This window comes from Heterodontus francisci, chromosome 36 (genome assembly GCF_036365525.1).
Source record: "Heterodontus francisci isolate sHetFra1 chromosome 36, sHetFra1.hap1, whole genome shotgun sequence".
Taxonomy (NCBI): Eukaryota; Metazoa; Chordata; class Chondrichthyes; order Heterodontiformes; family Heterodontidae; genus Heterodontus; species Heterodontus francisci.
The window spans coordinates 9,919,192-10,031,320 of record NC_090406.1 but is presented as its reverse complement, the minus strand read 5'-3'; the positions used below and the strand labels follow the sequence as shown (position 1 = coordinate 10,031,320).

At 42.2% G+C, this 112,129-nt stretch overlaps 2 protein-coding genes across 6 annotated transcripts; one reads left to right on the top strand and one right to left on the bottom strand.

The window, feature by feature from the left end:
- Nucleotides 1–849: 849 nt before the first annotated feature.
- haus8 (HAUS augmin like complex subunit 8) lies at nt 850–41,275 on the bottom strand. 3 transcript variants are annotated; one of them, XM_068016146.1, is made up of 15 exons: nt 41,225–41,275; nt 36,192–36,379; nt 33,018–33,048; nt 31,356–31,561; nt 28,822–28,852; nt 26,329–26,366; nt 25,783–25,850; nt 24,108–24,141; nt 23,320–23,418; nt 21,986–22,044; nt 15,188–15,265; nt 13,658–13,816; nt 9,345–9,486; nt 6,110–6,242; nt 850–1,391 (listed from the first exon to the last, which is right to left on the bottom strand). In XM_068016146.1, exons 1-15 carry the CDS (start codon nt 41,251–41,253, stop codon nt 1,271–1,273), a joined length of 1,416 nt encoding a protein of 471 aa, XP_067872247.1. In that variant the 5' UTR covers nt 41,254–41,275; the 3' UTR covers nt 850–1,270. The 3 variants fall into 3 exon arrangements, with proteins under 3 accessions (XP_067872247.1, XP_067872248.1, XP_067872249.1); XM_068016147.1 differs by having other exon boundaries at nt 25,783–25,847; XM_068016148.1 differs by lacking the exons at nt 850–1,391; nt 6,110–6,242 and adding an exon at nt 6,253–7,318.
- Nucleotides 41,276–41,805: 530 nt separating this feature from the next.
- On the top strand, nt 41,806–89,573 carry ncln (nicalin). 3 transcript variants are annotated; one of them, XM_068016143.1, is made up of 16 exons: nt 41,806–42,131; nt 57,584–57,774; nt 58,967–59,111; nt 62,486–62,580; nt 63,838–63,918; nt 65,266–65,369; nt 66,173–66,261; nt 71,325–71,464; nt 72,541–72,716; nt 74,211–74,291; nt 75,104–75,191; nt 77,495–77,533; nt 80,372–80,535; nt 81,655–81,708; nt 83,778–83,856; nt 87,579–89,573. In XM_068016143.1, the coding sequence occupies exons 1-16, from the start codon at nt 41,957–41,959 to the stop codon at nt 87,636–87,638; spliced, it is 1,761 nt and encodes a 586-aa protein (XP_067872244.1). In that variant the 5' UTR covers nt 41,806–41,956; the 3' UTR covers nt 87,639–89,573. The 3 variants fall into 3 exon arrangements, with proteins under 3 accessions (XP_067872244.1, XP_067872245.1, XP_067872246.1); XM_068016144.1 differs by lacking the exon at nt 74,211–74,291; XM_068016145.1 differs by lacking the exons at nt 77,495–77,533; nt 81,655–81,708; nt 83,778–83,856; nt 87,579–89,573 and adding an exon at nt 77,586–77,641 and having other exon boundaries at nt 80,372–80,507.
- Nucleotides 89,574–112,129: the final 22,556 nt, after the last annotated feature.

Below are 112,129 nucleotides of genomic sequence, written 5' to 3'. Positions count from 1 at the left end.
TTAGCTTTTATGGCAATGCACAAATTGCAGTTAAGTGCAAACAAAAGAGGTTAAATATTACCAATAGTAATTACATCACAACACAGGAATAAAACTGCTTTATTGAAAGTTGCAGACCTACTTTTAATGAGTTACAAAACCCCCCCAGCAATTTCTTCATAAACCTGACTACACTTTGAGATTGGGATTTATTATTCTGTCAGGGCCATATTGGATTGCTTAGCCAGAAAAGCCCATGGAGTTGGGGATTTGTATCTGTATAAAATTATTCTGTATAATAGGATTTGTCCTGAAATAAGAGTAAATTATAAATTCCAAATCATTAACTTATTTTGCTTTTAAGCCAAGGAGTACATGAAACACTGGGATTAGCAAGTGCGCAAAACATATGTTCCCATTAAAATTTTCAGTACAAAATCCATCTTGAGCTCACTAGTAATGAACTTCTCAAGTCTGATTGAGGTATAATTACTGAGAAAGCATAGAACCAGCATGAGCAGTCTATTACAGCAAAGACAAAGAAACTTCAAGGGGATATATACGCCATTGAACTGCAAATGTCTTCAAATGTTATAAAAGGTAGATATACGCACTCTTAATGGCATCTCTACTTGCTTATGCTGAGTTTAAAAAAAACTACCAGGTAAAGGCAGCTTAAGAGATGTACGTGTGTAACATTTTTCCTGATATATTAGGAAGTTTCGTTTGGCTGAGCTTTGATGCTTAAACTAACTGATCAGCAATTTCAGAAATCCAATTCAAAACACCACAAAGATAAAGGCTAGTGCAGCAAGAGGTCCTTGAAGAGGTGGTGAAACATGATGCCAAAAAACACAAATGAAAAACTCATTGCTTCACCCCATATTTTATTGCCCCCTTGACACATGCAGCAGCCCCAAATCAGAGGTAACCAGACAGTCCAATCCAGAGAGCATGCCAGCATCACTTTTTCTTTTGCAAGACGACTGGCCAGGAATGCCTTGCTGAGATTTTTCCTCCATTCCCATGGGGGGGAAAAAAAAAAATCACCTAGTCACCTTTCATCCGGAATCCAGGTGATGCAAACTAAAAAGTGCAAAGCTACATCTTACATTACATCAAATTGCCAATTTTATGCAGATTAATCAGCAGTACAACACTCACCTTGATGGCCATATTACAAAAAAAATTGAACTGTTATTCACGCAATCTGCCAAACAAATTCATTATGTGACACAATAGGTTTTATTATTCACATAGGCAATGTTATTTATAAAAAAAAGGGAATGGGCTATATGAAAATCCCCTTGGCTGATATTTTCATCCCCAAGGCTTGTTCATCCAATTCTTGATGTATAAGAGTTGTCTCTCTGCTGATGCAAGACGCCACTTCCTCAATCTTTGCGAGGAAACTGAAAGTAAACAAAGATTTTTTTTAATGAAATGGGATTAACAACTAGATAAAGGTTTGGGCCAGGACCCATCTGAAGAACTTTGACATCATTCAGACCAAGCAAATAACAGAACCGATGACAGAAAACCATTCAATCCGCACTGCGACACTGTGGGTGGCCCAAGGTCTTAACATGTTTGGGCAGCTAGAATTTTATGTTGTAACAAACAAAAGAGAATTCGTTTCAATATTGCTGGTATTGATTTCATTTAAGCAGCAAAATTTGGGATACTGATATAACTCCAATAAGGCTTTTATAAAAAAGGACCTTTGCTGCATCTTTCTCCTTTCCCTCTAATGTTCTCTCATTCTCTCCTGAACAGTGATCCACATTGAGGGATATGGTGTAACAAACACTAGCCAACCTCCAGCAACTTGTCCAAGAATCTAGTTTTCATGTGCAAGCTTAATAACAAGCAGTCAGGTCAGTCAAGTATGGGGAGAGGTATTGCAGCAGAGACAAACAACAACTTCCATTTATATAGCACCTTTAATGCAGTAAAACCTTCCAGGTCACTTCACAGAAGCATAATCAGGTAAAAACTGACACCTAGCAAAAATGGAAGAGGTATTGAGGAAAAAAAAGCTTGGTCAGAAGATTTTTAAAAAGGTGTTAAAGGCAAAGAGAGGGGTCCAGAGCTGCACAGTTTAAGGGGGGGAATTCCAGAGTTTAGGGCCTAGTTGGCTGAAGGCACTGCCTCCAATGGTAGGACCAAGTGAGTGGGGAATGCACAAGAGTCTAGAGTAGGAAGAATACAGTTATCAGAAGGGTTGTAGGGCTGGAGGAGGTTTCAAAGCTAGGGAGGGGGCAAGGCCACGAAGGGATTTAAACACTGGGATAAGAATTCTAAATTTGGTTTATTAAGGATCGGGATAGAATAGGAGCAATCCCATCTGTTTATAGACGGTGGAAGGTTAACATTGGAATATTTGAGTCTCAAGACAACAAAGGCATAGCTAAGAGTTTCAGCAGCAGATAGGCTACATTATGGAAGGTGGATTTTATGATGTAGAGAACACAGGGTCAGTTAGCTCAGCTTGGAATCAAAGATGCCACAGAGTTTGGAATCAGTCAGTTGTAACCTGAGACAGCGGCTGGGCATGGGATGGAATCACTGGCGAGGATACAGATTTGTGGCAGGAGCTGAAGACAATGCCATCAGTCTATACAAATGTTTAACTGAAGGAAATGCAGCTCATCAAGGATTGGAGGTCAGAACACCCAAGCTGCCAACACAGAACACAATTCTCTACCTAACATGCACTCTTTTCTAGAAGCAGTGGATAGCAATCAAGAGTGAAAAATCTGTGATTTCTCTGTTCCCCATCTCAGGTACAGCCCACATGTAGCACCCATACTGCTGCCCTATTCAAGATCAAGGAAATTATTAATTTATGCCTCAACTGTAATCCTCAGTAAGGATGCATTTCTTATATCCCACTGTGTTGCACTTTTTTTCATGAAATCATGAGAGCTGATATCATCAATAGCTTTGTCACAGGGTTACGATAAAATTGCAGCTTGTGTGTCACAATACAACTTATTTTGTATTTAGCTCAGAAGCAATTAAACTAGTCTTTAACAACCATCTTTGGGAAGGACTACAGGCAGTTCAAGTGCATCAGTAGATAGTTGACAGATGTTAACCAGTTATTCTGGACAGTAAGTCTACAGCAGATTTCACTGTATAAACAAAATCATATTGATCCATATGGGAAACTCCTTATAAAGGCACTGTGAATTTTATGGGAATTTAAAATACACACGGTATGACTGATCAACTAGCACGAGTCCAGGTTTCAGCACTGGGTACAAGACCACAGGTATTCCCACCCCTCTGCTAACTGTTCCATAGTGGACTAGATCACTTTTATACATCTCATGTTGATGAAGAATCCAGAGAGCAGGCAGTCTGTTCTACACTACTATCAAGTTCTCCATGATTCAGCTCTGCACATTAATTATGCATGCACAGTGCTATGGTTTCTCTCCTCCTTCCCCCACTTTAAAAGGCAGTACACAGCCATAGTTTAACAAACACCTGACTGTCACTGCTCTGAAAGTGGGGCTTCTTCTTAAATTGGTATAAAAGTCAGTCTTTCATGACCATTATAGCTCCATTCTCCCCATAACCTTATGCACATGGGATGTTTGGGGGTTGGGGGGGGGGGGGGGGGGGCAGAAACTCAGAATACAATACAAAACCTACAGCTTTTTTTGACTTAACTCAAGCTTTAAGTAAATTGGGTTAGTGCCATATATGGAGCAGACATCATATTTCATAGCTCATCTTGCATAGTTCCCAGCACATTAGGTTTGTAGCTAAAATTAAAAATCCAAATATTAGTTTTAATATTGAATCAATAAGGTGCCCAAAGTGCAGTCACTCCAATGACATCACTTCAAACTATGCATCATACGTTGATATAAATGCTAATAATTAGAAAAATCCATTTCATGTACTTATCAACACAGTACATGCTCACTATGAAATCACCAGGAGATAATGAAAATCTAGATCAGATTTTCACAAAAATAAATCGCCCTCAAGTTCCAATTTTTTTTTATATAGAGGTTTGGAAAGGAGGAACTATTTAATAAAGAACAGGTTTATTATATTGTTAGAAGGTGCAGAGGGAAATCTTGCTTCATAATTAAGTTATATATAAAGTTTCATTTAACAAGGTTGTGTTGTATTGTATGGATATCCCTGCTTGAGATGATACTGCAAGACAAAGCTCACAAACATGCAAGCAAAGGTGGTAATCACTGGCACTCTCTCAAAATGATGAATGCAGAAAACAAAGGCATGCATTCAGAACAACCATTTTTGAACTTTTAAAACATGGCTGTCATTAAGGCTTATTATCAAGAATTAACAAGAACCATAAAATTACTAGATAGATGAGGAAGAAAGCACGGAGGAGGAAGGCTTTTCCAAGTCACTCACTCAGAACATACAATTTCTCAGACAGCTTTTAACTACTCCTTAAATGATCAAGGTTTTTGCCTCCACTATCCTCCCTGTAATTCTACCTCTGTTGATAACTGCATTGGAGGAAGAAATTCTTAGCACGAGTCCTAAATTTGAATTTTGTCTATGAGTCAGTATCATCTTGTTCAACTGTTTAAGCAGTGTTCTGCCGTTAGCTTTTTCATATCATTTACTTCCTATATCTCTATGGCTAACTCCTTTCAAGACTGCCGAGTCTTAAGTTCTGTAATTAAATTAGGCAACAATATAAAATCATATCCATCCTGAAGAAAAGCAAGAGTCAAATGGCTGCTGAACCAACCATCATTTTCTGATGAAATTAATGTACAGGCTCTCTAACTCAGGCATTACAGTATTTCATTTCCTTCTCGTGAAACATTGATGAGGGAGATAAATTTGAGAGGAGGAACTTTCTGGACATCACTCGGAATTTTTTCACACCATTCTTTTGTGTGGCTTCAAGAATTAAATCTTTCAAATCCCTGGCATTTGAATTAAATTAGTGGAACGACAGAGCTGATCCTCCTCTTTGAAATCTTCCTCATTTTCTTATTTCCAGCCCTACATTGCAAGGAGTTTATTTATACAGTTGTTTGTTCTAGGCAGGAGGACTGGGAGCATTTTGCTTTTCCAAGGTTCATTGTTAAGTAAAGAAATTTACACTTATATAGTATCTCATACCATCTTCAGGATACCCCAAAGCACTTTATAAACAATGGATAACTTCTGAAGCGTAGTCACTGATGCAGGAAAATACAGTAGCCAAATTATGTATAGCTAGGTTCCACGAACAAAAAAATAATGATTCAATGACCAGGTGATCTGGTTTTAGTGCTGTTGGTTTTGAGTGTAATCCATGCTCTGCAGTGGGATCATTAACATCTCAACCAAAAGATAGCACCTCCAACTAAGCAGCAATCCTTCAGGATGGCACTGAAATGTTAGCGTAGATTACATACTCAAGTCTGTAGTAGAGCTTGAATCCACAACTTTCAGATTCACAGGCGAGAATGCAATTAACAGAGCCTAGCTGGTACTTACCCCCCTAAGAGACCGAGAGGTCAACTCTAAAACATATTTTAAAAAGCTAAGAAAAACCATTAGAAAGATTTCAGCTTTTTTTAAAAATGGATTCAGAGCATGTGACCTTCAAAACACCAGTAAAACTCATTGTATTCCATCATAAAAATAGAATTTATGCATTCATTACAAATCACTGACTAATTTCTTTTGGAAATTCTGCCTAAGCTAATACTGGTAGTGCCCTTGTCTTTAAATATATGGCTGCAAAACATTCCCTTTTTTTGTAAATTATTCCCTCTCCAAGAATTTGCAAGACAGCTAGTTTCTGAATCAGGGCCTATACCCTTCTCATGCTTCTGAGGCTAGCACCGACTTGACGTGTTCACTTCTTTCAGCTAGATTAGTGATCTAACACTTCAAATCGTTTTATGTCCGCCATATTTTACAGATACACACATTCATATATAGTTATGCACCCACACACTTTAAATAAAACTGGGATGAAAGTCATTTATTAAATAAAATTTAACAAAACCCTTATAAGCAAAGTCAGAGACAAAAGCAAAATTGAGCTATCTAGCGTAGGCAGAGACAGCAGCTAATTCTACACAAAAAGAATTCCAATTCAATTATTTGGAAGAGATTGTGCACCAAATACCTCTTCATTTCGGTCTCTGTCTTCACAGCAGCCTCCGCAAGCTCACTTCCAGTTTTTGAATTATTCCGGTCTGGTTTGAGTCCAAGTTCATCTAGAAGCTGATTTGTTGTCTTTAGATGAATTTTCAACTCCTCTGTAAAAAGAGAATATCAGCACAAGTCTCTCAAAAGACACCACGTGAGCCCAACAATGGAAAAGTGCCTGGTCACTCATTGACTTTCCTCCCTTCACCTATGGGGAAATTAGATGAATTTAAGCTGCATTCGCACCTTTAAGTCACCTGTGTGAACTGTATTTACATACAAAAGGCAGAATGTACACCAAGATCTTCTGCAATTTACCCAGTAACCAGAAATGGGCAATTCACAGGCTGCCTCATGAATGCCAGATTTACATCGGTCATAAAGCTTCAGCGGACTGTGTGGTGCAGTTGATAAGAAAAAATGTTTCTCTCATCTCTGGGCCTTGGGTTGTTCTTCTTCTTTGGCCTCCTTATCTTGAGACAATGGATACGCGACTGGAGGTGGTGTGTGGAGCAGCGCCTGGAGTGGCTATAAAGGCCAATTCTAGAGTGACAGCCTCTTCCACAGGTGCTGCAGAGAAATTTGTTTGTCGGGGCTGTTGCACAGTTGGCTCTCCCCTTGCGCCTCTGTCTTTTTTCCTGCCAACTACTAAGTCTCTTCGACTCGCCACATTTTAGCCCCGTCTTTATGGCTGCCTGCCAGCTCTGGCGAACGCTGGCAACTGACTCCCACGACTTGATCAATGTCACAGAATTTCATGTTGCGTTTGCAGACGTCTTTAAAGCGGAGACATGGACGGCCGGTGGGTCTGATACCAGTGGCGAGCTCGCTGTACAATGTGTCTTTGGGGATCCTGCCATCTTCCATGCGGCTTTCATGGCCAAGCCATCTCAAGCGCCGCTGACTCAGTAATGTGTATAAGCTGGGGATGTTGGCCGCCTCGAGGACGTCTGTGTTGGAGATACGGTCCTGCCACCTGATGCCAAGTATTCTCCGGAGGCAGCGAAGATGGAATGAATTGAGACATCGCTCTTGGCTGACATACATTGTCCAGGCCTCGCTGCCATAGAGCAAGGTACTGAGGACACAGGCCTGATACACTCGGACTTTTGTGTTCCGTGTCAGTGCGCCATTTTCCCACACTCTCTTGGCCAGTCTGGACATAGTCTGGGCCTTGGGTTAAAATCTATAAAACCAATGGGATGAAAAGTGGTCACTATCAGGAAAGATCCTACATGAAAGGAGTTTGGGCAGCATCAATCCAGCTCATATTGGAAACAAGTCCACAGCATCAAACTGTCACCACTGAAACACTTAATTAGCAATCTTATTCAGCAACGTGGGAATTAGAACCTTATTATTCTAGTGCATTAAGAAGTGCTATGATTTTCTAAGGTTAAGGCAGAGACACATGATTGAGGTAATAATTAGCTGTGATGGCCAATCAAATAGTATGGTAGACCCCAGCACAAGCCTGCAACTGAAATGAGGATGAGGAGAGATGCAAGTCTCCTACATTACAAGCAATCAACCATGCCGTTGAGAAGGAAAGCTGCAGAAAGTTAGCCCGCACTATTTTAGTGCGCGTTCCTGCAGCTCCACTAGCAGGAGCCGATAACCGGCCATCTATTGACTGCTTGGCATTGACAAGTAATAAATACCCCATAAAAAAAGTTAAAAACCTAATAAAACTGATGCATTACCCTCCAAGTATAATAAACACACACAACTAAAGATGGCAAAGGAGAGCAGACATTAATACAATGCTGCTTTGCATCAAGGTAATATTTGTGTGATTTTTGACTGGTGTCAAATTAAATCAATGTATCCAAAAGCCCAAGAGGAAATCATGCTTCCTGAGCCAAGTCCATTCCATGACTCAGCCTACTGGAGGTACATTTAATGAAGGTCAGTGCAGTGCACCTCTCCCTCCCACTCGCCAAATAAAAATAAATTCCTTGTTGTAGCTTATTATTTGCTGAGCATCCCATCTAGTAGTACAGAAGAAAAATAATATGCATATTACAAAGATCTCTCACCAGCTCAGCTGAGGAAGCTAAAAACTCACGTGAAACTGTGCAGGTTTGATCTCTGGTCTGTACTGAATCAATTGATAGCAACCCCAGATAGATACTTCTCCTGATCACTACCCAAATGCCCATGCTGGAAAAGTGAACATGATGGCTCTCAGGGATACGGCCTATATATTGAATTAGGCTGTAATGCCCCAATAGTTTAATAGCTTCTCAACACTCAAATATCACTCATGAAGTGGCCTTTGTAACTGTACCTTAACATCAATCAGCATTTCAAGTACCAGAGGAAGAAATACAGCTAGACATAGGTGAATGTAACAAAGTACTACTGCCAAAGGGAACATGATAGCAAGACAACATCTTTGAAGCTAACCCTAACATGCATGTGTCCACCTATTGTCTGTCTATATTGCATCTCTCTGGTATCAACTATAATTATGTCGTGGAGACATTGAGCATATTGGTCAGTAGGTGTAAACTGAAAGAAAAATACAAAGTAGCCAATTTACAATCTTGTATTTAAGGCAACTCCTGAGCAAAAGAAATCGTAATGTGCAAAGATTTAGCTTTCGTACCTTTCAGCAACATAAAGTAACAGTCTCAAGATTCTAATTGTTCAACAGGTGTGCTGCATGCCTCTAAATTAAATTTTTCTTTTAAGTATCAAAGACATGGCATAGCTTCCTTTTGTATATTGCTCGTTTACAGAAAGGGAGCTATTTTTCACTCCCCCATAACTTTCTCCCCATTCTACTGAAGGTGCCAGGTCTTGCTGGGGTATACCTCCATAGGAGCCAAAAAGCAACTCAGACTAGTGGTTAGTTTTCATCTGGGAGTCTAAACAGTAAGTAAACTATCTGAACATGGAAGACATCACCGCTAAATCTCAAACACATGACACATTCAGTTTTCAACAAGGATCCTTAGAAAGCAATTAGAAAGTGAGTTGGGAGGAGGAGAATAAACATGGGTGTGCCAAAACCAAATGTAGCACCTCTACTGCTTCCTCAGCTGAAGTCACTTAACTCAGTACAAATTGGGGATCAAACGTGGGACCTTCCAGTTTGCACTGCACAGCTGCACTTTGCCTTGATCAACTTGGCCTTCAGAAAAGCCAAATCCAAAATTCTTGCAGACTCTATATCAAATGATTGTTATCCAAGGACTTATACCTACCCAAATTCTTCCTCGGGTCTTCGGACATGTAAACGTTCTTCATTTGAAGGCTGTGCCTTGTTGTATCAAGAGCCTGACCGAAGGATTTGTGCTTAATTTTGAACTGCTGAATAGAAGCCACCACAGGTCTTAAATGTTCTATCTGCAATTAGAATGAATTGAATCTAAAAATTACAAAGCTAATTGCAAAAGACAATTACAATAAGCTCAAATACTGCTGTAAAACAAAAGTTGTAAAACTTACAAATACACAAAATTTCAAAGAGCAAAAATAGAGTAGCTGGCTCCACTATATTTATGTTCCTTTCCCAATCTATTCTTCCTCTCTTGATTTTACAACAGGGCTGTTCAACATACAGCCTGCAGTCAGGGGCTCAGAGTGATGCTTCATTTTGGTTATTATTGATGATAGCACTGAAAGTCATCTCCACATTGCACCCTTGACACCCCATAATTAATAGATTTAAATAGTTAATACATTTATCAAAAAGACAGGATGGATATTTCCACTTTAGTAAAACAGTGGGGTCCCAAACCAAATTTTGCAAGCGGCTCCTGCAAGGCAAACACCACTCCAGTTACACTGAAGCTCATGTCATAACAGGTTTATTCAAACTTTTATGAACAGAAGTATTCAATCAATAGGAAAAACTTTTTTTCTAACTTATGCATTAAGCTTAATGGATTTGCCTGGTAGCGAAGCAACCTGAAGGTTACATCCCAATACCTGTGTATGCATGAATAAAACAAAACTAAATGTTTACTGAGAAAGTACCATAGTAGTAAGCATATTCACACTCTTGAATATCCATGAGTCAGCAATTTCAGTTGTTTTTACTGGCCACAGGCATGAATTGAATGTATTGGCAACAATGTAAAATAAGAAAATCAAGTTACCTAAACCCATTTAAATACCTATGGCTATTATGGAAATGTTTCTAAAAAAAAAAATACAATCTAAATTTGAGATGCTATGTATTTTAACTACTTCCATTTTAATAACTTTTGCTGTACACAGCCCTATCAAGAGCCAAGATATTGAATCAGTCCCACCACAAAATGAGTTTGACATCATGGTTTTACAATCTTGTTCTCTTCCCTCACAACTCCGTTCCACTGTTAATCCTTCTTAAATTTGACATACTATTTGATTTGTTGCCATGTTTATTCCATGCAAAGAGCGCTCATAAAATAGCCCAGGACCACTCGCAGCCAATTGCTTCTTCAACCAGCTTCCCCATGCATCCTGGACTAAGTGGTGGGTGTGTGTAAATAAATCCACCCCCACCATCTTTACAGTTAAATGCAAAGATGTCAGAGGAAGCATTGGCAACTGTCATTCCAACCTCACTTTAAAATTTTTTTTATTATCCGTTCTTGAGATGTAAGCATTGCTGACAAGATCAGCATTTATTGCCCGTCCCTAACTGCCCTTTTTTTAAGTTTTTGAGGTAGTGGTGAGCCGCCTTCTTGAACAGCTGCAGTCCATGTGGTGTAGGTACACCCACAGAGCATAGTTCTGTCTCGGTTTGATACTACTGAGTGGCTGGCTACGCCATTTCAGAGGACAGTTAAGAGTAAACCACATGACCTTCTGGTTTTTAAATTAGTTTTCCACCATCTCGGACCCTACTTTTGCTGCTGGTTCTCCTTCACAAAACTGCCATTATACAGATCAAATCTTTAAATGCCAACATTGTCTTGCATGCTGCAAACAGGATGCACACACTTGCTCCATTCCCCAATCCGAAGTAGTATTATAGCAGAGATGGGAACAGACAAGCACTTTTACATTATTGGACAGCAGGAACTTTACTCCCTTCTGTTGCCTGCAATCTTTAGTATGTATAGCATGTCACTTTGGGTACAACAGCATCATAAATTTTACAAATCAACCATCAGGTTAAGATTGTCCATTCCTTTCCACATAAACATGGGGGAAGTCAGCCCCATGTTTGCACTTAGGAGCAATCTGATGTCTATTACAAAGGAGAGCCCATATGACTGAAATATCATACATATTTAAATATATATAATAAAGAGAGAATATTTAAAGAAACATTTAACGAAATACAGAGCGAGTATACAGCCGAGAGGAAAAAGCTCACTTCACAGAAAAAACAGCCATGGACAACTAAAGAGATTAGGGATAGCATAAAACAAAAAGGGCTTACAAAAATGCACAACGCAGCACAGATCCAGCTGAATGGGATCGATACAAAGACCAGCAAAGGGTCACAAAGCAGCTTATAAGAGCTACTAAAAGAGATTATGAAAGGAAACTTGCAAGGGACATCAAAATCAATAAGAAATGTTATAGTTACATGAAGGGAAAGTGGATGGTCAAGAGCAATGTAGGCCCACTAAAAGCTGAAAATGGAGATATTGTCATTGATAATAGGGAAGTATTTACACTTGAAGAGGATAACTTGCCGGAAATCCCGAAAAAAAAAAAAATTAATAACCGATAGGGGACAGGGACTTAATACAATTAACGCAAGTAAAACATCAGTAACAAGGAAATTAATGGAATTAAAGAGTGAGAAATCCCCAGGACCTGACTGTTTCCATCCGAGGGTGTTAAAGGAAGTAGGGGAGCACATTGTAGATGCCCTAACTATAGTCTTTCAGAGTTCCCTAGATTCAGGAGTGGTCCCTCTGGACTGGAAAGTTGCACATGTCACTCCACTTTTTAAGAAGGGTGAAAGGGGCATCCAAGGAAATTACAGACCAGTTAGCCTGATATTTGTGGTGGGCAAGTTGCTGGAGTCTATAATCAAGGATAGGGTGACTGAACAGAGAAAAATTTCATTAATCAGGGACAGCCAGCATGGATTCATGACGGGAAGGTCATGCCTGACAAATCTCTGAGTTTTTTGAAGAGGTGACTAAGGTAGCGGACAGGGGAATGTCCATGGATGCTATTTATATGGACTTCCAGAAGGCATTTGATAAAGTCCCACATAAGAGACTGTTAACTAAGGTAGAAGCCCATGGAGTTGAGGGCAAATTATTGACCTGGTTAGGGAGTTGGTTGAGTGGTAGGCGACAGAGAGTGGGGATAATGGGTAAGTACTCCGATTGGCAGGATGTAACTAGTGGTGCCCTGCAGGGATCTGTGTTGGGGCCTCAATTATTCACATTATTCATTAACGACTTGGATGATGGCATAGTAAGTCATATATCCAAATTTGCTGATGATACAAAGTTATGCGGCATTGTGGACAGTCTAGATGATAGCATAAAATTGCAAAGAAATATTGACAGACTAGGCGAGTGGGCAAAACTGTGGCAGATGGATTTCAATGCAGGCAAGAGAGAGATTATCCATTTTGGACCAAAAAAAGGATAGAGCAGGGTACTTTTTAAAATGGGAAGAGGCTAAGTACAGTGGATGTCCAAAGAGACTTGGAAGCTCAGATGCATAGATCTTTAAAATGCCACGAGCAAGTGCAGAAAATAATCAAGGCTAATGGAATGCTAGCCTTTATATCTAGAGGATTGGAGTATAAAGACACTGAGGTTATGCTGCAGCTGCACAAAACCCTGGTTAGACCCTACTTGGAGTACTGTGAGCAGTTCTGGGCACCACACCTTAGGAAGGATATATTGGCCTTGGAGGGAGTGCAACGTAGGTTTACAAGAATGATACCTGGACTACAGGGGTTAAGTTACGAGGAGAGATTACACAAATTAGGCCTGTTTTCACTAGAATTTAGAAGGTTAAGGGGTGATCTGATCGTCTTCAAGATATTAACAAGAAAAGACAGGCTAGATAAAGATAAACTATTTCCACTGGTTGGAGATTCTAAAACTAGGGGGCATAGTCTAAAAATTAGGACCAGACTATTCAGGAGAGATGTTAGGAAGCAATTCTTCACGCAAAGGGTGGTAGAGGTTTGGAACACTCTCCCACCGTCAGCAGTTGAAGAATAGTTGTTAATTTAAAATCTGAGATAGATTTTTGTTAAGGAAAGATATTAAGGGATATGGGCCAAAGGCAGGTATATGGAGTAAGGCCACGGTTCAGCCATGATCTCAGAATGGCAGGACAGGCTCGAGGGGCTGAATGGCCTACTCCTGTTCCTATCTTCCTATGTTCCTAAATGGGCAGATTAGAGGAATTCAAAAGAATCAGCAGAGGTTACTGTCCCTTAAAAGGAATCATTTACAGCCAAATATGAAAGCACCATCAAATTCCATTAAATAGCATGCAGAACAGTGTAGAGCAGTTACACAGGGATAGGGTCTCCAACAATAAATTTGACTACAATCTCACCCTCCGCTCCAGCAGCCAGTTAAAGTTAACTCACCTGCTGCTCTACTATTCCATCCAACTGCTTTTTCTTTTCCTGCAGAAGGATCTCCTGTTTCTGTTGAAATATTTCTCTCCGCAAATGTTGGTTTTCTTCTTCAATCAGAAGCAAGTACTGTTCTGCCTTTTCTTGGTATTTTGCCAAATTATTTTCCCTCTACAAATGGAGTAAAAATGTTGAACTTTAAGCCTCTAAACCTCTGCAAGTTTCAAAATTACTTTGAATTTTGAGGTCATGAAGCTGAAAGATGTCAATTCTGACTGAAGGAATATCTTCTATTTCAGAAACCAATCCCAGCTCAGACACAGTCAGGATCCACTCCTAAACCCAAAAGTGGGGATCAGGTTACCTGCTCCAGAGTAGTCCTCACCTGACTGGAAGTCAAGTTTGTCTATCAGGATGGACTCTGGGTGAGGAACTCATCAAGGAGAAAAGGCACACACTGTGGAGTTAAAACTCCATAGCAAGCAGGTTTTCTGTCCTTAACTCTCAATGTACCTCCCCAATCGGCCCATGTAACCTGCCTGTTAACATCCAGGCTAAAGGCTTAAAGTAAACTCAAGTGAAATGTGAGAAAAAGGTTGTTAATAGGCAGGTAAGCAAAGATAAGTAAAAGAAAATGGAAAAGGAAAAAAAACTGTAAACTTTAGAAACATCCAGCAGGTCAGACAGCATCTGGGAGAGGAAGGTAGAGTTAACATTTCAGGTTGATGTTGAGTCAGAACTGGGAGATATTACAGAATCAGAACCATGAAAATGGGTTTGGAGAGAGAAAACAATTGGCCTGTGATTAGGCAGAGGACAGGAGATGATTAAATGATAGAAGTGCTGGTTTGATGCTTGTCAGCAGGTTTGATAATGGTGTCAGGTTTTGACCCAAGAGAAGAGTGCTGCAATTCAGAGAAAAATATACTGAAGTGAATGAGGAGAAACTGACCAGGCTGGTCAGACCTGCATTTTACAATGGAAAGAGGGGCAAGAAGCCAGAAGGGTCCAAGTGAAACAGAAATTCTAAAAAGACAAGAAAGAATCCCCTGTGCAGGAGGAAGCTTCCTGGCTAAAACAGCAGGTGTGGAGGGGAAGGTAACAGAAGAACTCAGCATCATGTATAGATCGATATTCATCGAGTTGGAGATGCAATGGAATGATTCTGAGGCTTTTGCGGAGGATGTATCATTTGGGGTCAGAAGAAAGTAATGGGGAAGAGGGAGCAAAGAGTCATTGAAGCTTTTCGTTGTTACCACATCAAAAGGAAGAAAAAGGTTTTTGTTAAAAGTGCCGGTGAGGCAAAGAATGAAATGGAAACAAAGATCAAGACAGCTCTGAAGTAAAGTGAGTCAGCTTTGCTGAAGAGAAAAAGGTCAAGAACATGTGTGAGGAAGACAAATTGACCTTTCAGGTAGGGCCTATATTAGAATATTTATCTTTCTTTCTCAGACCCACGCAACTATACACTTCTACTACTTTCTGTTGTAAGGGAGAGGGACATAACCGAGAAAAACAAATGTTAGTGCAATCATATCTCACCGTACAGGCCAAGTAGGAGTAGAGCAATGCATCAAAATTATGCACTTCAACTGCATCTTCTTCGGATAGCGAAGGACACTACATAAAAGAAATGAGTTAAAAAAAAAATGTAAATGATATCTGGATGAGTCAAACTAAAACAAACACTCAGGGTTAAAGCACTAGCCATCTAAAGAAACATAAGCACTATAGGCGCTTCAATCTTAAACTTTCTGTACATATTTTTAAATAGTAAACCTTCAAAGTCCTACTTTGTCAAGGCAATTCAGACTATTTAATAATTTTTAAAATAAAGATTAGAGAAAGGCAGGCTGACCGGAATTAATATAGCACTTTCCTGAATTTTTTTCCTTTTATTCATTCTTGGGATGTGGACATCGCTGCTATGGCCAGAATTTTTGCCAATCCTTACTTGCCCTCAAGTAGGTGGCAGTGAGCCACCTTCTTGAACCATTGCAACCCTTGTGGTGCAAGTGCACCAACAATGCTGTTAGGTAGATAGTTCCTCCACTGTTGTTTTATCAGACTGTCCATCATGTGCTGGAGGGGCGGCACAGTGGCGCAAGGGGCAGCACAGTGGCATAGTGGTTAGCACCGCAGCCTCACAGCTCCAGGGACACGGGTTCAATTCTGGGTACTGCCTGCGTGGAGTTTGCACGTTCTCCCTGTGACTGCGTGGGTTTTCGCCGGGTGCTCCGGTTTCCTCCCACAGCCAAAGACTTGCAGGTTGATAGGTAAATGGGCCATTGTAAATTGCCTCTAGTGTAGGTAGGTGGTAGGGAATATGGGATTACTGTAGGGTTAGTATAAATGGGTGGTTGTTGGTCAGCACAGACTCGGTGGGCCGAAGGTCCTGTTTCAGTGCTATCTCTAAATAAATAAATATAAAATAAATAAATTTCCTCCAATTAAATATTGGAAAGTCTAAAACATTGTCTTTGGTGCCCAGTCCAAACTCAGTTTCCCAGCTATCAATTACATCCCTCTCCCTGGCAACTGTCTGAGACTAAACCAGATTGTTCCCAATCTTAGTGTCATGTTTGACCCCATCATGAGCTTCCGACCACATATTCACGCCATCACGAAGACCACCTATTTTCATCTCCATTACATCGCCTGACTTCACCCCATCTCAGTTCATCTGCTGAAACCTTTATGTACGACTTTGTTACCTTTAGACTTGACTATTCCAATGCACTCCTGGCTTGTCTCCCACATTCTACCCTCTGTAAACTTGAAGTCACCCAAAATTCTGCTGCCAGTGTCTAAACTCGCACTAAGTCCCATTCACCTATCAGCCCTCTGCTCACTGGCCTACACAGGCTCCAGGTGAACAACAGCTTGATTTTAAAATTCACATCCTTGTTTTCAAACTGTTCATGGTCTTGCCACTCCCTATCTTTATAACCTCCTCCAGCCCACAACCCTCAGATCATCAGTTCACATTTAATTCTGGCCTTTTAAGCATCCCCGATTTTAATCGCTCCCCCATTGGTGATCGGACCTTCACTTGCTGAGGCACCAAGCTGCAGAATTCCTTCCCTACACCTATTAGTCTCGCTTTCCTCTTAACACTCAACTAATTCTGGCCAAGCTTTGTCATCTGAACCAATACCTTATGTGGCTCTGTCATATTTTGTATCATGCTCCTCTGCCCAGTGACATTTTATTCCATTAAAGACACTATAAATACAAGTTGCTGTTGTAGAGCCAGGATCTTGACTAAGCAACAATGAAGGATTGGCACTATATTAACATTTCAGTATGGAGACACTTGGAGAACTTGCAGGTGGTGCAGCCTGCTGCACCAGTTCTTCTAGGTGGTAAAGGTCATGGGTTCGGAAGGTACTGTTGAAGCCCTGATGAGTTTCTGCAGTGCGTCTTGTAGATGGCAAACACAGCAACCACGGTGGCCTTGTGGTGGATGGGGTGCCAATCAAGCTGGCTGCTTTGCCTAGATGGTTTTGAGTCTTTTTAAAAAAAGTGTTATGGGAACTGCACTCACCCAGGCAAGTGAACAGGATTCCATCACTCGTGACTTATACTTTGCAGATGGTGGAAAGGCTTTGGAGTCAGGAGGTAAGCTATTTGCTGAAGAATACAAAGCCTCTGACCTGCTCTTGTAGCCACAGTATTTATGTGGCTGGTCTAGTTAAGTTTCTGGTCAATGGCAACCCCCAGGATGTTGATGGGAGATTCAGTAACTACATGTCACTGAACATCAATGGGAGGTGGCTAGATGCTCTGTTGTTGATGATCATTGCTTGGCACTCGTGTGGTACAAATGTTACCGGTCACTTATCAGCCCAAGCCTGAATGTTTTTCAGGTCTTTCTATATGCAGACATGAACTGCTTCAGTATCTGAGGGGTTGGGAATGGTACTGAACACTGTGCAATCCATGAACATCCTCACTTCTGACCTTATTTTGGAGGGAAGATCATTGATGAAGCAGCTGAAGATGGTTGGGCCTAAGACACTGTCCTGAGGAACTCCTCTCGCAATGTCCTGGGGCTAAGATGATTGACCTCCAACAACCACAACCATCGTCCTTTGTATTAGGTGCGCCTCGAGGCAGAGGAGAGAGAGTTTTCCCTCCCCCGATTCCCATTGACTGCAATTTTAACAGGACTCCTCGATACCACACTCAAATCAAATGCTACCTCAATGTCAAGGGCAATCACTCTCACCTCACTTCTTGAATTCAGTTCTTTGTCTATGTTTGGGACAAGGCTGCAACAAAGTCTGGATCTTGGCACAACCCAAATGGAGCACTGGTGAGCAGGTTATTAGTAAGAGAGTGCCATTTGATAGCACTGCTGACAACACCCACTTTGCTGATTGAAAGTAGACTGATGGGGTGGTAACTGGCCAGATTGGATTTGTGCTGCTTTTTGTGGACAGGCCATACCTGAGTAATTTTTACATTGTTGGGTAAATGCCAGTGTTGTAGCTGTACAGAAAGCCTGGCTATAGGAGCAGCTAGTTCTGAAGAACAAGTCTTCAGCACTATAGCCAGGATGCTGTCAGAGCTCAAAGCCTTTGCTGTATCTTGAAATCACATGGACCAAATTTAATTGGCTGAAGACTAACTTCTGCGATGGTGGGACCTCAGGAGATGGCAGAGATGAATTAGCTACTCGATACTTCTTGAAGACGGCTGTAAATGCTTCAGCCTTGTCTTTTGGACTCATGCTGGCTTCACCATCAGTGAGGATGGGGATGTTCATCAAGCCTGCTCCCTCCGCTATAAAAGTTTAATCATTTACGACTGGATATGACAGACTGCAGAGCTTTGATCTAATTTGTCAGATGCGAGTGCGCTTAGATCTGTCCATAGCATGCTGCTTCTGCTGTTCAGCTCGTATATAGTCCAGTGTTGTAGGCACAGGACGTCCCAAAGCAGTTTACAGTCAATGATGTACTTTTTGAAGCGTGGATTCAAAATTATTCCAGCACTGTTGTAATGTAGGAAAACATGGCAGCAAATTTGCATACAGCAAGTTCCCACAAACAGCAATGAGATAATAACCGAGTAATCTGTTCTTAGTGATCTTGGTGAGGAATAAATATTGGCCAGGACACCAGGGAGAACTTCCCTACTCTTCCAATAGTTCCATGGGATCTTTTATCTCCACCTGAGAAGGCAGAGGAGTCTAAAGCACTGCAATGCCCTGTTGGATAGTCTTGTATGTGAGGTAAAGGTCTGCAAAGGAAACCCGACCGAGCCCGAATGCCGGACCCAGAAGTACGACCCGACCCGAACCAGACACATCGGGTCCCGTTGGGGTCGGGTCAGGTAGCCGGCCGTTTCCCACGTACTGATGTACAGGCCTGCTACTCGGCCCAACCCCGACGGGACCCGACATGTGTCGGGTTTGGGTTGGGTCGGGTTGCACTTCCGGGTCCGGCCAGGTTTCCTTTGCAGACCTTTAGATGAGTCTGATGAATGATCACAGACCTGAAATGTTAACTGTTTCTCTCTCCACAGATGCTGCTAGACCTGCTGAGTATTTCCAGCATTCAGTTTTTAAAATATTTTAGGCAGATGGGTCCCCAGTTTAACGTCTCATCTGAAAGACGGCACCTCCACCAGTGCAGCACTCCTTAGTACTGCACTGGAATGTTGAGCACAAAAATTTAGGTTAAGTCTCTGGAGTGGGACTTGAACCCACCACTTTTGACTCAGACAAAAGTTCTATCACTGATCCAAGATTAGTACTCAATAAACCTGCCTCTTAACACATCAATCGAGTACAGCAACATACAACAGTGTTTCATACCAAAAACATTCACAGGTTAGATTTACTATTTGAGCTGATTTCAAGTTTGACTGCAGTTAGTGCACTCCAGTTAACTCAGCATCCTATTATGGGGATGAAGTGGTTGGGGAAAATAAGCCAAGGTTTCCGACTCCACATTGAGTGTAATTGGAAAGCAATGTTTGGTTAACATTCTCAGTTTGGTTAATGTTCACCATCTGGGGTCAAGAATGGGTGAGGTACTGGAGGGTGACTGGCACTTGTACAAGTGCCAACTTCGTCAATTAGAAGCATAAAGCGATAAAAGTGCATAGCACAACAAAATTTCCACCTGATGCTGCATTCCCATATCTTTTAAAAATTAAGCTTAATTCTCAGAGATGAATAGCTGCCATTTACAATCTTATCAAGGTCACACCAACAAAAAGCAGGGCTTGTAGACAATGCGAGCCAGTCAGTCTAAGACATATTGGATTTTAACAAGAATTTCTATTGGCCATTTAAAGCAAGTTTCTAACTTAACAGCTAAGAGGCCAATCATGCTCTGGTATCCATATTAGACTAGCACATGTACAGTGTCATGCAGGTCTAGATTTACACTGCCAGCTCTCACATCACACCCTAAACCAGGATCAATGAGTTTTTGCCATTGACAATTATCCAAATGCCAATTATATTTTAATGATAGATAGAAGGAATTATTCCTGTTAACATTCCAAATTTTAAATCTCGCTGGTTTTAAAAATTCCCAGAGTTATATTTTAGAAAAAGTTGGCTTTGCAGAAGGATGCAGTTATATTGCACTGTGTGAACCCTCCCCCAGAAGTGGATCCACCCTATTTAGTTCACTTTAGCTGGCTTCATTCAACGCAAAGCCAAATCCATCACCTCAAACCACTTAGAACTGGTCTACAGACTGACCCATTTCAACATTCTTGACTAAAAACTAGACTTGAAATGAACCCAGTTCTTATTGTACTGAACATTAACAAGATATTCTTTTATCTAGAGCTTTCAATCAACAACTTAATTGTGTAGAATAATAATTCTGGAGTATTCATGGAGTAGCAGCCATAATGTTGGCATTTACAGTAAACATTTCACACCCCTGCCAGCAGCCACAGAATGAAAAACTCCTCAGCAGTGGTGTGATTGGGGGATAGCGGTGGCAGGCGAAGGATTCTACAACCAGCTGCTGGAACCCTCTGTGAAAGGAGGAGTAGAAGGGGATAGAAAGAAAGGCTAGGGTTCCTACTCATGGTTATAAAGGAACTTCTGAAAGTGCACATGTACAAATGCCAGATGAGGCTTCCGTGTAATGCTCTTCGCAGTCAAATAGCCTGCTAACAAAACAAACTTTGTAGTCAAAGCTCAAACATGGATAAAAGCCACTCAGATGAGATCATCAGATTGCCCAAGGAACGGTGTCGAAAAGGGGTAACCAAATTAATCATAGGTTAGTTGTCAGGTGGAATGCTATCTCAGCAGCAAAGACAACCCAAGGCAAAAGCACAACCCTGCTTTTGTCTATAGAAATGGTCCATAGGTCAACTAATCCCCTATTGGAAGGAGAGGAATAAAGTCAGGGAAGTTACTTGAAAAAGCAGGCAACTGTTTGTAGGTTACAAAAAACAAGGACAACAGCATCACAACTTCTGTAATACGGTACAAAAAATGTTCAGATAGGTCCACTGCGGTCTTAATGTTAGAGACCATACTTTTCTCATACTAAAACTTTAATTTATTAAGTCTAAATAGTTAAAGTCTGGGTTTTAATCAACAATGTTGAGCAAGTCAAACTGTTATAGTCCAGTTCTGCATGTCACCCCCACCCCATCCTCAATATTCATCCCAATTCAGTATCATAGAAGCTTTTGATAATAATGAAGATATTAACTAAGAGGATTAGATAGGATGAGCTTCAAACCAAAAGCATAGATTGAGCTCATCAGTTTCATACCCAACAAGATGAGCAGGAGCAATATAGGTTTTGAAAAATAAAGCATCTTACGACTAGTATCAGCTCACTTTGTCTGCAACAATGAATACTCAGGTGTTACATTTCTGGTTGCATGCCCAAAGTATAATCATCTTATTGGCAACAACTTACATTTATATTGTACATTTAATCTAGCAAAACCTCCCAAGGCACTGAACTAGTGTGATAATAAAAACGAGCCACAGAGGTTATCAGGTATATAAAGAGACATCAGACTCAGCCAGTAGCATTGTAGTAAAGCATAATAGTCCACTTACTGTGGAAACCATTGCAACTTTTTTTGCTTTCAAACCTGGTTTACATCTAGAGAACTTTCAACTTTTTAAAAAGGTGAAGAACTGGCAGTTACAGGTTTAATCACTAAAGTTAGTAGTGCTGGGAACAATGCAGGGAGGAACTAAGAGACCACCTAAAACAGCAACATTGAAGTACATATTGGTGCAGGTGTGAATTTTTTCCAACAATGTATTGATATGAATAGTCTAAGTAAGCTCAATGACAACACGGTTTTCATTAAATAAAATGTACAGTTTCTTACTAGAGTAGGTTCCAGAACGGAGGTAATACATTCCGGCACTTCGATTGCAGAATATTCAGCTGAAATCAGAAATGGGCAATAATTCTGAATTTTTTTTTTTTACTGCATCAGCAACAACTCAAAAGGCAATTTTCAAAAAGGCCTTTTTATTTAATTCTCAATAAAAGCTACACCATAACAGCTCACCATCATCCTTTCTATGTTGATACCAACATTGGGTTCACTTTACACACATTAGTTTCTGCAGCATTGTTGCAACAAATGAGTAGCTGAGCAATACAAACCAGGCATATTTCAGTTGTCTAGCAGAGCACTTAAGTGGCCATTCTTGATGGATAAACAGACCGTGACTGTTGACAGGGTATTCAAGAAAGTGATACATCACAGCTGATCCCAATCCCATCCTCACTTTCACCAGTGGTCACTGAAATGTGACCAGGAGCAAGAAGCCTGACCAGTTTTCTTGTCTAAAACCAAGGGTTGTTGAGGCCAATTGTGGCACCCTACTTGCCACCTTGATTAATGCTTCACAGACAATACAGGCTGAGGTTGAGAGGCTGCTCATCTGCATTGTTCAGTCATTCACTTTCTTAGCCAGCTGAGCCATCACAGGACACCAGGCTTTGCTACAGCTAATGAACAGTTTATACAAAATAACAAGAAATGCTGGAAATACTCAGCAGGTCTGGCAGCATCTGTGGAGAGAGCAGCAGAGTTAACGTTTCAGGTCAAATAGCCTAATTATAGGAAAGTAAGAGAGTTCCTAGCATAGTATTTTAGATGCCTTTATTCACTGACACCAACATGTACTGTGTAAAGGATTACTTTATGAAGGGTCACTGACCTGAAACGTTAACTCTGCTTCTCTCTCCACAGATGCTGCCAGACCTGAGTATTTCTAGCATTTCTTGTTTTTATTTCAGATTTCCAGCATCTGCAGTATTTTGCTTTTATAACAATTTATATAGCTTACCTGCATGCACAGAGGAAGAGATGCTGAGGCATACTTAGGAGTAAGCCTTTACCCAGTACATGTTGGTGCCAGCGATAAAAGGCATCTAAAATACTATGCTAGGAACTCTTACTTTCCTATAATTAGGCTATTTGACTTTGACATGAAAAAACAGGCAAGTTGAAGTCAGTACCTCAGACAATTTTCAAACAGTTCAATGCCAAATGTTACACATTTTAAACAGGTTCTTCTATGTTGAGATTTTTTGTCAACTCCCATCTCACAAAATATTTATAGAGGTAACCTGGAAAGGAAAGAATCCTGGTGTGCACAGAAGGGAGTAAAAAAAACAAAAAAAAAAACAAAAAAAAAAAAAACTTACATTTCATAGCTGACAAATCCCAGTTTAGAGATGGCATAAGCGCACTTTCCTCAAGCCCTGTAGAATGCAGATCCGAACACTTTTTCTTTATGTTTAGTCCTGTTGATATAAGCAAGGACACATCAACATACATCACTCAATGTTATTAGGCACAGCACTTCATCTCCAAGTAAACAATTATTGGGGCTTCAGATGGAGAATGGGAATTCTTTAAGTGTTGAATGAGCATATCTCAAACTGAAAATTAGTTTAACGTTTTGAATTTAGAACTTTAAAAACTGCAAAACAAACTGCAAACTAGTTAATGGAATGTGCCAGTCAGTAACAGTTAAGTGTCAATCAGCTGCAAGTCTGAATAGCTGCAAATTAGTCAGCAGGAAGCTGAATGAGCTTGGGTGCGGCTCAAAAAGGTTAATAAAAGTAAACAGTACCTGCTGGCGCAGAGTGCTTGCAAAAGGAATGAAGCATAAATGGAATGGAAAAGTTGGGAATTGGTGCAGGGAAGAAGGAGGTTGTCTCCAATATTTCTAGTGGTTCGTGTAAGCTTGAACCAATGAGCGTTTAAAATTCTCTGTCCAGTGTTTGTGCTTCGTGCAGGTTAGTGTAGAAAAATAAAGATTAACATTAAAAAGTAGATATAATACAGAAACCCCACAAACAAATATAAAAAAAAATAATTGAAGAGGTCAAACAAGAAAATCTAGTTCTGAATAGTACCCTTGACCTTGAAGGTGTTTTTTTGCTGGGTGATTGTTTGAATTATTGATCGGTTGGTTACAGCCACTTACTTTTTAGCCCAGGTTCTGAAATTTTCTCATGACCCTATTAATTAAAAATAAAACAGTTTAGGTTAGCCCAGCACTTCAAGGAAACACTCAGCAGTCCCTTTTCCCAACACGTTCTAATGATACATTGGTAAATTTGGGAATAAATTTGAATTCCTTCTTTTTGCTGCCACCTTTGTCTCTTTACCAGAGATTCTGACTCATTGTTGGGTAACAGTTCCACACTTATCAGTTACCCTGCAGCAACTTGTCAGTGACCATTCTTCACATATTAATCTACACATATGTACTTTCCACAAAAGGATCACTGGATAGTGATCACAACCCAAAAAGGTGGTGAAGTGGGGTAAAGATGATTTTTCTCTTCCACAGCTCTGAAACGCAGAGACCAATTGCAGCACCCTGACAGTATCCCAACTGAGTTCAGCTAGTGCAGCAGAGACCAGATATCAAATTTTAGACCATGATCATCGGCACAGCACAGCCTCATCTAGTAACCCACACATCAAGTCCTTGCTTTACCAAATCTATAAGTTACACAATGGTTAAGTCAGGATGCATTCACATTACAATCACTGGACCTCAGTGAATCAATTCAGAGTTCACTTCTGATACCTCCACAACCTGATCTCAGCTTGTGGGGATTTCCTTGGCAGTGTTGTGGTGACATTATGACTGCAAAGCATCACCAAAAGCAGTTTCCTCAAGATACTTGAGTTTTATTTCAGCTCTGCATCAGATGACAATATACTATTGCGTTTATGCACCTTCAAATGGGCAAACTTTAGAGCAGATGTGAACCACTGAACTTGGGATCAGAACTGCCTAACTGTGGCTTAAAGAAAAAGCACATCTCTCATCTAATAAATGCGACACAAAATAAAATTACCACTGATCCTGCAAATGCATGTAAGTTATTAAGAAGAAAATACTCCTTCTCTAGGACAGCCTCAAAGATGGGAACCTGGTATCCAAGTACGAGGATAAATAAGGTCCTTCCATCTAAATTACTTAAGGTCTCCATACAAAATTATCAGACTCCCTTTTGGAAGCCTATTGTTGACATCTATGAAGATGGATGCAACATTGCTGGGGAGTGGAAGCAGCAAATATTTAACAGCACCTTTGAAGTATTAAAATATCCCAAGGCACTTCACAGGACTGTTATAAAGCAAAATTTGACACCAAGTTACATAAGGTGCTATTAGGGCAGATGCCGAAAAGCTTGGTCAGAGGCAGGTTTTATGGAACGTCTTAAAAAGGAGGAAAGGGAGATAAAAGAGACCGAGAGCTTTAGGGAGGGAATTCCAGATCTTAGAGCCTAGGCAGCTGAAGGCTTCCAATGGAAGAGCAAGAAGAAAAAAGGGTGAAGAAAGGTACCTTTATGTCAGGCCTCACTAAAAGCAATAATTACTTACTAAGCATTCTTAGGCCAGCATCATCTCCAGTGGAATCAGATCCAAATTAGACCGTCCATCCACAGACCATGAAAGGGGGGCATGACTAGGCTCTCCCTATCCCCCTCCAAAAAAAGCTAGCTACTAACCCATCACCCTCCCTCGGAACGAATAGCTATACTTAGTTTAAGTGCTTTAATCTGGTTAGCAAAATAAATGCAGGTTTGTGTTTTACATACCCAACGTTAGAACCAATTAGAAAGGAAGATGCCACCTCTTACCCTACTGACCACTTTCTTTTTCATGGCTGCAGCTTCTCGAAATCGAGATGGTACTATTCGAGCCCCTGCTAGAGAAAGACAGCGTGGAAAAGTGTACCAAAAATTCAATTTCACTGCAGCAATATATTTTTATTGAAACCAAATAGGAAATTTGTAAAAAAAAAAAATACAAGCTTCACAATAGATGTGGGTAATATAATAATGCATAGCTGAGAAGGGTACATGATTGGAGTACTGCTTCTAAAAGCTGCAAGACCAAATCTCAAGCCCCTCCTTTTTTCATCTTCCCCTGGAGAGGCAGCTAACTTCACCCAAACAACCTACATCATCTCAGCACAATGCCACATAGACAAATGCAGAGTTTAACCTGAAAATTACAGCCCTCCATAAACTCTAATCTACTCCTTCTGGCTACAATATCTAAAATTCAGACAACATGGAAAGGTCTATTTAAAGTTATTAATGGATATTTCACATTTTCATGGATGGTCGAAGACACACGAAGAACTTGTCCACAGTTTGCCACAAAACAAATCTTCCTCTTACCTTTTGGCTTCCCAATATATTCCTCCATTGAAGATGCTCTGGAAAAAAAAAACAAGGTTGAGTCATCAAAACCTGAACTGCTGACTTGATGAAAAAGGAGAATTCTTTCAAGATTAACGATACAGTGGCACTTAAATAAAGGATTAAAAAGTCTAGAAATGCACAGTGCTATCACTAAAATTTCAGTAAAGCATCATGGTATTTATGTGAAACCATTTGATGCCAACCAAAGTGGAGACAAAATACCCAGCAATAGAATTACAGATTTTGTTTTCAAACTTGTGCTGCATCTAGAGAGCAGTTTGAGCTGCACAGTATTGGGCGAAGAGGGCAATCCTAGGGCAGTTACAAGTCGAGGCAGTCATTGTGCAGATGAACTTAGAGCAACAGAAAAAAAAAAATAAGCAACATTGGCTCAAATTTGTCCTATGAAATTGCTGTCAATGGTACCACTATGACAGCACAACTGACATTTGATAGGTTGGTTACAGTGCCTCTTTCATCAGAATTCAGCATTTATTATTTCAAAGGTTTTGCTTTTTATGTATAAGAATGAAATAGAATTAAACAGCATTGCTTTATTTCATGGAAATCACAGGTAAACAACAGATATAGCACCTTTAATGTACCAAAATATCCCAAGCCACTCCACAGGAGCATTATAAAACAAAATGAGACACCAAGCCACATAAGGCGGGATGAGGGCAGATGCCTAAAACCTACCTCTTTGGCCTTTTAAGGAGCTTCTCAAAGGAAGAAAAAAAAAAAGAGGTAAAGAGGCAGTTTAGGGAGGGAACTCCAGAGCTGAACAATGGAGCAATTAAAATCAGGATACTCAAGGGGCCAGATGATTTCTCCTCATCAGTCCTAAATGGCTGACCCCTTATTCTAGATCCTCCAGCCAGGGGCAAATTTCTCTTAGCAATTATCTTGTCAAGCCCCTTAAGAATTTTATAAGTTTGTTAGATCACCTCTCATTCTTTTAAACTCCAGGGAACATAGGTTTAGTCTACTCAATCTCTCATTAGGACAATCCCCTCAACCCAGAAACCAGTCTAGTGAACCATTGTTGCACTCCTGCAAGGGCAAGTATGTCCTTCCTCAGGTAAGGAGACCAAAACTGCACAGTACTCCAAGGGTGGCCTCACTAATGCACTGTATAATTGTACTAAGACTTGTTTACTCATCCACTCCAAACCCTTCATAACAAAAGCTAACATACCACTTGCCTTCCTCATTGCTTTTTTCTACATGTTAACTTTCTGTGATTCAGCCAGGTCCCTCTGAATACAAACATTTCTCAGTCTCGTCAAACAAAAAACATTCTGCCTTCTTGTTTTTCCACCAAAATGGAGCACTTCATGTTTTGTCACCTTGTATCCCAACTGTCACGTTCTTGCCCACTCACCCAATCTGTCTATGTCGCTGCAACCTCTTAACATCCTCCTCACAACCTACTTTTCCACCTAACTTTGTATCGTTATGTTTCTTTTAAAACAAGTTAATGGGGCTAATTAGTTCAGCCAATCACATTAGTCTGCAGGCAACAGAAAGCATACAGACAAAAGCTAATCATTTGTGGGGGAGCGCATGTGGTGTTGAAGGAGAATGGGAACAAAAGTGATTGACTGATGACATGGTTAGCCATTGTCAGAAATAGACATGGCTTACTGACAAGTGATTGGGGGGCAGGGAAAAGAGAAGCAAGCTGTACCAAAATATCCAAGTATTCCTACTTAGGTATACTTAGTGCTAGTGCAAAAGAAAAGGAAAGTTCCACCCCACCCCAACAAACAATCACCTCACTGTTTGACAAGGGCAAAATGTGGCATCGTTTGAAAGATTGATTTATGAAATTATTTTTCTTACTCACAGAAGCCTCATAAAATATGCCAGTAAGACTGTCATCTTAGCAGTGAATTCAGAGAACTGCAAGAACAGCGAAACACAAAGCCAAGTGCAAATTCAAAAACAGTATGCACTCAGGAGTCGATTGCTGATTAAACCACTTATAGTCAATGTGACAAAGCAAAAGTTGCAAATTTCTGGGCTTCGTTTCTATACATGAAATAATGTAACAGTTGTATGTACTGGTATGCACTAGGCCAGCATGCTGTTTTTGTGGTGGTTAAAAGACCAATTGGTAAAAGTACCAATCATTTCAGGGAAGGCAGCTAAATTTTGGGAGCAGTATTTTCTTTACATTCTCCTCTTTTCTAAACATTCTTAAAACGTGCAGTTCCCCTTATACCTGCAAATTATATTGCAGCTTCTTGCATTACATTTCAAATAGTTTGTACAGGTGCCAATTGTCAACACATGAGGAAACCTGTCCATTACACCCCTAATTTTAACGATATAAACTTGATGCAGCTGGCTTCAAGAAGCAAAGGCCTCATCATGCATCCAAGAAATATTCTTAACAACTGACTCAACATCCAATTTAACAAGCAGGTGGCACTAGAGAAACCAGACATCACTTTGAATACTTACAGATCTGATCCTTTGTTTTCTTCTTTATATACTGCAAAGAAAATAGGAACATATTAACATACTGCATTTCTCCTGCTGTTAAAAAGGAAAGCAGCAGGCTCTAAATACACCAAAGGCTGAATCAGTATCCTCAGTAAAATCCGACAAACTGACTAGTGAAACAGTCACTGGTGCAACATGCAACTTTTACATTCAGCTCCTTTAAACACGACTGCACCGAGTTGCACCTGTGTTTCAGGTCATGAAAACTTGCTATAACTTACAAAGCAAACTTTAATAGTGCCAGCACCATATTATCTGAAGGAGATCAACAAGATTCTGTGGTTGTTGGAGGTCAATCATCCGAGCTCCAGGACATCGCTGCAGGAGTTCCGCAGGGTAGTGTCTTAGGCCCAACCATCTTCAGCTGCTTCATCAATGACCTTCCTGCAATCATAAGGTCAGAAGTGGGGATGTTCGCTGATGATTGCACAAATTTTCAGCACCGTTCGCGACTCCTCAAATACTGAAGCAGTCTGTGTAGAAATGCAGCAAGGCCTGGACAATATCCAGGCTTGGGCTGATAAGTGGCAACTAACATTTGCGTCACACAAGTGCCAGCCAATGACCATCTTCATTCAAGAGAGAATCTAACCATCTCCCCTTGACATTCAATGGCATTACCATTGCTGAATGCCCCACTATCAACATCCTGGGGGCTACCATCGTCCAAAAACTGAACTGGAGTAGCCATATAAATACCGTGGCTACAAGAGCAGGTCAGAGGCTAGGAATCCTGCAGCGAGTAACTCACCTCCTGACTCCCCAAAGCCTGTCCACCATCTACAAGGCACAAGTCAGGAGTGTGATGGAATACTCTCCACTTGCCTGGATGGATGCAGTTCCAACACTCAGGAAGCTCGACACCATCCAGGACAAAGCAGCCCGCTTGATTGGCACACCATCCACAAACATTCACTCCCTCCACCACCGACACACATTGGCAGCAGTGTGTACCATCTACAAGATGCACTGCAGCAATGCACCAAGGCTCCTTAGACAGCACCTTCCAAACCTGCGACCTCTACCACCTCGAAGGACAAGAGCAGCAGATGCATGGGAACACCACCACCTGCAAGTTCCCATCCAAGTCACAACATCCTGACTTGGAACTATATCGCCATTCCTTCACTGTCGCTGGCTCAAAATCCTGAACTCCCTTCCCAACAGCACTGTGGGTGCACCTACCTCACATGGACTGCAGCAGTTCAAGAAGGCAGCTCACCACCACCTTCTCAAGGGCAATTAGGGATGGGCAATAAATGCTGGCATAGCCAGTTGTGCCCACATCCCATGAATGAATAAAAAAAAAATTCAGGCAGGAACTTCTGAATGAGGGAGAACAGTTTGGAACTGCTTTGGGATGAAAAATAACTTTTCTGTGTGAGATTACATCATGGCATCTGCTGAAGTTATGTAGCCTTTTTTCTTGCACCAACCCCCTCCCCATCCCCACACTGAATCCCTCCCACACTGCTTTCTGGTATTATTCTCAGGATGTGGTCAACATAGCCAAGACCACATTTATTGTGCCCCCACCTCCTTCAGAAGATGTGGAAGGACTTCTTGATGATAAAGGGAATATTTTTTGCAACTGAGGGGCTGGCTAGGCCAGTTCAGAGAGCATTAAAAGGCCCATGGTGTGGTACTGAAGACATGTGCAGATCTGACCAAGTTAAGGGGTGACAGGTTTCCTACCCTGAAGGAGGACATTAATAAATCACTCAAAAACAATCCAACATTTTACATGATAATTTTTTCTATTACTCGTCCATAAATAACCAAATTTACTGAATTCAATTTCACAACTTCCCACAATAGGATTTGAGCTAGATTACTGGATTGCCAGTCCAGTATAATATGGATTATCACTAGCAAACCTTTTTAGGAATTCTGAAAGAAAATACAAAAGTTTCTTGATTTCCACCCAGTGATAGCAAGGATGGAAATATCAACTAGTGATAATGCTTAACAAGTTAACGTAGGAGGCAATACAATAAATGCAGTCAATGGAATTAAACATCAAGGGTTGCACATAACAGGTGGCTGATCAGATACCACCCATTTTGTACTATTGCCAGAGACAAATTTCTACCCCCTTTTAAGAAAAAAGTTTTAAAAGTAATTCAGAGAATTAAACTAATGAACATTTATATAGTGTCTTCTACACCCTAAAGATGCTTCAAAGCCAACAAAGTACCTCTGAAATGGTACTGTTGTATTGTAAGGAAATGCAACAGCCAAGTTGCACACGGTAGAAATCAGATAAATAAGCAGATAATTGATTTCAGCCGTATTGGTTGAGGGATTCCCTCAGTACTTGACTAGATTATGTGCTCAAGTCTGTGGAATGGGGCTTGAATCTGTGACCTTCTGGATTAGAGGTGAAAGAGTGCTACATACAAGGTCAACATAGAAAGCACATTCTTGCCTTTAGACTTTTGCAGACTGCACAAGAGAAAAGACCGGGTAGTACCCTGAATTGTAACACTTACACTTCTTGTGAGATGCGTTTTGAGAAGAAACACGTGGTTTTGGTGTAACATGTTGGAATGCTTCACACTGGTTCAATCGCTGCCTTGTTGGAGTATGTGTCGGAGCCGGTCTCTGACAAGGTACTGCAGGCAAGGGTGACTTAGGTGTGGTGGCCAAATATAGTGAATCATTCAGATTAGGCACACTCTTTGAACTCTTAAGCAATCTGGAAAGAAAAAAAGATCTTGGATTTAAGTTAAGTCTGCCAAACCTTCCTTGTATCAAATAATACATGTATCCAGGAGCTCCAACAGGTGACTTGATTGGAAGCAGTTGCACCTGAAGCAACAATTTTTTTTTTTCCTTCCTCTTCACCAATTTTCCCCCTTCTCTCCAGAAGGCATTTACTCTTGCAATACAGCTTGGTCATGCTCTCGTGCCTCAGGCAAGACACCATTTTATAGGCAAATCTGAACAGTGAGTACTAGCAAGCTACTCCATCACAAATTACATCAGTCAAGGTCAATCCCATCCTCACCTGTTGTCGAGACATGTGTACTTCCAGCAGGAAGAGACTTTGATGGACAGCTATCAGGAGTGGAAATCTGAGATGATTTTCCTCTCCCTAACCCAGATACACTGAAGCCAATTGTAAATCCCCTATTGCTGAACTCCCTCCCTTGCACCCTCTCCCCCACAAAACAACCCAAGCCTCCCCCCACCACACCCCCACTCCAGTAAGCTAGGATTCAATAAAACTGAGTATTGACTAGTTCGAGTCGGAGGTCTGACAAATCAGGAAAACAGCAATATACTTAACATCCGAGATACAAATTAACTATTTTCCTACAAATGAGCAGGAAGCCATTATATTTTTACTAGATATTTTTGAATTTGCAACATTTGGTAGCCCTTTCAGCAGTTTTGTTCTCAAAACTCCACAAATAGCTTTTAAAAGGCTAATTTCCTCAGTTTCAATTATATTGTAATTGAAGATAAAATGTAATTTGTAAATACAAATGACAAAAATCAGCTCAACTTTAAAAAGCAAGTGGTCATGGAAGCAACATCTGGTGAAAAAGGTGGAAGTTGTTTGGACATGGGTATTCTTAATAGAATGCATGTGAAAAATTCAGTGACAATTATAGTATTATACAAACATATTTAATATTTAACAAAATCAGTGTTGTCAGTGGGTTTATTTACTAATACACTAGAACAATTCTACTGAAACCAATGTATTAATATTGTGCACTACATTTGTGATGTAAATTAATGCAATGTTTCATACTGCTCCACTAACCGTGTAACCATTAGTACTGCCCCTAATATTAGAGTTGTAGTGCTCACTCTCCAGAATAACCAAAATCCATATTTACACCACAAGGCACATGTACAGATGGCCATCTGGACAAGTTTTATACTCACTTGGATGAAACTCATGCGCAGTGAGATCAATCCAATGAGTGAAATGCTTTAGAAATCAGACTAGAAGTTGGAGATCAGCAATGAAACTTAGTTCCAGTAATTTTATCCCTTCTATCTTTTGTTTCTCAACAGTGGCAGCTCTGGCTTTCTACATTTCACAACAAAGATCATTTGCAATACAATACAGTTGAAAGAATTATTTTGTATACTAAATATGCATCCAATGAAAGAAACAATGGGACTATAATACTTACGTGCCAGATCCATTTGAATCCTCGTTTAAAGCTGTAATTTAATAAATCACAATTACACTGGTTCATTCCATATTCAATTTTTTTTTCAGAAATACATAAAAAACCAGATCAAAAAAAATCAGATTTCAAACTGGATTGATAATTAGACACAGTAAAATATAACGCAAGCACTGGAGAGAGATACACATACAATTCTGGAAAATTGTTAGAATTCCTCAAATGATTACACTCTACAACTTCAGCACTGAATACCAAAGCACAATTTTATATATCATGACTGCTGTTACAATTTTCTTCCATAGTTTTGATGTCTAGCGCTTCATTCTTTCAATAAAGATGACAGATTAAGACAGACAAGGCAAGTCTCAAGTGATTAAAAAATGCTCCCCTATAAGAAATCTCATCATAAATTGTCAAATGTTTACTTCATAAGATCTAGGTAGATCTCCTTCTCATTGTTACACCACTCGATGATATCAGTGAGCACTGGAGCACTTCCATTGAATGCAGAATACCCAGCCAGTTTTCCTCAGGTCAGGAGGCTCCATATTGGGATTGGTTTGTAGTCTGCTTCAAATTCAGTGCCTTCCCCACTCCACCCCTATATGCTTCCAGTACAGCAATGAAGCATATACCTAATGATTACAGTACTGGATTAGGAACCCAGAGGTCAGAGTTCAACTTACACAAAAGCAATCATAAAAATCCACCAGCTCACTAATGACCTTTGCAGAAGCGAACCTGTCACGCCTACACGAGTTTGACAAGATGTGGTCGACATTCATTAGATATTTTAAAGAAAATAGATACATATATGTTTTCAATCTAAAAGGTTCTCAAAATTACCCCCTAGATTTTTATTTGTCTTCACCCATTACTGAAGCTGCATTGTTGGAGTACGCATTACATCACGAGCTGGATGTACATGCCCCTTGTCATCCCAGATGAAATTCTTTTGCCTTTTTTGTGCAGTCAGTTGAGGTACTAGGTGCTGAGAGCGCTGTTCATGTGCCTGTAACTGCATCAGATTGTTCTACCATCTAATATTAAAAAGTGAGTGACATTTCCCCAGAGTCAGCAGCTTTTTCTCAGTACTGTTTTATCAGCTGAATGATCCATTGATGCTAGTACACGTAGGTTGCTGAAGTTGTAAATCGGGGCTGTTGCTGCAGATTTACAATGTTATTGAACCTATTAGTCATAGTTACAGTTCAATAGCCGGCAGCAATTGAAGTGCGCATATTGGACCGATTTCTTGAAGATAGCACAGAAAGCTCCCAAACTGAGGCAGAGGCACGCATCAATAAAAATTTAATCATTCATAGAACATAAGTCTCAGTTCTCATCTCCATTGACAGATAACACTTCTAATTTCAATATGCTTCCCTGAAGGTGCAAGTGCTCGACTGATTCCATAAATACAGGCAGTCACCAGTACCTGATCCATGTAGCTAATCTTCATACTTGAGGCTAGAATGAGAGTTTGGTCAAGCTGCAGCTGGATCATTGATCAGCAAATAAAGAGTAGGAACCCTGGTTGATTGCCCCCCTCCCTCATAGTCCAAGGCTGCAGAGTTCAACTAACATCCAACTACTGCCTTGGCAGAGATCAGCTAGCTTACAGATTTTTAAGCTACGGTGCAGTAAAGGAATGGTATGAACGAATGAATAGTCAACAGCTATGTTGCTGCAATAAGCACAAAGATTTGGAACTTTTCACAAAGAGATGCTCCAAGCCTTGTGTAATTTTCATTGCAGATCTTCAGGAATTGAAGCTGTGATGGTGTTAGCCAGAATGTGAGCTGCTGCTTAAAGCTCAATTTCACACTTTTCATATCAAGTTAGAAGAACAGTGCAGGTGCCCATATGCTCATTCCATCTTAAGCTTATTTTTTTTTTTTAAAAACACCTCTCACCACCAAAATCTACTGTTTGATGTGTAAATTCTAAGTGAATTATGCCCACATGCCCAATAGGATGGTTGGTAGCCAAATAAGAACTACGGCAGACAGGAGGCATTATATAACTGATTGTGGAGAAAGCAGAGCAGGAAAGCCAAGTATAAAAGAAATTGGGGGGTGAGGAGCAAATGAAGGAAGATGTTACAGGAGAAAAAAAAACATGAAATATTTGCACATAATAAATGAAAGGAATGTACCAAATAAACCCAAAAATCAGTATTCTGCATGGAGGTGAGGAAGTTGGGTCAGGTTACTTGGGGCCACATTTTGGGGAACTTCTGGTGTGCCACTGATTTAGCACTTAAAAGTGGGAGCATTCTGGTTTGTGTTAAGTAATTGATACAAAAGCAAGTAAGAGAATTTAATGTAAAACAATTCTGAATATACAGTTTGCAAAAACTTAAAACTACATGCTATCCCTTAATGACAAAAGTGCAAGGGCATGGGAGAAGTTCCGAGCTAGGATATCAAGATGATATGCTTTTGTTCAAAAAAGGAATACAAGTGCTTTGAGCATTTCTCACTTGACATGGAGTAATAAGATCTTAAAAAATGTATAAACAAAGCACAATCCACCAATGCATTCCTTGAGAAGTTAATATTTGAGACAGTTGCCTTAGAGAGCTCAGAAAATATTTCATTTGAGCTGGTGCAGGGGACATATTCCACTGGCTTCCTCCGTCCTTGCCTGTTAAGTAAGTGATTGCTGCAGAAGCAGCCCCAATGTAATCCACAAGGCAAAAAAAAAAAATGCTGTACCCAACTCAGCGATTTAATGCACTTCTCAATGTGGTACAGAGGCTAGAAAGATAACAGCTTCAGTCCCTGCGTCTGCGCTGAAAGAAATATCCTCATCTAGGGCAGGAGTACAATTTGTCACAGCACCCCTGGGCTAGGGTTTTTTGGGGGTGGGGCTGCGGGGTTAAGATTCAGCCAGGCTCCCGCTTCTGAACCCTACTGTAAAGTAAATGTGTAGAGAATTATGAATAAGCATTGATCAAGAACTGGATATTACTCAACTGAAATGCTCTTCATTGTCGAAAAGCCAGGTAATATTCACTATCAAGGTTCACACAAACAGCAGCAACTTGGCAGGTATGCATCAGAAGGCTGCCAGGACCCAATCAACTATATCACAGTGCAAGCCACTGACTCAGGAGGGGACAGAAGAAACTGGGAATCAGGGGAATGGGAAAAGCATGCTATCACTTACATTTACGTTGTCCAAATGAATCTCTCCGCTTAAGACTTGGTGTAGTAGGCTTGATGAACAACTGCTCTGATGCAACCTGCATTGTTTTCTGTTGAGAAGATTGCACTGACGTATTGCAGGACGACTTTGGTTCCGTCTCAGATCTCAAATGCTTACTGGTAGTCAGGTTTGCTGATCTTTTAGAGACCCTTTTAAAACAATCAAGTCACAAAAGTCAAGATATAGTACATGGTGATGGTTAGGGCAGCACGGTTTTGCATGAACTTAGTCTAAGGTAATACAAGCAGCAATGCTGGCCTCTCGATTTTAAAGGAGACCTTTTTTGGTCTGGCGGAGGCATGGAAAGGTCGAATCTATGCAAAAGCACAATTCCACTTCCCAAAAGAAAGTATTTAACCACCATTGTTGAGTACTGCAGTTACTTAGCGTACACAAAGACTGGCAATGCTTTTTTTTTAAAAAAAGCTTACATCAGTTAGTTGGCAGCAAACAACTCAATGGCTGCAGGCTTAAAAATAAAAATCCACCTTTCAGTTAGTATGTATACATATTTATAGAAAACTCCCAATAGGCATTGATCATGGAGATTCCTCAGCAAAGCGGCATCACAAACAACTGGCTCAAGCTACAGAACAGGCCTTGAAACTACTGGAGGTGTTACTGAGCAATGGGGGGGGGGGGGGGGGGGGGGGAGGAAAAAGAGTGAGCATGGATAGAAACTGAAGTAACATTGAGACTTCAGAAGACTCCACATCTCTATTTGTTCATTTTCAAACATTTACCATTGGTTCAAATGGTGACGATCCTTGAAGAATTAAGTTTCAGTTCCATGGGACTGTGCCTTACTTAACTAGAAGGTACAGACTGCCAGTGATTAAAATATCACTGTAACTGCACAACCAGTTAGCAAATAAAAGTCACTTCCTCTGCTCAGATATTAAACTGATGTTCAGATTTTGCACTTCCCCTATAGATTACTATTTGGAACTTGAAGTACAGGTTGGCTGGTTACATTCTTTTGGCAGAATGTAATGACAGAAATTCAATCTCTATCAAAATCAGAAGAATTTGACTAAGCAGGTGCTACAGGATGGCTTTCCAACTTCAATGCCTTTTCTGTGCCACTAGAGGTCCACAATGAACTACATAAATGCTATGACTTCCTCTAGTGACAAAAGGACATACTGCAGTGAATTCACACTGCTTCAGCATAAACCCACACAGCTGCCAAATAGCTGAAGGAATTTCATCCACCGTACTAAAATATATTTAAAGTGCAATTATTTAAATATACATCTACATTTGATACATATTAATGCATATTCCTGATTATCTTTCTTAAACCATGCTGCACAAAAAGTCACTTGTGTGCTTTTACACTTCCAAGAGCTCAGAGCACAAAGGCTAGGATGCAACTCAGCAAATGTCATTTATAAAAAAGGAAAAAGTTGAGATTTCAAGCAAGCAACAATTTCAAAATGTGTGAACTGATGAGAATGTTGAATGTGCTCAATGCATTGTGTAATGCATATGCCCAATTAAACATAATTGGCATTGCAATAATGTCCTCTTGCCTTCTCTTACAGATATTTGGTCATATAACTCACAGCAACTATATAATAGTAGCTTTGGGTCAGTCATAGTCACATTAGCAGACTGAACTTGGTCCAAAAACATGGTGTACTTGCATGTGCTGGCAGAAAAGGGACAGTAATGGTGGGAGAACTATTCCAATGCTCTCCTGGCCAGCCTCCCATCTTCCACCCTGCTTAAACTGGAGCTCATCCAAAAGTCTGTTGCCTGTGTCCTAACTCGCACCAAGTCCCATTCATTCATCATCCCGATGCTCACTGACCAACATGGACTGTTGGTCCAGGAACGCCTCAATTTTAAAACTCTCTACCTTGTTTTAAATTCCTCCACAGCCTCACCCATGTGTACCCAACTTCTTCCAGCCCTGTAACTCTTCAAGCACTCTGCATTTCTCCAATTCAGGTCTCTTGCGCATGCTTGATTTTTAATTGCTCCAATCAGTCATCTGGACTCCGAGCTCTTGAATTCCTTTCCTAAACCTCTCCATCTCTCGCTTCCACCATCCTCTCTTTCTCCTTTAGATACACCTTAAAACTTTTTTTTACTACTCTTTTACCAAGCTTTGCTCACGTCCAAACATCTCCTTACATGGCTTGGTGTCAATTTTGTTTGCTAACACTTCTGTGACGTGTCTTGGGATGTTTTTCCATGTTAAAGATACTATATAAATGCAAATTTTACTTTTTATTCTTCTGCCTGTTTCACAAAGATTTTAGCTGTTGTGGCCAATGCTCCAGCCTGTTAGGTCTTCATGTGCAGAGTCACACCATCTCAGCTTCAACGTGGTACAAAATATTTTTCAAACAGTAACTATTCGATATTTAGGTCCTATCCATTATTGCCATATAATTGCCAAATGCATTATTAGTAATGAGGAGAAATAGTTTGCATTCAGTAATAAAATACATTCCACTGCAAAAACTGTCCTGCATACAAAATAAGCACACAATTTCATTCATCAACTTTCCCTCCTTTCAGGGAGGGGAGGAACACACGAGCACTTCAGCATTTAAATAATGCAGCATCTTTCACTCATGGAGTATTCATTCAACAGGTTCCTGTGCCACTTCCGTCAATAAGATTACCAAGGTCACCTGTTTATAAAGCAATTTAAATCTTTAAAACACCATTAGAATACTAGAATTACACATAATGAATCCTAGAATGCCATAACCAGTAGCCCCGCTAATTGCCTAAACCTCATAGTGCCATCCATCTGACTGACTGCTACCGTCACACCTCTCAGTTTTGGACCAGATACTGCACTTGCCAGCAGGTTTAATCAGGCTGCTGAATTTTACAGGACAGATGGCACAGCTGCCACCTTTGCCAGATTTAATCCCAGCCCCTGCACAGTTTACAATTTCTCAGAATATTTGACATTCTAACCGCCCCGTACATAAAAAAATTTTCCTGACTTCACCCTTTCTTCTTTTAGTCTTTCATGTGGCATCAAATTAGTAACACAATCTGTGTAAATAGTTTTGTCTTATTAAAGTCCTTCAGAATCAGGTCTCTTGATAAATGAAAGAACTCATTAAGCCTTTCAATTACTATAGAAAAATTGCTGATGCTGGAAATCAGAGATAAGAACAGAAAGTGCTGGAAATACTCAGGTAAAGCAACATCGGTGACCCTCCATCAGAACCCTGGTTTATCAACTTGAAATGCTTACTCAGTTTCTTGCTCCACAGATGCTGCCAGATCTATGGCATATTACCAGCACTTTCTGTATTTAAGCCTTTCAATTAACTTGAACAAAGAAAACAGGCAAAACTCAAGGCTAATACGAACCCTATTCTACCACCTAGTCGGAGTTTAAAGTGAACTCAGTTTTGGAGCACTTGAAATTTCTAAAGCATATATCAGACTGCAAAAGTCAGATTTTTTACTTCAAAATTCACTCCTCTTTCTCCTTGTGGTACAATGCACCTTATGATGCAGATACACAAGCTTGACCTTGACCCTCATTCCTTGCCCAGATGCAGACCACCAAACATCTGGTAACTAGCTTTCCTTAACAGACAGGATTTCCTGAATACTTCAATTCAAACTCCAGCCAAGATTAAACTCTAAGATCAACACTGTTCCTATTTTAAGTGTTGCTCTGGCTTGGAGATAAGCACTCGCATGCAAGAAAATCAAAACGTCTTAATTTTTTTCCAAAAGCAAAAGATGCTAGAAATCAAATTTAGATTTGACAAAGGTGTTCAAAATCATAAGGGGTTTGCACGGAGTTCATAGGGTGAGACTGCTTCCACTGGCAGAAGAATCCAGAACCAGAGGGCACCAATTTAAGATGATCAGCAAAAGAAGCAAGGGCAACATGAGGGAAAAACTTTTTTTTTTTTATAAACACTGCGAGTGATTAGGATCTTGAACGCACTGGCTGAGAGAGTGGTGGAGAGAGATTCAATCGAGGCCGACAGAAGAGAATTGGATAATTATCTGAATAGAAAAAAAATATTGCAGGGCTAGAGGGAAAAGGCAGGGGAATGGGACTAGGGGAGCCAGAGAGCTGGCAAGGACACAACAGGCCAAATTACCCCCTTCTGTGCTGTAACCATTCTATGATTCATGAAACAAAAACAGAAAATACTGGAAAACCCATCAATTCTGGCAGCATCTATGGAGAAAGAAACAGTTAATGTTTCGGATATGTGCCTTTATCATTACTGTCACAGATCTGAAATGTTAATCCTGTTTCTCTCTCCCCAGATACTACCAGAGTTGGAGTATTTCCAGCATTTTCTGATTTAATTTCAAAATATTTCAGACTCACAAAAACAGTTGTACATGTCATAGAAAGTTTTAATTCATTGAAATAAGGACTTGAACATAGAACTGTACAGCACAGTACAGGCCCTTCGGCCCACAATGTTGTGCCGAACCTTTAACCTATTCTAAGATCTAAGTAATTACCTACCCTTCATTTTACTATCATCCATGTACCTATCCAAGAGTCTCTTAAATGCCCCTAATGTACCTGCTTCTACTACCACCGCTGGCAGAGCATTCCACGCACCCACCACTCTCTGTGTAAAGAACCTACCTCTGACATCTCCCCGAAACCTTCCTCCAATCACCTTAAAATTATGCCCCCTGGTAATAGCCCTTTCCACCCTGGGAAAAAGTCTCTGACTATCCACTCTATCTATGCCTCATCATCTTGTACCCCTCTATCAAGTCACCTCTCATCCTTCTTCGCTCCAATGAGAAAAGCCCTAGCTCCCTCAGTCTTTCTTCGTAGGACATGCCCTCCAGTCCAGGCAGCATCCTGGTAAATCTCCTCTGCACCCTCTCTAAAGCTTCCACATCCTTCCTATAATGAGGCGACCAGAACTGAACACAATATTCCAAGTGTGGTCGAACCAGGGCCTTGCATGCAAGAAATTCAGCAAAAACTCAGAAATCAATTATTAACCATTGATTTAACTCACAAAATGCTCCTTCGACTGTTAGCCGCCATTTTTAGATCAAAAACTGCCGCTTTCCCCTTAAAAAGAGGAAATCCCGCCTCTCGCTGCAGCTATTGGTCTATTACCTAAGCGAGTGTTCCCTTTTCCACACTGCTATTGGTTAATATCCACGCCAATCATGCAAACACCCGCCCCTGCTCTACCGAGCTATGATTGGTATATTGCCCCCGCCTTGTCCATCAGTTTTCCATTTTTGATTGGACAGAATCGACGTCAATCATTGCAACGGCGGAGCTATTAAGTACGCATGCGAAAGTGTGAAACTAATTCCAATCCAACCCCCTATAAAAATTATATACGCGTGCATTTATTTCTCAGTGAGAATCAGGACGCTTTTCTTTCAAACATAGGGCAAAATACAACATTTGGCCAGCCATGGCAAGGTGACCGGGGAGGAGGGTTGCATATGATTGACAGGCATCCTACCCATACAAAAGCCGGTTCTGAACTAAATTATGCTAATATGGATCACCATCGGCCAATCAATATGAATAAGGGGCGGGGATAGCCTTTAGGCCCCTGAGGTGTTTGTGTCATGCCTGAAGGACCTCCCCACCGGTGATCAGTGACAGTGAGTGTGGAGGAGGCTGAATCAAGGATCAGAGATTTTATTTTTTTAAAAGAAGTATTCTTTGTTTTTTTTAAAGATATCATATATAAAAAAGAGGGACTTCTCCAGAAAAAAATTCCAGAATGTTCGAAGAAGCGAGTGAAGTGTTTGACAACATGTTCAAGGGATCTTTCCCGCTGACTTTCATAGTCTTCATCCCCGCGGTGTTGATCCTGGTCTCCCCGCTCCCCATAGAAGCGGCCCACGAGTTCACAGTGTACAGGATGCAACAGTATGACCTGCAGGGACAGGCTTATGGTGAGTATCTCACCTTCTGTCATACACCTTTAAATGATATTTCTGTGCTGTAACCATTCTATGATATTCTAAGCTATCAAACTCATTGGAAAGTGGTGCAACGCCCACTATAGCGACTGGAGATTGTGCCGGAAACTTCCAAGAGCTGTTCAGGACTCTGAAAATCACAGGAGAAAGGGTGTTTGGGGGGGGGTGGGGGTGGAGACCTGATGTTCTCCGCATGCTTTTGTCGATTTCCAGAGACTTGAGCACAAAAATCTAGGCTGACACTCAATGTAGTACTGAGGGAGTGCTGCACTGTAGTTTTTCGGATAAGACATTAAATCGTCTGCTCTGTCAGGTGGGCGTATAAGATCCGATGACACTCTTTTGAAGAAGAGCAGGGGCGCTATCTCTGGTGTCCTGGCCAATGTTTATCCCCAGTCAGTATCAGAAACAGATCTGATCTTTATCACATTGCTGTTTGTAGGAGGTTGCTGTGTGCAAATTGGCTGCTGCGTTTCCTACATTACAACAGTGACTATACTTCAAAAGTACTTCATTGACTGTAAAGCATTTTGGGGCATCTTGAGGTAGCGAAAGATGGAAAATAAATGCAAATGTTGCTATCACACTGGAGTATGGTTCCAATTCTGCCACCAATTGGTCACTTGTTGAATATCAACCAGTGTTTATTGGGGGGGGGCGGGGGTGATGGCAGGCTATTTGACTGTAGTGGGCATCAAAGCTGAGTATCATTCTGTCTCGCCTGATGTCCACACAGATGAACTTGCCTGCAGGAATCACCAGCAAGTGAACAGGAACAGAAACCTAGCTGAGGCCAGTTGTACTACTATTGCTATTTTAATCCGGTAGCAATGTGAATTTTTCTGTTCCCATTTGCACTATAAAATACATCTAACCGTTCACCTCTAGGTGTCACCTCAGTTCAGTTAGTAGCTCTTGTCTTTTAGTCATGCGATTGCAGATTCACGCGCATGTCACGGTTTGAACGCAAGCTCGAATATCATTCGCCAATGCAATGTTGAGGGAATGCTGCTTTGTTGGAAAGGGCATCCTAAAGATAGTGACCTGGAATTTTCTGCATGTTTGAGTCCATGTACATACACAGAGTACAAATCACAAGAAGCCTAAAAGATTGTGGAATTTTGTGCTCAAATACGATAGCCCAAATCTCCTTAATCTTTTATAATTGTTTGTTGATCCCTGTACCCATAATAATGGGCCTATCCCTAAGTTAGGGAGCCTTATACACGTTTCCTGAAATTGCCTTTGTTCAGAAAGGTTCTTCAAATTATGACCAGATTTTCATCTCCAACAACTATAACTTGTATTTATATAGCACTTTTCACGACCACCAGACATCTCAGGTGCTTTACAGCCAATGAAGTACTTTTGAAATAGTCACTGTTGTAATGTAGGAAAGACGGCAGCCAATTTTCAGACAGCAAACACCCACAAACAGCAATGTGATAATGACCAGATAATCTGCTTTCATGATGTTGATTGGGGAATAAATATTGGCCTGGACACCAGGGATAACTCCGCTGCTCTTTGACATAATGCCAAGGGATCTTTTTCACTCACCTGAGAGGCTGGCAGGGCCTCGGTTTATTGTCTCATTTGCAAAATGGCACCTCTGACAGTGCAGCAGTCCCTCAGTACTGCACTGGAGTGTCAGCCTAGATTTTTGTCCTCCAATTTTTTGAGCATTTAAATAAAGATGTTCTCACTGTGGCATGCTCTATATTTTCTGGGTTTTTTTAAATACATTTTTATGGCATTTATGTAAGTCATATTAAAAATGGAAAAGTTTCCCCGATTGCAGGCTCTTAAATATGTTCTGCCTAATGTGCATACTTAAAGAATAAGTATATGGCGTGAGTTTGACACTTTGCCTGGGCCCCAATTGTTAACCCTCATTTTACATTTGGGTGTATTCTAACGAAATTTGCAGGTAAATTGAGCATAACTTGAGGTTAGAAGAATGGCCGCATTTTCAAGTTTAACTATTGGGTTGCATCCACAGAGGAAATTCAGGCCAAGGTGTAAACCGAGGTTTGTTTGCTTTGTTGCACTGGATCGGCTGCGTGTTAAAGATCCCATGGCATAATTTGATAGAGAGCAGGGAGTTTTCTCAATGTCTCAACCAGCACCACTAGAAAGAAAATCAAGTGAGATTCATCTCATTGCTTTTTAGTGGAACCCTACTGGCACAGAATGGCTGATGCATTTTCTTACGTAACATTCATTGCAGTTCAACAGTAACCTACAGTGAACAGTACTGAGAGATATTTTAATCTGATAGAACAGTTGCATAAATTAAGCATTATTAAATTTTGTCCTTCACAAACATTGTGATGAGAGAGTATTTTGCCTTGTGTAAAGTCGGGAGTGAGACATTGGTTACACATCTGCTAGTGGTGGAGTGAGCCGTTTGAGATGATGAACTGAGTATTTTACAGAATGTTTCGTAGTTTGTGTGATTTATTATTTCTTTAACATATTGACTATTAACTAAATAGACTTAGTGATAATATGGGTGGCCACCATGATTAAGGTTCTCCACCTTTTACCAAGTCCAGAATTGAACTGAGCAACAAAAGGATCTTTGTTTGAGTTCAGAGGTTTGCTTTGTTGCTGCTGATAAATTCATTGACAGTCTAATACCTGCACGAATTAATGTCTCCATGTAATAAGCCATAGAGGTATGACAGCATAAAGAGGCTTTTTTTTAAAAAATCAGTCCATTATTGTACATTTTTTAAAAATCTCCATATATACAGAAATGTTAAACACTGGACAGCTGAGAACCTTAGTTCTCATACTTACTCTGCACATTGACTAGCTGGTCCCATTCGTGTTCCATTTCTGGTTAAAGGAACCTCGGGTCAAATTTCAGTCTAAACCAACCATTTTATGTGTGGAATTATGCAGTGTGACTCTCCATGATGACAGGTAAGGCTATTTCATATTTCCACCATCCACAGAGGGTAGTCAATCCCTGGCCTAGTGAGTACAGTGGTAGAATGTTCCACTTCCAAAACTGGGTTTAAATCAATCTCCACTGGTTTAGCATGTAGAAGGACACAACTTGGAAGGACACAAGGTTGAAAGGGATGTCACGTCACTGTAGGGAGAGTGACCTGTAATAGTATTCACTGGGTGTACATGCTACTATTGGAATGCTCCAAGTAATGATATCACTTCTTGCTGTTAGATCTGAAGGTCCCAGGCAGCATTGACTTTGCATTTATAACTAGTATAGGCATGGCACCTACCCACAGAGAGAGCCTCAGATAAACAGGCCACAGGCTAGAAAACCTACTGGGTTTGTTATAAGTGATGTTGCAATAGTAACAAATACTAAGCTAGAATTTTGGACTTCTGACCAAGTGTGTTTAAATCCCTGAATCCACCAATTTTCTGTCTCTGGCATCTCCAGCTTTTCATGTGATCTGTGTGTGCAGGTGGAAGGTGGGTAGATTCTCCCACCTCACCTAATAAGGACATGAGACTGAGATAGGTACAGAGTAAATTATTGACTATATGATGCCAAGTTTTTTAAAATCGTGTTAGTGTTTTCTCAATTAAATTTGGCAATTTAAGTAAGATAGTGTACAATTACCAAATGAGAATTTTCTCCAATTACTCACTAACCTATTAACAAGACGTTTGTTCAGTTCGCAGCCCAGAATGGAAAGTTAAATAGGTTCTAAGATGTGTAGAACTGTGGTGTTTAGCTATAATTGTAAGACTAATATGAACAAGAAGTTTAGATGGTGTCTTAAGCCAGCAGTAATAATATCTTAGGGGAGGGGGCATTTGTCATCCCTGTGGACCTGCTACTATATGTGCCTCTCATTCTTCACAGCCTGCCTACCTATGGAATGTTGACTTGAGCTGAGATTCAGACTGTTTAATTTGCAGCATTTTCTGCAACAGGCCGACATAATACCTCAGTTGTTGATAGCACAGTTGTTGGTTCTGCCTGTGAAGTTAAACAGCGGCTCTTGGCACCATTTGAGTTGGTTTGTTGTTTTGAGTCTACCTGTTGATGGAGTGATCTCTTGCTCATCCAAGCATATCTGCAAGGGAGCTTTAGCATTCCTGGTCCACGTGGGCTTGACCCTAACTTTGGAGATAAATGCAAGTTCTCAGGATGTCGATAACCCTGTCAACACTGCAGTTATTGCCCATCCCTGGTTATTCTGAGAAAGTGGGTCCTGCTTGTTTTTGTGACTTGAGTTGTTTGCTTGATCATTTTGGGCCGCATTGAGTCAACCACATAGTGTTGGTGTGTAGCCCAGACCAGGGAGGTTGGCATGTTCCCTCCCCTGGAGGACACTAGTGAAACAATGGAATATTTGCAACAATCTGGCAGCTTTCATGGTCATTTTTTTTTCCTGATGTTGATTTCCCATAGTAGAGTTGGAATTCTCAGCTTCTGGTTGGTTGCCGATCTTCTGCACTACCAAACCTCACGTGAATTAATCCTGTTCTTCCACTATTACCTGTTGCAAAGTCTATCCATTCCAGCTTCATCAGCAACTCCGGGTCTGTTACAAATTGAATATTAGGGAATTTCTCTTTTGTTTGTTGCACTCTTTTTAATTGTAATTTTTGGTCCCACAGTTGAAGTTTTTTCTGCTTATGGAAATGTCTAACATCCATTTGTCAGACTCCCTGAGAAGTATATTTGAAAACAAGAAAGAAAGAGCTTGTCTTTATATAGTGCTTTTCCCATCCCAAAGTGATTCATACACAATTTGTTGCATTTTAAGTGTGATCACTGTAATGTGGACAAATGCAGCAGTCAAATTTCACACTGTGAGGTCCCGTAAATATCAATGAGATAATTATCTGTTTTTGGTCGTGCTGGTTGAAGGATGAATGTTGCCCAGGATGCTGGGAGAAATCCCCTGTTCGTCTTCAAATAGTGCCACAGGATCTTTTACATTCATGTGGACAGGTAGCTGGGGCTCATAAGGTTTAATGTCTCGTTCAAAAGACAACACCACCAGCAATGCATCACTCCCTCAGTTGCACTGAAGTATCGGCCTCCATTATATGTTCAAATCCTGGAATTAAGCTTTTTAGCACAGATGCCACAGTGTTACCACTCTTTAAGGCTAATACTTGATGGGTCACGGTATACAGAATCACTGGCATAAACCTACATCCGTCACAGAATTGTTGCAGCATTCTTGAAAGTGATTTTCAAACAGTATACTGATTGGGATTGCGATTGAATTTTAAGCCATGTGAACAAAGCTTGAGAAGTTTGATTGCTACTTGAACCATTGGAGATGAGGCATTGAAGTCTTAACATCACAATTTTTCTTTTCAAAAGGAAATTATAATATCCATAGTCAGGTATTTTTGTTTGGACACAACTGTCAATGCCAGAAATGATGCACAATGATGTGTGGCTTAGATGCGTGACAGTATCTATGCTGAAAGATTGATTGTGATATATTCACTGTCATTTTGATAAAAAATGGTTTGTAGGTGGAGTCGTACAACTGTGTGTATATATAATGTAAAGGTATATACCCACGTTCACATCATCTCCTGTGGCCATCCTCAATTGGAGGAAATATTGCATCTTTTAGTTGCATTTGTTAAAATAAACAAAAATGGCAGATATTGGTGGGAAGCCTGATTTGCAGTGTTGCCTGTTAGAGGTAAAAGGCACATATTACCGTTGTATTTAAGGAATTAGCTTCTAGGCATTGTCAATGTAACAAAAGCATTGCTAAATTGGGGCAACGGGAAATAGGCGTGAACTTTTGAGATAGCAGATCTAATTGTAAAGCACAAGAATTGCAACAGATCTGACACTGCTGGTAATATTAGTAAGAGCAGTTTGACGTAATGAAAGATATTGCACACTTGGCATATTGCACACTATTAAAGTACATTGGCTTAAGTATAATATTTTCCTCCCTAGAGTACTGATAATTTAAATAGGCTGCTGACACTACTACACTATGTCTTGTAGACATTAATGTTATGCTTTCCTGGATAGAGTTGCACAATTGAATAAATACATTGGCAATCTAGATATTGAAGAACATTATTAGTCCTGATATTGTAATCCCTGATGTCTGAGTGAGAAGGTTTCTTGTTAGCTCCTTAACCCATTTTCAGTTAATCCATCACAGTTACTGTAATTATGGATTACTGTATAGTGTGAGAAAAGCAGATGGAGCTTAGAACACCAGATGGAAATTACATGAAATGGCCTCCTTTCCCATTGTGAACTATATAGACAGAAAATATTGCAGGTTCGTGCGGTTTACAATAACTTCAAGAGTAACATAATGAAGCTTTATAACTTGCTGAAGCCTATTGTATTTATTATTGAGACACCAAGCATTTGCAGCAATCTTCAGCCAGAAATGCCGAGTTGATGATCCATTTCGGCCCCCTCCTGAAGTCCCCAGCATTACAGATGCCAGACTTCAGCCAATTCGATTCACTCCGCATGATGTCAAGAAATGACCGAAGGCACTGGTTACTGCAAAGGCTATGGGTCCTGACAATGTTCCGGCAATAGTACTGAAGACCAGTGCTCCAGAACTTGCCGCACCCCTAGCCAAGCTGTTCCAGTATAGCTACAACACTGGCACCTACCCAGCAATGTGGAAAATTGCCCACGTATGTCCTGTACACAAAAAGCAGGACAAGTCCAACCCGGCCAATTAACGCCCCATCAGCCTGCTCTCAGTCATCAGCAAAGTGATGGAAGGTGTCATCAACAGTGCCATCAAGCAGCACTTGCTTCGCAATAACCTGCTCAGTGACGCTCAGTTTGGGTTCCGCCAGGGCCACTCAGCTCCTGACCTCATTACAGCCTTGGTCCAAACATGGACAAAAGAGCTGAACTCAAGAGGTGAGGTGAGAGTGACTGCCCTTGACATCAAGGCAGCATTTGACCGAGTATGGCATCAAGGAACCCTAGCAAAACTGGAGCCAATGGGAATCAGAGGGAAAACTCTCTGCTGGTTCGAGTCATACCTAGCTCAAAGGAGGATGGTTGTGGTTGTTGGAGGTCAATCATCCAAGCTCCAGGACATCACTGCAGGAGTACCTCACGGTAGTGTCCTAGACTCAACCATCTTCAGCTGCTTCATCAATGACCTTCCTTCAATCATAAGGTCAGAAGTGGGGATGTTCGCTGATGATTGTGCAATGTTCAGCACCATTCGCGACTCCTCAGATACTGAAGCAGTCCATGTAGAAATGCAGCAAGACCTGGACAATATCCAGGCTTGGGCTGATAAGTGGCAAGTAACATTTGAGTCACACAAGTGTCAGGCAATGACCATCTCCAACAAGAGAGAATTTATGCCATCTCCCTTTGACATTCAATGGCATTACCATCGCTGAATCCCCCACTATCAACATCCTAGGGGCTACCATTGACCAGAAATTGAACTGGAGTAGCCATATAAATACCGTGGCTACAAGAGCTAGGAATCCTGCGGTGGGTAACTCACCTCCTGACTCCCCAAAGCCTGTCCGCCATCTACAAGGCACAAGTCAGGAGTGTGATGGAATACTGTCCACTTGCCTGGATGGGTGCAGCTCCAGCATCACTCAAGAAGCTTGACACCATCCAGAACAAAGCAGCCTGCTTGATTGGCACACCATCCACAAACATTCACTCCCTCCACCACCGACGCACAGTGGCAGCAGTGTATACCATCTACAAGATGCTCTGCAGCACTGCACCAAGGCTCCTTAGACAGCACCTTCCAAACCAGCGACCTCTACCACCTCGAAGGACAAGGGCAGCAGATGCATGGTAACACCACCACCTGCAAGTTCCCCTCCAAGTCACACACCACCCTGACTTGGAACTATATCGCCGTTGCTTCACTGTCGTTGGGTCAAAATCCTGGAACTCCCTTCCTAACAGCACTGTGGGTGTCCCTACCCCAAATGGACTGCAGTGGTTCAAGAAGGCAGCTCACCACCGCCTTCTCAAGGGCAATTCGGGATGGGCAATAAATGCTGGCATAGCCAGTGACGCCCACATCCCATGAATGAATTTTTTAAAAAGCCAAAAGGCCAGGACTGACGCTGCAGGACATTACCAAGGTGGAATGAGTATGAGAGAAGTCTTGAGTAAATCAAGAAGTAGGTGATGTCAAACATGGGTTTGAAAAGGCTGTGGACTTTCGGCTGAACAGAGCTATGGAGTTTCATTCTTTTGAGATCCTGAAAATGAAGGTGCAAGAAAGCAGTGGTCAATTTAGAATAGACAGTGAAGGTTATGAAGGACAGAGGGGGTGAAGGGTTGCCTATCAAAGACAATTTTTCCCCCTGAAAATGCAACACTTTTTAAGGTGTTGAATATTAGAATAATTACGTGGTTAACCATCAACTTTGAATATAAAGTCCATAATGAATTTTAAATACATATTTTTTATTGCTGTTAGTTTAGTTTTTGAGAAATAGTGTATTTGCTTACAAGAGCATCCTGAAGGGTGAGGGTGAACAGCCAGCAGTCGTGGTCCACATTGGAACCAACGACATAGGTAGAAAGAGGGATGTGGTCTTGCAGTCAGAATTTAGGCAGCTAGGGAAGAAGTTAGCAAGCAGGGCCTCAAAAGTAGTAATCTCTGGATTACTCCCAGTGTCACATGCAATTGAGTATAGAAATAAAAGGATAAGAAAGATGAATGCTTGGCTCGAAAGATGGTGCAGGAGGGAGGGCTTCAGATTCCTGGGACATTGGGACTGGCTCTGGGGGAGATTGGACCTGTACAGGCCGGACGGGTTGCACTTGAACAGAGCCAGGACTGAGTTCCTTGCGGGACGTTTTGCTAGTGCTGTTGGAGAGGTTTACATAGAAACATAGGAAATAGGTGCAGAAGTAGGCCATTCGGCCCTTCAAACCTGCTCCGCCATTCATTATGATCGTGACTGATCATCCAACTCAGTAGCCTGTTCCCGCTTTCGCCCCATACCCTTTGATCCCTTTAGACCCCTGAGCTATATCTAACTCCTTCCTGAAAACATACAATGTTTTGGCCTCAACTGCTTTCTGTGGTAGTGAATTCCACAGGCTCACCACTCTGGGTAAAGAAATTTCTCCTCATCTCAGTCCTGAAAGGTATACCCCGTATCCTTAGACTATAACCCCTGGTTCTGAACTCCCCCACCATCGGGAACATCCTTCCTGCATCTACCCTGTCAAGTGTTGTTAGAATTTTATACGTTTCTGTCAGATCCCCCCTCACTCTTCTGAACTCCAGCGAATATAATCCTAATTGACTCAATCTCTCCTCATACGTCTGTCCCACCATCCCAGGAATCAGTCTGGTAAACCTTTGCTGCACTCCCTCTATAGCAAGAACATTCCTCCTCAGATAAGGAGACCAAAACTGCACACATTATTCCAGGTGTGGCCTCACCAAGGCCCTGTATAATTGCAGCAAGACATCCCTGCTCCTGTACTCGAATCCTCTCGCTATGAAGGCCAACATACATTTGCCTTTTTTGCCGCCTGTTGCACCTGCATGCTTACCTTCAGCGACTGGTGTACGAGAACACCCAGGTCACGCTACATATTCCCCTCTCTCTGTTTATAGCCATTCAGATAATCTGCCTTCCTGTTTTTGCTACCAAAGTGGATAACCTCACATTTATCCACATTATACTGCATCTGCCATGCATTAGCCCACTCACCCAACTTGTCCAAATCACGCTGAAGCCTCTCTGCATCCTCCTCACAACTCACCCTCCCACCCAGTTTTGTGTCATCTGCAAATTTGGAGAGATTACATTTAGTTCCCTCATCTAAATCATTAATGTATATTGTGAATATCTGGGGTCCTAGCACCGATCCCTGCGGTGCCCCACTGGTCACTGCCTGCCTTTCGGAAAAAGACCCATTTATCCCTACTCTTTGTTTCCTGTCCACCAACCAATTTTCTATCCATCGCAATACACTACGCCCAATCCCATGCACTTTAATTTTACACGCTAATCTCTTATGTGGGACTTTGTCGAAAGCCTTCTGAAAGTCCAAATAAACCACATCCACTGGCTCCCCCTCATCAATTCTACTCGTTACATCCTCGAAGAATTCTAGTAGATTTATCAAGCATGATTTCCCTTTCGTAAATCCATGCTGACTCTGTCTGATTCTACCACTGTTCTCCAAGTGCTCTGCTATAAAATCTTTGATAATGGACTCTAGAATTTTCCCCACTGCTGACGTCAGGCTGACTGGTCTATAATTCCCTGCTTCCTCTCTACCTCCCTTTTTAAATAGTGGGGTTACATTAGCTACCCTCCAATCTGTTGGAACTGTTCCAGAGTCTATAGAATCTTGGAAGATGTCCACATCCACTATTTCTAGGGTCGCTTCCTTAAGTACTCTGGGATGCATACCATCAGGCCCTGGGGATTTATTGGCCTCCAATCCCATCAATTTCCCCAACACCATTTCTGTACTAATACTGATTTCTTTCAGTTCCTCTCTCTCACTAAGCCCTGTGTTCCCCAACATTTTTGGTATGATATTTGTGTCCTCCTTTGTGAAGACAGAACCAAAGTATGCGTTTAGTTGGTCGGCCATTTCTTTGTTCCCCATAATAAATTCCCCTGTTTCTGACTGTAAAGGACCTACATTTGTCTTCAATCTTTTTCTCTTCACATATCTATAGAAACTTTTATAATCAGTTTTTATGTTCCCCGCAAGCTTGCTCTCGTACTCTATTTTCCCCTTCTTAATTAATCCCTTGGTCCTCCTTTGTTGAATTCTAAACTAGTTTGGCAGGGGGATAGGGACAGCACAGACATGATGGGCCAAATGGCCTCTTTCTGGTGCCTTAAACTTTCTATGATTCGAAGATTTGCTGTTATAGGAATTCAGTTAAAGTGGAGAGCTGGTAGGGTTGTTCCAAAAGTGACAGCAGCAATTTTTTGTCTAAGACCGGGTATCCTCTGAGGTGCTTCTTGCTTTCTTGTCATCTTAGACCAATCTTTTTTAATCTGTGGACCACTTAGGTGGGGTAAAAAACCCTGTGGACCACCTACAGGTCCCACCCCTGCTGCTTTCACTTGCCACTGCAAAAAAAAACCATCAGAATTAATGGAAACTTAAGGAAACTAGAAATACTTCACTGGTTTTTCGCTACTAAACGTAATAAATTTATGTGAATCAATTTTTTAAATTAAATATCAGTAACTTATTCATGCCAGAAACAAAAGTATAGACATTTTCATATTATAAACAATACTGCAAGAGAACGTGTTTATTTAAAACACATATGTTATAAAATCATGACCATAATCTTTTGAGAAACTAATACTTAACAATAACATAAATCTTGCTTATAAAACTAGCTTATATTGCTGCTGTTGTGCTTATGATGACTCATGCCACACACACAGGAACCAGTCTGGTTGTGTGACGTCACGCGAGTGGTGGGGATGAGGGTTCTGGCCTGTTCTCTTGTATGGTCTTGGCTGTGATGTTGCACATCAGTGACTTGCATTTTGCATGAGCCCGCGGACCACCTGGAGGACCATTGCGGACTACCGGTGGTCTGTGACCACGCTTTGAGAACCACTGTCTTCGACTATGTATTGGAACCAAGAGATTAAAATCTTTCAAAGTGTCAGCCTTGGTTCAGTGATGGTGCTTTCACCTCAGTCAGAAGGGTGTAGACTTCTAAGCTGACTTCAAAGGCAGGACTGAAGGAGTTCTGCCCTGGCAGATCAGACTGCGATGTCAGCCTTGGCTCTCTGGTCGTACTTGTTTCTGATTCAAGAGGTTGTCACTTAAATACCACATCAGTACTAGATCTTGAGCACAATGTTCAGCTCAGGAAACAGCAGAAATGTCTAAAGAGTCCTTTTCCCTATTTGCCATTTTAAAAAATAAATGGGGAGAGGTGATATGTCAGTGACTCAGTGACATATTGATCATGTTTTGCTACATATCTTATGGACTATTCAGTTATCAGTAAAGGTTGCAATCTGAAGAAAGCTATACCTTTTTAACTAATAGACACTGGCATGTATTTTGCAAATTCTCTTTGTAAAGCCTTCCCCCTTAGAGTGCCCTTTTTACAGGCTCTTGTGTATTGTATTCCGCTTCTTCCTCCAGCTTCATAATTTGCAAACTTGAATGTCTCTTTAAGGCAGGTTTCAGTTCTATGGCTTAAGATTAAAGCACCACCTGGTATGACACTGGAACATGTTGCCTGGGCTGGAGCATTTCAGCTATGAAAAAAGACTGAAAAGGCTAGGGTTGTTTTCTTTAGAACAGAGAAGGGGGGACATGATTGAGGTATACAAAATTATGAGGGGCATTGATGGGTTAGATAGGAAGAAACTTTTTCCCTTGGCGGAGGGGTCAATAACCAGGGGGCATAGATTTAGGGCGGCACAGTGGCGCAGTGGTTAGCACCGCAGCCTCACAGCTCCAGGGACCCGGGTTCGATTCCAGGTACTGCCTGTGTGGAGTTTGCAAGTTCTCCCTGTGTCTGCGTGGGTTTTCTCCGGGTGCTCCGGTTTCCTCCCACAAGCCAAAAGACTTGCAGGTTGATAGGTAAATTGGCCATTATAAATTGTCACTAGTGTAGGTAGGTGGTAGGGAAATATAAGGACAGGTGGGGATGTTTGGTAGGAATATGGGATTAGTGTAGGATTAGTATAAATGGGTGGTTGATGTTCGGCACAGACTCGGTGGGCCGAAGGGCCTGTTTCAGTGCTGTATCTCTAATCTAATTTAGGTTAAGGTGCAGGAGGTTTAGAGGGGATTTGAGGGGGAAAAAATTCACCAAGAGGGTGGTTGGAATCTAGAACACACTGCCTGAAGAGGTGGTAGAGGCAGGAACCCTCACAACATTTAAGAAGGATTTAGATGAGCACTTGAAATGCCATGGCATACAAGGCTACGGGCCAAGTGCTGGAAAATGGGATTAGAATAGTTAGATGCTTGATGGCTGGCACAGGCTGAAGGGCCTGTTTCTGTGCTGTATAACTCTATGACTCTATCCCAGGTCCAGTCCTGTCTTTACTGAGTTAGCTGGTGTCAACCTTCAAATGTCTGCACTGTCAAATAACTTGTCTATACTCATTGTTTAAACTTGCATGAAAAATGTCCAGTTTGGCAGGGAACTTAAAGACTGCTAGCTACCATTGGAATTGTACCCCAGCAGGGAAAATTGGATGGTAAAGAAGCAATCTTGTGTGACAAAACTAAAATAACTATTAAATCATTAAGGAATCCTGGTTCAGAAGTAGGCCATTCAGCCCTTTAAGCCTGCTTTGTCATTCTATTAGATCATGGCTAACATACTGCAACTCTATTTGCCTGTCTTTGCTCCATATCCCTCGACGCCCTTATGTAATTAAACTCTGTTGATCTTGGTCTTGAAAGTGTTACTTGTCCCAGTTTCCTTAGCCTTTTGGGGAGAGAGTTCTAGATTAGCACTATCCTTTGTGTGGAAAAAGTGCTTTCTAATTTCAATCCTGAGTAGACTAATGAATTTGGAGATTACATCCTCTCATTCTTGATATTCTTCCACACCAGAAGTAGTACTTTCACTGTATCTACTCTGCCAAATCCTTTTTAACATTTTAAACAATACTCACCCTGCAACAACAACTTACATTTATACAGCACCTTCAATACAATAAAACATCCCAAGATACTTCACAGGAGCATTATCAGACAAAATTTGATGTCAAGCCACATGAGATATTAGGACATGTGTAGAAAAGCTTGGCCAAAGAAGTATATTTTAAGGAGTGTCTTAAAAGAGGGTAGAGAGGTAGAGAACTCGAACAGATACAAGCCATATTTATGCTGCCTGTTGTCCTAATTTAACTCTCTAGGTCCTGGTATCGTTCTAGTGAATTTGTGCTGCACCCCTCCCACGGCCAATAATATATCTTTCCAGAGGTGTGGTTCCCAGACTGAATGTAGTATTCCAGATGGAGTCAGAACAGAGCTCTGTACAACTGAAGTATAACTTCTTCCCATTTGTATTCCAGTGCCCTTGAGATAAAGGCCAACATTCCAATAGCCTTTTTGGTTGATTGACCTGTGATAATTTGTGCATTGACTCCCAAATCTTTTTGCTCTTCTACAGTTCCCAGTTTCTCACCATTTAGTGATAATCTGATTTATCGTTCTTGGCCCCAAAGTGGACAGCCTCGCACTTGTACCGATTGAACTCTATTTACCCTAGTTTTGTCCATTCATTTGTTTTGTTTCAACTTTCTGTTCACATCTGCATTTCTGACTGTCTCTCCTAACTTTGTGCCATCTGTAAATCTCAAATAGTCAATGCATACTATAGATTAATAAGTGATAGCGATGGCCAGTAAATGGATTCCAGTGAGGTTTCAGGTTCACCACAGCCATTGTTATATAACTATTAATGCCAATGGGTGTTGGCATTATGTGCCTGAATAGCACTGAACGGTACTGTAGTTATATATCTTTGTTCTTTTGAAGCGAGGCATAGCTGATCATTGGGAAGCACGTAGTGGTTGGTTGCAGTCACAGATCAGAAACGATATCCGTTGATGGCAAGACCGTTCTTGCTTTAGTAATTGCTGTGTTTACTGATGGATCAGTATTGGATAGGTACGTGGATGATAGTAGAATGAAGGGTATGTAGGTAGTTTGATCTTAAGTAGGTTAAAGGGTCGGCACAACATCGTGGGCCGAAGGGCCTGTACTGTGCTGTAGTGTTCTATGTTCTATACAGCAGCTAATGACTTCCTCAGAAATCTATGTGCCATTGTACAGGTTGTTGGCTTTTTACTACTATGTTGGAGTTCAAATTTTACAATGAACACTATTTGTTGTACAGTTTCTGCTGTTTAATCTCAGCAGGTGTACTGACAGTGTGACTGACATTATTTTTCTCCTCAGTTTCACCCTCCTTTCTTGAAGATATTGACTTTTACTGAATGGCTGTATAGATGTCTGCAACACTCTGATACCTTGAACAAATAAACATCCTAAGTGTGTGAGCCCAGGAATGCATTGTTGGCAAGTTGTACCAAAACTTAAAAGATCAGATAAAAGCGACAGGATCCACTTTCAGTTGCCTAATGCTCAAGAACTAAAGTTTTTCTGCCCCATTCTCATATTTCAACCTGTTGACAAGAGTTGAGAAACCTACGATACAGGCCGAAATCGAGTATGCAGGACACCACCAAACAAGACATAGTAAATCAAGATAAACTTTATTCTTCTTTGAAGAAATTTTTTTTGTGTTTGAAAAGTACATTTCCACTTCAATTAACAAAAATTAGTCAACTGATCCCATAATCCAGCTGGACCCAACTTCTGTCACGATGCCTTCGGGGCAGCTGAAATAATAATACAGTCTGGGGACCTGCTGGTTATAAGCTCCATGGATTGCAACTACCAAAACACTCTCTCTTTCTCTTCTCCTTGACAGGTACAAGGAATGCCATGCTGAACACAGAGGCTCGAACAATTGAAGCAGATGTGCTGAGCCGCCGGTGCGTGATAATGAGACTAGCAGAGTTCTCCTTTGAAAAGTTCCAGGAGGCCATACGACAGAGTGCAGGGGCAGTGGTGATCATTCTGCCCCAGAACATGTCAACAATGCCTCAGGATGTCATCCAGGTAAAGCAGCTTTCTTGCATTTTACTCAATTACATGTTCGCTGCAGAAGACTGTCATGTGGGCGTGAGTGTACAAAGGCTAGGAGTCACTGGAAATAATTACGTTAGTAAATCTTTTCCGATGCACTTGGTTAGCATCGCAGCAGGTAAAAGCAAAACACAAGTAGGCTTAAGAGTGTGATTTTGAGCCTGAGTAGGCGATCGGTAGCACAATGAATTCACTGTGTTAATGGAGAATAGATTTTGTTGAAACATCCACCCACAGACCATCTCCAATCAGTACTTCATAAACCATAAATCCAAAGTGATCAAAATACAATGAGATGAAAGTCTCCCTACGTCTGTAGGACAGTGACAGCCTATTTGAAAGTAGTTTGGACCAACTCAATCTCGTTCCTAATAGGCATGGGCCCACCAACATAAAACTTTCCATTATTTGGCACAGATTTGCCATTTCAGTCAAAGAAGTTAGTGTGGGTAATGGAAAAGTGTTATGCTGATTCTTCTGAAGTTAGAAATGAGGTAGGTTGCTGTGACAGACCAGAATGAATTTTTAATCTGCCTCGAATAATACTCATTATTGGACGTGTTTGCTTATACTTGATTCTAACACTGGGTGACTGTAATGGAAAGTATGTCATTCCTCAGCACTAACATCCCTCAGATTTGAGTATAAAATTCACAAAATTATTTATTAAAATGAAATATATAGTCTTCAAAGAAGTTGTTTCTGAAGAGATAGCAGTCAGTGAAACGGAACTGCATGGCACACATTCCACAGTTTGCCCAAGGAAATATTTTGGAATTTGTAGGAAAAAAATTTAAATTTGAGCTTTAAATGTCAATTCCTATTAGGTCTAATCATGGAACTTTTTGACCTCTGAGGTCCACATCTGGCTCAGTTGGTAAGTGTATATTATGATGTGGTAACAAGCTATAGAGACTAGGAAGATCCCTGGACTGTGCTGTGTTAGCTGGTCTTGGCTAGAAGCACTGTGTGATGCCATGGGCTGATGATAGGCAGAAATAACCATGATTCTTGATCCTGGTTTCTGTTGAGTGACCTCAGGACACTCCAGCATTAGTGACCATCTTCTGGAGAGACAGGAAGAGAATTTGAGGTGGTAGAACTTGAGCATTTTCTCTCATTTGACAGTGGGTACTGGGCTGACTTTTTATTTTTAAACTTATAGCAATTTATGGAGATTGAGCCAGAGCTATTGGCAACTGAGACAATTGTGCCGGTGTACTTTGCCTTAGAGGATGACGAGCTCTTGTCAATACATGAACAAACAAATTCAGCTTCTGTCTCGCAGGGCACTGCCTCAGCTGCAGAAGGTGGGTGGAACGATTATTGTCTGATTTTGAGTAAAATGTGGCAGCCAGAGTTTCAACAGTTTGTGTGGTATTATCTGCTTGCTTCCAGTCAGCCAACTTAATGCTGTTTTTATGAATGCAGGTAATTCCTGCTCTGGAGAAGCCCTGTTAAAGGTTCAAGTTTCCTTTCACATTGGGAGGAGAAAGGCATCCAGTTGAGTCCCCTTCAATCTCCCTGAACTATAAAATTGGGAACCATGAAGTGTGTTCAAACTATACTGTGCCAATGCTCCTCTTTTTCTTCCTCCACCCTGATGAGCTGTCCAGTCTCCACTTGGGAGTACTTCGCCAAAACAGCATGACTGAGGCTGGGGAATCATTGGAATAGAGTTAAACATGTGTCACACCAAATGCATCAGCATTGTCTTGGTTGTTCGTTATATTTCTCTTACCCCACCTCATCCTGCAGCTCAAGTAACCAATTTTATGCACACAGATTTCCAACACTACCAGATGTTTATTAGCATCCTGTGTCTCAGTACCAGAGCATTTATTTGTAATTTGACATTGAATTAAGAGAATAGGCAACTGTGCAGGCAGCAGTTCTGTAGGATTTTGATGATGTCTTAAATCACAGGAGTGAACTTTGAGCAGTTTATAATCAACAGCAGAGCTCCATGTTGAATTCTCACCTTTAACCTCAATCCAAGATTTTGTTTTTCAACGATTATATATTTATGGCATTAGTTTTCAAGCCTGTCTGTAGGAACCCTGTGTTATCTTCCAGGATCCCTGAAAACATTGGCATGCTTCTGTGGATCGTTTCTTCCCCTTGTGAAGTATTGATACACTCCAGGGCCCTCACACCCTGGAGATATTGAAATGTTTCTAGAGGCCTTATCCTAATTTCCAAAAGAAGGAAAATTCCATTATCATGGCAGGAAATGCATACCACAACTGAAACAACAAACCACTAGAAAGATAACAAATCCAGAATGACTGAAGAAATGTGATCTGGTGGACTACAGGGGACCCCCTCATGACACCTCCTCCTCCCCCCCCCCCCCCACCCCACCAAACTTTACAATCTTTGGACCCCACTTTGAAAACCAATGGATTAAGGGGACTGAGTGGCCCAGTTTGTGAGCGCACTGTCCTTTCCGTAATAGTTCAACTCCAACTTATTCAGCAAAAATATAGTATTTTTTTCATTTGTTACTAGGATGCGGGTAATACTAGCAGGGCCACATTTATTGCCCATCGCTAGTTGACCTGAGATGGTGGTGGGACTTCTCCTTGAACCGCTGCAGTCCTTGTGATGTTGATGCTGCTCCCACAAGGTTGTTAGGTGGGAAATTCCAGGACATTGATTCAGTGGTGGTAAAACACCGCTATAAATGGCGAGTAACATTGCTGTTCTGACTGCTGTAAGACACCTGAATGAAAAAGGTGCTGTATAGAGCACCAAACTCAACAATTACTGCTGTTCAAATTGTACCTCTTGAAGAAACCATAGTGGTGGTGAGGTAGAGATGGTTACTGATATGGTTGGTGTGGGAAATATTATCATGTAGGTGTTAACTGCGCAGTTGGGGTTAAGTTGCTGCAGTGTAAAGGGAGCTTTGCACATTTTCTAAGCCATGGTGTAGTCATAGCCAAATGATTAGTACCTATAGGAAATTAATTTCTTTAAAACTCAAGACATGAACATCTAAGAACAATATGAGGTGCCTTGTGGAAGTATATGCCACAGAATGACTGAGTTTTTCAAAGCTCAATAAATAACCCATACTGTATTACAGTGCCATTATAAAGATGAGCTGATATTTAACATTCTATGGATATATTATTGGCTATAAGCTCAGGGTTTGCCCTTATATTTTGCAGCCATTTGAGATTTTTTTATGTTGCTTCCTTCATCTCTTGACGATGTGCTGTTTGGCAGTCCCTGATACTTTGCCTAAATGACCATTATTCATGGCAGAGACTAGATATTGAGTTGGACAGCTGGGTAGATTAGACATTGGCTGTTCACCTCTAGAACTTGGGTTCGAATCCAGTCCAACTGCTGAGACAAAAATCTCTCTTCTGTTTGCTGGTGGTATGGTTTTATGTGAAATGATTTTAGGCGAATCAGTCCTGTACCTGGTGGGCATAACTTTACAGTAAACAAAAAGGCCCAAGCTAACAATCTGGTTCAGAGGTCACAGGATGGCTACTATAGGAAATGAAAAACTATCACACTCCTGCAGTAACAGGAACATTTTTGAGGCTAGAACAGAATTGTGCTGTTGTGGCAGAATACAGGCATTTTATACTGTTTCTAGCTTTGTTGCATCTTACTTGGGAATGCTTGATGTTGATGCTGGTCCCTGAAATGGGGAAAAGTTCCATTTTTCAGCACTAATCTCCCTCTCAATGTGTATGATGAAAAGAAACGTAGGGAATAAATTGTCACCACTTTGATACAGCTACAAAGTCAGGCTATCCTTTTTATTTTCTTGTCTCCCAAAAGCTTTCAGTCATTCTGGAGTGGAGTTCCATAGATGCTGCTTGACCTCTAGTATCTCGCTGTTTGACTGTATAGGGCTTCGTAGCTGAGCCCAATCCAGTCCCTACCTACTACCCACATAGACACAGCAGGACTCAGTGGATGGCAGTCAGGAACAGAAACTGTGGATGGCATTTCCCCCCCCCCCCCCCTCCCCCCAACCCCTCCACCCCCCACTTCCTAGCTAACTGTCACCAGATAAATTCTGGTATCTCTCACTTCCAACCAAGGTTACCAAACTCAACACGGAGCAGGAATTGTACAAGAGGCATTCTTGTCCACGCGGCTTAAATACAACACAGAGCAATGTCTTTAAATGTTTTCTTTTTGACAGCAGATTATCCATTTGATGCTTGATAAAAAGAATGCTGCAATAAACACAAACAGTGGACCTCAGACCCATCAGCAACTGCCATTTCTTGATAGATTTCTGTTTGAAACATTAACCTTTCCTCTCTCTTTTAAATTCTGATAGGCCTGCTGAATATTTGGAAAAGTTTCTGTTTTTAATAGAAATATATAATGTCATTTGTTCTCCATGTTGGTATTAGGATGTCAGTAAAGTACATAATATACGCATGGAATTTTCATAACCTGTCCACTTCAAACTGTAGAAAAACACCCTGTCCTGCCAAGTTTGGCTCGTATCTGGAGCATGCTCAGCTTTATTAAAAGGTCTGTTGGAGTTGGGAGCAATTTGAAGTACTGAGATTTTTATTTTTATCCCATAGAGCATTGATACTAAAACGACTTGTTGGCAATGCCATGCATACTGTGTTTTTGTCAACTCTACCAGTGTTTTGGATGCATTGGATAAAATATATTTGTTCCTTCCCCTCCCCAGTCCTCTTGCACACAGCCACAGCCAATGGCTTCCAGATGGTTACAAGTGGGGCCCAAAGCAAACCTATTAGTGATTGGTCAATAACCAGCCTTGAGGTAAGTTGAAATCATTCTTCTCCAGTTTAATGACTGCTAAATGGCCCGTGGTGGTGCTGCAAATGAAGATTGCACAGGCTCAATAGCACCACTGTTGGGCACTTAGCAGGTCTGAAGTTGTTTATAAAGAATTGGAGCAAAAAAGTTGTGAAATTTAGTACTGTAGTTTCAGATTTTGACCTTGCAATTTTTGAAGACTCAGGTTGTGTGTTTCACCCCATTTCAGACTTCAACTGGTATTCAAAGCTGTTCATCCTCATTGAGCATCTAGTCAATTAACCTACTTCCAGCCAACCTTTTCCTTCCAACTGTTAGGAATAGGCATAGGCCATTAAGCTGCTTGAGACTGTTCTGCCATTCAGATCAGATCATGGCTGATATGTACCTCAACTCCATTTTATCCGCCTTTGCTCCAAATTCCTTGATACCCTTGCCTAACAAAAATCTCTCAACCTCCATCTTGAAAATTTCAATTATCTGCAACCCTTCCCCACTCCAGAAAACAGGGTAGCAGCAACAAGGGGAGTTATATTCATTCTGTAGTGAATGGATATAACTGCCAGTGAGTTGAGATGTTTCTTGTAGAATCCAACTCAGACTTCTGATAATTGAAATCCAGCAGTGGGTGAATTCCCTTAGGCATTCCTGTCTCCTGCAGCAACACCTAGCGTTTGTCATAGTGCCTTTAAGATGCGCAAGTCCTGAGGCAAAATGGTTGATGAAGAGCAGTAGTAAAAGAATTGGGGAGATGACTGAAATATGGTTGAAAGTTAGATATGGCGTAGGTCATTTAAGGAAGGAGAGAGAAAGGCAGAATGGTCCAGGGAGAAGGAGTAACTGTGATGGAGCAGGGGAAGTGGGGTTGTACTATGAGAATTGGAGGACCAAAGACCACATGGTAGAAGAGGAGCTTGAAGACTTTTAAAACCGAAATGTGGTGTCATCTTACTTTGATTTGCCTTGTTTTTAGACCTATTGTCCTGGAGTATGGGCCTTTGCTCTTCGCCGAGGTGCCTTAGTGATGATTTAGGTTTTACAACTGCCAAATAGTGCAATGTGAGGCAGTCGGATGTTATGTCTTTTGACTGTTGGGATCATTTCTGTGCACATAAATACAACTCCTTCAGTTAATGATTTTAAAGTGTCCATTTAGTTAATAAAATGTTTTTGTTTCTCTGCTAAGCTAACAAAAGGAATGTGGCTCTTAAAAGCAGGAGGTGTATGTCTTGATATTCCATGCTTGTGTTGTTTCCTTAGGGCAGATTGACTGGTCTGGGTGGAGAGGATCTTCCCACCATTGTAATTGTAGCACACTATGACTCCTTTGGAGTGGCTCCTGTAAGTACAACCCTGGCTGTCACATCACTGGATAATGTTACTGTTAGTGCCTTTTTTAAAAAACCTATTTTATGAGGCTTTTCACTGTCATGAGGATTTCATTGCAATATAATGATTGTACAAAAGTTTTATACATCATGTTAAGCTAATCAACACATGAATGGTTTTGCCATTCCAAACTTTGAGACATCAGAGCATCACAGAACTATCTGGTGTGGCACTGAGCTATACTGTGTGTACTGAGAGCTGGTCTCAGGCAGGGCTTGGTAAGGTGACTAAAGCTGATAATAACCCTGTTGGAGTGGGCGGGACGGGGTGAATTCCTGCTCCAGCTCTAGTCATTCCCGCTGGAAGGTGTCCATGTGAGAATTAGGTGAGAAAAGGGTTGCACTCAGCTATGAGATGTTTTCCCGTCTCAGAAAGCCTCCTGACATTTAGTCTAGGCTTATAGGTGAAAAATGACCTCTTGGGCAGGTTGTCAGAGAGCTGCTGTGATACCGTATCCAAGCAGGAGCCAATGTGGAGCATGAAGCAGGTGATAAATGTGTTATGAGCTTAACTAGTACCTTTTAGTCCACCCATCAAACTATATAAACAAGGAGTGGATCCTGTACCTTTCATCAAGTTGTCATTTTAAGCCCAGTACTCAGTAAGTTTATTTATATAATAACACTTAGCTTGTTACTTAATTGGTTGATAGTGAGAAGGATGGGTTCTTTTCCATCAGTTTAAGCTGTGCTACGTCCAGAACGTTGTCCTGAGTGTGGATCACTTCGAAGCAGACTGTACCTAATATTCTCTTTTATAAACTAAATGCTGCAGCAATAGACAGAGAATTAAGAGCATGTCCTCCTACACTCACTAACTGCAAGGCGTTAATAGAACTGTTCTGACAGACAGGAAAAAGTCCCATTTGCAACAAGCAAGATAAGTGGCTGATGCTAATAATATATCTACTTCAACAAAAGTTTTATCATTATAACAGCCCAAAACTACTAAATTTAAATGTGCTAATGTGCTATATTGAAATGAGATATTGAATTTCAGTGGGCTTGGGGTGTTTCAACATTACCAACTTGATTCTATATGACTAACCTGTGTACTTTGCATTATATTAAATTATTTATACAAAGATCAGTATAAGTTTGGAATGGTCTATCAGACAATATGGTGAACTCGGGCATTGGGACGTTCAAAATGTAGTTGGCTAATAGGTAAGTTAAGTTGAGATATTAGAGGGATACACTGGATGTGCCATTCTTTTGTCCTTGACGTTTTTATATCTTCACAATAACCTAGTCTGTGTAATTGTTTTTTTACATCCCCATCCTATCCTGCTCCTGACAGTGGTTAGCTTATGGTGCCGATTCAAATGGCAGTGGTGTAACAGCTTTACTAGAACTGGCGCGACTATTTTCCAAACTCTATACTTACAAGAGGACACATGCTGGGTGAGTGCAAAAAACAATTCCAAAAACTTGGTTATGAAATATTGCTGAACGTAATTTTGAATTTTGTTTCATTACTGTTTTTAGTTTATAGAAAGAACAGAAATGTGAGATTTTGACATTTACTATACCTAAGCTGCAGCGAACACACCTGCAATTTTAATTTAGTCTCAGTGCTTAACGTACAGATTCACTTTTATATATGATAAGCCCCCAATGAGTGTGTTTGCTACTATTTTTCTCTTGCCCCCTCCAATTGATCCAGGGTATTGTTTGTGCAAGCCCGACCCCAAGGCACTGTGTGTGTACACGTGCAAGTGTCGACCCAAGCCAGTGTGTGTGCACGGACCTGGGAGTAATGCATATCTGAACTTTCTCTGAAGCATATTTCTTCTAGTGCTTTTGCCCACCTACCAATTTTAGCTCAGATTGATAAATGCATTGCACAGTGTGGGACTAAACAGTACTGACCGAAGGATCATAGATTCGATTCCCATTCTGTGCTGATCTCAGGACCAGTATAGTTGGCCTTAGCACCATTGGCCTGTGGTTGGTGAGAAATTAGCTAGGATTCTTGCTTCTGTGGAGGATTTTGGGAAGGGGGGGAAGATCTGTCAATCAACAAAACTGAAAGGAGACTGCTGCTGAACTACTAAACAGATTGTGCAAGTATCAAAATTCTTTCTTTCCAAAATAGATGGGAAACTTAATTAGTCTCCAGTTTAATTTGTAGGGTTCTCAGTCGAGCACTTGAATGTATCGTTTTTTTTTTGTAAAATAAAGCTTGGTCTGCAATCATTTTTCAGATACAATATTCTGTTCTTTGTATCTGGAGGAGGGAAATTCAATTACCAGGGCACAAAACGCTGGCTGGAGGATCATCTAGATCACACAGGTAAGATAAAGGATTGTGTCTGCATTGGTAACGGGAAGCCACCTCCACAGCAGAGGTGTGAGCCCCAGTGAAGAATGTCCCTCGGATATGAAATTACAGTCCTCACCACCAACCTGTGAGCTGCATGAGTGCGACCATGCAGCAGTCTGTAAGGTACTGCACAGGCCACTCATAAATTGTCCCCTTTAAGGTACCATGCATTCAAATGAATAGGGTGCGCCCAAACAAAGGAAACATTGCTCACCACTTAAACCATCCATATTTAAATTTGGTAAGTGGTACAAACCATTTGTCATCATTGTTAACTACAAAATTACTGCTTACGGCATGTTAAGCATACCAGCTATTTTAGGCAGAAAAGGACATTTGGTGAGTAGTTTTCACCTTGTTATGGTCCAGTTACCTATTCTCAGTTATTCCTCATTTGCAATTCAGCAATTCTGCTGAAGATGGGTGATGCTCACTGATCTCTGCGGGTAGCGTGAGCATGGAAATGCAGTTCTGGCCTCTTGTATATCTCCAGGTTTAATCACTCCACCATTTGACAGCAATATCTTCAATTGTCTGGGCCCTCAGCTCTGGAATTCCCTCCCTAAACCTCCCCGCTTCTCTACCTCTCCTCCTTCAAGATGCTCCTTAAAACCTACCTCTTTGAGCAAGTTTTTGGTTAACTGTCCTCCTAATAGTTCCTTATGTGGCTCAGTGTCAAATTTTGTTTAATAATCGTTCTTGTGAAGTGCCTTGGGACATTATACTATGTTAAAGGGCATTACATAATAACAACGGCCCCTGTGGCCGTTTCCCTCAACAACAGGTATACCGTTTTGGATACTGTTGCGGGGGATGACTTACCAGGGGTAAGCAATGGGGTACAGGTATCTGGCACAGAGTCTGTCCCTGTTGCTCAGAAGGGAAGGGGGAAGAGGAGCAGAGCATTAGTCATTGGGGACTCCATAGTTAGGGGAACAGATAGGAGGTTCTGTGGGAACGAGAGAGACTCACGGTTGGTGTGTTGCCTCCCAGGTGCCAGGGTTCGTGATGTCTCGGATCGTGTTTTTGGGATCCTTAGGGGGGAGGGGGAGCAGCCCCAAGTCGTGGTCCACATAGGCACCAACGACATAGGTAGGAAGAGAGATGGGGATTTAAGACAGAAATTCAGGGAGCTAGGGTGGAAGCTTAGAGCGAGAACAAACAGAGTTGTTATCTCTGGGTTGTTGCCCGTGCCACATGATAGCGAAGCGAGGAATAGGGAGAGAGAGGAGTTGAACACGTGGCTGCAGGGATGGTGCAGGAGGGAGGGTTTTGGTTTCCTGGATAATTGGGGCTCTTTCTGGGGTAGGTGGGACCTCTACAAACAGGATGGTCTTCACCTGAACCAGAGGGGTACCAATATCCTGGGGGGGAGATTTGCAAGTGCTCTTCGGGGGGGTTTAAACTAATTCAGCAGGGGAATGGGAACCTAAATTGTAGTGCCAGTGTACAGGATGTTGAGAGTAGTGAGGTCAGGGATAAGGTTACAAGGACGCAAGAGGGCACTGGCAAGCAAGAACCTGATTTAAAGTGTGTCTACTTCAACGCCAGGAGCATCCGGAATAAGGTGGGTGAGCTTGCAGCATGGGTTGGTACCTGGGATCTCGATGTAGTGGCCATTTCGGAGACATGGGTAGAGCAGGGGCAGGAATGGATGTTGCAGGTTCTGGGATTTAGATGTTTCAGTAAGAACAGAGAAGATGGTAAAAGAGGGGGGGGGTGTGGCATTGTTAATCAAGGAGAGTATTACAGCGACAGAAAGGACATTTGAGGACTCGTCTACTGAGGTAGTATGGGCCGAGGTTAGAAACAGGAGAGGTGAGGTCACCCTGTTGGGAGTCTTTTATAGACCTCCGAATAGTTCCAGAGATGTAGAGGAAAGGATAGCGAAGATGATTCTCGACAGGGGCGAGAGTAACAGGGTAGTTGTTATGGGGGACTTTAACTTTCCAAATATTGACTGGAAATACTATAGTTCGAGTACTTTAGATGGGTCAGTTTTTGTCCAGTGTGTGCAGGAGGGTTTTCTGACACAGTATGTAGACAGGCCAACCAGGGGCGATGCCACATTGGATTTGGTACTGGGTAATGAACCCAGCCAGGTGTTAGATTTAGATGTAGGTGAGCACTTTGGTGATAGTGATCACAATTCGGTTAGGTTTACCTTAGCGATGGGCAGGGACAGGTATATACCGCAGGGCAAGAATTATAGCTGGGGGAAAGGAAATTATGATGCGATTAGGCAAGATTTAGGATGCGTAGGATGGGGAAGGAAACTGCAGGGGATGGGAACAGTCGAAATGTGGAGCATATTCAAGGAGCAGCTACTGCGTGTCCTTGATAAGTATGTACCTGTGAGGCAGGGAGGAAGTTGTCGAGCGAGGGAGCCGTGGTTTACTAAAGAAGTTGAAGCGCTTGTCAAGAGGAAGAAGGAGGCTTATGTTAGGATGAGACGTGAAGGCTCAGTTAGGGCGCTTGAGAGTTACAAGCTAGCCAGGAAGGATCTAAAGGGAGAGCTAAGAAGAGCAAGGAGAGGACACGAGAAGTCATTGGCGGATAGGATCAGGGAAAACCCTAAGGCTTTCTATAGGTATATCAGGAATAAAAGAATGACTAGAGTTAGATTAGAGCCAATCAAGGATAGTAGTGGAAAGTTGTGTGTGGAATCAGAGGAGATAGGGGAAGCGTTAAATGAATATTTTGCGTCAGTATTTACAGTAGAGAAAGAAAATGTTGTCGAGGAGAATACTGAGGTTCAGGCTACTAGGCTATATGGGATTGAGGTTCACAAGGAGGAGGTGTTAGCAATTTTGGAAAGTGTGAAAATAGATAAGTCCCCTGGGCCAGATGGGATTTATCCTAGGATTCTCTGGGAAGCTAGGGAGGAGATTGCAGAGCCTTTGTCCTTGATCTTTATGTCGTCATTGTCGACAGGAATAGTGCCGGAAGACTGGAGGATAGCAAATGTTGTCCCCTTGTTCAAGAAGGGGAGTAGAGACAGCCCTGGTAATTATAGACCTGTGAGCCTTACTTCGGTTGTGGGTAAAATGTTGGAAAAGGTTATAAGAGACAGGATTTATAATCATCTAGAAAAGAATAAGTTCATTAGCGATAGTCAGCACAGTTTTGTGAAGGGTAGGTCGTGCCTCACAAACCTTATTGAGTTTTTCGAGAAGGTGACCAAACAGGTGGATGAGGGTAAAGCAGTGGATGTGGTGTAATTGGATTTCAGTAAGGCGTTTGATAAGGTTCCCCACGGTAGGCTATTGCAGAACATACGGAGGTATGGGGTTGAAGGTGATTTAGAGCTTTGGATCAGAAATTGGCTAGCTGAAAGAAGACAGAGGGTGGTGGTTGATGGCAAATGTTCATCCTGGAGTTTAGTTACTAGTGGTGTACTGCAAGGATCTGTTTTGGGGCCACTGCTGTTTGTCATTTTTATAAATGACCTGGAAGAGGGTGTAGAAGGGTGGGTTAGTAAATTTGCGGATGACACTAAGGTCGGTGGAGTTGTGGATAGTGCCGAAGGATGTTGTAGGGTACAGAGGGACATAGATAGGCTGCAGAGCTGGGCTGAGAGATGGCAAATGGAGCTTAATGCGGAAAAGTGTGAGGTGATTCACTTTGGAAGGAGTAACAGGAATGCAGAGTACTGGGCTAATGGGAAGATTCTTGGTAGTGTAGATGAGCAGAGAGATCTTGGTGTCCAGGTACATAAATCCCTGAAGGTTGCTACCCAGGTTAATAGGGTTGTTAAGAAGGCATATGGTGTGTTAGCTTTTATTAGTAGGGGGATCGAGTTTCGGAGCCACGAGGTCATGCTGCAGCTGTACAAAACTCTGGTGAGACCGCACCTGGAGTATTGCGTGCAGTTCTGGTCACCGCATTATAGGAAGGATGTGGAAGCTTTGGAAAGGGTGCAGAGGAGATTTACTAGGATGTTGCCTGGTATGGAGGGAAGGTCTTACGAGGAAAGGCTGAGGGACTTGAGGTTGTTTTCGTTGGAGAGAAGGAGGAGGAGAGGTGACTTAATAGAGACATATACGATAATCAGAGGGTTAGATAGGGTGGATAGTGAGAGTCTTTTTCCTCGGATGGTGATGGCAAACACGAGGGGACATAGCTTTAAGTTGAGGGGTGATAGATATAAGACAGATGTCAGAGGTAGTTTCTTTACTCAGAGAGTAGTAGGGGCGTGGAACGCCCTGCCTGCAGCAGTAGTAGACTCGCCAACTTTAAGGGCATTTAAGTGGTCATTGGATAGACATATGGATGAAAATGGAATAGTGTAGGTCAGATGGTTTCACAGGTCGGCGCAACATCGAGGGCCGAAGTGCCTGTACTGCGCTGTAATATTCTAATATTGCACCAGAGGAATTTGTATGAGTCGGTCAGAATAATAGTTTGCTGTGTTCTGTCAGCACCTCCCTGGTACCTCATTAGTACAGGATAGTTCAGGTGTAGTCAGCAATGTGGGAGATTAGTTGACTTTAAACAAAACATTTTAAAGTAGAAACCATCCAACATGTAAAGCAGGCAAATCATGCTAGCAACAACTATAAGCACCTCTATAAGTGCTGGGGACCATATCATTAGAAAATGCACGTGATGTAAACTTGTTCATGGGTTCTGGCTATGAGATTTTTCCCACCCTCTCTTAAGAAATGATAAATAGCAATGACGAATTCAGGAAAAATATCTTTCCTCAATGTGATGAGAATGTGGAACTCGCTACCTGGGGTAATGGAGGCAAATAACATGGTTTCATTTAAGGGGAAGTTAGATAAGTACGTGAGGGAGAAAGAAATAGAAGCGAAGAAGTTGTATGGAAGGAGACTCGTGTGAAGTATAAGCACTGCCTAGAATGTTGGGCCAAATGACCTGTTCCTGTGCTACAAATTTCTATATAATAGTTCCTTTGTAAAGTCCCATCTGTCAATTAAAATTCACCCTGCTTCTGGGAGGAGAACGAGATTTTATCAGATTGTCTGTGCTTTACCATAATCTTGTGGATGGGCTCCATGTTTTTCCAGATTCCAGCCTTCTTCAGGATAACGTTGCTTTTGTTTTGTGCCTCGATACGTTGGGCAGTGGTGATGGCCTTTATCTTCATGTTTCAAAGCCGCCTAAGGAAGCCACTCCACAGCACACTTTCCTGAAGGAGCTGGAAACAGTAAGTGTGACACCACATCAAGCTCAGGTTTCCTAGCAGAACTTGATAGATCCGCCAGACATGCAGTAAGGCGAGGCCATGGCCTCGCACCCATTTTTCCGCCCTGCATTTTTCCCTTTTACTCCACTATGTAATGCTTTATTACAGCCCCAATACCTCTGGAAGCACTTCACACAATAAATTGCTTTCAAATTTTCTTTTTTAAGGGATGTTGCTGATCTGTATAACAATGGCTTATTTCCCACTCTTTCTGACCTTTCGGTGAAGTGGATAGGCAGGCATCCCACTCCCAGTCCTCTAACAATGATGGTTGAGCCAGCTATAGAGTGCCTTTGGGGCAGTGATTCATTTTTCTCCTTATTTCTCCACGGGACAGAGAAATAAACAGCCCCCTATTGCCCACTGCATTCCACAGATAGTGAGGCCGAGATCGGAAAGGCACTGTTGAAAATGGCCACCACATTTAAGCGAAATTAGAAATTATGCAGCTTTGTTAGTAAATGCAATTCCCCCTGCCCCTTCACCCCCCAACCACCTTAGTGTGGAGCTGATTGGGGAGGTCCCAGATTTGATCCCTGGCATGTGCTGAATTAGTTGATCTTATCCAGGGCAGAGTCTGTTGTTTGCCTCGATGTCCATGATAAAAGGGGAAAATCATTCAGGACTCCAGTTCCTGAAACTGAGCAGAAACATTCTTGCTCCGCTATAGGGTCCGTGCTGATTTAGTCGATCTCACCCAGGACATGGGGCTACGATTAGCTACAGTGCTGCAGAATTAATCAGCCTGAGTTCCTGCTACATTATCCCCACTGGGAAATACATGTGTGTGTACATGTATAGGCAAGTACAGAATCAGCCATTGCTGGTATTCTCCAAGATTCAGCATCTGGATTCATACATGAGGAACCTGGGACTTGACGGTGCTTCTTTGAAGCTGATCCCAGCATAAGCTGGCATCATCAGGAGAGATTGGGGGGAAGAGGGGGGGGTGGTTTTGGGGGAGAAAGTTATATGCCCAAACTAAGAAACCTGTTGGTTTATTGAAAACCCAAACTATTTTGAATTTTAAAATGCAGGTGACCTCCAGGTTTCCAGAAGTCAAATTCTCCATGATCCATAAAAAAATCAACTTGGCGGAGGACATGTTGGCCTGGGAGCATGAGCGATTTGGAATTCGCCGATTACCAGCATTCACAGTATCCCGCCTAGAAAGCCATAAAAACAGCCTTCGGACCAGTGTTATGGACATGAGGTGAGAGAAGACTCCTAATTGCTACTTTAACTATTTTGTTTAGCATGTTTTTTGAGGGAATTTGTGTTTTTACTATTCCAAAAAAAACTAGTTAATGCAAAGAGTATCCAAGCTTTTTCTGCTTAGTGGCTGTGCAGTTGCTCACCACAAAGCCTTGTAGGTCACACACAAAGTTTAAATCCATGTTCCCATTAATTTGCAACAACAGCGTGCATTTATATAGCACCTTCAATTTTATTAAAAAGTCCAACGGCGCTTCACAGGAGCGTAATCAAACAAATTTATCCCAAATTTCTGGTACTACAGGTTTTGATCTCGCTTGGGCTTTATCCCCAGTGCAGTGGCAACATTGTAAAAGAGTTGCTATTTCAAAATCTCCAGACCCGTAAAGTTCAAACAAACCAAACCAGCAAATAAGAAATGGGGCCTAGCTACCTGGGCTCACAAGTTGCCCTGGTTTGGGGCTGTGTGATCCTTGGGCCGTAGGTTGCATGCCCCAACTTACTGTAATGGCTGTGGTACTTGTTTGACTGGTCAGATCACCATTTTACAGCTGTGAGAGTTTCCAGGCAGCCAACTGCCGTTGACTCATTTTCTAACTTGCCAGTCTCTTGGGAGATCTCTTGCTTGGCTCAAGCTGGTTACCTTGATCTTTCTGCAGTCTGTTAGGTTGAGATTTTGTTTTAAAGCAGTTGAATTGTGCGACTCTTTCTGTTCCTTTGGTTATCCCACTAAATTAAAGGAAAACAGTGCGATAAGGCCCAGCGATTTAATTCGACAAAGTAACACAACAAAGGGTTGGGAAACTGGGTCAATCAATGGTTATTTAATCCACTCAATTATCCAACCTTATGTGCAACTTTACCGCCCTGTGTTCAATTTTTGGGGAAACTAGTGAATTCCTTTCCAGGATAAATAAGGCAATCAATCTCCAGGAGACCCTCTTTGCCAGTAATATAATTTTCCTATTCCTGTCCCATCCTCCAATGTACTGTAAAGTCCTTTTCATTCAGGATATAACATTGTGGGGGGGGTTTATGACTTTAGTTACTGAATACGTTCGAGCGAGATCTATAGGTTTCTAGTTGCTAATGACATCAAGGGATATGGGGAAAGTGTGGGAACGTGGTGTTGAGGTAAACAATCAGCCATGATCTAGAATGGCGGAGCAGGCTCGAAGGGCTGAATGGGCCTGCTCCTACTCTCACGTTGCTATAAGTTGGGTTCAATCTGCTATATTTGAGTGAAACCCACTTTTTCTTTGACACTGGCTGCCAATTCACAGCTGGCTTTTAAATATCAAATATTTCTCAGTTTAATTGCATACCAACCCCTAATTGGTTGGAAATCCAACATCCACTCTACTTGTGTGTTCTGTTTGCCTTGAGGTTCAAGTTAAATTCCTATAAATAAGGGTCGAATGGAAATGTAAACATTTGTTTTTGCTTTATATTGGAAGCAAGCAGAATGACTGGTATATTTGTATTGTTACAGCCAAAAACACAGCTCCCACCCAGCTCCTGCTCCTCAGCTGACAGCAACCTCAAGCGAGACAACGAGCAGGCTCGAAGCAAGGTGCCTGCTTGGCTTAGTGGCTGACAATGTTTTCTGGGTCAGAACATTATGGTTTGAGCACTGTACAAGGACTTGAACCTAAAATCTAGGCTGACATTCCAGTGCAGTACTGAGGACATATTCCATTTTTGGAGCTGATGTCTTTCAGTTGAGAGGACAGCAATGCCCTGGGTGTCTACAAGCTATAACAGAAAGGTGGTAAGGTTGCTACTGCAGAAGGATATGATCAAATGGCTGTTGGCGTTCTGCCTCCAGACCTGTGTCATAATTGTACATGGGCAATTAGAACGTAGCTCAAGAAGAGTTCAGTGGACTATCGGGGAATATCACATTATTTAGGAAGACTGTCCCTTCCAGGCCTTTTGCGACCACTTTGCACTAGGTTGAAGCTTGTGAAATTACTTATGCTTCCTGACTTTGAGAGCAGATTACAGAACTGAGGCTTTCAAGATTATAAATGAGATCAACAAAGTTGATCCAGGCAAATTGCTCAGTAGAAACAACAGGTTCAAATCGTGGAGCGTAAAAGTGAAAATTAGGAACAAGGAGGGAAGCTGGGTAGAACTTTTTCTCCAAAGGCTAAGGAATTATGGAAAAAAAAGTTTGAGGAAGGGCATTGAGGCAGACCATACCTATGAACTTAAGAGGCAGTTAGATGACAGAGAAAGAATTGAGGGACATGGTGAGAACACAGGTTTGATTTATCAAAAAAGATCAGGGTTATTCCTAAAGAAATTTTGACGAGGCTTATCTTGTATCTTGTGATGCTTATCAATCAAAGTTTCCTTCACCTGCTGTGTTCCCAAATTTAGGTCCCAGATTGATATTCAGAAGTTAAGTCGCAATACCAAAATTATTGCTGAGGCACTGGCACGGGTAATTTACAACCTTACAGAGAAGGTAAGGATGTTTCTTTCTCATTTCATATCATTACTTTTACTTTATTTTTTTTCACTGCATGTGCAAGTAACTGTAGAAAGATGTCTTTCTTTGAATGGACAGACTCATCTCCCCTTGATGATCCGGTGAATGAAGAAAAAAGGTAACATTTGGTTGGGAAGGTTTTTTTTGTCAATGGATAATGTACCCATTTTCCTGGATGCCTTTGAAATAAAAGATGAGCTTTGGGATATCAGTGCCGATGTGTTTGGAGCTCCCCTGTGTTGTGCAGTGAGGTATTAGGTTGCGGTTTCCACCTACAATTTGTGTCCTATCTTGGTCGTGGCACTGCAGAGTGCATTTTCTTGTGCGGTAAGAGTTCCCAGAACTGTTTTGCCTTGCAACCGCTCTCCTTTCCTTCCAAACCCTCTTATAAACCTATGTCACTCCCCTGACTTCAGTTAGCTTCCTTCACCTCCTGTGCAATGTCCACCTCGCCACCATTAGGTGAAGAGGTGTGAGAAATCTGTCAAGGTGTTGGTGTAACTATCGTCTCCGCCTAGTGTCTGGCTGTATATTAGAATTTGTGTGCAACTGGGAATAATCTCCAGCCCCTTTTGCTGGGACGGTGCAGAAGACTTCAAACGGGGAGGACAGGAAATATGGCAAAAAATGCTTTTTTTATGTAAAGGATTATGCAAAATGGAATCCATACTCCTTGATTAAACATAAAGAATGATAATATATTACAACCGAGGCTGGAGGAGTGCAGTCTTTCTCCAGTTTCACTTCTCCACGGGTCACAACATATATTTAAACATTTAACCCCAGTTACTGATACGGCTGATTATATATGTTATCTATTTTAGTTTCAGAATAAAATCCAGCAACCAGGTTTCTTTAATAAACAACAAAATTATTAATTTATTATAATAAAGATGCAAAGCTTATTAACTTACAGGTTGTTATGAAATATGTAAGTTCCCTTCTAAATTAACCCAACACACATGCGTGCATGCACACACCGTTTAAAGAAAAAATAAAGAAATTTTCTCTGTGGAGATCTCTTTACAAAAAGGACAAAAAATACTTTGGCCAAATACTTGTTAATTCTTGAAGAAAAAGGATAAGATATGATATGGTCTCATCTGGCGTCCAAATACGCGTAGACAGCTGTCACTGGGATCTTTTTGGAGCAGGTCTTTTCAGGCGATGTTGAGGATTTGTCTGGCAGGCTTTCCAGGAGAATCACTGCTGAAACCCCTGATGCAATCACATTGGATTCTTATGATTTCTCAAAGAAGTGGAAAACGAATGAGCTGGTGACTTCTCTCTTAGCAGGCTTACCCTCAACTGACTCAAAACAATATCCAAAAATGAAACCAACTCTTGACCACCATAAATCTTGACATCTCACTTTTCTCTGCAAACAACTCCCAAAGTCATCAAGGCTGCTGCTGTTTACTTAGCTTAAGACATGTGACTTCCAGTAAGGTTTTTTTAAAACAAAGTCCTTCCAGTGACCTTTTTTAAAAAGAAAACCAAATCCGACATCTGTGGAATTTCTTCAGTCTTTCAAATGAATCAATTTCCACAATTTTTAAACAAGAGTCCTCAAAAAAATATTTTAAAAATGGAAGCACTTTCATAACAGTTTATTAGCTAAAAAGAGAAACATCAAGTGTTGATAATATGAAATTAACATGATGGGTTCCGCTCTGAATGTTAATCCATCTTTTTCTTTCGGGCATTGATGAATCTGATGTCTTTCCAGCCTTTTCTGTTTTAATATCAGAATATTAATCTTGGTTCAGAAAGGTTTATAGCAGCAGTAGCCTCACTTCAAGATTTGGCCCAATTTTAAGCACTGGCTTGCTTGACAGTTATTCAAGGGAGGATTCATTATTCCACACCCATGGAATGATGCGACTCATCTGCCTGTGACCTGTGACTCTGCGCTCCCAGTTTTGATCATGCTGCAACAATGACTTGCTGACTTGTGCTGCAAATGCAGGAATAGCCTGTGCCTCTGAATGAGGTTCTCTCTATTTTTCACTTGCAGATGTGCAAGTGGAGAAAAAGGAACTGCACTGCCTTTTCAGCCCCAGCACCACTTCACAGTCAAGCAGGCCACAAACCGAGCAACAAATCTGCCAGCCAGATAGAGATGGGCCACAAGTGGCCCTTTAGCCATGTCATTGGTGTTTTGTGTGCACACACACTGTTCCAGCTGTGTATCTTGTCCATTTTATACCCCCCTTCTGCATTCTGTTTGCTCAGCCTTTACAGGGCTGTCTCTCTTTAAGTTTGTTTTCTTTTTTTAGGGTGCCCTAGAGGACCTTCAGATCTTCACAGAGCAAATGGTAAGCAGAGCACCTCTTAAATTCTCTAAACTTCACTTTCCTTTTTTTAAAGCAAGTGACATTCCAGCTGCTGTTTCTTACTGGAGTTGAGATGCACAGTAGCTGCAGGTGAGTCAATAACCTGGAAACTGAGGTAATGTCCTCTGTCTTAATGCTTGACAAGAGGATGAGGTTGAGTTTGGGGTTGAGATGTTTTTTTAAACAATAGGATCAGGGTCTGGCTGCCAGATCATTAGAGTCAAGTGTTGTGGGTAGCGACTAAGTATTGCCTGACCTCTGTGTTAGAAATAATTAATTTAGGGTGTACTGTAATTATGTTATAGCAACAGAATCAATTTGCAGCTTGTAACAAGTGATATTTACTAGCTTGCTGCAATCACAGACATATAGACGGGGGAGGGCTCTGCATTTGCATGCAAGGATCCACACACAGACAAGGATTTTTTTTTAAGTACTAAAGTTAATAAAGTGCTCTACAGAGGAATTATGGATCTCTTATGGACTTTTCAAACCTGGCATGGCACCACACTGGAGTTATACTTCTTCCATAGCGGCCTTCTTAATCATGTGAAATGGCCTCCCCAAGGAGTTGGGCAAAACCTAACTCCAGAGTTCTATTGGAACGATTGCACCACTGTGATACAAAAGTGCCAGTATAACTGCACCTTTGGGCTCTCTGGGTTTTCAAATGGATTGTCTGCCGATTTAATCTAATTCCTATATGCGCTGCCTAATGTTGTACTAAGCCATGCGCACCAAATGGTCCCAGAACCAATCTGGGCTGTGGTGTTCATTGATCCAAGCCAAGGCTGCATTCAATGGGCTTTAACTGATCACAGCAGTACTGCGCTAGGAGAAAGAAAAAAAATCATGAGATTTCTGCTCCTGATTCACTATCCAGTGATGAAAAGTGTGTGTGTGTGCGCGTGTGAATTGGGGTGAGGACAGCATCAGACTGGTTGTGGTGCCCCCTTTTCTCATTGCAGAATTATGTGCCAGCTTTCATGTGAAGAATGGCCACATTGGGCAAAGTACTGTAAGTTGGTAGTGATTGTGAAAACTTTAAGCACAAGTCATCCTCTCCAGGAGAAGAAAGAGAGGAGGATGCAAACGTGATTTGTATCTTCTTTACCCATAGTGATTAAAATGTGGAACTCGCTACCATAAGGAGTAGTTGAGACGACATAGATGCATCCAAGGTGAAGCTAAATAAGTACAAGGCAGAAGGGAGTAGATGAAGAAGGGTGGGGGGAGGTTCATGTGGAGCACAAACAACGACATGGACCAGCTGGTCCAAATGTCCTGTTTCTGACCAGTAAATTGTATGATTGAGGGGTTTTAGTGCATGACGGGGCATAGGGAGAATTGAGCAAGGATGATTGGAAAAATTGTTTTTACATTTTTGCTTTTCAATCCAGCTGCATTATTGCACATTGTACTGCTACTTACATATATGTCAGCATTGTTCACCTAAGTATAGTCTTCAGTTTTTAGTAAATTGCTAAGTGGATGGTCATATTTGAAAGATGAGTGCATATTTGCTAATTGTACTGCTGGCGTACCGAATGACCCAATAGTATCAGCTTGGCTCAGTGGTAGTACTTCCACCTCTGAATCAGAAGGTTGTGGGTTCAAGTCAGTCCAGAGACTTGAAGCATAAAATTTAGGCTGAGATTCCATTGTAGCACTGAGGGATAAAACATTAAACCTCTTAAGTGGACGTGAAAGATCCCATGGTATTATTTCAAAAAACTGAGGAGTTCTCCCCAGTGTCCTGACCAATATTTATCCCACAACCAACACCGAAAAAACATTATCAGATTGCTGTTCGTGAGATCTTGCTGTGCGCAAATTGGCTGCTGCATTTCCTACCTTACAGCAACGACTACACTTCAGAAATATTTGATGCTTTATAAAGTGCTTTTGTGGTGACTTGATGTTGTGAAAGACGTTTTATAAATGCAACTCTGCCTTTTACATTAGGGAGAAAAAAATAGTGAATGCTGAGCAACAGGCAATAGTGAGAGGGTAGGATGGCGGGACTAATGACTGTATTCAAGAAGGTTATTTAGAGCAGGTGGGAATCAAACAGGTAGTTGCAGAGGACAGAGTGCAGTAGGTAAAGGAATGGCCACCAATGGTAGAACAGAGGAAGTAAACGATAAAGAGTAGTCCAATGTTAGAGGAGCAGAAGGGTTTTGTGTGGAGATGGAAGACTGCAGATCACTAAGGTAGGATGGAGTGAGGCTGTAAGGAATTTGTCATCAACTTGGTACTGGCACCCTGTGGAACTTGGAGATGCCTGAGGTGGTGGTGTTTAGGCAATAATTTGGGCTGCGATGTTTTGAATAAGTTGTAACTTGAGAGGGGTTAAACTGGCTAGAAGAGGGTCAGAGATCTTTCTGTGAAGAAGCTGTGGATTTGGGTTAGCTAAATGGTAATAAAAAAAACGTATTTTCTGTAAAATTGCGTGGTTCGTTTTCCCTACTGTCTACTGATATCATGAAAAGGCTGTAGCATTACTGTAGGCTGACCCACTTTAGTGAGAAAAGTCTTAAATGTTTTTATGGGGAACTCTTTAGTTTCTGCAGGTTTTTTTAAGCAAAATCTTATCACTTTTTCATTACTCTATGATTTGCATCAGCTTCTCTCCTACTCTTACCTGCCTTGGTGGTGTACTGCCCCTCATAGCCCTGTCCTAGCGAACATGAGTTTGCATCATATGTACAACAGTTTAAAGTCAGAAACTATAGAGAAGGATGTTCTGGAATACCTGTACCTTCAGTGTCATCCACTCACCATTTGCCTGTTTTTTCCCTTCCACCTCCCCCAATTCAGCAACTACAGGAGGACCAGCTATCATCAGTACTTGACTGGCTAACAGCCCAACCAAGGGCAGCGCAGCTCATTGATAAGGACAGCACCCTGATCTCCACAATGGAGTATTACATGAGTCGATACTTGAAAGATGTCAAACGTCATCATGTGAAGGCAGATAAAAGGTACATTGTACTTTTAATGAAGGAAGGATACTGCTTGGATACCCATGTCAGTCACCCCACAAATACGGGCCATTTATGATGGGAATTACCTTACCTATAGGCTACATCCTCAACTTTAAGGTTTTGTTTTTGCTGTAAGTTTTGATGCCTATATATGCTTAATTCAGTAAATAAATGAGGCTATATTTGCAGCAATTATGTCAGTCATTAATCCATCAGTGTGGGCACCAAATCCGTGAAGTTTCCTGGCTGTAGATGTCCATGATGGTGACTACTGCAGAAATGGGGGAAATGCAGAGTGAAAACTCAATACTAACTCTACAGTTATATACCAGAGCAAATGATGCATAACTGGAAGTGATGGGGCAATAGTAAACTTGACTCTTCATTCCGGTGATGATAGGAAAGGTTAATTCAAATTTGCAAGAATTAAAGCTCCCTTCTCTCCCATTCTTTGAATAAAATCATATGAGAAGCTATCGGTGTTGGTTAGTGACGTAATCTGTGCTGTTGCTCCAGCTTGATGGCGAGTGAACCATTATGCCCAATGATTTGCCTTTCATCCACAAGTGAAGTGTCGACTTGACACATTCTCTCCCGAGTCAGATGATGATTTCAAATCTCAATCCAAGTCCGGAGCACATAATCTATTTTGACCTGATGGTGCACTGCTGAGTGGCCATCTTTCAGATGAAACATTAAGGTCCTATCTGCCTGTTCAAGTAGACACTAAAGATTCTTTGCCACTATTCAAAGATGAGCAAGATGTTCTCCTAGTGTCTTGGTCAATATTGGTCAACACTTTGGGATGTTTGAGAGATGTGATAAGTTGCCATATAATCGGGGATATTTGTTTTCAGTGGTGCTTCTGAGCCAAAAGGGGCGCAGCTGTTGGAAATTAGTTGGCTTGCACTTATCTTCCTCCCAAAGTTGAGCTGCTTCGCTGCTACAAGGCTTAATCCAGTTACCGGCTGGAACATATATATAACTGGGGTCAGTCACTGTGGGTCTTAAACCTGTGGGATATGAAGCTAGAATTTTAACTGTTACAAGAAAAGCAAGTTTTCTTGAAGTTCTAATGGAATGGATGAATAGGTAATCTTTTTCTGTTGATTGCAGAGATCCAGAATTTCTCTTCTATGATCAGCTGAAACAAACCATGAATGCATACAGGTACGAAAGACAGACCACATGAGTTTCCCACCCCATAGCACGGTGGGTACTAATGCGAAACTGAGTCTTGGAAACTAGAATGGTTGTAGGCTGAGTTGGTTGGTAGAGAAAGCTATATTTGTCTTTTACAAGCATTTGTTGGGGCTCGGAAAATTTGCCCGAGTTCTTATTCCTGAACATTAACTAGTAATTCCTACTGAAAAGTATGTGTGGATATCAAGCGAGCACTAGATCAAGCTCAGTTGCAAAGTCATTCACAGTTGAATAGCCTTCCAATCCTTTCTGTCCAGACTTGCATATTGAAGAATGGGCACTTGGATGAGTTGTCAGAAGAGTCTATGCCTTCAGAAGATGAGGTACTGAAGGAACACTAGTACATGTAGAACTGTACACCAGTACTTGTAAGAAAAGAGCAGAAGAAAACAAGACTGGAGATTGAACAGTAATAAATTCTGAAACTTAGTGTACCATCAACTGTCCATTAGAGGCACTCATGATTGATTTAAAGATTGTGATTTATTCACGGCAGATTAAATTGGTTGTTTACCAGTTGCTAATCCAAGAATGACATTTGTTTTAATTTTAACGTGATTTATTATGGAACAATATCTCCATTCTGGCTGTTGTGTTTCAGATTTGATTATTAGTCCCTGACTGATTATCATGATTGCCAGTAATCTTTTTCATATTCTTCATATCTAACCTTCCCTCCAATATAAGTAATTAGATTCTTTACCCCAATCCTTTTTCCTTGTTTTGTTTGGTTTTTTTTGCACAATGTGACCAAAATGTGAAATCGGCCTTCAGACCAAAGTAGCAGATGCAAATTTCCTGGAACCATTTCAAAAATAATTGGGTGTTGTGATGGATGAGCTAGTATATGTTGAATGGTATCCTCATCCATGTTGTGATTCATGGTACAAAGGACAGGCTGCAGAATTTATAGTTATTAAATGCTCTAATACATTTGTCTACTTGCTATGTTTTTTTTGAGGGGGTAACAGCATAGGACTCCACATATGGCAATGTTGTCACAAAGAAACTGGTGGATAGCGAGGTCCCTGATCTCTCCAACCTCCTTGTACACCTTTGTCTCTGTTTGCATACTCTTGTTACTAAACTGTGGACTGTGTATTCTTCTCCTCCACTTTCACCATAATGGCAGATCCTTTGCACCTGGAGCAAAATACTTTCATCTTTCCATCACTCCCATCTTTATTTCTCTAGTCCTACGACAACTTACATAGCACCTTTAAAATGCCCCAAGGTGTTTCACAGTAGTGTTACCAGCCACATAAAAAGCTATTAAAGTTTGGTTAAGCAGTTAGCTTATAAGGAGGAGAGAGCGGTAGAGAAAACAAGAGATTTAGAGAGGGAATTTCAAAGCTTGGGGCTGAAAGTAAGGCCGCCAATGGTGGAGCAAAGAAAAATCGGGATGCAGAAGAGGCCAGAATTGGAGGATCGCAGAAATCTTGGTCGGTTGTATGGTTGGCAAACGTTACGGAGATGAGGAAGGGCAAGGCCATGGAGGGATTTGAATACCAGGATGAAAATTTTAAAATCAAGGCATTGCCAGATTGGGAGCCAATATAGGTCAACAAACACAGAGATGTTAGGTGAACAGGACTTGATGCAGTTAGGTTAAGGCAGCAGATGTTCATAAACTGCAAACTATCAGTGTTGGAATGCTCTGAATCTTTGACATGGTTTCAGTCACCTTCCCTCACTCTTCCAAGTTTTTGCTTGGTGCCTAATTTTTTTTTGCCCCTCCTTCTCACCTCTCCCTCTCACCTAATGAAATATGTTGGGATATTGACACTAATTAAAGGCACTACATAAATACAAGTTGTTAAGATGTGATATATGTGAGTATTTGCCAGGTAACCGGTACTGCTGCAATGAGCACCACAAATAAGGTTTGTTTTCCTGTGTCTTCAGATTTCAAAAGTGTTACAGCCATTTCCAAATCTAATAACCTTGATGAGAGACTTCTGTTTATCTATACTGATTTCAGCCTCTCCTCCCTTTATCCATTTAAGTGACATCTTCTCAATATGTTCTCTCTGCAGAGTGAAACCTGCCATCTTTGATCTGTTGCTGGCGTTGTGTATAGCAGCGTATCTAGGTGTTACCTATTTTGTTGCTCAGGTGAGTAAACATAAGACTCGAATGGGCACTGTGCTGTTCGGCTTTACACAAGTGAGGCAGCCCAGCACGGGGGTGGGGGTGAGTAGGAGATCTATCAGTGAGAATTATTGATCTTTTCCCACATCACTATCCCCATGCCTGCACAGCACAGGTGCTTAGATGTCTAGTGAGAGCACAATTTGATGTGATGCTCTCCACGGGCTGTTGAACTGTATCACAGCAGAGAGTCAGCACCTTCAATATAGGAAGGGAGAAGGGGGAAAACTTCCTTTTTTTTGGTGAGAACCAGGAGGTAAATTTAGAGAGGAAAATCAAGGTGCACAGAGAATTGGGAGAGACAGATAGCACTAGAGTTGGAAATAGTTAGGCATTAGGTGGGTCAGCATAAGGGAATGTATTAAGGTCTAAATTATGTTTACTGTGCATTTATATGAATGTGCGGAATGTGGTAAATAAGGTTGGTGAGCTACAGGAGCAGTCAGCCATGTGGAAATATGATGTTGTGGCAATAACGGAGACCTAGCTTAGAAAAGGGCTGGACTGGATACTAAATCCTGGATACAAGGTGTTCAGGAAAGATAGGGAAAAGAGGAGGGGTAGATGTCTTGATTAAGGAAAATAGTACAGTGCTGGAGAGAGAGGATGTCCTGGAGGGGTCAAGGACAGAATCGATTTGGTTAGAGCTAAGAAACAATAGAGATACTATTACGTTGCTTGGGGGTATTCTATAGGCCACCAACCATGGTGGATATGGAAGAGCAAATTTGCAAGGAAATTACAGAGAGCTAAAAGAATTATAGATTAGTTATAATGGGGGGGGGGAGGGGTTAATTATCCAAATATAGACTGGGATAGTAATAGTGTAAAAGGCAGAGAGGGGCAAGAGTTTCTTGAGTGTGTTCAGGAGAATTTTCTACATCTTTATATTTCCAGTCCAACACGGAAGGAGGCAGTGCTGGATCTGGTTCTGGGAATGAGGTGGGTCAAGTGAATCAAGTGACAGTAGGGGAACAGTTAGGGGACAGTGACCACAGCATCGTAAGGTTTAGGTTAGTTATGGAAAAGGACAAGGAGCAATCCAGAGTTAACATAATTAATTGGGGGAGGGCCAACTTCAATGGAGTGAGAACAGATCTGGCCCAAATAAACTGGAATCAAAGATTAGAAGACAAAACTGTAACTAAACAATGGGCTACTTTTAAAGAGGAAACAGCTCGGGTACAGTCAAAGTACATTCCCACAAAGGAGAAAGGCAGGACAAACAGCTCCCTGGATGATGAAAGATGGCGAATAAGATGAAGCAGCAAAAGGTGAGCTGTGCTTCAAAACTTGCCGTGCCCCTAGCCCCTAGTTCCAGTACAGCTACAACCGTAGCATCTACCCGGCAATGTGGAAAATTGCCCAGGTATGTCCTGCAGGATAAATCCAATCTGGCCAATTACCACCCCATCAGTCTACTCTTGATCATCAGTAAAGTGATGGAAGGTGTCGTAGACAGTACTATCAAGCGGCACTTGCTTATCAATAACCTGCTCAGTGACGCACGGTTTGGGTTCAGCCAGGGCCACTCAACTTCTAACCTCATTACAGTTTTGGTTCAAACATGGACAAAAGAGCTGAACTTGAGAGGTGAAGTGAAAGTGACTGCCCTTGACATCAAGGCAGCATTTGACCGAGTATGGCATCAAGGAGCCCTAGAAAAACTGGAGTCAGTGGGAATCGGGGAAAACTCTCCGCTGGTTGGAGTCATACCTAGCGCAAAGGAAGATGATCGTGGTTGTTGCAGGATGCCCCCATCCCATGAATGAATTAAAAAAATGTCATGTAGGTAATACAATTGCGAAGCAGGCTGAATATAGAAGGTTCAGAGGGGAAGTTAAAAAACAAATAAGAGAAGCAAAGAGAGAGTAGAAGAGACGGCTAACATAAAAGGGAATCAAAAGGTCTTCTATTGGCACATAAATAGCAATAAGGTGGTGAAAGGAGGAGTGTAGCGATTAGGGACCTAAAAGGGAATTTATGCATGGAGGCAGACGGCATGGCTGAGGTACTAAATGAATACTTCGCATCTGTCTTTACCAAGCAAGAGGGTGCTGCCCAAGTCATGGCTGAAGAGGGGGTGGTTAAGACACTGGATGGGCTAAAAAGAGGAGGTATTAGATAGATTGGCTGCACTTAAAGTTGATAAGTCATCAGGACCGGATGAGACGCATCCAAGAATACTAAGGGAAGTAAGGGTGGAAATTGCAGAGGGACTGGCCATAATCTTCCAATCCTCCTTGGATACAGGTGTGGTACCAGAGGACTGGAGAATTGCAAATGTTACACCCTTGTCCTTGCACCCTTTTTTGAACAAGCCCAGCAACTACAGGCCAGTCAGTATATAAACCAGGACAAAATTAATAGTCACTTGGACAAATGCACATTAATTAAGGAAAGCCAGCATGGATTTGTTACGGGCAAATTGTGTTTAACTTGCTTGAGATTTTTGTTGAGGTAACAGAGAGGCTTGATGTGGTGTACATGGACTTTCAAAATGCATTTGATAAGATGCTACATAACAGCCTTGTCAGCAAAGTCAGAGCCTTTGGAATAAACGGGACAGTAGCAGCATAAATTTGCAATTGGCTGAGTGACAGGAAACGGAGAGTAGTTGCGAACGGTGGTTTTTCAGACTGGAGGAAGGTATGTAGTGGGATTCCCCAGAGGTCAGTGTTGGGTCCCCTGCTTTTCTTGGTATATATTAACGACCTAGGCTTGGGCGTACAGGGCACAATTTCAAAATTTGCAGATGACACAAAACTTGGAAGTATTACGAACTGTGAGATGAATAGTGATGAGCATCAAGAGGCCATTGACAGGCTGGTGGAATGGGCAGACAAGTGGCAGATGAAATTTAATGCAGAAAAATGTGAATGATTGATTCATTTTGGTCAGAAGAATAAGGAGAGGCAATATAAGTTAAAGGGTACAATTCTAAAAGGGTGCAGGAGCAGAGGGACCTGGCACAAATCGTTGAAGGTGGCAGGGCAGGTTGAGAAAGCGGTAATAAAGGATATGGGATCCTGGGCTTTATGAAAAGGGGCATAAAGTACAAAAACAAGGAAGTTTTGATAAACCTGTATATGACACTGGTTCAGCCTCAGCTGGGGTATTGTGTCCAGTTCTGGGTACCACACTTTCGAGAGAATGTTAGAGCATTAGAGAGGGTGCAGGAAAGATTCACGAGAATGCTTCCAGGGATGAGGAACTTCAGTTATGTGGATAGGTTGGAGAAGCTGGGGCTGTTCTCCTTGGAGAAGAGAAGATTAAGAGGAAATTTGATAGAGGGGTTCAAAATCATGAGGGGTCTAGACAAAGTAGATAGGGAGAAACTGTTCCCATTGGTTGAAGAATCCAGAACCAGAAGACACCGACTTAAGGTGATTGGCAAAAGAAGCAACAGTGACTTGAGGAAAAGCTTTTTTACGCAGCGAGTGGTTCGGATCTGGAATGCACTGCCTGAGAGTGTGGTGGAGGTAAATTCAACCAAGGCCTTCAAAAGACAGCTGGATAATTATCTGAAGAGAAATATTTGCAGGGCTACAGGGAAAAGGCAGGGGAGTGGATCTAGGTGAGTTGCTCTTGCAGTGAGCTGGCATGGACACGATGGGCCGAATGGCCTCCTTCTGTGCTGTAACCATTCTCTGATTCTATGAAATAACACTATTCTTTCTTCACAGAATTTTGGTTTCATTTACAACACGGTACGAAGGATTACTCTGAAGCCGAAACAGCACTAACTCCAGAGTCCTCTGCTCTTGATACCTTCACGTGGCAGAAGTATTCACCCAATACAACCACCTTATGTCGGTGTGGCTGGATCCTTCCTACAGCACTGAGCCAAATCTCTCTGATTATGCAGCGTCAGCAACTTCCTGAGGGTTGGAAGATGTTCCTTAAATAACAGCACTATTGCTGTTTCACTTTACAACAAAAAAACTCTTCTATTTTTAACCAAAATGCAATTCATATTAAGCACTACCCAAAACCTGGACACTTAACCTCTATTATACAGTTCATAAATTAAGAATCTCCTACATAATGAAGTCAATCCAGGTTTGAATGCATGGATATATGTTTGTTGGTTGTAATTTGTTTAACTCTGTCTGCTAGTTGTCAGGGTCCTGGTAAAATGAGTTAGTGGCAAGCACAGGACTGTCCATAATTCAGCACTAATTGTTAATTACATTTCAAAGTAGCCACATAGGCAGTTATATGGAAAATGTCTCTAGTTATAAGTTATCATGGCCTTTTGTCTTCATGGGCCATGGTACATTATAATGGTTAAATCCATATACTTTTTAATTTCACCATATCCTAAGTTGCTGACATGACCAGATCCCAAAGTTTCAATTTAGCACGAGGAACAGCCTTTTACAAAATGTTTTTTAGGGCCATAAAATTGAAACACAAAAAAACTGAAGAACTGATTGCTTGGTTTCTCGGATTTTGGAAGAACTGGATTGCCAACCTCAGGCCTGCCGTTTGGACTTCCCAATACTGAGGGGTTACTCTTCTGTGATTGGGACTGAGGCATTGTTGTTGAGTGAAATAGAAAAATCCTTATTCTGTGTCTATTCGTGATGTGCCTGATGCTGATATTGGCTGACCAAAAAGTACTATATTTCCCAACTTGCATTCCTCACTTTTTTATGAGCACAAAAAAAAACACAGGCTTTTGTCCTTGTGGCATTATGAAATAACCCTTTTTGATTTTAACTTCTGATTTAAGGTTATGCAAATTAGTTTATTTAAATGATGACCTCTTTGTGTACAGATTGCATCCTGGTGCAGTGCTTTGCTGTTTGTTTTCATTCTTTCAACGAATCCAAATCAGCCATACCAAAAAAAAAAATTGCACAAGCTTTATTGAATGTCAGTGGGTAATTCATTCCCATTTTTACCCTATGTCAGTTTCAGGAGTGGAAATCCTAGCTGTCGGCCATAGCACCCTGCACCTCCAACCCCACTCGAAGTCCATGGTCACCAAGAGCATCTGTTACACCCCAAAACAAAAGCGAAATATTACAGATGCTAGCAATCTGAAATAGAAACAGAAAATATTGGAAACACTCAGCAGGTCAGGCAGCATCTGTGGAGAGAGAAACCAAGTTAATGTCACACCCCAGCTACACCTGCGATCCTGTTTGCTCCATGCTGCCTCGGTATTGAAACTGGGACCTCTGGTCTGTGACTTCATTTGCCAGGCCATTGGGAGAGCTAGTTCAGTTAAACTGGGATTGGGGCCCACCTTCCAGGCAGTCCAGCTCCTCCAAATACATGAGGCACTAAATCTAACATTGAACCAAAAAAAACAAACCTCAAACATATTTCCCTGCCTTTCAACCCAAAAGAAATGACAGTTTCTATCCCACCATTGCGATGTGGATTTCATTCCTAGTCACACTGCAACAAATGCAGAACCTAAGTACTTTCTTTTGAAACTTGATGGGACATTTTTTTTTCTATTTTAATTGCTGCCTCTTGTCCTCAACTTTTATTTATGTCTGTATTGGCTATTTGTTGAAAATCATTGATGTTGATGGGTCTTTTTTGTTTCCTGATGTCTAATGTAATGGATTATGGGATAACAGTGGAGCTGTATCGAACATTGACATTCATCATGACTGTTCTGTGCAGCAGTAAGGAAAAAATAAAATGGGCGGGGGGTAAAACTGGCATGTGTTTTTGAATGTTAGAAAGAAGGACTTGCATTTATATAGCACTTTTCACGACTACCAGACGTCTCGAAGCACTTTACAGCCAATGAAGTACTTTCTAAGTGTAGTCACTGTTATAATGTCGGATACACAGCAGCCAATTTGCACACAGCAAACTCCCACAAACAGCAATATGATAACCTATTCTTTTTGAATTGTTAGTTGAGGGATAAATATTGGCCAGGAGGGAGAACACCACTGCTCTTCTTTGAAATATTGCCATGAAATCTTTTGGATCCACCTGAGAGAGCAGGCAGGACCTTAATTTAACATCTCATCCAAAGATGGCATCTCCAACAGTTCTCCCCTTGGGCGTATTGTCTGGGATATTTTACATCCATCCAAGCAGGCCTTTGTTTACTCACGCAATACTATGTTGGAGTGTCAGCCTGGATTTTTGCACTCAAGCCCAGGAGTGGGACTTGAACCCAGAACCTTGTGATTCAGAAGCAAGAATTCTCCCAACTGAGCCATGACTGACACACTTGCTCTGGTTTTTTTTTTTTACCAATCTCATCCTTGTTTTCAAATCCTTCCATGGCCTCTCCCTCTCTATCTCTGTAACCTCCTCCACTCCTATAACCCTCTGAGCACTCTGCTCCCACAATTCCAGCCTCCTGCACATCCCCCATTTGAACATTGTGCAATCATCAGCGAACATCCCCACTTCTGACCTTATGCTTGAAGGAAGGTCATTGATGAAGCAGTTGAAGATGGTTCGGCCTAGGACACTATCCTGAGGAACTCCTGCAGTGATGTCCTGGAGCTCAGATGATTGACCTCCGACAACCACAACCATCTTCCTTTGTGCTAGGTATGACTCCAGCCAGCGGAGGGTTTAACCCCTGATTCCCATTGACCTCAGTTTTGTGAGCGCTCCTTGATGCCATACTCAGTCAAATGCTGCCTTGATGTCAAGGGCAGTCACTCTCACCTCACTTCTTGAGTTCAGGTCTTTTGTCCATGTTTGAACCAAGGCTGTAATGAGGTCAGGAGCTGAGTGGCCCTAGCGGGACCCAAACTGAGTGTCACTGAGCAGGTTGTTGCTAAGCAAGTGCTGCTTGATGGCATTGTTGATGACACCTTCCATCACTTTACTGATGATTGAGAGTAGGCTAATGAGGCGGTAGTTGGCCGGGTTGGATTTGTCCTGCTTTTTGTGTACAGGACATACCTGGGCAATTTTCCACATTGCAGGGTAGATGCCAGTGCTGTAGCTGTACTGGAACAGCTTGGCTAGGGGCGCGGCAAGTTCTGGAGCACAGGTCTTCAGTACTATTGCCGGAATATTGTCAGGGCCCGTAGCTTTTGCAGTATCCAGTGCCATCAGTCGTTTCTTGATATCACGAGGAGTGAATCGAATTGGCTGAAGTCTGGCATCTGTGATGCTGGGGACTTCAGGAGGAGGCCGAGATGGATCATCAACTCGGTACTTCTGGTTGAAGATTGTTGCAAATGCTTCAGCCTTATCTTTCACACTGATGTGCTGGGCTCCCCCATCATTGAGGATGGGGATATTTGTGGGGCCACCTCCTCCAGTTAGTTGTTTCATTGTCCACCACCATTCTCGGCTGGATGTGGCAGGACTGCAGAGCTTAGATCTGATCCATTGGTTATGGGATCGCTTAGCTCTGTCTATCGCATGCTGCTTACGCAGTTTGGCATGCAAGTTGTCCTGGGTTGTAGCTTCACCAGGTTGACACCTCATTTTGAGGTATGCCTGGTGCTGCTCCTGGCATGCCCTCCTGCACTCTTCATTGAACCAGGGTTGGTCTCCTGGCTTGATGGTAATGGTAGAGTGGGGGATATGCCGGGCCATGAGGTTACAGATTGTGGTTGAGTATAATTCTGCTGCTGCTGATGGCCCACAGCGCCTCATGGATGCCCAGTTTTGCATTGCTAGATCTGTTCGAAATCTATCCCATTCAGCACAGTGATAATGCCACACAACACGATGGACGGTATCCTCAATGTGAAGGCGGGACTTCGTCTCCACAAGGACTGTGCGGTGGTCACTCCTACCAATACAGTCATGGACAGATGCATCTGCGGCAGGCAGATTGGTGAGGACGAGGTCGAGTATGTTCTTCCCTTGTGTTGGTTCCCCCACCACCTGCCGCAGATCCAGTCTAGCAGCCATGTCCTTTAGGACTCGGCCAGCAGTGGTGCTACCGAGCCACTCTTGGTGATGAACATTGAAGTCCCCCACCCAGAGTACATTTTGTGGGCTTGCCACCCTCAGAGCTTCTTCCAAGTGGTGTTCAACATGGAGGAGTACTGAGTCATCAGCTGAGGGAGGGTGGTAGGTGGTAATCAGTAGGAGGTTACCTCGCCCATGTTTGACCTGATGCTATGAGACTTCATGGGGTCCGGAGTCGATGTTGAGGACTCCCAGGGCAACTCCCTCCCTACTGTATATCACTGTGTCACCACCTCTGCTGGGTCTGTCCTGCCGGTGGGACAAGACATACCCGGGGATGGTGATGGCAGTGTCTGGGACATTGTAGGGTATGATTCCGTGAGAACGACTATGTCAGGCTGTTGCTTGACTAGTCTGTGGGACAGCTCTCCCAACTTTGGCACAAGCCCCCAGATGTTAGTAAGGAGGACTTTGCAGGGTCGACAGGACTGGGTTTCCCGTTGTCGTTTCTGGTGCCTAGGTCGATGCCGGGTGGTCCGTCCAGTTTCATTCCTTTTTATAGACTTTGTAGCGGTTAGGTACAACTGAGTGGCTTGCTAGGCCATTTCAGAGGGCATGTAAGAGTTAACCACATTGCTGTGGGTCTAGAGTCACATGTAGGCCAGACCAGGTAAGGACAGCAGATTTCCTTCCCTAAAGGGCATTAGTGAACCAGATGAGTTTTTACAACAATCGACAATGGTTTCATGGCCATCATTAGACTAGTTTTAATTCCAGATTTATTAATTAAATTCAAATTCCACCTTCTGCTGTGGTGGGATTCGAACCCATGTCCCCAGAGGAATTCCCTGGGTCTCTGGGTTACTAGTCCAGTGATAATACCACTATGCCACCGCCTACCCTACATTATCAGATATGAGATATAAAATGCAGAATATTACAATACGACCAGGAGAGGGAGCCATCCATTGAGAAATATTCCCAGCTGGTGACCTGTGGTGCTATGTAGGTCTTCAAACCAACAACAACGGAAGATTTCACGCTTGTAATGAGAACACAGAGAAAGGATCATTCTTTAGAATGTGTGGAGGACTGGAATTCACTGAAACTTGCCTGCTGTCCCCTGAGGCCCTCTGGAACTATTCAACACAATGCCATGTGGCAACCCCAGTAGGAGGTTCACCAAACTCCCTTCGTCTGGTGATAACAGGTTAGTAATGGCCTCAAAATGGGGTTGGTGACCTTACCATTCCATTTTGAAATGAGCTTACCCGTGAATGTTCAAAGTGCCCACCTGATTCAGGCGATGGTCCCCTTTTGATATAGATATTTAAATCCTATGCCCTATCCAAACTACGGTTACTGGAAGATAGGTGCCCCTTCAAAGCCCCAGCAATCCATCATGTCAGTGTTGAACTCAACTAATCTTCAATTATCCATTATTACTTCCTAACCCACCCACCACCCCCCAATCTTCCTCATGCAGCCATCAGCTCCTGTTGTTAAGTTCCATGGTCAATAGGAGCCCTCCAGTATCTCATCCAAATGGTTATTAGCATAAATCTAGACAGTGAGTCTTGGCTGGTATCTCTCATGGCTCAACAATTGCCCTCTCACCTATATTTTCCAGCATGGGTAACTGGCTAGTGATCAGGAGTAGGAGGCCGAGTTGATTTTCCCACCCCATCACCAATTTTTGAACCTCACCCCCTTCTGCCACCCCTAACCACGTCAGATTGGATATTAAACTCGCTATCTTATGATCTGTATTACTCACTTATATGCCATCTTTATCAACCGTGTAAGGAGACCTTACTCCAAATCACAATTAGATTTCAGCCCATAACTCATTCCTTGGTCTCCTTTACGATATATATACATTAAAAAAATCTCAAACTCCTCATATAAACCCACTCTCTGGTATTTATTATATAAATAAACTATCCTAGTCTTTGGATTAGATTTAAGCCTGTAACCCACACCCATGTATCCATGGTTCCACAACCATTCGACCCTGGCTATCTATTATTCTCTGTTTAATTTTGTTTATATTGCATGGAGTTAACAGGTTTAGCTACAGGAATTACAAGAAATGTTAAGTTTTCATGTAAGCGAAAGTGCTTCTGGCAGTCAGTTTCATGATTCAGCCATGATTTCAACAATAAGGAGTCGTGGGAATGTTGAATGGGCCTTTACTCACCTAATTATAAGTATTTTTCAATTCAAGATTGAGAGGGGCAATCCTTTAAATATACTTAAGTTAGTGACTACATCCAACTGAAGGCTAGAAGCAAGGATAGTCAATGACTTTTGTAGATTTCTCCAATTCTGTAAAGAAAACCAATCAACTTCAAACCTGGAGGTTACCAAGGATGAGGGACTTCAGTTATGAAGAGAGGGTGGGAAAGTTAGGACTGTTCTCCTTGGAACAGAGGGTTAAGAGGTGACCTAATTTCAAGACGATGAGAGTTTTTGATAGAGTACAGAGAAAGCGTCAATAACCAGAGGTCATAAATTTAAAATCATTGGCAAAAGATCTAGCGGGGAGATGAAGACAAATCTTTTCACTCAGAGAGTTGTTGGGAGCTGAAACACTTTACCTGAAAAGGTGGTGGAAGCTGATTCCATCAATAAATGGGAGTTGGATGAGGAACTTCTAGGATTAGAGTTAAAACATGGGATCGTGAGACTAAGCATAACTAGTCTTGCCAAGCGCCAGCAAAGACACAATGGGCCAAATGACGACCTCCTGTGATGCAGCTTTCCACTTTCCATGATTTTATGATGCCAGGGGCTAACTGAATTTACACAAAACAATTGTTCAGTTTTAGAAAGACAGGTTTAAAGAATTAATATTGCAGGAATCAGGGTAATGTTGACACATCCTTTCCATTTCATACAGATAAGCTGTGGAATGAGATATCTGGCCCCAATTCCTATTAATCTGTAGAGGCTTATCAGTAACTCAAAATATAGGCATCTTAATTTTCTCAAAGCCCTCAGTTTTTATCCTGAAGCACTTAAATTTTGAAGTCGAGTGGGGGGTGGTGGAGGAGTGTCTTTTTTTCTCAGTCACCACCTATCATAATGTTAGCCTGTTGCTCTGCAAATGTATTTTACAAGCAAAGGCAATCATAATAATATTAAGGTGATATTCGAATCAGCCACCAGAACAGAGACTAAGATAAAGATTTATTTTTGCATAACGCCTTTTGTGACCCCAGACATCCTGACGTGCTTTACAGCCAATGAATTATTTTTGCAGTGGAGTCACTGGTGTAATGTAGGACTAGGAAAGTTATTGAAATGGAAAGTAAAAATGATTTATTTCTGGATAGTAATGAGTGGGCTTGCTGATTGCCTATGAGGAGGTCTGAGAGGATCTTTTACCAGAGGACGCCTGAATTAACTGCAGGTCTCAGTTTTTTTTTTTGGACACATGGGAAGTGGGGGAGGGTTTGGCTGTGCACGGGGATGAAATTAGCTGAATGATAGAGGGGAGAAAAACTCAGCTTGAAGGCCTTTCCCATCCCTGTATGCATAAACATAAACCACCTTTACCTCTCCCCACTGGAGCAACCATCAAGCCCTTTCCTACATGTTGTTTCTTTCCTCTTCCTTCATCTGAGTCAGAGCCTGAGATTGTGGGTTCAAATCCCACTGCAGCACCTTTCACGACCTCAAAACATCCTAAAACACATTACAGCCCATGAAATACATTTGAAGCTTAATCACTGTTGTAATATACGAAATGCATGAGCCAATTTGCAAGATTGCAAGGATTTTCACTGATGTTGGTTAAGAGATAAATATTGTCCAGGGCACTGCAGAGAAATCCACTGTTCTTGTTCAGAATAGTGCCATAGGCTTTTTAACGTCCATCTGTGACAGCAGTTAGGATCTTAGTTCTGTATCTCATCTGAAAGACAGCACCTCTGACAGTTCAGCACTCCCTCAATAATGCACTGGGAGTGTCATCCTAGATTTTTGTGCTTAAATATCTGGACAAGGATTTGAATCCACTACCTTCTACCTCCCAGCTGAGAGTGCCACCCACTGCACCACAATTGATGCTAACCAAAGACAGGATTATTTCCCTCTCTTTCCCCCAGTATGAGCCTCAGGACCTACTCCCCAGCAGCAGCCAGGAGACCCCACTGTTGACAGGGTATTTTGTTTCCCATTCTCAGCATGGAGGGTACCTTCGCAATGCAAATATGCCAGGCCAAGAAATTTGGGTGCATTTGTGCCTCAGTAGGCACAACACATTTGGTGGCAGAGTGGAAGAAGGTAATTGGCATTAATATCTCTCTAACCCTCACTTCCTCTTCTCAACAGATAACCAACTACACTTGACATTCAGTGCCAAGCGCTAGCCAGGGTTGACCCTACTTTGCACCTGAGATCAATTATGGTCAAAGCACTGAACCTGTTTGGGTTATTTCATAATTGTTGACTTTTGCACCAGCAAGAATAGATTATTAATTTTTTTTTTATTCATTCATGGGATGTAGGCGTCACTGGCCAGGCCAGCATTGATTTCCTATCCCTAATTGCCCTTGAGAAGGTGGTGGTGAGCCGCCTTCTTGAACCGCTGCAGTCCATTTGGGGTAGGTACACCCACAGTGCTGTTAGGAAGGGAGTTCCAGGATTTTGACCCAGCAACAGTGAAGGAACGGCGATATAGTTCCAAGTCAGGATGGTGTGTGACTTGGAGGGGAACTTGCAGGTGGTGGTGTTCCCATGTATTTGCTGCCCTTGTCCTTCTAGTTGGTTGACGTTGCGGGTTTGGAAGGTGCTGTCTCAGGAGCCTTGGTGCATTGCTGCAGTGCATCTTGTAGATGCTACACACTGCTGCCGCTGTGCGTCGGTGGTGGAGGGAGTGAATGTTTGTAGATGGGGTGCCAATCAAGCGGGCTGCTTTGTCCTGGATGGTTTTAGTTTAGTTTAGTTTAGAGATACAGCACTGAAACAGGCCCTTCGGCCCACTGAGTCTGTGCCGACCATCAACCACCCATTTATACTAATCCTACACTAATCCCCAAAGACACATTGTACAGCAAGCTCGCCACTGATATCAGACCCACCAGCCGTCCATGTCTCCGCTTTAAAGACGTCTGCAAACGCGACATGAAATCCTGTGACATTGATCACAAGTCGTGGGAGTCAGTTGCCAGCGTTCGCCAGAGCTGGCGGGCAGCCATAAAGACGGGGCTAAAATGTAGCGAGTCGAAGAGACTTAGTAGTTGGCAGGAAAAAAGACAGAGGCGCAAGGGGAGAGCCAACTGTGCAACAGCCCCGACAAACAAATTTCTCTGCAGCACCTGTGGAAGAGCCTGTCACTCTAGAATTGACCTTTATAGCCACTCCAGGCGCTGCTTCACAAACCACTGACCACCTCCAGGGGCGTATGCATTGTCTCTCGAGATAAGGAGGCCAAAGACTAAAAGACACTAACTCCATATTCCTACCACATCCCCACCTGTCCCTATATTTCTCTACCACCTCCCTATACTAGGGGCAATTGCTAATGGCCAATTTACCTATCAACCTGCAAGTCTTTGGCATGTGGGAGGAAACCGGAGCACCCAGAGGAAACCCACGCAGACACAGGGAGAACTTGCAAACTCTGCACAGGCAGTACCCAGAATTGAACCCGGGTCGCTGGAGCTGTGAGACTGCGGTGCTAGACACTGCACCACTGTGCCGCCCACTGTGTTGAGCTTCTTGAGTGTTGTTGGAGCTGCACCCATCCAGGCAAGTGGAGAGTATTCCATCACACTCCTGACTTGTGCCTTGTAGATGGTGGACAGGCTTTGGGGAGTCAGGAGGTGAGTTACTCGCCTCAGGATTCCTAGCCTCTGACCTGCTCTTTTAGTCACGGTATTTGTATGGCTACTCCAGTTTCTGGTCAATGGTAGCCCCTAGGATGTTGATAGTGGGGGATTCAGCGATGGTAATGCCGTTGAATGTCAAGGGGAGTTGGTTAGATTCTCTCTTGTTGGAGATGGTCATTGCCTGGCACTTGTGTGGTGAAAATGTTACTTGCCACTTATCAGCCCAAGCCTGGATATTGTTCCGGTCTTGCTGCATCTCTACATGGACTGCATCAGTATCTGAGGAGTCACGAATGGTGCTGAACATTGTGCAATCATCAGAGAACATCCCCACTTCTGACTTTATGATTGAAGGAAGGTCATTGATGAAGCAGCTGAAGATGGTTGGGCCTAGGACACTACCCTGAGGAACTCCTGCAGTGATATCCTGGAGCTCAGATGATTGACCTCCAACAACCACAACCATCTTCCTTTGCGCTAGGTATGACTCCAGCTAGCAGAGGGTTTTCCCCCTGATTCCCATTGACGTCAGTTTTGCTAGGGCTCCTTGATGCCATACTCGGTCAAATGCTGCCTTGATGTCAAGGGCAGTCACTCTCACCTCACCTTAATTCAATCAGAACTGATGGAACCAACCTTGAGGGAGACAACAGTCAGGATTTAAGCAAACAGCTTTGCAATGAGTTGTTTGATAGAGACTGATTAAGAGTGTCATCCTACAATGAGTTGATAAAAGGATGAAATCTGCAATCAAGTCTCGACATTGCTTTCAATTATACATCATGAAGGAGCTTCTTAGTCTAACACTGCAATCTTGAGAGACTTGCAGCAAAAACCCTACCAACTGCTCAAAGGAGTAAAGAGACTTCAAAAGCTGTGATAGTTCCAATCGCTACCAGCAAGTTTTCGTGAAATACCTCCAAATATTGTCTGAAATCCAGGTTATTTCTGCCACTGCAAACATACTGTATTCCTCCTCATTTACAAAAGTGCATGATAAATGGAGTGACTGCCTGTTGATTTCTTGCTTCTTGAGCTAGTTTGTTGGTAATACTTTTATAACTAATAAACAAAAGTGGTCAAAGAAAATGAAAGAAAAAGATTCTTTTAATGTCTGTATGATTTTTTTTCTCCGGGATTTGCTCGCACCAGTGTCCAGGTTATTCAGCTTTAATTCCTGGAGATTTCAAGACAATCCTGAGCGGTTGACAACCCTGGTCCAAGAATCCTCCACTTTACAGTTTGAAGCTCAACAGTCAGTACCAATCATCAGACTTCACATCCAAGTCAGACCCCAACATCACACATCATCCATGCTCACACACAGTGCAGAAGGCGATTCCTCTCCCTCGTCAACAGTCACTAAGACCACTCTACTATCACTGCCATGGCCGAAATCAGTTAACCCAGCATTGTCCAGAGAGGAACCTGAAATCTTCCTGGTCTCTATGACTCAGTACCACACTAGGTAATGAACTTTTTATATAAGCAACTTTAATATAAAGTACAACATCACAATGTGCTACACAGAGGCAAAAAAAAGTTGCTGAAAGTGGGGGGAGAAGTTTTAGGGAAGTGTCATGCTAGGCCCCAACCTGCCAAGAATGAGGTACATTGATTTTGTCGTGAACATTGTTTTTAAACTGTTACTGGAGTTAAGAAAGGACTTATTAAACAGAACAGCCGTGGCGGGAAAAGACATTTGCATAGCAACAGACAGTGTTTGGAAGGACAAAGCAGCCATTCTCTGACATTCAACCCACAATGGACTTTTAATCACCAGACGTTGAAGGTGGGGGAGCTCGCATTCCAGGTTGACTGCTAAGATGGCCAAATACCGAAATGGACATGGTCAAACCAGCTAGTCACATGACTAACCTGCTGGGCAACCTGAGTTTTTTGAATTTGTACAAACAGTTTGGGCAGAAAACTGTTTGCTCCTGGACTAAGAAGATCTCTCTTCTGTCTGCTCCCATCTCTTTCTCACAAGCCTCTGAATCCACTGAAGACACATGACCCCCAAGAGAGAAAAGTATCCAATAGCGAACAAAGTTTAAGAAGAATTCTGGGCCCCAACGAAAAGTAAGATTGCCCTACAACCAAAGACTTTAAATGAGCTTGAAGAATCGTAACAGCAACTATTCAGATATTGCCTCAAACTTTTCCACTTTATTTTTCTTCTGCTCTTTTCTGTCTCTATTTGCATGTGTGTATCGTGTATGCATGCTAGCGTGGGTGCGTCATGTATCTGTAGGGTTTAACCAAATTAGAGTTTAAGTTTAATAAATTTCAATTTTTCTTCTTTAAACCTGAGAAAGCCTGTTTGTGCTGGTTCCTTTGCCTTATAATTGGAAAGCGGTGAACAAGAATTCACCAAAGGGGGAGCTAAAAAAAAAAGTGTGTTTAAAATTAAACCCTGTTACAGTAAGATCAGGTGAAGGCTGAAAGGGAACCCTAGACCCCTTTCTCACCTGGTCCAAACAGAATTTATTCCACAGTGTGAAAGGCTTTGCCACTGAAAATGGAGCAGAGGTAAGGGAAGTTGGAAAGGACCCCGGTGTAGGGAGAGCAGAGGGTGTGCAATGGTCCTTAAGGCTGGAGAATGTTACAGTATGTGGCATGGGGCAAGGCCAAGGAGACACTTGCGAACAAGGTCAGGGATTTTGTACCAGCTGCTTTAATCAACAGCAACAACAACTTGCATGTATATTGCTCCTTTAACATGGTAAAAACATCCCAAAGCATTTCACAGGAATGTTATCAAACCTAATTTGGTACTGGACCACATGAGGAGAAACAAAAAGCTTGATCAAAAAGGTAGGATTTAAGGAGTGTCTTAAAGGAAGAGAGAGAGGTAGAGAGTCGGAGAGGTTTAGGAACGGAATTCTAAAGCTTAAGGCCCAGCAGCTGAAGGCACGGCCACCAATGATGAAGCAATTAAAATCGAGATGCACAAGAGACTAGAATGGGCTGAACACAGAAACCTTGGAGGGTTGTGGGGCTGGAGGAGATTACAGAGATAGGGAGGGGCAAGGACATGGATGGATTTGAAAACAAGGATGAGAATTTTAAAATCAAGGAATTGCCAGACTAGGAGTCAATGTAGGTAAGCAAGCACAGGGGTGAAGGGTGAATGGAACTTGTTGCGAGTTAGGACTTGGGCAGCAGAGTTTTGGATGAGCTCAAGTTTACGGAGAATGGAAGATGGGAATTCTTGATGCATCCCGAAGATCCATGATAGCCCCAGGTAAGATTAATTTCTGCCTCCCTGCACCACCCCACCCCACCCTCCATCCCCACCCCCTCCCCCACCCCCACCGCAGGTACTGCTCTCCAACAGCAGTGGGGAGACCCCAATATTGGCAGCCAGATATAGCCCTGGCTGAGGGGCAAGACCAAGGACGGACTCATAAGCAAGGACAAGGATTTTGAACACTTAGGGGACAGGCCTATCATTCACTAAGTAACATCAACTAATATTGGGAGCAACTTGTATGGAAAAAAAAATGTGCAAGTGAAGCATTTAACAAAATTAGGTTACAGGATTTATTAATATCTAGCAGATGTTGGCTAACAAAAGGTACACTGTCTACCATAGTAAGCAGGTAATAAAAGACCAACTAAAGTAATTCAGAGGTTAAAATGCCATCCAGTGGAGTTTCTTTCTGTTGAAGATTCTTTTTATCTTCTTTAATTCAGTAGAAAACAGTAGATTCCTCCCTGCAACCGTGTTCCACTGACAGCTGCTCCATTCAGAGATCAATTCCCTTCGTTTTGCTCTCTTGTCTCTGTACAAATGCCAAGTCAAATTGGATGAAGGGGAGCTTAATTTCTAGCTGCTAAAGCTCTGCTCCAGTCACGCAATACACCTACAGGGAATTTATGTACTTAAAAGGGCTTGCTGGCTGTAAAAACACAATAAGAAGCTTCTTTGAATGACTCATTGGAGCGAAAAGGCTGTCATGCTGAAAGAGAAAAAAAATGAACTGTTTATAATGATATAAATGGATGAATAATGGATGGGTGATGTTGGATAATCTGACTTAATGGAACTTGGCTTTAATTATTTCCACGCTTTGTGCTGTCTTGTATATGAAGAGGAAATCGCTCGGTGGAAAACAATAAAAACAGAACTCTATTTTGAATGTTGTTTCAAGAGAGGATTCACAGGCTCCAGTTCAGCTTTGTGTGGAAGTGCCTCATAGGCACTATTGTTTTCTCCTCCTGCTCCTCCCCTGAAGCCACTGACTTTTGATGGGGTTCCGATCCACCCAGTACTTACCCCAAGTGTTTGTTTTCCATGTGAGAGCCTCCATTGTGACAGCTGGCAAGCTATTCAACCTTGAGGGAGATCCTGAGCTGTTTCCTGTTGTCCCCAATGGCCATACAGACTCATTTTCAAGGAGTAGGTCACTGGATCAGGGGCAGGAACCATGGCTGATTTTACCCCTCCCTAGGGCAAGAGCGTGAGGCCAATAGTTGTGCCCCGACTGATGCCATACCACCAGCAATGGGATCCACAAACACCCTGATCCTCTGGAAATGGGATATCCACCTACCTTTACTCCACCAGGAATTGGAAGTAGAACCATCTTATCCTACTTGGAAACGGGATGTTATACTCACTCTCATGGCACCCAGGCTGGGATGTACACCCATCCTTTACTACCTGGGAAATTCATGTACCCCATTCTTTTCCCATCTGGACTGGGATCCACAACCATCCTTATCTTTCTGGGAATGGGATCTACATCTACATTTATACCACCAGGAATGGAATCTACACCTGTCCTTATTCCATTTAGTAACATCAAAGATGCTGTAAAAAGTGTGAGTTCATCCTGCCCCGTGGGTATTTTTACAGGTTGTTTAGGTCTATTAAATACACAACTGTGTCACTAATTATTTCAGCACTTTTCTTAATGACACTAATTAACTAATGAATAAAGTCATTACTGGAATACATTGATTTGGATCTACCGGTACTTCTCTATTATTTGATGTCTTTTGTCGGAGGAGGGGTTGGTCAGAGCCCAAACTTCAGCCAATGGGTCAAATACAGTGCCCAAGCTCCAGCAATTCAGCATCTTACAACTCAATACAGCACCCAAACCCTGGCAATGCAGCTTCAAATCTCAAGCAACTTATAACAATAACAACTTACATTTGTATAGCAGCTGTAGTATAGTAAAACGTCCCATGGTGCTTCCCAAGGCAAAAATTTGAACCAAGTCACGTAAGAGAATATTTGAACAGGAAGAGGTAAGTTTTCAGAGCATCTTAAAGAAGGAGAGCACAAGGCAGAGAGGTTTAGGGAAGGAATTCGAGAGCTTAGGCTGAGGCAGCTGAAGGTACAGTGCCAATTGGGGACAATTGGGGATGCACAAGAGGCCAGATTTTAATTCTATTATTTTTTATTTGTCCTATTTGAATTTTTGTGGATTTGGGGAGGGCTGCTCCCATAACACAATTGCCTCATTTGTGGATTATTTCTTGATCGAAAAGCAAATGGTGATAGCATAAGCAACTTGGAACACAGAACATTAATAGGAACATGGATTCAAACTTTATTCGTAGCTCCCGAGACTCCATGATATGTGGCTTCTGAAGATAAAACCCTTTAACTGGTTTTCCTTTGATAAGTTGTGAATTTCAATTTACCTGATTTTTGCTTTTTCAGTTGTCCCACTCCTCTCAGAAGTACATCAGAAATAGGCCATTCGGCCTTTTGAGCCTATTCTGTCGTTCAATAAGATTGTGGCTGTTCTTCTACCTCAGCTACACCTTCCCGCTCTATCCCCATGTTCCTGGATTCCCTTAGTGTCTAATTGAAGAAGCTGCTTCTTTCTGGGCAACTGCTCAATGACCACCTCAACTGAGCATAGGCAGCAAGTATCACCAAACTACTTAACTATGAGAGGGGAGAGTGAGCATCACAGCTGAGCCTGAACCCGTCCTTATCTGCTGCTCACTTTCGAGTGAGAGGTTTGGAGTGGGATGGGGTGGGAGGGAGGTGGGTGGTGCCTAGGTAGTGATCAGTAATTGGGAAGGCAGGGTGCTATCAAAGGATATGACAATAGGACAGTAAAGTAGACTTAATCAATCACGATCTTACTGAATTCCCGGGCCAGCTCGTGAGGCTGTATCACCTACCCCAGTTCCTATTTCTTATGACATTTCCCTTCTCAGACCCCACGCAGTCCCGAGGCCAATTGTAGTATGTTTCTGTCACTTCAGTTCAGATCAACTCAGTCACCACAATCCACGAATCAAACCTGAGGCATTCTGCTCTGTCGGGGAGGTGTTTTTATCTATTTGAGCCACCCAGGGATACTTTCATTGTAAATTATGATTCCTATTAATATCATATTTATATTACAGAAGCATTTAGAAAGAAAATAAAGCTCTTGCTCTTATACAGCACCTTCCACAACATTGGAACATCCAAAGTGCTTTTCAGCCAATTTTGAAGTGTTGCAATGTAGGAAACACAGAAGCCAATTTGCGCACAGCAAGATCTCACAAACAGCAATGTGATAATGACCATCTATTTTATTGATGTTGATTGAGGGATAAATAATGGCCAGAACATCAGAACTCCCCTTTCCTTCTTCGAGATAGTGCCATGGGATCTTTTCCATCCACCCACTCAGGCAGACGGAGCCTTCATTTAAGCATCTCATCCAAAAGACAGCATCTCTGACAGTGCAGCATTCCCTGGGAAACACAGGCTCCTCTCAGAGTGCATCTTGGTGCCTCTGAAGACGCAGGTATCGATTTGTTTACAGTTTCAGCTCCACGGAGGCCTTTGGCAGTTGAGACAAAATTGTTACAATGTTGGGTATAATACTTACATTTATATAACATCTTCTCACATCCTCGGGATGTCCCAAAGCAATTTACAGCCAACAAAGTACTTTAGAAGTTTTGTTACTGTTGCAATATCGGGAATGCGGCAGCCAATTTGAGCACAGCAAGATCCCACCAACTTCAATATGGTAATGGCCAGATAATCTGTTTTAGTGATATAGGCTGAGGGATAACTATCAGCCGTGACAATGACGTTTAGGATTTTTCTTACCTCATGGTCTGCAGATTGTATCCACACATTCTCATGGATACCCAGACTGGCAATCATTGAACAGACATTCTTCAGCGAGTGAACCCACAAATGGGATCGTTCCCCTTTTTACTGCTAGGCACCAATCACATCAGTTTCAAACTCAGTACCAGTTAAATACATAGCACCACCCACAAGGATTTGAGAGGAGATGCTGAAGGCAATGATGAAAGAGAACTGGATTCACATCAGTAGGGATGCACTCATTAACTCAAGGAACCTTCAGCAATTATGCCACTTGAGCTGTGTGCATTAATACTGTATGACTGTACTTATCGTGATCGTATCTCCGTGGATCCATATTGCAAACTCCCCCCTTTTCCTGATTCAGCCTCTTGTAAAATTGCTCTTTAATTCTCCTGCAGCCGGTTTTGATTGGAATGATGTCTGATTGTTCCACCCTGGAAAAAGCCTGAAGTACAAGCAGCATTACCGCAAGCCCACACTTTGTGAAATATTCTATATCTCCCTCTATGCTCTCGGCAAAATGGATCTGGGATTCTCAATCAGCAACCTAAGGTAAGATAAGAATTGTTCATTTGTACAGGATCAATTTGTAGCATTTTCATTAGGACCATTGTCACTGGGATTTCAGTAAAGTGTAATGACACACACAATCTTCGTTCAGCATCCACTTAAACTGCGAAAAGGTCCAGTAGCACAATTATAGATTGTGTCATTCCAAACTTGAGTAGTCTGGAGGCAGCATTTTAATTATATAACACTAAAGACAGAATTTGCATTTCAATAGTGCCTTTCACATCCTCGGGATGTTCCGAAGCAGGTCACAGCAAATCAATTACCTTTGAAGTGCAGTTACTGGCGTTCTGCAAGCAAAGGCAGCAGCCAAATGGTGCACAGCAAGATCCCAAAAACATCAATCAGGTTAATTGAACTCAAATTGCCACGAGATTAGAAGCAGAGAGTGGAACTGTGATTCACTGAGATTCAGCACCTTGAGGAAGAGATATTGGGTGGGGCAAATATAAGAATTAGACTGATTGTTGACTCAGAGGAAAAAGGGTGGGGACTCGGTGCTGGAACAAGATGGAAAATATCTTGTCTCAACAATGCTAGTAGCTGGCTGAGCTGGATGCATTTTCTTTCTCCCTTTGCAAGATAAATCAATAAGAGGGATCCATTCACCCACCTTAGCTCATTTTTAAATTTCATTTACGAAAGGTGGGCATCGTTGGCAAGGCCAAGATTTATTACCCATCAATTAAGAACTAACCTACAGTCAACCCTCAAAACATCCAGTTGTCTATTAGATGGCTGCAGGGTTTTTGCCTGCCCTACCCATGTGCTAATCATTCTTTATGAGCCTTTTCCGTTATGCGTTGTATCTGCACACTCATAGCCCAGCAGACTGGGAGGAGAAATATTTCTGCTTTCAGCCTCTCGTAGGGGTATTCTGGATTGTTTGACATTTGTTGCCTATCCCCACCTTGAACCTATGCCTTCTTGCCCTATTAACAGCAGGTAATGTTCCAGGCTTACCTTTCCTTTTTTTTAATGGAGGGTGCCCCTCAATCAAACTCTTTGGGGTAGGAATTTTTGGGGGCACGGTGACTCAAACCGGGCAGTATTGTATCTCCTGCCTGCTATACCCCCCACCCCCATCCTGCCCATTATCAGTTTCATTGATTTCAATACAACCTATGTCACACAATTCAGAGTACCCTCAACCAGATGACTTCAGTTGAACTATTTGTTTTTTTTTCTGGAGTGTTTGATCGGACAGTGCAGAGGGAGCTTTACTCTGTATCTAACGCCATTTGTTTTTGGAAGCCTTTATACCCCAGGCCCCTTTTATTTTTGTGTTGAGGGGGTTTGAACTGTTTGTTGTTCAAATATTAAATATGAAAATTAACTCTTCAGTTAATTTTCTTTCCTCGTTCCATTGCTCCCTACGTCTTCATTTAAATATCTTTTCTTCGCCACATGTTATTGATTTTGGGTTGGCACCAGGCACCACTTTGTGGCAGTGAAGTCTGGAGAGGTGAACCCTAGTCTTGGTTCCTTCGCCAATGTTGAGCCAGCAGATAGTATCGAATCACGGGAAATCATTGAATCACATAGCACAGAAGGAGGCTCTTCGGCCCATCGTGCTTCTGCCGGCTCTTTGGTAGAGCTTTGCAATTAGTTTCACTTGCTTATCCTTTCCCCATGGCCCTGCAAATATTCCCCTTTCTAGTACTTCTCCTTTGAAAGTTATTATTGAATCTGCTTCCACCATTTCACCAATTTCAGGCAACGCATAACGATTGGCTGTGTAAAAAAAAGGTTTTCCTCCTGTCACCTCTGGCTCTTTTGTCAATTACCTTAAATCTGTGTATGTTATTTTCTTCTCTATTTTTACAGTCCTCCCTTGGAGAATACTGTGAAATAGTGGAAGGATTCACAGGCTGATTAACAGTAAATGCTTCTTCCATAGCTGCAACTATTTTTATAGCAAGCAATAAGCTAATTAGTCCTGTTTGGGAAGGATCCATGGGATCTTGTGAGGGCGCATACTAAGATCACAATATATAGTTCATGCGAAAAGGGGATCCTATTGTTACTCTCCCCAGTTACGCTATTGCAGCTCTTTTATCAATTTTTCCACACTTTATTGCAAAAGTGTAACTCATGGTGTGATGTGCTTAGTGATATTTCAAACATATGATGTTACAAATTTAGGGTTCAGTGACAATGGTTCACCCATATTCCCCAATATCTCATCGAGCAGTACTGCAATTGACCTCCATCACCACCACCCCTCCCCCCGCCCAGGTTAGGGAGCATGAATAAATCAGCCAGGGTTCATTATCCAGCGACCCCTACTGGAAAAGGAATGCCCGCATGTTGTCTGCCACAGAATCAGAGTCGGCTGTGATGCTTTCCACAGTCAAACAGTAGGCTCACATGATGGCCACCTGAGTGAGGCGCTGGAGTGTGGCAGCACGTTTGGGACCATGCCACAGTATGAGTCAGTGACTTCAGTAGACAGAGGAGGAAAGCCAGAGGAATAAATATTGTTATGAATGACCGCTCCAGTCAAAGCCCCGAATCAAAATATACGATTCTGATTGTGGTGGGGGAAACGCACTGTTAATTCAATCCCGTCCCTCCACAGATTGCCTAACATATCATTTTAAACTTTCCAAGTTAAAGATAGACCCAGACAAATTGTACCATCTATTAACTCCCGGATGAGGCTAATCAAACCAGCTGTCTTTAGATCAATAAATTAACTGTTTAATTAGAAAAACTAAATTCTTAAGCACGACTAAGATATAAACAACATTTAAAATAGAAAAAATAGCGTCCTTGCAGATTTACACTCCTGCCAAAGTGGATTCTTCCAACGTGTAACAGTCTAAGGTTGCTTGAAGTCTTCGCAGTGCTCTGATTGGGGAAAAAAAGTTCTTCAACTGTAGAACAGTCTGTAGTCTAGTTCAGCAGTTGAATTGATGCTCTTCTATTCCAGCGATGAAATTCAACAATTACAGTTCAGTAGTTAAAGGAATTTGGTCATTTTCTTTCAAGAAATTAATCTGGCTTGACATCAGAATTCTGAGAGTATAATAAATAAGGTTTAAATAAATCAAGAGAGAGCTCTCATTTCCTTCAGTATATGTTGGTCCAGTTGTCTGTCTGTGTCTGTTAACTGTGTCTCAAAAGCCAATTTTCAGCTAGTTTCAAATGTCAATCGGCAACAATGTTAGGGGGTAGGCAGTGGTGTAGTGGTATTATCACTGGACTAGTAACCCAGAGACCCAGGGTATTTCTCTGTGGACATGGGTTCGAATCCCACCTCAGCAGAAGGTAGAATTTGAATTTAATTAATAAATCTAATGATGGCCATGATTGTTGTAAAAACCCATCAGGTTCACTAATGTCCTTTAGGGAAGGAAATCTGCTGTCCTTACCTGGTCTGGCCTACATGTGACTCCAGACCCACAGCAACGTGGTTACCTCTTACATGCCCTCTGAAATGGCCTAGCAAGCCACTCAGTTGTATCTAACCGCTACGAAGTCAATAAAAAGGAATGAAACCGGACAGACCACCCTGCACTGACCTAGGCACCGGAAACGACAATGGCAAACCCAGCCCTGTCGACCCTGCAAAGTCCTCCTTACTAACATCTGGGGGCTTGTGCCAAAGTTGGGAGAGCTGTCCCACAGACTAGTCAAGCAACAGCCTGACATAGTCATACTCACGGAATCATACCTGACAGACAATGTCCCAGACACTGCCATCACCATCCCCGGGTATGTCCTGTCCCACCGGCAAGACAGACCCAGCAGAGGTGGTGGCATAGTGGTATACAGTAGGGAGGGAGTTGCCCTGGGAGTCCTCAACATCGACTCCGGACCCCATGATGTCTCATGGCATCAGGTCAAACATGGGCAAGGTAACCTCCTACTGATTACCACCTACCGCCCTCCCTCAGCTGATGAGTCAGTACTCTTCCATGTTGAACACCACTTGGAGGAAGCACTGAGGGTGGCAAGGGTACAAAATGTACTCTGGGTGGGGGACTTCAATGTTCATCTCCAAGAGTGGCTCGGTAGCACCACTACTGACCGAGCTGGCCGAGTCCTAAAGGACATAGCTACTAGACTGGGTCTGCGGCAGGTGGTGAGGGAACCAACACGAGGGAAAAACATACTCGACCTCGTCCTCATCAACCTGCCTGCCATAGATGCTTCTGTCCATGACTGTATTGGTAGCAGTGACCACCGCACAGTCCTTGTGGAGTTGAAGTCCCGCCTTCACATTGAGGAGACCATCCATCGTGTTGTGTGGCACTACCACCGTGCTAAATGGGATAGATTTCGAACAGATCTAGCAATACAAAACTGGGCATCCATGAGGCACTGTGGGCCATCAGCAGCAGCAGAATTGTACTCAACCACAATCTGTAACCTCATGGCCCGGCATATCCCCCACTCTACCATTACCATCAAGCCAGTAGACCAACCCTGGTTCAATGAAGAGTGCAGGAGGGCATGCCAGGAGCAGCAACAGCCATACCTCAAAATGAGGTGTCAACCTGGTGAAGCTACAACACAGGACTATCTGCGTGCCAAACTGCGTATGCAGCATGCGATAGAGCTAAGTGATCCCATAACCAACGGATCAGATCTAAGCTCTGCAGTCCTGCCACATCCAGCCGTGAATGGTGGTGGACAATTGAACAAACTGGAGGAGGTGGCTCCACAAATATCCCCATCCTCAATGATGGGGGAGCTCAGCACATCAGTGCGAAAGATAAGGCTGAAGCATTTGCAACAATCTTCAGCCAGAAGTGCCGAGTTGATGATCCATCTCGGCCTCCTCCTGAAGTCCCCAGCATCACAGATGCCAGACTTCAGCCAATTCGATTCACTCCGCGTGATATCAAGAAACGACTGAAGGCACTGGATACTGCAAAAGCTATGGGCCCTGACAATATTCCGGCAATAGTACTGAAGACCTGTGCTCCAGAACTTGCCGCGCCCCTAGCCAAGCTGTTCCAGTACAGCTACAACACTGGCATCTACCCTGCAATGTGGAAAATTGCCCAGGTATGTCCTGTACACAAAAAGCAGGACAAGTCCAACCCGGCCAACTACCGCCCCATTAGCCTACTCTCAATCATCAGTAAAGTGATGGAAGGTGTCATCAACTGTGCCATCAGGCAGCACTTGCTTAGCAATAACCTGCTCAGTGACGCTCAGTTTGGTTTCCGCCAGGGCCACTCAGCTCCTGACCTCATTACAGCCTTGGTTCAAACATGGACAAAAGAGCTGAACTCAAGAGGTGAGGTGAGAGTGACTGCCCTTGACATCAAGGCAGCATTTGACCGAGTATGGCATCAAGGAGCCCTAGCAAAACTGAGGTCAATGGGAATCAGGGGGAAAACCCTCTGCTGGCTGGAGTCATACCTAGTGCAAAGGAAGATGGTTGTGGTTTAGAGTTTAGTTTAGAGATACAGCACTGAAACAGGCCCTTCGGCCCACCGAGTCTGTGCCGACCATCAACCACCCATTTTATACTAACCCTACACTAATCCCATATTCCTACCACATCCCCACCTGTCCCTATATATTTCCCTACCACCTACCTATACTAGGGGCAATTTATAATGGCCAATTAACCTATCAACCTGCAAGTCTTTGGCTGGTTGTTGGAGGTCAATCATCTCAGCTCCAGGACATCACTGCAGGAGTTCCTCAGGGTAGTGTCCTTGGCCCAACCATCTTCAGCTGCTTCATCAATGACCTTCCATCAATCATAAGGTCATAAGTGGGGATGTTCGCTGATGATTGCACAATGTTCAGCACCATTCGTGACTCCTCAGATACTGAAGCAGTCCGTGTAGAAATGCAGCAAGACCTGGACAATATCCAGGCTTGGGCTGATAAGTGACAAGTAACATTCACGCCACACAAGTGCCAGGCAATGACCATCTCCAACAAGAGAGAATCTAACCATCTCCCCTTGACATTCAACGGCATTACCATCGCTGAATCCCCCACTATCAACATCCTAGGGGCTACCATTGACCAGAAACTAAACTGGAATAGCCATATAAATACCATGGCTACAAGAGCAGGTCAGAGGCTAGGAATCCTGAGGCGAGTAACTCACCTCCTGACTCCGCAAAGCCTGTCCACCATCTACAAGGCACAAGTCAGGAGTGTGATGGAATACTCTCCACTTGCCTGGATGGGTGCAGCTCCAACAACACTCAAGAAGCTCAACACCATCCAGAACAGAGCAGCCCGCTTGATTGGCACCCCATCCACAAACATTCATTCCCTCCACCACCGACGCACAGTGGCAGCAGTGTGTACCATCTACAAGATGCACTGCAGCAATGCACCAAGGCTCCTTAGCCAGCACCTTCCAAACCCACGACCTCTACCAACTAGAAGGACAAGGGCAGCAAATGCATGGGAACACCACCACCTACAAGTTCCCCTCCAAGTCACACACCATCCTGACTTGGAACCTTATCACCGTTCCTTCACTATCGCTGGGTCAAAATCCTGGAACTCCCTTCCTAACAGCACTGTGGGTATACCTACCCCAAATGGACTGCAGCGGTTCAAGAAGGCAGCTCACCACCACCTTCTCAAGGGCAATTAGGGATGGGCAATAAATGCTGGCCTAGCCAGCGAAGCCCACATCCCTGAATGAATAAACAACAAAAAAATGTATCTCTCGATCCTCAGTCGCTGAGTGGCTGTATTCTGGGGCAACCAGAATGCACTCTTTGAATCATAGTCTGAGTGGCTGTATCCTGGGGCAACGAGAATGCATTCTTTGACTCAGTCTCTGGAGCTTGTTGCCTTAAAGCAGTACTGCTCCTTTTCCAGCCTTAAAGGCACACCACATTCTTCCCGGGAAAAAAAACGACAGGATCATAACAATATACAA

What these genes read in the sequence shown, in the direction of transcription:
- ncln (XM_068016143.1), top strand. Translation starts at nt 41,957, where the DNA reads ATGTTCGAAGAAGCGAGTGAAGTGTTTGACAACATGTTCAAGGGATCT. An exon ending in TACAAGAGGACACATGCTGG is followed by an intron (nt 65,370 to 66,172) that starts GTGAGTGCAAAA and finishes ATCATTTTTCAG; the next exon opens with ATACAATATTCTGTTCTTTG. An exon ending in TTTACAACCTTACAGAGAAG is followed by an intron (nt 75,192 to 77,494) that starts GTAAGGATGTTT and finishes TTCTTTTTTTAG; the next exon opens with GGTGCCCTAGAGGACCTTCA.
- haus8 (XM_068016146.1), bottom strand. Translation starts at nt 41,253, where the DNA reads ATGGCGGCTAACAGTCGAAGGAGCATTTT. An exon ending in TTCAGAACCTGGGCTAAAAA is followed by an intron (nt 23,419 to 24,107) that starts GTAAGTGGCTGT and finishes TTATATCAACAG; the next exon opens with GACTAAACATAAAGAAAAAG. An exon ending in GGATTTGTCAGCTATGAAAT is followed by an intron (nt 22,045 to 23,319) that starts GTAAGTTTTTTT and finishes TTCTGATTTCAG; the next exon opens with CTGAATATTCTGCAATCGAA.